This window comes from Sylvia atricapilla, chromosome 10 (assembly GCF_009819655.1).
Source record: "Sylvia atricapilla isolate bSylAtr1 chromosome 10, bSylAtr1.pri, whole genome shotgun sequence".
NCBI classification, from domain to species: Eukaryota; Metazoa; Chordata; class Aves; order Passeriformes; family Sylviidae; genus Sylvia; species Sylvia atricapilla.
Genome location: NC_089149.1, coordinates 13503734 through 13647912, shown reverse-complemented (window position 1 = coordinate 13647912; position 144179 = coordinate 13503734). Strand labels below are relative to the sequence as shown.

The following is a 144179-nucleotide window of genomic DNA, read 5'->3' as shown; positions in this document are numbered from 1 at the left end:
GGACTACCTGTGGACTGAGTCATCGTGACTCGGTGGTAGAACAAAACCCCACAATAAAAGGAATTAGCATTTGAGATGTCTTCATTTTGTGAAGAAAGCTCTGCTTTGAACGCAGCTCTTTTCTCAAATGTGCTTTTCATGTATTACCAACAATTTTCTACAAGGACTCTCCTTATTACCAAATATTTACTCTGATCACCAGCCAAAGTATAATACTCTGCATTTAATGTCCTGGGAAACACATTTAATTAAACATTCCCACTAGTTTACTATGACTGCATTAACCATCTGGTGTGCTAAACATGCACACAGAGGAAAAGGAGAGGAACCCTAAGACATCATCTTTAGTGTGATCAACATTTGTTAGTTAGTAATGACCAACTGATTTATCTTCTCCAGTATCTTCCATTCAAGCCAAATGAATGTTGCCTACTCACTTAAGGGTTAGAGGAAATTTTGATCTACATGGGATATTTTTAAGAGCATTTTTTCATCCTTTTAAGCCCCTGGATTTACATATCTGCATCTTGAAAATTTTTTCATAAACACTATTTACTATCTGTGTTATGACTGTGAGGTTCTTGAGTTTCCTTTCCTACCAAGAACAGAGAAATATTTTTTATTCATCACATCTTTGTTTTTAACATCTATGATGTTGTATTAATTTAGAAACATTTCCATTTCTGGACACTTCACTGCTGGATACAATAATAAGGGAGATCTCAATCTCTATCCACTTTGTCCAGCAGTACAGAATTAATGCAGGTTACTGATGGGGAACTTTAAGCCATCCCTTTAGATCACACTCAAACAGTCTCATCGTCACATCTACAAATTTATATACTTACATGCAGAGCACTGAAAAAAACCCAAATCACCTCTAAAGTAAATCTCCTTTTGAGGTAATTGGCACAGGCTGACCTGTGACTTCAGCCAATTTCAGTCCCATGGTATGTGTTTTTTTCTAAGAAAAGGGTTAATTCTCATTTGCTGATACAAAATTAATTGTAATCTTTATACTAAATGAGATTTATTTTCATTAGAGAATAAAAGCAAATATGGGTGTAAGCAATTATAAAAACTTTCTCTTAATATTTATACAGATATTAACATTATATTGTAAAAAGAAACAAATGTAATTATTGTTTTCTACATTTTGCTTGTTTAAATTCATGATTTGCTGAATTTACCATCAGGCTGCTTTCAGATAGAAATTAGTTTAGTAAAGCATATGGAAAATCATTTATATGTTCCTAATAATTGATAACTGAAATCTATCTTCAGTTTAGTAAAGCATATGGAAAATCATTATATGTTCATAATAGTGATAACTGAAATCTATCTTCAGTGCAATGTCTACACAGAAAAATACCAAACACTGCACTAAAGTCAGTTTCAGAAGGAAGTGTTATCTCTAGTTCGAATAGTATTGATTGCACTTTCTATCAATTCTTACAAGATTTCAGAATTGGCAGGTTTCAGGCTCCTGTAATAATTTGTCTTCACTAGCTGAAAGATCAAAAACTTCTTTTTTTCCGCCTTTAATTTTTTTTTTATGCTTTCGTTTTGTTAACCTTCAGCTGTCTGGGTTATGATGTGGGCTAAAGCAAATAAATGGCACAAAGATAGGGTCTGGGATCTAATTATCTCTCAAATGGTTACTATCTGAAGCCAGTTCAGTATAGATGAAAACTAGTGTATGCAAATGAACACGCTATTACAAAAAAAAACCCGGAATTTTCTTTTATACAAGTTCCTTCTGCTCCAGTAGCACCATCAGTCACGTTAATGTGGCTCATCGGAGCTGAAGTGGTCCTTAAATCCCTGAGAGCTCTCGGCTTTGCAAGGTGCAACCTTTGGTACTTCAGTACCTTCGTTTACTTCAGCCCTGTCCTGCACCCACCTGGAAAAACAACACAAAGACTGTCACAGGGAGAAGTGCACTTTTCTCTCTAGAAAACTTTCTTAAAGGAATTTTAGTTTATAGATAGGAAAGTGCTTTTCCTGGGCATAAAAAGTCACACACACACACACACACACACACACACACACACACACACACACACACCCTCAGCTACAATGACAAAACCCCAGCAAAGAAGACATTAAACAGAGAAGCCAAATCCTGGATAACGCAGAGCCTTTTTTTTTTTTCTTGCCTAAGTTACTGATGTGAAATTAGGGAAAGAAAAAACTGATTGCAAACACATATGGCTGGATTAAAGCATAAATCACCAAAGTACAGCAGGCTGTGAGAGAGAGGAAGCCTAACAGAACAAAGCTTTACTCAGTTCCTTGGCAAGATACAGCTGAAACAAGCAAGAATAAACAATAAATGAGTCACTATCATCGCTGCCATTTCTTACTGGAAGTTAGGAACTGCAATCTGCCTTGATAACAAACTATAGGGCAAAGACATAAATAGCAAACATGTTGCTGGAGAAAGGTTTCAAAAATTCAGGACCCTAAAGCTAGAGTAGATCTGAGGAAGCCCAGTGATGTCAAACCCCCTGGGCTGCCAGACATTCCAGATCGCAGACCTGGAAGGAGAAGCTCCAGAGCAATCCCAAGGACACAGCTCAGTGGAAATGGCCAGCTCCAAGCAAAGTTCCTATTTCTGAGCAGGTGTTCCCTCATGGCTGGACATCACCTGTGCTCCTCTGCAGAGCAGTGAGAACATCCCCTGCTTCCACCTTTGTGCGTGGGCTTCCAGTCCCGTGGGCTTTCCCCTGGGAAGAAAGGCAGCAGCTGGCCAGGGAGTGGGAGGGAAGGAGCAGGGCAGGGCTGACTCAGCCGTGCCCCACTCACTGACTCATGTGCTGCTGTCTGTGTGCAGATAAAAGTTAACCTGACGCTGAGAAGCAAGGAAGGCTCTGAAAGGAGCGGTGAGAGTGATAAGCTTCCCTTGCTTTTAAGTAGTATTTACTTAAGAGTGAAGGATGGCTTCTCTGCCTGTCATTTTAGAGACTCAAATTAAAACCTAGGAGGCTTGGGCTTTCCATTTCCTATACATCACTGCCCAGCATTGCTGATGCATTTTAGAAGTAAATCAACACTTGATATTTTGTCTGTTTGTTTTTAAAAGTCCCAGAAACAACAAAACAGCTGAAAGAAAGTTTCCCATTTCTGTCAGCAGTGAAGGGGTTTTGTAGGCTATGTATCTGCCACTGCTCTTCAGTGGCAGTTTCATCACAGCTAAACTTCATAGGGTAATTCCCATCTCTGCTAATATAAAAGCTTAATTGTCAGGACACTTGTTAGGTTTGAATCTTCTCTAACCCCTTGGCCAGAGCACTGCAGTGGATGTTCTATCCCACCTATCCATTGCTGGAATAGCAGTCTGTGCAAGTGGCAGAGAACACAAAGGGACCTGTACAGCGACCCCAACTTCCACTGTGGAGGCTCCTAAGGATTATGCGGAGGGAGCAACGCTCCAGGCACTCCCATGGAGGGAGCCTAACCCTTGAGTTTCTCTATCCAAGTTGTATGACCCTGTACAGTTTGAAGTTTACTTCCTGATATGTCGGTTACCTTACCCCTGATTGGTTGTTGTGTTTTTCTCCCCAACTCTGTACCCTGATTGGTCCGTTTTGGATTCTCTCTCCTATTGGTTAACTTTTCAATCCGCATCCTTATGGTCGTTTGGCAAACCCCACCCCCTAAGTTATGAATAAAAGCCGGGCTCTCCGGACCTTTGGGTCCTTCTCGGAGAGTCGTCGAGGAATAAAGAAGGCTCCTGGAGAAGACCCCGGCTCCTGTGATTTTCTCCCGCGCCACCTGGGTCACCCCTGCCTAGAAGACAGCTGCATCAGCAGCTGTAGCCTGGATAGAGCTGACAGGCTTGATCGCTGCGGCGATCTCACAAAAAGAGCTGATCACTCTACAGGAGTGCCTGTGCCGCCTGAGTTGAGGCCACCTCCCCGTGAGCGACTCACTTGGGAAGGTCGCGGCACCCAGACCATTCCGGCCAGGGAACTGGGCGGTCGGCGGCAACTGGCGCCCAACGTGGGGCTCCTTTTGGGTTCCCCTGGTGAGCCGTTCCCACCTGTGGGAGGAAGAAACGGCCTTGGGTTGCTCAGTTCCTCCGAGGGACCCTTCTGCGTTGTAGCAGTAGGCACTGAGGAGGCATCGATCGGGACCTGCTGAAGACATCGGACAGCAGCCGATCGGACCAGGCGGCCACCCCCCTTCGGTTTTCTGTTGACCCACGCCATCCGGCGAAGAAGAATAGTGAGTTTGTTGGGTTTTTTTCTTTCTGTTTTTACTTATACCGTAGGGGAGGGAGTGAGACAGGATGGGGAGTAAGCTGAGCCGTCCATCGCTCACCCCATCGGAGCGGGAGTTTATATCCAAGTTAAAATACCCTTGTTGGGCGAATTTTAAGTTTCGGAAGGGGCTTTTGAAGGGTTTTGTTCGATGGATTTTTCAATCTTTTCCTAATGTTAAGTTGGCTTCGGTTAAGTCTGATCAGTTTTGGGATACAGTGGGAACCAAGTTAACTGTTCTTCAATTGGAAGGGGATATTTCTGTAGCGAAGTTTTTTCCGTTATTTAAGTTAATAATAAAGGCAACTGAGGGGAGTGGTTTGGGAGAATGTTCGGGAATGTTCGGGGACCCCAGTTAAAACCCCTACCCCTCTTCCCTCATCCCATGTCCCTAACTCCTCTTCCCGATCTGAGGGTGGGTGTGCGGGCGCGTCCTGCAGCACTGCACCGGGTAGCCACCGTCTCTCGGGCTCTCCCCAACCCCCTCTCTACCCTTCTCAGGACAGTGCTGGCACACTGACCTGGGCCTTCCTGCAACCTCCTTCCTATGCCCATCTACCCAGTTTTACCCCCTCCACACGTTTCAGTTTGCAATTATCGAGTTCTGTTAAAATTCAAGATGGCGTCAGCGAGGTGGCCCGTTCCGCCATTTTACCTCCTTCACTCCCAAGTTTTCCCGCCCTTAATTCGCAAAATGCCCACTCAGCTGTGACGTCATTGCCTGTTGACTCCACCCCTAAGTACACCCCCCTTACAACACCTCGCCTATGACCACACCCTGAAAGGTACCCGCCTCCTGCCACGTCTATTGCCCCGCCTACCTCACAGGCCACGTCTACCTCCAGGACCACACCCTAACCCACCTCTTGAGCAACAACACACCCCCACGCCTCCACGGCGAAAAACCCGGAAGGGAGGGTGGGAGTGACCGGAAGGAAGCCATCTTGGTTTCGGATGTTATTCGTAGCAAGGTATCCCCTGCGAGTACAGACAAGAGACCAGGTCGTCGAGGCAACAAGCCCTCTTTATCCTCCTCGGAGGATGATAGCAGTGACTCTTCATTATCGGACATTGAGTATGAGGACCATTGGGTAAAAGCTAGGGAGGAGGCAATAAAGGACAAAGACTGGGATATAGCAAACAGAATAACAGCATTTCCGATAATGGTTAGACAGGGCAAAAGACAAGCCCGAAAGGTGACGTGGCAAGCTATGCCTTTCAGTGAGTTAAAGGAACTTCATAAGGCTGCTAAGGAGCATGGTCGAGGCTCTCATTATTTTAGGCACCTACTGGAAGCCACTTTTGCTGCACATACCTTGCTACCGCATGATATCAGAAATATAATGGATGTCTAGTAACCCCAGCGGAATATTTATTTTGGGAAAGAATGTGGAAAAAACAATTGGTACATTGGTGGCAGCATATCAAAATGACCTTGATAAACCAAATTTAATACTGGAGCAAATTGCTGGGGAAGGAAATTATTTAAAACCGACTGAACAATTTGACATTCCAGAGTCTGCTTTAAGAGAAATTGCCAGTGCAGCAAAGGCGTCTCTCCTTTGTGGCCTGATGAAAAGGTGCCTGAGCAAAGTTTCACGAGTATTAAACAAGGAGTAGACGAATCGTTTACAAAATTTGTAGACAGATTAAAGGCAGCCTTAGAAAAACAACTTGAAAGTGCTGATGCCAGAAAAGAGATGTTAATAAAGATGGCCTTAATGAATGCCAATTCAGCCACTAAGCCCGTCCTTCGATCCTTACCTTTGGATCCGGAACCAACTATTGACCAAATGATAGAGGCGTGTATAAAACATAATTCTACTGAGAACACTGTTGCACAGGCAGTAGCACAAGGCATTGCACAGGGTATGTCAGGAGCCTTTGCGGTTATAACCGCTAAAGATAATCAAAGGTGTTTCAATTGTGGACAATTTGGACACTTTATCGAGCGAACTGTCCTGAGAAAGAGGTGGCTCCGGACCCCGGCATATTCACATAAGGGGGTGAAGCCGGGAAACGCCAGGCGAGCGCGGATCGGCGCCGCGCGACGACAAAAAAATTTCCAGCCGGCATCCCGGGATCGCACTCTCAGCTGCTAAAAGAGGACAACAAGGACCACTTTCCAGGTGGGAAAAGAAAGTACCAGCTCGAAGTTTCTGCACCGATGAAGATCAATCGGTTTACACCAGAGATACCGTGGGAACCCGCGCGAGCTGGTAAGCGACGTATCTGTTCAATTTGATTCAGACTGTGTTTATAGAATTGCAACAGGTAACAAAGCACCTCTGAGACACCACTGACATTTAATCATAGGCAATCCTATACGTAAGCAGCTGCGTTGGCAGTAATTCCAGAGGTGCGGACTTTCAATCCCGGAAGGGAGAAATTTTGTTTCTTTATATGTTTAGATTACCCTTAGTTTCTTGCCAGCAGGAGTACCCCTCGCTCAGGCGATTCTATTGTCTAAAGAGTACCAGACACTCTGCCACAGAACCCGACGGTCCTATGGTTCAGTTGATGGGGGCAAGGAAACCCGTGATTAATGCACTCTTTCTCCCAAGGAGACAGAATCAAAGATTGGAATGATGGACCCTGGTGCCGAGTGACTCTTATCACGAAATCTGAATGGCCATCAATTGGGAACTGGAGCCAGTAGCGATGTTATTTCGGGTATTGGAGGGGTCGCAACATCGTGGCGAGCAAAAAGGAATGTTGTAATTAGTGGCCCGAGGGAAAAGTGGGCTACAGTAAGACCTTTGTCGTCAGGGCCCGATTACTTGTGGGGAAGAGATGTCCTGTCCCAATGGGGGGCTACTCTGACCATCAACTCCAGGGATTTTTAGTGGGGGCCACTGAAGAGCGCGCCTTGAATATCCCCAACTCAACTGGAAGCAAGATCATCCAGTTTGGGTTGATCAGTGGCCCTTATCAGAGGAGAATTGCGCGCATTGGAGACCTTAGTTGAGGAACAGCTGTCCAAAGGGCACATTGTTCCCTCAAATAGTCCTTGGAACACCCCCGTCTTTGTAATCAAAAAACCTGGGAGGGACAAATGGAGGTTGTTACAGACCTTAAAGGTGAATGAAGTGATTGAGGACTTGGGCCCTTGCAGCCAGGAATGCCTTCCCCCATGATGTTGCCCAGAAATTGGCCACTTGCAGTCATTGATATTAAAGACTGTTTTTTAACATTCCCCTTCATCCAGCGGATGCTCCCCGATTTGCGTTTTCTGTTCCATCCTTAAACCGGCAGGCAACCCCTAAAGCGCTATCATTGGCTAGTTCTCCCTCAAGGGATGAAAATAGCCCATCAATATCCAGTGGTATGTGCTTCAATATTATCACCAATAAGAGAAAAATTTCCTGACAGTGTTATCCTGCATTACATGGATGATGTCCTATTGTGTGCTAAAGACCAAGCAGACTTAGACCGTTGTTCTTAGAGCCACTAGGAAAGCTATCGAGGAAGCAGGCTTCGAAATCCAACCGGAAAAGATCCAGCTCACCAGCCCCATGGAACTACTTGGGTTCTCCGAGTGCGGGAAAGGACAGTGACACCACAACAAGTTTGTCATCAATACCAACCCCAGGACCCTCAACGAAGTGCAGCAACTTGTGGATCCATCAACTGGTAAGACCTCTCCTGGGAATCTCCTCCGAGGAATTGGCCCCGCTATTCAATCTACTTAGAGGAGACAGCGCACTCAATTCACCTAGACTCATGACGCCGGAGGCACAGATGCAGTCACCAGAGTGCAAGAAGCCCTGTCTGCTCGGCAAGCACACAGGTATGAGCCGAGTCTGCCCTTTTCCTTGGCTGTTTAGGTAATACCCCACATTTTTACGGACTGCTTTTTCAATGGGATCCTGAATTGAAGGACCCTTTATTGATTCTGGAATGGATCTTTCTCCATTCCCAACCTCAGAAAACGGTGACTACTCCCCAGGAAGCCATAGCTGCGGTTATCCGCAAAGGTATATCGCGCATTATGCTCTCTTGCAGGGTGTGATTCACATGCATATATGTCCCATTGGCAAATGCTGAGGAGCTGGAGTTTCTGCTCCAAAGAAATGATAGCCTCCAGTTCTCTCTCGATACACTATCTGGTAGCATTTCATTCATTATCCGGGACATAAATTGTTTAAGACGAATTTAATCTGGTCCCAAAATTTGTCCAAGTAAAGTTCCCCCTTCCAAGCTGTGACAGTCTTTACTGACGGCTCAGGATCTTCCCATAAGTCAGTTATGACTTGGAAAGATCCGAGGACTCAGCAGTGGGAGTCTGATGTCAGGGTGGTGGAAGGATCCCACAAATTGCAGAACTTGCAAGCCGTTGTCAGAGCTTTTGAAAAGTTCAAAATCAACCCTCTTAATTTGGTTACTGATTCGGCCTACGTAGCAGGAGTAGTTATGAGAGCAGAGCATGCTTTCTTGAAGGAGGTGTCTAACAAAACCTTATATTCCTTGCTTTCCAATTGATTTTTCTTGTCTCCCACAGAAAGCAACCATTCCATATCAATGCATGTTAGATCACACACTGACCTCCCCGGAGCCATCGTGGAAGGTAAGAGAAGAGCAGATGCCTTAGCTATGGTAGCACAGACCCCAATTTACCAGACATTTTCCAGCAGGCAAAGCTTTCGCACCAATTTTATCACCAAAAGTACATGCTCTAGTAAAAATGTTTCATCTGTCCGCGAGAGCAAGCCAAAGCCATCGTGGGGTCGTGTCCGCAATGGTCAGTCCTACCAGCTACCTTTCCTTGAAAGAGGAGTTAATCCTAGAGGGCTGAACAGTAATGAATTGTGGCAGACTGATGTGACTCATATCCCGTCCTTTGGACGACTAAATATGTACATGTCTCTGTAGACACCTTTTCAGGGGCGGTTTTTGCATCAGCCCATGCAGGAGAAAACGTTACCTTTGTGAAAAGACCTTTTTGCTGGCATTTGCTACGCTGGGAGTGCCACAAAAAATTAAGACCGACAACGGGCCTGCCTACGTGTCAAAACAATTGAAAATATTTTTTCAAGAATGGGGAATTCAACACGATACAGGCATACCATATTCTCCGACAGGTCAATCAGTTTGTTGAAAGGACTCATCAAACCATTAAAAGGGTCCTTCACCAACAGCAGGGAGGAACAGAGACATTATCTCCCATTGAGAGACGCTGTAAGGCTCTATATGTAATTAATTTTTAAATTGTTCTAGTACAGAGCCCAATCCCCCTGTGATAAGGCATTTCTCAAATTCGGCCCGAGCAAAGCTCGATGAGAAACCGCCTGTGTTGATCAAGGATCCCGGAGTCCCATCAAATCTCTGGACCTCATCAGCTGATTACATGGGGGAGAGGGTATGCATGTGTATCGACCCCTTCAGGCCCAAGATGCTCCAGCAAAAAACATAAAACCATACTTGGGACCCCTTGAAAAAGAAAGTACTGATGATAACGCGAGTGTCATTGAGCCACCCACAGGACGCCGGAGCCACAGAAACAGCGGCTTGGAAAAGAAGAAAAGGAGGCCACAGACACCAAAGACTGCACACCGACCATTCACCAGATCCACAGACAATTTCTGTGAAAGACAGTGCCAGGATTGATGCTGATAGCTGACCTGGATACCAGAGACTGGGTTAGGCCTCAGAGAGGCTCGGAAGGTCGTACCCCAAAAACCTGTTTTCTCCAGGACACTTCGGCTCCCTTGTTCTTGATCCCAATCCCTTGTCCCTCTCTTTTGTACCCCCTTTGTCCCCAAATTATATAAGTTTGAAGATGTTAAATTATTTTAAAAAGGATGGATGCTAACCTCGGTTTTATGTTTATGAAATGTCCTAGAGCCAAGATGAGCCACCGACTGGTCCGCGGCATGGATGTTCTCAGTGATTCAGACGCTCTTCATGGCTAAGATGGGTCAAACCTGGATTATCAAAGCAGCCGCAGGAGAATGTCTGGGTCACCCTTGCCAAGGTCCCTTCAACAACAAAGCCTGTGCTTGTCCATGGCAATGCTCATAACCCCTTGTCAACTTGTCTTGTGGGGGTTCCCCTGCAGCCACATGATATCCCTTTACGGGGAAAACACCAAATCCGGTGGACACCTGGATGAATGGACGGGAATATTACCGCATGCATCAGAAGAGCCCCAGAATTGGACCTCTTGGGGCTTCCCCAGCCATGTATTGTATAAATTTTTATTACAGACAAAACAGAAAGGACTGGGTAATAAGAGAACAGTCTAAAAATTCGATTTTCCGGAAAGATGTGTCCCCAAATAACAAGATTTATCAAAGAAAAAATTGGTGTAATTACACTGCTAACATACTTCCCGGTCCACTCGGTATCCCAGAATGTTGCCGAAAGGAATATTCATGATCTGTGGGATAGGGTATGGGCAGGAATCCTGCTCGTCTCAAGGAGGACCATGCACTCTAGGTAAGCCTCACCATTTTGGCCCCAAACGTTACGCTACTACATGATTGGCAAAATAAGAAACAAGAATCAGGTCGGGGAAAGAGAGATTTAAAAACCTTCCAGAGGATTGCGACAGCCAAATTACTGATTGGTCACGACAAAAGCAGGTGCTCATGTCAATATTTCTGCATGGGTAGCTGCAGCGAAAGCATGGGTGAGCTGTCACACCTGGAGTGCTGGATGGGTAAGCAAGCAAACTTGACATCTGCAGTGCTCAGTGACCTCCTTGAGGATGAAGAGACAATTCGGAAGGCCAGCCCTCCAGAACCGAGCAGCGATCGATTTTCTGCTGCTAGCCCATGGACACGGCTGTGAAGAATTTGAGGGACTGTGTTGTTTCAACCCTTTCTTCTCACGGAGAAAGCATCCAGGCAAAGATCAGAGTGATCCAAGACACTGTGAAGGAACTTAAGAGGGAAAAGCCCACGAATGGTCGGACAATATTTTTAAGAACTGGGGACTGAAAGGATGGATTGCATCCTTCCTTAATGGATTATGTGGGTTTTGGGTGTTTTTTGATGTTTTGGTCACTTTTGCAGTTGGGTTAAAATGTTTAGAAAAGTTTTCAAAAAAGGTTTTATATTAAATAAAGAAGGGGGAGTTGTGGAGGCTCCTAAGGACTATGCGGAGGGAGCAACGCTCCAGGCACTCCCATGGAGGGAGCCTAACCCTTGAGTTTCTCTATCCAAGTTGTATGACCCTGTACAGTTTGAAGTTTACTTCCTGATATGTCGGTTACCTTACCCTGATTGGTTGTTGTGTTTTTCCCTCAACTCTGTACCCTGATTGGTCCGTTTTGGATTCTCTCTCTATTGGTTAACTTTTCAATCCGCATCCTTATTGGTCGGTTTGGCAAACCCCACCCCCTAAGTTATGAATAAAAGCCGGGCTCTCCGGACCTTTGGGTCCTTCTTCGGAGAGTCGTCGAGGAATAAAGAAGGCTCCTGGAGAAGACCCCCGGCTCCTGTGATTTCTCCCGCGCCACCTGGGTCACCCCTGCCTAGAAGACAGCTGCATCAGCAGCTGTAGCCTGGATAGAGCTGATAGGCTTGATCGCTGCGGCGATCTCACAAAAAGAGCTGATCACTCTACAGGAGTGCCTGTGCCGCCTGAGTTGAGGCCACCTCCCCGTGAGCGACTCACTTGGGAAGGGCGGCACCCAGACCATTCCGGCCAGGGAACTGGGCGGTCGGCGGCATTCCACCCTTATTTCTCCCAAGTGTCACGTGCAGTTCCTGAAGAGCCTCCCTGAGGCACAGCTGTCATTTACAAGTGTCCTATCACAGGAGCTCCACCTTCCCACAGTGCTACCATTCACACAGTGTCCCCTTCTTCCCAGTTTTAATATCCATCAATTCTTAGAACTTGAGTCCATTTAACCAAAATACATTAAAGCAATAAAGGGAAACTTCTCATTTCAAGTTCTCATTGAATTAAAAAAATCCCTCCAAACCACAGAATATTTGAACAAAACAAACCCAGACCTTTAAGACCTTTCAAAAAGACTTTTGTTTCTAGATTATTGGCCAAATAAGTCACTTGGTAAACTAATGTAAATTCATTAAATACCTCATAATAGAAAATTCTGAACAATTTGAAAATTAAAATGTGTAAATTAAGATTTGTCCATAACATTACAGCCACCTCTCCTCATGGGATCCCTTAGAGCCTGTGGTTCCTCCTTAGGGTAAGCTCCCCATTATTTTACCACCTACCTTTCCCTCAAACCCTGATTTTTTAATGATGATATTTGCTATTCACAGACACCTATGTTTAAGCAACATTTCCAGAACTCTGGTGTGATTTCTGAAGCTCACAGCTGTACTCTGTGGGTCAAATGCTGTGAACACCTGTACATTTGCAAAATGCTACAGTCCACAATTGAACTTCAATTTTTGCTTTTCTTCCCCCAATAAATCCATAAACATCTACTAATTTATTAAAGACCAGTTTAATCTCTGGTTGTATCTTTCAGTTTGTTATGTTTAAGACACTGCCTTTTGCTATTTGTGAAAAAGCCTAAACATTTTCATGCCTGAAAATCTCCAGTGAGTTGCCATTGTAAGCAGCCCTTGGTGTTCTCTGGGTAAATGGAAAGTCTCCTTCCTTCCTGCTGAAGGAGTATTTCTACTTTGCTTTCCATTCATCTGAAACTCGGAAGTTAATTACTTTACAATACTTCAAAAGTAACCACTTATTTCTCATGTCCTCCTTTGGAAATAAAAAGTCCTTGAGATTGAGAAGGAACATTTGAGTTTAAATTTCTGCTTTAAAAGACTTAACAAAAATCTGAATTGCCCACGTGTTATGCAAGTGACAAGGAACTGGTGACAATCATCCTTGGGACAAAACAACATATTTACAACCAACCATAAACTCCTGCTTATGTAAATAAAGCAGAATTCAGATGACTGAAGCATTCCCATAGTTAGCATTTCCTGCCCTCAAAGCTACTCTTCAAGCTCTTTAAGTTTACCATCTGTTACATCCCTTGAAGGGCAAAGTATTAACTCCTGCTACTGTCATTCTGCTACATATAATACATTAAAGTAAATGTTATTAATGCATTTTATTTCCATAAAAATACATAACTTTCTACTGCCATCCCAGCCAAATATTGGGAATTACATCCACCTATCCACAACAAATTCAGCCTACCTACAGCAAGATTCAATGCACTCATAGAGTGATTACTTTTTTATTACTATTCCTTTTTGGCCTTTGTGTCCTTGTGCAGTGCAGCCATCACTCTGGGTCAGTGCTGTGGTGGGCTCCACATTCCCAGTTCTCTCAGCAGTACTGGGAGCCCTGGGGATGTGGTGCCTTAGGATTTCAGCCTTTATATTTTCCAAACCCTGTACTGCATTAGTGCATAACTCTAAACTCCACATACAGTGTTAGTTACTGTCTTTGCATTTTGGTCACACACAACAATTCTGGGTCTGGAACACAAGGACACCTCACAGCCTCAGGCCCTGGAAAGTATTAAAAAAGTGAATTGGGGGAGCAAACTGGGGGTAAATGACTTCATTACCTGTAATGAAGCTGTAATTGCAGCATTCACGCCTGAGATGTAAATGGACCAAACTCAGAATTGTCTGAAAAACCCGTGACCATGGTCCACCTTGGGTGTGACCTCTGGGAGGCTCTGAGTGCCCAAGGTGTCTCTGTCACCCTATTAAAGCCCAAGGCCTTTAATAAACACCCACTTTATTCTCTGAATCTTGTCTGGCCCCTGTTCCAGGGAGCCACCCCAGGGCATCACCTGATGACAGCCAAGCAGAGGGAGGAATGTGCAGGGCTGGAGCAGTTCCCTAGGTAACCAAGAGATGCTTTAAAAGGAAAAGTGGTGATAAATAAATAAATGCACACAATGAGGGCCCACACACATGACTAACTTTCCTAGAAACCACAGACAATAGAGAGTGGCAGAACATGGAAATTCATGGATCTCATATCCATGAGGAACACATAAACTTTTCCCTGGTGAGATGGTTAAATAATACCCAAGTTCCTTGTGATCCCCTGGAGTGGCTCCCTGGAACAGGGGCCAGACAAGATGGAGAGAATAAAGTGGGTGTTTATTAAAGGCCTTCCACAGACACACCTTGGGCAGTCAGAGCCTCCCAGAGGTTACACCCAAGGTGGACCATGGTCACGGGTTTTTCAGACAATTCTGAGTTTGGTCCATTTACATCTCAGGGGTGAGTGCTCCAATTACAGCTTCATTACAGGTAATTAAGCCATTTAGCCCCAGTTTGCTTCCCCCAACTCACTTTTTGTTTGTACTTTCAGGGCCTGAGGCTGTGAGGTGTCCTGTGTTCCAGACCCAGAATTGTTGTGTGACCAAAGTGTGAAAACAGCAGCTAACCCTCTGTATGTAGTTCAGAGTTATACACTAAAGCAGTACAGGATTTGAAAAATATAAAGGCTGAAATCCTAAGGCAGTCAGGAGCACTCTGCCTCCCAGCCCTTTCCCTCACCCTGACTTTCCCAACTCTCACATCCAAACAGCTCCTAAGCAACAGGAGGTTTGCAGAGCATGAGTCACTCTCCAGTGGCTGATACCCTCAGTGCAGCTGGAGATCAGTCACCTGTCAGTGCTCAGCCAGCACGGCCACTGAATGCAGCAAAACCTTAACAAATGAGACCTGCTTTCAAAGGCTACAGTGGTCAGCCACACCCTGAACCCTCACAGACAGATGGTGCTGGCCTGGGAAGAGACTCCTCCATGCTAGATGCACAGCTGACATGGCATGAAGCATTTCACACCAATAAGGCACCTTAAACTTAATTAAACCAGATTCTATATAGATGGTAATAGGAAATCATCAGGCTTTGGACTGACAGTAAAAAATTTGGGAACTAACATGCAAGGTCACTTAGTTCCCAATGTAAGCAACTGACTTTGACATCACTGGGAACGTTTCTGCCAGAAAATTGCCTTCTGAATGAGGTTTTAATTTCGGGTTTTTTTTCTTACCCCCCTAAGACAACAATGGAAAAGAAAATTTACATGAGAAAGGACTCAAGAGGTCATCATGAGCACTCCTCTTATCCCCAGGGATGACTGAGTGGTACTTCACACCTGACCCATGTTTGTCTGCCCCACCTGGCCTGTCCTTTCCCCAGCAGAATTTGTATTGGGCATCTTGAGGCTCATTGAGCACTTTTAACCCCTCCAAGCTCCTGGGGCCCCAGAGACATTAACCCTTGCAAGGATGCTCTGCAGTGCTTAGGGCTAGGGTCCCCACTGAGGGTGCCCAAAATGCATCGGCAGCACAGGCCCTGCAATCATGAACCCGCTGAGAGACCACAGCATCCAGAAAAGAAAGAATTATCACTTGTGAATACAAGGAAATCTTGGTGCCTGCATGAAAACTTTAAAATCAAGTTCTGTATTTCATCCATGAAACCCTGGAGTGGCTGAATATCCATAGAGGAATTCAGTAAAGAAATAATAGAAGCAAATTTCCTTGCTATAATCTTCTCTGGATAAAGGTGTACCCTGGTAGAAACTACAGCTTTTCTGTAGAAGTGTCTATGGAATCACTGGCAAAGTACATTTTAACCTGGTCTGTGCCTCCTCTCTTTCTAACTGGATTGATTCCATTCCTGAGACTTAATTAAAACTAACTTGTTAAAAATAATTTAATAATATTGAAGTTTGCAGGCTGTGACCTTCTGCCTGTGAGTATTTAAATTATTTAAGAGAGGCAAGTATTATCAGAAAGACAAACTACAGTGTTACTGGGAAAATAGATTTTGAAGTCAGATTCCAGCATTCAGATGGAGGAAAAATACAGAACTAGTCCCATCTAAATGAACAGACCGCATTCCCATTTTTTCCATGAGATTTTAAATAAAAACAACCAACAGCTTGTAAATAATCCACTGAATAGAAGCTCTCAGACATTACTTTCAAATTATTTTTAAGAAACTGAACTAGATTATCTGACTTCTCATAGGCAATTCTGAATTGAGAAGTTAAATAGTACACTGTGAAGTATTGATTCACTTCAAAATCAGAGAAGTTACTGGCACAAGAGTTTGTTGTGCTGTTTGAGATCCTGAAGTAATGCCACAAATATGTAAGCATGAATGCATGTGTATCCCAAACCCAGTAACCATCAGAGCTCAGGGATATGTCAGGCATTAGATTATTCTCCAGTCTAGCAAACAAAACCATAATGATCCAGGATTACTGGTTATCAATGTAAATGGCCAAATGAAGTCTAAATTTCAATTTTAAAAACTTGAACATCAACACACTAGTCCCAGCTGTAATTCAAAAACTTGCAGAGGCTTAAAAATTAACTGTGAAATAATCTATCTACACAACACAATAAATCAGGATTTAATGTCATTTTGGACTTAGTCTACGTTGCAAGCTGCAGTTCATTTGAAAAAAAAATAAATCAATTTCTAGCAGAATTAATTTGATTTTTATCAATAACTGCTAAATTAAATTCAGATGAAATATATGTTTGGTGATTATGCTAATCTCTCCACACTGCTACATCCAGGTTATTCAAGTAAATTAAATGTAATCTGTAACTTGCAGAAAAAAACCCAGTTTTGTTAACTGTCTCACCTGGACTGTTGCTGATTTTAAGGGTTTTATTTGGCTCATATATTGTTTATTTAGTCACTAAACACAAACAGATTCTCATATCCTTTAGGGGTGAAACGACATCACTCAGTGCCACAGCCTCACCACATCATCCAGCCAAGCAGGGTTAAAGAAAGTTTTGTTTTACCCTGTGCTCACACAGGGGAGCAAACCTGATGGAAAAATTTGATTGAAAACTTTTTTTTTTTTATCAATGGAGTCCAGTTTCTTACTCCTCTCTTGCATTCTGCTGTAACCTTCTCTGATAGAAGATAGAACTGGGAATTGTACCAAATTCCCTCCTGGCAGTTTCCTGATGAATCAGGACCTCGCAGTATTAGAGCATCCAAGTGATTGCGCAGTACCACAGCTTTTTAAGAACACATGCAAGTTCTTTACTAGTTGTGACAATTTCGTTGCATTCCCATGCATCCCTGCAGCCATCAGACATAATGCACCCTGTGCCTCTGTGGATTAATAGCAATTCTCCCAGGAGCTTCAAACCAGCATTAAAGAGCAGTTTGGAAGTGGGTATTGATATTTTGACATCCCATAACCACCTTTTAATGCAGTTTCCAGAGAACCTGTAGCTCACTTCCATATACAGCCTTCCTGAGCAGCACCAGAACCATAAAGAACCTTCTAACACCTTTTGATAAACTTTTTTTATTAAGATTTGACTAACATTTCATGGATTCAATAGGTTTGAAGGCCTGGTTTTCTGAGAAATACTTTTTCAGAAATGTGTGGTACCACTTTGTACTGGGGCTTTTTGTTGCTGTTTTGGGGTTTGTGTATTTTGTTTCTTTTGTGGTTTTTGTGGTTTTTTTTTTTTTCTGGTTGGTTTGGTTTGTTTTGAAAGAACTTCAACTCAGCCTTGAACATTGCAGAGTTTTACACCTGGGATTAATTGCAGACATTATGTACTCCCCACCTGATGGTTCGTGCAGTAGTTCAGAGAATTTGCTTGAATTCAGTAAGATTACTGTCCTGCCATGGTGGAGGAAAAGGGGCTAATCTGACACAGATATTTTCCTGCTGAGAAATGCCTTGATGAATTGCTTTTAATCTGAAGAACTTTCTAATCATGTAAATTCAGAGCATTCTGTCAGTGAGTAGGTCTGAATCCCACATCTTTGGTTTAACCTCATACAGAAGAAGTGACAGCAACTTCAGCATCCTGTCAGCTCCTTAAGAAAGCAATTACAGTAAAATATTACTGTCACAGCTCCAAAGTGCATCAAGCAATGTCCAAGGGGCTTTGAACAGTGGGGAACAGCTCCATCTCACCACTTCAGCTGTCCTCTGCTGCAACTGCAGACAACAGGCAGCACCCAAAAAGGAAAGAATATTTTCATTTGGTTATCATTTGTATGTTAGGTTGCTTGGTAATTAAATGCATCAAGCAGGACAAATGCTCTAATCCAGTGGCTTATTTATATATAGAACCAACTCTCACAGTATATTATCATACTTCTTCACTTTGTATCATTTCTGTCTTTTTTTGTGGGTAGGGTCCCCTAGGAGTTGTTATTGATACTGAGCCGTATCCCACCCATTGGTCTAAAACATCAGCACTATTCAGAACCGCTCAATTATTCCCTGCTTTACGATGCTTTAATTGTCAACAAAAAGCAACCTTTGCAGGCTATATTATGAACTGTTCCACGAGGAGCTAAACCAATAAAGCCTGCTTCATATCCAAAATTGCTGCATCCCTCCCCAGTCACCGAAATACCTTCAGCTTCCCTCTGTCACCATCCTGCAAGACTTGCTACTTGCACTTCTGCCTGTTCCTGTCACGTCCAGCTGCGGGCCTTTCCCCTGCAGGGAGCTCCAGCACAGTGTGGTGAGGGTGCCCAGAGCAGGGACAGCCTCCTGGGCTGCTCCTGCTCCCTTCTCCTCAGCAGGGACTGGGGGCTCACCTCCACCTGCCCACTCACCTCCCACAGCCCTGAGGAGTGGCATCTCGGAGGTCTTTCCCACTCACCAGCTTTAACAGATGGTAAAAGGGCAACCACACAAACTGTGTCTCCTGGAAGGCTGGCCAAAGCCAGCACTATTGAAAAGCCTTGCATGCCTGCTCTTTCAGCCTCTGCTGTTGCTTTTGTTAGTTTTAACACCTCATCATGTCAGGGGCTCTCCAGGGGAGGACACTGCTCGATTTATGTAGAAGTGGTACGAGACATGAGCAGGCAATCCCTCAGCTTCCAAAGAAGGTTGCTTTGCTTTTTCTCTGCATTCAGTCACTCAGCTGCCCTGAATGAAACAACAACATGAAAAACGTAAAAGTTCAAATAAAGCATCCACCACAAAATGTTTGTACTGATTTCAGTTCAGAAGAAAATTAAAAATGCTTGCCTGAAAATCCAGACATATGGCCACTGAATATGAGTCCAAACACATTTCCACTAAGAAAAATCCTACTGGAAAAGCACGATGGAACAATTCAATTCTAAATAATCCAAGTACTTTGAATCGTCCTTATAGAAGTCAACGCCAATGGACTTCCATTCCACCACAGACCTCACACAGTAGAACAGCAGCCAAAGAAGGTTTAATTGGTTAGTATATAGGCAAGTACATGCTCTTGTGATCAGTTTGAGGATGGGTTAACTCTTAAGGGTTTAATTTTGAACTAACAACTCTTTTGAAATCATACACTTGGGGGTAAACATGAAAATGTGCACTGACACCAATTGATTAACAGGATCAAGGTTTATGTTTTCTGTAACTCAGCATTAACGAGCCACTGATCACTTATTGTCTCCCAGCCTTAAGCCCATCAGTCACTATTGCTCTTTTTAAATAAGTACAATAAAAAAGTTTTAAAAGTTTTGAAAATCTTTAAGAATTTTTAAATCTCTAAGGTAAAAAGAAGTGGGTAGCTTATACACAAGAGATCTTTAATTAGAATAAAAGAAAAGTTGGGGCTTCAGAGTCACTTCTCTTTGTAGCAGCTGAAGATCGGCCTCAGAATTTATCCAAGAAAAATAACCAATCTTCAAGCATTGTTATGAAGAGCTTTGTAATTTCTTCAAGAGCTTGTAATTGGGCATGAGTAACATGTGCCTTTTTACAACAAGTTCAGAGCATTACAGATGAGTAAATTAGCTTTAAAAATCAACTTGGATTTCCTTTAGATTTTGTCTGTTACTAGGCCTGAGTTTGTTGTCTAAATTGAACAAAATTCCTGAGTTATTTATTATAAAGAGTTTTGGCTGTGAAATCTGCCCCTTTTTCGGTGCTCGAGTATTTCACGACGCCGCATTTCTGCTGTTACATTCATGACACAGACAGCCCAAATGGATTTCAACCCACGGGTCATTTATCATGAGGGGAGAACCCTCATCCTCAGGCTTGTACGTTACACTTTTCAACTTGTGAATGTCTAAATCTCAACAAGATCAACCAGAGGTATGTGCTTCTGCAGTTAGTTCTTCACAGTGATATTTACAGTGAGAGGCCCAGTATTGCTTCATTTGTAATCTTTGGAATTATGTCATTCCCATCCAATTCCCTGACTCAGAGTATCTCGAATGCAGATAAAGTACCTCTTGTTTGTTTGGCTCATTAGCTCATAGGGACAGGGAGCATCTCAGTGTTTGTACATGATCAAGTAGAGCAGAGACTCTGGAACTCTCCTGTTGTATCAAATGATACAGTTTTAATGTGGCTCTGATGTTCTTTTCAGACAAATATGGAAATTAAAGGAACACCCAAAGCTCTATCTCAGCCACACTAATCCTGTGAAAGCAGTGACTCACCTAGTAATGGCTTTCCATAAATTAGGCTGCTGAAAATGGGTAGGAAGCATGAAACCATTAACAGTTCCTGTAGTGTAAATTCTCTCACTGCATGTGAAGAAAATCCATGGCAGTAAAAATAAGAGATGAAGGTGTCAGCACCCGTCATGTTTAGATATGCTGTTAATAATTCAAATCTTCCTCCCTTGGAGCGGATGGCTTCAGGATGAATCACCCTGTTTCCTTTCTCAAATGAAAACTGAAGTTCTGTTGCTTACTAATCCCATATGTTTTCTTCCCAACTATGAAGAGAGAAGAAGTCAAGGTGGCCAATTGTCCCACTTTGTTCACTGTCCCCGAGCAGAACCCTCCTGCAGCAGCTGGTGTGTGCTGTCAGCCCTCCACACTGCCATGCAGTCAAAGTGGTCATTCCCAAAAGTCACTCAGAGCTCTGTGAAACAGGAAGAGATGGAGGGATCCCTGCATCCTTGGGAGTAGCACTCCCTCCTAGCAGTTGCTCTGGGCCTGGCAGAACAGAGTGTGCCAAGGCTGCCACTGTCATTGCTGCTTTCTACAAATGCACCACGGTAAAATAAGGGTTGAAAACTGAAATTTTAGGACGGGTATCTAAACTTAGCTGTTGAACTAAGATAGAGCGTGGTTATAAAAAAGCAAAAAAAAAAAAAAAGCCCAAAAACCCCAAAGTGGTGTGAGACATAACAAAGTGCACAATTTCCTCATGACACAGAAAGGACTACAACAGAACATTCTAGAAAAGGTGGGAACAGCCTGGCCTCATACTGAGAGGCCTCATACTGTAACAGTTCTTGACATACTGCCTCAGTCACTCTGTGGCATCTGTCCAATTACTCCTGCCCAATTACTCACTTGAAATTCTGTGGGCATCCCACTATCAAGAATCCTGATATCAAGTATTCAGCTCAAGGCCTCTTATCTTCTCATTTCCCGAGCAATAGCATCTCTCATCAAAACCATTTGTCCTATCCAACTAAGTCTTGCTGCATCTACTTCCCATAACTTCTTGGATTTTGTTTATACTTTGCCAAACTAAACAAGATCTTAGGAGAAGAGAATAATGGTGCTTTGCTATGAATAGCTGAATTTTGCACTCATGTTGCTCCATTCCTCCGGACCATGCACCACTGAGATCTTTATGTATGATTTTTCCTTTTGTAACTCCTTCTCATCATAGGGATAGACTAGAGATTGCTCTTGCAGTTGCTCTTGCTTTGAACAAGGGAAAATTGCCAGTTAAAGTAAAACTGTCTAATCAAAAGAAAAGCTTAGAATTCTTTTTTTTTAGTATTTAGTTAATTTCTTTTTTCATTCTGAAGTTGCCTTGTGAGCTGGAAGCAACAAATCCCATGTCAGTTTAGCCACTTCTTAGATGAGCAGAGGAGCACCCACAAAGCAGAGGCAGCACTAATGAGGAGCGAGGGCTGGGACACCAGGATTTTCCAGGGCCTTAATCTCCCTCTCTCTGTACCACCAACTGTACCACCCATCTGTACCACCAACCCTCCCCCAGCACATGGCCACCACAGGGCGCTCCATGGGACGTGCTGATGAAGTGCACCCCAGGGTTGTTCAGCTCTCCATCAGATCATTGACACAGAGGTGACCCACGTAAATACTTCCCTTCCATATGGTCACTATCCCAACCTGCTGCCTTTATCAAAATCAGCTTCTGGAGAACAAAAAGACAAGAGAGACAGGCTCTTAAAGGCTGAAAAGGCAAATGAGAAAGTGACCCAAGGCAGAGGGCGAGCAGGTGTTGCTGAGAAGCAGTCAGTCGGTGCTGTTCAGAAACGGCTGTCAATACAGGGAACAACCAGCTGTTGTGGGAGGAGGCAACTGCTCAAACAATTGGAGCAATAAAACAGAGGGGCGAGCAGCACCTGCAGATGGCTCTGTGGCTGAGTGTGTCTCAGCAGATCCAGAGCTCTGTGTTTAGTGCAGGTGAAGCTCAGGAGGCCCAGGGAGGGGATGTGATTAAACGGGAGAAGTCAGGGGCAGCCACAGAAGGCCACCAGAACCTTGGACAGAGTCACTGGATGGCAGCACCTGGAGGCCTTTCACGGCTGTCCCCCACTGCGGAGGCTCTGAGAGGGAGATCTGTGAGGCTCTGTCTCTGCTGCTCAGCTGGGGCTTCTGTTCCTGTGTGCCTGTGGCACAGGAGCACTGCAGGAGCCAGCGGGGCCACGGACACCTGCAGCAGGGCAGAGGATCTGTGTTAACAATAACCTCAGCTAAGGGGTTCCTCACAGAGCATCTTCACCCAGGAACATTTCCTAGTGCACCAGGTGGGTTCTGTCTTTTTCCCTGTGATAAGCTCCATGTATTTTCAGCCCTAGCAGGACCTGCTCAGGCTATTAAGGTGACTTTAAGTGGAGTTATGACAATTCCACCCGTGTGTTGTCGGTGTGATGGGATGTGGTTTGCGGTGCAGGGTGCACCAGGCTGCAGCCACCAGCACAGGGCACTGCAACAGAGCAGGAATTTAGGACTGCACCTCCAAGGCTACCTTGACACCACAGAAGTGGAGGCTGCACCAAACAGGAAAAAAAGTCCCTATTCCCGCTAATAACCCTTCAGCTACAACATGTAATCTCAAGTACTTAGAGCCATCTAACTACCCTTTCTCTCTCACAAAAAACCCTACTCCTTCCTATTCCCCTCTTTTATGTTTGAACTATTGTCTCCAGGTGTTTTTCACCTTGTCATAATCCATTACCTTCGTACGCTTTGATCCTTCCATAGGGAAGTTATTTCTCTCTTCAAGATCTTTTCTAGTCAGAAGATATTTTCCCCAGTCCACAGGCCTGTTTCATTCAGAGGTCACAGCATGATGCTTTTTTTCCCTCCCTATTTTTTTTTTGTTACTATGAACATTGTAAGAATAAAATTTCAAATTAGAACCAAGCCAGGCAAGTGTGTATTCTGATGACACAAGATGTGGCCTCTGATGAAAAATCTAAGACCACATTGTGTACACACTGCTGGAGCAAAGTGACTCCACAGAAGTTTTGTGAGGCAAAATAGTTACAGGAGAACAAGATATTCAAAGGTCAGTTGTTATTCGAAGGAAAACAACCCATAAAATATATTCATATGGTTCTACATTTGCCTTAGTTTTCCAAGGAGATTTTCATTCTGCCTTGGTTCCTTTGTCAATGTTTGTGTTGTGTAAATATGTGCAGTGCTGAGGTTGCCAGAGTTGCAAGAACCATTTGCTTTACTTACATGTGTATTACAGACTGGGGACGAGAATGAAAGAGAAAGATGCTAGGATGCATCCTCTTCCCCTAGTATGGTATTACACCGCCCAGGATTCTCTTCTTTTATGAACAGGGCCAGTTCCTGTGCGCCAGTGGCCACCCACTGACCTTCTGTGAAATAAACTCTCATTTCCCTGATGCTGTAGACACAAACTTAAAATTATTGTTCCTGGTGTGTTGCCATTAAACTTTCTACAAATGAATCCTCTCCATGGAGGAGCAGCACACCCTGGGTAAAGCAAAGTTCTCTTGACAAGAAACATGTTTCTCCTCAAGCCAGATCCCAAGCTGGGGACAAGAGCCCCCCAGTGGACTGGAGATGAGGCCCCAAAAACAAGATGTTGTATCCCAGCACTTAAATTGCCAAGAACTTCTCCATTTTAGATGTTCTGAACAACAAACAAAACAATTGCCTATCCCAAAACAAGCCATCTAATGCACACATGTAGAAAAAATACCAGCCTCTCAGGCTTTACTTCTAAAGACATAACAGAACACTGAATTGTCAGACAGAACATGCTTGAAATCATAATGCTCAGTTGTAAATACCTCTTGCACTTCTGAGGTGAGCTTTCTTTATACACATTTTGCACAAAACACTGTCATTATAACAGCAGCAATTTGAAAATAACAAAACAAACAAAAATCTCTGCCTGCTCCTGAGAAGAGGTGTTTGTTCCTGTGCTGAACAGCTTCTCACCCTAAACTCTCACACTTCTTGTGGAGTATTAATATCTTCTCTCCTAATCCTTGTAAGGTCAACTTGTCTTTTGGATCTCTGAGCACTCTGAGCATTTATCTGGGCACGACCAGATAAATGTATAATGTAAAATCTATGTAAAAAAAAAAAAATACATCGATATTTAGAAATACAAAAATACACCACAAGAAAAGTAAAGTGAAGTAAAATAAAGTAAAGGCAAAAAGGAAAAGTAGAGGCTGTCTCAAGAAGAACCCTGCTTTGGTTAGGGCAGTACCTGTAAGGAGTTCTCAGTTCCAAACAAGTCTCCACTACTTGGGCAATGGTTTAATAATTTAAGATATCAAGTCTTTGAGTCTTTTCCTTTTTTCTTATTTCCTTCTTTCCTTTGTTCTGCTTTGCAGACAGAAGGCCAGAGAGAGCAGTAATTTCATTCTCTGTACACCAGAGAGGTAGAGTGAAGTCTGCTGTCACAGTAGGTTGGACATCCCAGTCAGTCTGTCCACGTGTCCTCCTCACTCAGCCTCTCTGAGCTGCAGTAAAAAGGAAGCAGCAGCAATATTTTCTATCCCAAAAGCCTGTGATCCCTGACTCAGCCCTGCTGCAGGCCTGAAGGACAGCCATGGGGGAGCAGCAGAAGGAAAGGTATTGCCTAGGTAAAGTTCCTGCATATGGAGATTTGTTCGTTGCTGCATCTTCAGCAGAAATCCTGTTTCTCCCCACTGTGCATGCTCAATGCACATACAGCCTGTGCTGCAAAGCTCTGACTGGAAAGGATGGCTCTACACGACCTCTGCATGTACATAGCAAGAATATCTGGAGTCCTTGATGCTCATTAAAGAAGTTTGGAGAGAGATAAAGCTTTGCTGAAAATGTCAAGTCCCAATTCTGAGAGAGACTTGTGCTGCCAGACCTGCTGAGAGGTCACAGCATCTCTCACGTGCCTCACGCAAATGCTGAGGCGCATATGGTGCTCTTATTTGAGGTGTGAGGGTAAAGTAAAAGAAGCCTCGTCCATCATGACAATTCTCAGTTTTCTGTGCTGCTCTCAAAAAAAAGGATTTGCCAGGTTGGAGCTTGGCAGAACAGAGAATGCCAAGGCTTTTTAGAAATTCAAATGTTCTGTAAGAAAGAGTCAAGGCCCTCACCCCAATTCCTCACATATTCTAAATTAATTTCTTCTGACCCCAGCCCACATCCAGTCTGTTCTGTTGTGAAAGAATGAGCAGAGTTTGCCTGGTCTATTCTCCCGGGAGACAGCCAAGAAGGATAATGCAGATTATTCTACTTTGACCAAATTAAAGGAAATTGGTTGCTCAGAGCAGAGGGATTCCCTTTGTTATCTGCCAACACAAAGGAATTACTGCAATCCTGTCTCCTGTCACCACTGACAGCTGTTGGATGTGTTTCTGCTGCTGCTCCTTCGTCATTTATGTGCAAAATCCCATCAGCAACCTGCCAATCAGATTCTAAGCAAAAGAAAGGCAACAAAAATAAATGTAAGCTATTGAGAAAAATCCTCTCCCACTGGAGGGTTTTACAAATGGTTACATGTACCCAAACAGGGAAGTACAAATACTCTGCTCCACTTGAGGAAACAGCTGCCTTTGCTGCAAGTAGACAAGTACTAGAACAGACCCAGAGACAAGCACCCAGCACAAGCACAAAAAAGAAGAAAAAAAAAAAAAAAAGAAAAAAAAAAGAGTGGAGTTTTAGTTAAATGAACATTTGGCTAGTCACTGTTTAGGTTTTGTTAAATGTTTAATATTTTGCAATATTTGTGGATTTTCACGTTCACTCAGCAAAGTAAGTGATGCTTAATTCATTGGGAGTTACCTTCTGAGCTCCTCTTGGGTACTTTTTTTAATGTTTCCCTTCCCATTATGCAATGCTACTGCAGCACCTCAGAGTGAGAGCACCTTGTACAGAATGATTTGGCTCTGAGCTGAGCCTGACCCAGAGGCAGTAGCCATGCTGCCTCTGAGGATCTGGGATTTAACTTCCTACACAGATAAGACCTTCCGGAGCCCTTTTCCCTTTGCTGCCTAGCATTTCATCTCCTGAGGGACTTCAGCACTTGCAGCCACTCAGTGCTACCAAGTGTATGATTTCTGGAGTCCTTCACTTGACACAAGACCTGCAGATTCCTCCAGACTACACTGAGTTACTGAGAAATCCTGGTGCCCCTGTCCACTGCCAGCACACAGGAATGAGGCTGTTCCAGACAGGAACTCTGCTCTCTGGGCTCCTGGTTTCCTTCCGCAAGGTGCAGGCCCTCTCTTGATCCTTACACACCAACACTGGAGGTTGTTCTTCCTTCTGCCCAAATATCTACTATTTGACTCCAGTTGTTATGCTTTGCTCCAAGTGCCTCCTTCCTGCAGGACAATTTTCACCATCCAGGCTGCTCATGGAACAGGAAGGGCTGCAGATATAGATCAACACTGAGCAGGCTTTAGTTCCAAGGCTTGCTGGTGAAGGAGCTCTTGAGCAAACAGCTCTCTGGGAGGCAGCAACAAGAAAAGCACCAACTTACATAGTGCAGAACTGGCTTGGCCAGGTGAGGGTTAAACAAGAAAAGCACCTGTCAGCTCTGATTTCTCTTAGGAGATTGTTCTGCTCCTAGAGACATCTTGGTCTGCACAGAACTTAATCAAATCTGCTCATTCTCCCCTAGAGTCAAGTGCATAAAACTGATTGTCACTGCAAGGGCAATGAACATGCTGATGGAAAGGTCTTTGCTTCCACATTGCTGCTGCTGAAGACACGTATCGCTCACAAAAATGAAATACGAGAGACCACATCGCTTCTTGTACATGAAGCAATGGAGATTGATGTGAAAAAATGTGATTGCTCTCAGCCTGTCAGGAGGTGTGGGGCATATTCTGCCTTTCCATTCCCTCCCCACATCTCCTAAAATGTTCAATGCAAAGAAAAAAGCATCAAGGTGTAAAGTGACTTGAAATATTTTGTATTTGTATCATCTAGTAAACAAAGTTGCTGAAAAATGTCATTGTGTGATCTTCACATGTGTGTGGGGAGACAGCATCTCAGCTGTCAGGGAATGACTGTACAGCTCCCTGCTGGAAAGAAGAAGTCAAACATTTCACAAGCAGACTTTTATAGCCTGGTGGGATCTCTGCTAAACACTTGGGATATCCAGGCTGTCAGCTGCTTCCCGGAAGATATCTGCTGATGTCACCCTGGCAGTACCCACCCCCAAGTGAGCTGTCCCCAGATGCCAATCAGCAGAAAGGCTCCCACCACAGCTCTGACACCAGCTCAGCGAATTCTGCCTTCAAATCCTCAGGTGAGCCAGGGGGACAGAAGTCACCATCAAACCGCAGACACCTTCTGAGGTGCAGGAAACAGCCCAATACCCAAACTCTTCTGGAAGGGCTGTGGCTGTCACTCAGAGCACTTTGGGATGTTTGTGCTGCTGTTGATTAAAGCTCTTTGTTTTCCTTTCCCTTTCCCCACCTGATTGTCACCACAGATGAGAGGTGCTGGGTGCAGGTGTTGTCTCTGTGCACACACTGGAAGTAGATTCTGCTGGAGACGTGTGAAGGAAAGAGAAGGGGGAACCATTCTCTGTCAGAGCTATCAGCAAACCCAGCTGCAGTTCAGAAAGCTTTCCCAAAAGTCAGCCTAAAAGAGTGAGGGGAGAGAGGGGATGAGAGAGTTTTGTCTCTTCTTTTAGTGTTGTTCAGGATCACTGACAGCAACAAGGAATGTACAGGCTTAGAATCCCCCTTAAATTCCAAAACAATGCAGAAAAGACTGACCCATGCATTAGTCTGTGCCACCAGCTGGTGGAGGCCAGCAGAGCAGGGCTGTGCCTTCCAGCTGCAGTGCCCTTTGCCTTACTGCAGCACTCTGTAATTAAGGCCCTGCACGGGCCAGTCACTAGCACGATAAAGAGGAGCTATTTTTGACTGTGAATTCAAATGAACAAATGCATTTCTAACCATTAACCTCCTGAAGCAGATAACAAGTGGGTTTAGGCATAATCAATGATTTTCATAGTTTCTAGGAAAGCTTTGTCAGGATCCTTGTATTTCTAAAATGCTGACACATCACATGATCTGGACCTCAGTGTCTAGAAAAGCAACAAGTACATTACAGCACCCTCAGCTCCCAGAGCCAGCACCCCTGAGTTCCTATGTGTGCAGGGGGGATGCTGAGAAGCCCAGGCAGCCAGTTCCCAAAGCCTTTCCTTCATGGATGCACACTTGCTCTTACACAGGCTCCAGCCTTCAGCAGAGCTGAGTGCTTTGGGTGGATCACCTGCTCTGAAGGTTCAGAGACTGATTCCAGCAAGAAATGCAGTTTGCATGGGAAACTCACTGCTCCCCTCTCCTCCAGAAGTACACAAAATCTAGTAGGAGGAAGGAGATCTGGAGAGGCAGGGAAGGTGCTGGGCTAGGGATCCATCCAGCTTCTGATGGTGCCTTAAGAGTTTAGCTTTTATATTTTTCTGATCCTGACTGCATTAGTGTATGACTCTGAACTCCATACACAGTGTCAGTAGCTGCCTCACATTTGGTCAGACACAACAATCCCTATGGGCCTGGGATCCAAGGACACCTCACTACCTCAGGCCCTGGAAAGTATTAAAAAGTGAATTGGGGGGGAGCAAAACTGGGGGTAAATTACCTCATTACCTGAAGCTGTATTGCAGCATTCACCCCTGAGATGTAAATGGACCAAACTCAGAATTGTCTGAAAAAACCCGTGACCATGGTCCACCTTGGGTGTGACCTCTGGGAGGCTCTGAGCGCCCAAGGTGTGTCTGTCACCCTATTAAAGCCCAAGGCCTTTAATAAACACCCACTTTATTCTCTGAATCTTGTCTGGCCCCTGTTCCAGGGTGTCTCTCAAAGGCATCACCTCCTGCCTTGTCAGCACACCCCTCCTTGCTGCTGTGCTGCATGTGAGAGGAGGTTTCCTCTCCTCTGGTATGGATCTGAGCACTCTCACTTGCTAGAAGCACACATGGTTTTAATTAAATTGATCACTCTGCTCTACTGAGGCAGCATTTACAGGGGAACAGCACAATGGCTTTTTCCAGACTCTCAAGGTCTTGTGAGACACGGTGTAGAGAGCTGGGGAGCTGACACCAAGCTGGAGAAGACTGCACTGAAGATGAAGATGAGAAAGCTCACTTGCAGAGAATTCTGGGTTTTGGTTCTCTGTGGGAAGAACACAAACCTTTGCATTCAAGCCAAATTTAATAATGCATTCCAGTGATCTGCATTTTTCCAAGCTCCTACATTCACTTCCTTCCTGAATACCATATGTTTTCCCATTCCATCAGAGGTATTTCTGTGGCATCCACTGCCAATGGGTTGAAAATCAAAGTTATCATGGATGAAAACATTGAGATCTTGAATGTTTGGGAAACAGCCAAATGTTAGTTTAATTAACTTGAACCATATTCAATTTGACTGACCTTTTCAAACAGAATCAGAGGAGCACTGAGGTTGGAAGCAACCTCTGGACATCCTCTAGTGCAACCATCTGTTTCAGAGCAGAGCCCATTCGATGGACTTGCTCATGACACAGTCAGTCAGATCTTTTATTATCTCCCAAAACAGTTTTCAAACATCTCTCCTGAACACTGGCACTGCAGTCCTTCAAGAAGCTCAAACCAAATTTTGCAACTTCATTTCCTAGAATGCAAAGAAGTCTTTTGAAAATTTTGTAACAACACATTTTCCAGAATAGAAATAAGAAAAACCCTTTTGCTACAATAACTGCATTTTTAACACTACTAGCTCTTCAAATTTCAATTACCAAACAAAAATTTAAAATTCCAATATATAAATTCCTGTCTGGATCTTGTGTAAACATCTTAAAAGAAAACCGGCACCTATCCAGTCTCGAGCACTAAGACAAGTTCAAACAACACTTATCAACCGTGTGTTTCTTCTCTTCAACTCTTTTCCAGATCACGGAAGGAGTTTTGGAAACTCTATGGACACTTTTCTGCCTGCTCAGGCTCCAGCCCACGGAGATCACTGGATGAGGCAGCACCCATCAGAGCCTCTGGGGTGTTCCCACCACCCAGCAGGTTCTGGTTCTGTCTCCAGCTATTTGCAAAAGCTGTTGCTATTCTCTGTGGTTTGGACAGGTTTCAAAATAATGGAACGTCCACTGAAAGTCACAGCACAGACTCCTCAAAAAGCCCAAAATTTCAGCCTTCTGGTGCTTCCAAATATGCGGTGACCACGTATTGGAAACCACTGCAACACATCTACTGGTTTACACTGAAAGCACACTGCAATAGATGAGAATGTATTTAAAAAACAAAACAAACACAACTCCTGAAACATTATGGGGTTAATCTTTTAAAAGGTGATCACAGAGAATCTCTACTTTCCAGAAGAGCTCTCTTTTGATGCAGTGACACTGAGTCCAGGTGTAAGTTAAAACACTGATAAATAATTTTTTCTTTCATTTATTCTGAATATAAATACTTTTATTTTTCCTATTAAATTTTCTGTCTGAAAAGGTCAAGAACTGGATCACGTAATTCAGCTCATCTGTTCACAAACTTCCATTCTGAAGATATCGCCCAGCACAGAAGCAGCAATAGAACTGCAACCAACAAAACACTTGCATAGGTACACATAGCTCTATTTCAATGAGTTACTTACTAATTTACACTGAAAAAACATAAGGTTGCCATAGCTGAGCAGTTAAAAAAAAAAAACCCACCTTGCAATCAATTTGATGGTTCTTCAGTGAATAATGGAAAAGGCTTTAGAGTGCTCAATCAGACAGACACAAGGAAAAAAAGGAATTGCATCATTAAGAAACCCAGGCCGGTTAATTGCAGGTAATGGCTATGAATAATGACAGCAGAGAGTGCTGAATGACGTAGGAGAGAGGATAGTCCTGTCTCTGAGTTGTAATTGCTTAAAACAAACAGTTTGGTCAATCTGAACTTATCCCTGTCTGTGCTGCTCCTGCTGGAACTGTAAACACTTGGCTAAGGCTGTCAGGGAGCAGCTTCCATGGCTTCTGCATCCCACAAATGGTGGCAGAGGAGCATGTTGGTTTTCAATATTTCTGATTCCATTGTCTGGTGATTAATGACTCAAACACACAGAACTGATACTTTGATGGACTGGTTGCTCTCTCCTTTTCCCTGCCTTCCACCTGTTTTCCTTGGATGTGGCTATTTGGTCGAAAGCCCAGTGGCAGTCAAGGAGAGGGAGAAGGCTGAGTCCATTTCTGCTCCCCCCAGCCCTGCCTGTTCATCCCCCACCCAGGAACATTCTGTACACACATGCACACCAACATGGCTTTAACTGGTGCCCTACAGCCTGATCACTGATTCTCCAGGAAGACATTAATTATGGAAACAGCTCCTAAAAAGGAGAAATGTTCCTCTGCCAGACCAATTCATCTTCTGCTGCAGCCACTCTCAGTGTCCTGTGAGTCACTCCACAGCTGGAACTATCTGTGAAAAATGCTTGGGAGCCAAGGGGAACAAGCTGTGGCTGATGCACAGCAGAAAAAAAGGGGAGCTAAGTCGCAAGGAAAGGGACCACTGAGCTACGTGTGTTTGGGGTTCATCTGCTTCATTTCAGCCTGTTTGGAAGAGTGTTTATTAGGATACATAATCTTTGCCTGTACTTGTCACGTATCATTCCCAGTAGCTCCCTTTCTGAGATTACTTCCTTGGCTGAGACACCACACAATTTGATCTCTACACTCTCAAACACTCATCACCCAAATATCCAAAAGATTTATGACCTACTTGGGCCACCCTTACTTCAAATGGCAAGTTGAATGTATCAGGAATAACACTTCATGTGAGCTGGAAGCATTTATTTCTATTGCAGTACATGAGGTTGATCTGTGTCTGCACGAAGCCACAAGAGAGCAAAGTCGGGGATGCAAACAATGAATCAAACACCTGAATCCCTCTGGTGATGTCTCCAGGCAGCAGCTCCTATTCTACACCCTTACCTCAGGGCTCTTACTGAGAGCTGTGAGCCTCGGAGCCAGCACACGAGTCAGGGCAGAACTGTGCTGGAAATGGGGTGCTTCCCACTTCTCAACATCCTTTTCCAATAAACACAGCCCTGCTGCTCTGAGAACAAGCCTGGTTATTTTCACTGCAAAGCTCCATTACACCTCTTAAATGAGAAGAGCAGCCCACCCCTCCACAGCCACAGCTGTGTGAACCAGTCTCGAGGCATCAGTCCCTCTGTCAGACCGCAACAGGAGGGACAATGCCAGCAAATGTCACTCCTGACCTTGGCCTGCCTGGCTCTGAGGCAGCTGCCCACCAGGTATAAGACTCCCAGAGCTCCAGGGGACTCACTCACATCTTCCTGCACAGCGGATTTACAGAGCTCTTGTGAAATGTATTTCTGAGGGAACACAGACACTTAGAGCATGGAACAGCTGCAGCACTCAGAGCGTGTATCCCTCCATTTCATGCTTGTTGGGCTTCCCTAGGACATGCAGTGCCTGTGTGCACTTTTGAGGCACTGAACTCCCTGAAAGCAGTGGATCAAGACTGTGAAGACGATTATATGGAATCGTTTGTCTCTTCTGATCAGTATGAGAGAAGGGCAGGGAGACTTTGACAAGTTTTATAAAATTATGCCCATAAAAGCAGGGCTAAGTACTGCTCTACAAACAACAGGAGACAATAGTCATGACATCCTTCTCAGAGAAACTGAATAGATATTCAGTGAGAACAAACTCATTGCTACTGCTGGCACTATTTTAATCCCACCTGTCCCCTCCTGGCTGCTTTAAAACAGGCACAAGATTTTTCTTTAGAAAAAAAAGTAAAAATTGCTCCCCAAGGAATGAAATCCAATTTTGCCCTGGGGAGAGCCAGGTGCTTTGCTTTGCTGCTTGTCTCACAAAAGTTGCCCCCTGCATGGAGCCCATTGGTATGGGATTAATGTCACCAGAGGCATCCTGCTGTCTGGTCACTGACCTGGCTGTAAACAACAGATGACACAATGCCTTGAGCTGCCGCTGTATAGAATTACCCATTGACTTGTGACCATTGTAAACGAAGCAAATCCATAACTTCACCTACTGCTGTTAGCCTGTTTTCCAGCCAGGAACTAAGCCCAGAATCACCTCAACTTTGAGCACCATTTTGTCCTTCACTGCTTCTCACATCTCCTCCAAATGAGTTGGTGTGCTCCTCCTCACACCCAGAACAATTTTCCCAGCTGTACTGGCAGGTCAAACTTTCTTTGTTCTTGCTTTAAATCCTTTTTATGTTCTCCTCCTTTCATTTAACCTGTTGATGTTACAGCTTCTTCTCCTCTGCCTGTGTAAAGGTGGGAGTTGTCTGTTAGTGAATGGATCTCACCTGCCCTGGGTTGTGCTCACTGTGAGAGGCCATTGGGATAAAGTCCCACCTGATGTGGATCATGCAAGTCTGCCGGGGTGATACACAACCATGGAGCACAGAAAACATGGTGAATAAGGAACACTGTTCTCTGGTTTCCAATACAAGAGTGAAATCAGGCAGAACCTGCTCCCTGTCAGCTCCAACAGGAAGCTGCTTCCACACTCTGTATGGTCCAACTGCAGAGCTCCTCACCGCAGGACACTACAAATTGAGCAACTGAACACCTTATTGAGAGAACAAAACCCACTGGGAGTCGTGAAATACAAACAACCCTCCCCAGGTTCAGACTCCTCAAGCATCCTCCTTTTCATTAGCTGGAAACTGGGAAAGCATTCTGGGAATACCTGGGCACACCCACTGCACCCTTCCTGAGCAAACCCTGCTGCAGGGGACAGCACACTGGGCTGGGTGGGGCTGGATCTTGAAGTCACAGCACTGGGAGTGTGCCACTGCAGGCCTGGAGAGGCACAGGAGGAGCCCAACACTCCCACAGGTGGAACAGCAGGAGAAGGCACCTCCAGAGAGTGATTGGTGCTCAGCAGCCCTGATAGCCAGTCAATAGAGCTGCTGCAGGGCAGTAGCTAACCCACAGTCACCTCTGCTGTTCATCAGTAACTCAGCAGTTCCTGGGACATGACATTGATGGAGATGTTCAAAGGAAAGGTTTCATTACAATATCTGGCAGTGAAACAGAAGCCAACTGACACTGCCACTGACAAGCTGCTTGTTTGTGTTGGTTTTCTTTCGATTACCAAACTGAAAGTCCATTTGGCCAAATCAGACAAAAACGGCTTTCCTGTCCTCCTCTATTTTCTGTCAAGTCTGATGTAAAGCTCCTACAGAAGAAGCATGACCAAGTTATATCTGTATCACCCTTTCCACTTAATTTACAAGTGCTCTCATGAAAACCTACATGCACCAAGACTGAAACACACACAGGTTAAGTTAAATATTAATCTGATTATTGCTTAGAGTCAGAACAGCTCAGATTGTAAAAAACTGCAGCAGCAAACTCATATATTAATCACTGAAGAACAGCTCACATACAAATAGGAGTGTTTGATGTCATCATCTGGCTCAATAGAAACACAGCTAGGCAACAGGAGCCTGCAATGAACTGGCTTTAGCTGACAGACTTCAGTGTTTGCAAAAGGAATCTTCTATTACAAAGTTGGTTTGGTTGTTTGGTTTTTTTTACTTCCAAGGAGTTCCTTGCTTAGGAAATATTTTGGACAGCATGAACAAAAGCTTCTTGTCTGAGATATTATGTAGGAAACAGCACTAAGACAAAAACTAACATTTCAGAATATGTGATTGTAGACTCTATTTTGAAAACGTCTCCTGAAGAACAGTTGGTTATTGGAAATATTTTGGAAGTAATTTAATCACAAATTTCCAAGACAGTCTGCACTCCTCATGTTCTCTGAATCAAGCAAGCTCCAGTTCTTACTAGATCACCCAGTACCAGCACAAATGCCTGTTTGTTTGAGACATCCTCTTGGGCTCTCTCTTAAGGGTCACCAGGAATGAGCAACGAATCGAGGCAATAGTAAAACGATGCATTCAGCTGCCTGAATCCTTTTGTGAATGAAGAGGGGTCTGATCAATTCCTATTTATCTCAGCACACTTCTGGTTTCAGAATGGACTTCGGAGGCTTCATCACTGCCTAGCACAGTACGTTAACGCTGCCCTTAATGCTCCATTGTAAAAACTTGGAATTGGTATTTGGAGAGATGGGAACAAAAAGCAACAGATTACTATCAAGTACTGCTGACAGGAAGCCATTGGCACTGGAGAAGGTGAGGCTGGACTGATCAGACAGCCTCCGTCTGCCAGAGAACATTTCATGAGACACTGAAAACAAGCAGGACCCGTTTGCTGTGGAGCAGCAGCGCCGAGTGACTCATGCTATTGAACAACCCTGACTCGAACCTGTTGAGGATCCTGGCCCAGCCTTCCCTTTTCAGCATGAATCCGACTAGAAACGTGTCAGTAACGCCCTGGGCTGCTGGATAAACACAGCCTGAGCCCATTCGTGCTCAGGTGCCCAGGTCACACGGGCGGTGCTGCCGCAGCTCCGAGCGCCGCACCTGCGGAGCCGCCCGCCCTGGAACCGTGTCCACCCATCCCCGATCCTGGCTATCCATCCCCGATCCCCGGCCATCCATCCCCCGGCCACCTATCCCCGGTCCCCGGCCATCCATCCCCGATCCTGGCTATCCATCCCCGGCCCCCGGCCATCCATCCCCGGTCCCTGCCCACCCATCCCCGGTCCCTGCCCACCCATCCCGGCCGCAGCAGGGCACCCTGTGTCGCAGGAGCCGGCGGAGGCTGCCCGGGCCCCCGGCGCGCTGCCGGCCCGCACTCACATGGCGAGGGGCGAGCGCTGCCTCCCTCTCCAGCAAAGATGGCTTTCGGCTCCGCGCCTGCTGCCAGCCGGCTCCTACTGTTGTAGGCACGGTTGTTGGGAGAGGAGGGGTAGGCACCGGCTACTGAGCATGCCTGCGCCTCGCATCACAGGGTAGGAGGCAGGGGCGAGGCTGGAGGTGCCCCCGCACACGGCGCTGCCGCCGGCGGTCCCGAGGGACGGGCGCAGGCGGCCCCGGCTCCTCCCGGCCCCGACGGCGCTGCCCGGAGCGGGCCCTCCGCGGCCGGGCGGGGCCGAGCACCGCCCTGCGCTTCTCAAACACCTTCTGCCGGCCTCCCCTCGCCTAACAGGAAAAAAAATCAAAAGGGAAGCGAATGACAGAAGGTGCTGCCGTTCAATCCCTGCTGTCGTGGGTGAGGACCTGTGGATGAGAACTCACAGACGGATAAACTACCAGATCAAGCGCTGTTTCTGGAAAGGTTGTGTCTCAAATGAGGTTTAGCCCTTGCTTCTGGCTTAGACATCACCTCACACTCAGCCTCATTCCAGGCATCACCCTCCGTGTCCATCAGCACTTTCCTCGCGTGCCCCATCCCTGTACGCAGAACAAAAAATCTGAAACAGCATGTGTTCCTCCTCGCTGTACTCCAACCACGGCCTTCACATGCCCTGAAAAGAGTGAGTGGATAAGACAGTCTGCATGGCTTTCCGAGAAGTGGCATTTAGCAGTCCCAGTGATACCTTGGTCACCTGTAAAAGATGCCCCACCTGTCACCTGTTCACTAATCTGCAGTGGGTGTCCTCGGCAGGCAGCGCTGGCCGTTCAGACCAGGTATTCAGGTACAAGGCAAGTAGCTTTGCCAAGGTCTAGACCTCAGATCTTGGGATGCCTGTTGGAAATAAAGTGCAAGTGTCATCAGATCAAATCTGTGTTTTCTGATGCGGAAATCTAAGAAAAGCTGAATTGTTCCTCAAAGCAACAGGCAAAGCCCCAAGGTTACTGGGGGTGAACCAGGCATCAAACCCAATTTTTCAGCTTTTTACCAACCAGCTGAGTGTTTTCGTGGAGAATGTAGCCAGGGAATGTGACAACACCCACAGCCCAGACATGAGGACACTCAGCTATTGCCCAAATCCGGGCTCAGATATTATCACAGCCTGATTCAGATGTAAGCCATGGGCTGTCAGCTCTGAAGGGATCCAGCTCCTTGGGGAGCTATGGAACTGCTCAGAGTGACAGTCACAGGCACCTCTGTCCCTTCTCCTCTGCTGCCGGAGAGCTTGCTCACTGCATTGGAGGCTCCTCACATCTCCTGCCACTGGAGGGTGTTTCTGTCTCTTGTGCTCGAGCCAATTATCTGCATGGATGAATAAATGTCACTTCGGGCAGCACTTCCAGCCTTAGTGTTTTTGCCCATGTATCACACTCGTAAGAGTCTGGCCCTGAGAAACTTTTCCTGATGGAAGTAGAAAACACTTCAAACTGTATTTTCTCTAGGTAAAGGTGGAGTTTCAACCAGTTGGAACGCCCTGACAACAACCACTAGATTCCCAACTGCCTTCAAGCTTTATCCACCCATAGATTACTCAGCACTGTTCATCTGGAATTCTTCCATAAGTCTTCCCTCCTGAGGAGAGTTTACTTTTCAGATATCCTAGACAAAGGTGCACTTACATAATATATATTATATATGACTATTTATGTGATATCCCTAAAGCACACAGCCACAGCAGCAGCCACACTCAGGTCACACCAAACACAGGCACCACCTGCTACCAGGGACATTCTCACCTTCATCTTCCAACCCGAGCTGCATCTGAATATTGAGAAAATGACAAGTCATGCCTGGATATGAGGCCAGGAGCTTCTGGGACAGAAAGACCTTCCACCAGACCTTTCTGGCCTTTCTGTGGTTTCACTTCCAGTCATTACTACAACTACATGCAGGGTGGAACAAGTGCTGATGCTAGACCAAAGCTCACAAGACTCAAGAAACCCCAACAACAACAAAAACACCAAACCACCACCCCCCTGGAAAAAACAAGAACAAAAACAAAACCCAAACAAACAAGCAAAAAAAAAAAAAAAACCCAACCAAAAAACCTACCAACAAAACAAAAAAACACTCCCTAAAAAACACCAAAAAAACCCAAAAAACAACCAAAAAAACCAAACCAAACCAAACCAAAACAAAAAACCCAAAAAAACCCCAGCCAAACAAACAAAACCCACCAAAATCCTGGGAGACTCCAAACCCAACATATTGAAATGTTTTATTATACAAACTATCCAGAGCAAATGATAGTGTGTGTGCTGACCCTGTGCCAGCTTTATCCTGGTTTAAGGAAAACACAAAATACCCACACAAGCATAAAGGTGAGATGGCAGTCAGGAAAATTAGGAATCTGAAATTAGCAAAAGCGTTTCAATGCAGGGAAAACACCTCAGACCTTGTAAGCACAGCACAGAATGAGCTGAAGGAACACCAGTGCCCCACATCATATGGCCACAGCCTCCTCCAGAGTGGTACCAGAGAACTCTCAAAACCAAATTAAACAACACCATCGCACTGTAGTTGCCTAAAAAAGAATTTCCTGCCAGCTAATGAAGGTATCACCATTCCAGTCCAAGAAGGCTCATGATCCTGAGGAAATTCCACAGCTAACCTGGGGACATTTCCCTTAGCCCTACATTCCTCGGAGCTTGCAGACTAGTATTAAACACCACCAAAGCCTTTGGCGTTCGAAGAGATGCAGAGACACCCTGTGGTGGCAAAAATAATATGACCAGAATTAGTTCAAACAGCTGAAATTTCATGTAAGTGACACAACTGAATCAGAAAATCTACCTTCAGGGGCCACAGAGAAATTGTCTCCCAGCTGCTTTTCAGGTACTTTCCTGTCTCCTTTCCTGTCCTTTCCTGTCTGGCATCATTTGCCCTGTCTGTTTATACTGCCACCGGGGTTTTCCCTCCTATTCTGTTTGGTATAACAGTAACAGCTGGATCAGGGCTGGTGCAGTTGGAGGAATGGCTATGGAAATGCTCCACTTTTGGAAGATAACTTCCTGCATCTTCAGCCTGCCCCTCTTGGGTATGGAAAACAATCAGTCTCCTTTGCAAACGGTTGGTCTTTTACCTCACCCATAATTTGTATTTTGTCCAGAAGCAAAATTTTATCTATGAAGGCAGTTTCAGTGTCACCAATACACTGCTGAGGATGTTTGAGGGTGAAAGCCACCAACAACCACTATCAGTGGAAATCAGTTCTGGCATCTTGAGTCTTGCAGGTGCTAGAGCTTGCCTGTAATTAGAAAATTATTAGAAGCACTAGAAACTGTTATGTACTGGTGTTACATGATCTTCACCTGAGGGAAACCTGAATATTTTCTCACAGATCTGCAGGTAGGATCCCCATTCAGAAGAGTCATCACGTAGCCCATAGGTTTATGGCCAGCCCACATAATAGAGCAAACCTCAGGGCCAGGCACAGTAACACTGCTATTGGTTACTTTGGCTCACAAAACAGAGCACTATTAGTGCTAAATAAGAAAGGTGAGAGCAGTTAATTGGTTTATAGAAAGCAATGGTAATTAAGTTTCACAAGATTTAAGCAAAAAAGAAAAGCAAGGCAAATAAATCAATTATCTAAATGCTGCATTTTCAGATCTTCTGATCTGGCAATGCATTTAAACAAAGCATAGGATGAATTCCCCCTACATTGTCAGAACTTACAACACTGGAAACTCAGCATAGGCAGACAAAATAATCTTTAAAAGAGAAATCAAATACTCTAGATGTCCAAAGTATAATTTTTCAAAAACTATTATCTAAAAAGATTAAGAAAATATCTGTTCTAAGCATCTTCAATCCTTTGTCACCAAGTGTTACGTGTTTATTTTCAACAGCTTATTTTCTTCTCTTGACTTTTTAGACAAGTGGATTTGGTACTGAATGTCTCAGCCTTTGCAGCTCACTTCTCAGAACCAAGGCAGATCCCTTCCTGCCTGCCCAGCTGCTGCCTTCATTAGCCACAGTTGGTCTGTTCTGCAGAGCTTCACCTCAGTACCACTGCATGCCTAAAATGGGTCTTGAATTTGCAGATTGTTCTGTCACAAATTTAAACCTCAAGTCTGTAATTGTGGGGTGTGTAATCTTCTTTCACTCAACTTCTCTTCATTCCTTCAGAGCATATTAGTGCTTCAGTGATAGCTTCCTTTTACAGGTCAGTGAAACTTTTGTAATTCCTTTCATAAATTGTCTTTTCTGCCATTGCTGTGAGAGATCCAGGTCCAGTTTTCCTGTGTCCTGGTGAAAGCCCTGGTGGCTCATTACCAAGCCTGAGTAGCAAGGTGTGATGCTCTGCACTCCTTCAAGGTATTTGCAGTTTCTTGTTAATGTGTATTAATGGACAATTTTGAAAACATTGCAGGTGTGGTCCTGTCAAGCCTTTGCACAGTGAGGCCCAGTCCCTTCTTCCTCTATGTGTCTCTATGGTAAGAACTGGATTCAGGGAATTCTGCTTAAAAGCCTCTGCTGGGAGGCGCTGAGGGAGGAGGAGAAGAAGAGTAAAAGAAGAAAAGTTAAAAATGGTTGCCCATTTTGTTTTTAAGCCTACAAAGTTTGTGTGGTTTGTTTTGAAGATTTGTAGAAAATATTTGTAGCAGGCAGGAGCAAGACAACAGAGAGAGGAGGGGGGAACATGACCCTGCAAGTCAAGCAACCAAAAGTTAATACAATTACCAAATATCAAATGTGGAGCACAGGGACTAATTTGATCAGAGAGGCCAAAGGGATAATTCTTGGAGACAAAGCATTGCAAGGCGGAAACGCAGGCTAATCAACTGCTTTATCAAAAGAAAAAGGAAACAATTTCCAAGCCTTAACTAAAATCCCCAGTTGGTTCTTCATATTTTCAGGGGTCTGGTTTTTGCCTAGCAGCATTTTTTCTGTCTCACATTTATTTCACTGCTTCTGTTCCCTGCACAAAGCTGTTTGCCTGGCTCCTGGCTCTTCACTTGTGTCAAAGGAGCCGCCTCTGCTCCTGGTTTGAGGAACCCCTCAATCATGAAAGAGAGAACGCAGAGGGAAATACTCATTATATGTAATGTCCAAGCCTTCTTTCCATAATATCTGGAATTGAGCAGGACTATCCAGAGTCACTTTGTGCCTGCAGGATTTTCCAGAGCAGGTATTAGCTTCATCTGATGGAAAGTGGCTGCTCAGTGATCTCCACTGAACTCCTGCGTGACCCAAGCCCTCTCGGGTGTGTAGAGCAGCAGATCCAGACTTCACCAGGTACAACCCAGCGAAGCAGAGGTTTTCAGACTCAGACTGCTGTTTGCAGCTAAGCAGGTGCTGTGGCTATGACAGATAAAATGAGCTGGCACAGAGGGAAGAAGGCACTCGCAGAGGAAAGCGCAGGAGATGGGAAGCACAGCCGGAAAAAGCGAGAGCGGCTGTTCAAGAAGAGATTTTCTCAACTGAGCCTCTTCTCTGGGTCTCCCAAGAATAAAGTGTAAGTAGATCCGAGATTATACTTTGCATACATTTTCAAACAAGAAATTTTGCGAGTCTTTCCAGAGCAGCTTTGGAAGAGCCACAGATACCTTGTTACCTCTGTTGGATTAAATGTTTCACAAACGAGGAAACAGAGGCTAATTAAACAACTTGAGCTAAAAGCTGTTAAGTCATTGGCAGCACTAGAGATGAAATTAACTCTCTGAGCCTTGCTTGTCTCTGTGTTAATCTTATATCCATTTCCCTATGCTTCCAGCAAGAGATTAGCAGGGGCAAGCGTCTCTGTTTCTCCAGGCACACACCAGCACTGCCACTGGGACAACATCACCGTTTCCAGCAGTAACTTTGCTGCAGATTTTGTTGCCCTAGAGCTGTAACTCCAGGGTGCAGTGGAAAATGTCAATGCATGGGCAGCAGAAAAATCACTGTTCAACAAAGTTAACGATACTAAATTTCTTAAAATTCATACCCAATGCTTGTGTTCCTGCAATAGTGCCTTTACACTTACTCTTTTCAGTTAGAAGGAGAAAAAGGGAAACAAAACCCAAATAATAGCTATTCATTTTATTGGCCAAAGGAAGCGGAGACAAAAATTTTTTTCAGCTTATTGCTTTTTGAATGTATTAGTTTTGAGTTATTGCGATCATTCTTACGGGATTTGAAAGTCTCTTCTTAAGTCTTTCTCCCTGGTATTATTCTTCCTTAACATGATGTAAACTTTAGTGTATGCTAAGATCAGGAGGGGTTTCCAAAAAGTGTTCTTTTCTCATCCAAGAGCTGTTTTCCCCACAGATCTCCTAAAAGGAGTCTGTCTTTGGTAATTATCATGAAATTACTGTCTTAGCAGGAAGTACATGCAAGTCTCCACAATTACTCAGCTAACTGCATTAGGCTTGATAGCCACAGCTGCTGGTTGCAGGCTCCACAGAAGACTAAAATACACTAGCAAGAAATGAACCTTAGAGCCAGATTTTTCCCTCAGACTGATCTAATTGCAGCACAACTAATACCAAGGGCTTTGGTTTGGGATTTTTTTGCTGCACTACTGAGGAACTGGACTACAAACATAGTCAAACACCAAGAAGTGAATTACTGCTGCAAATGTTCTCCATTGTTCATAATTTCACTGAAGAGTGCATTCAGGAGGCAGACAAATACAACTGAAACAGTGAAGTCATGTTTTCTGAACATTGAGCCTCATTTTTAAGTGATTAATATGAGTTTTCCCCAGTTTGAGCTACTAGAAAAAAAATGGAACAGTAATCTAGTAACATCCCATGGTACTCCAACATTAATGGAGAGAGAGTCAGCCTTCAGTCTGTACTGGATCTGTTTCTACCAACACACTGCATGGCAGTGGTTTTAAATGCATTGCAGCCATCGGGGCATACAGAACTCTCACAGGGGTGTAGCAAAACCAGATCATCTCCACAGTCAGTGCTCATGAGCTCTGTAAGGGATTGTGTAGGGAAAACAGCAGGGTATAACATAATTTGATCAGGAGAGCTTTCCTTTCAGCTCTGCCATCTCTGGTCAAGGCCAGTGCAACACAGGGTTTTACTGGGCAGCATCAGTGTGCCTGAGTGCACAGAGGTGGGACAAGGACCTTTGTGCTGATGTCGGGGAGCACTGGGCCAGACACACAGAGCTCCGTGGAGTTCGTCTGCATGGAAACACACAGCAGGCTCCTGTCAGTCATGCATAGAGGAGTTGTGTATTGAAGCTCCTAGCCTTTAGCTGATGCCAGTCTTTTATGGTTTTGTTTAAATGAAGAAAATCCTTTAATAATTCTGTGCTCTAAAACTAATGCCTTGTCACTGCCACCACAGCACCAGAGCCAGACTCTCCTTTTTGCCGTCCATCCCTGCTTTTTTCAGACGGCCACACACGGTACCCACGGGTACAGCGTCTGGAAGGGCTCAAGAATCACTCACTAATTGCTGCCCTCATCCACCCCGGGATGCAGGGGCTGAGCTTGTCACCTCTCTGTGTGCCTGTTGCAGCTTGTCCCTCCTCTGTGTCCCATCCAGCTTGTCCTCTGAGCCCCTCGCAGCCTGTCCCCTGTGTCCCACCCGGCCTGTCCCTCTCCGAACCCCATCCAGCCCGTCCCCGGTGTCCCATCCAGCCCGTCCCCCGTGTCCCCCCCGGTGTCCCCGAGCCCTGTGTGACGGCTGTCCGTGTCGCAGCCCGCAGGGAAGGCGCCCTCCGGCCGAGGAGCAGCGCAGGCTCTGGCCGCGGCGGGGCTGCCGGCGGCCGCAGGAGGAGGCCTGTTCCCTGCGGCAGCTCTCCGGCCGGCAGCGCCCCGGGAGGATGTGTCCGAGCTGTGAGATCCTGCTGTGCCGGCCCTGCGGGACCCTGCACTCGCAGCGCGGCTTCATCGCCCACAGCCTGCTGGACCACTACGACAGCGCGGCGCCGGCCCGCTGAGCGCCCCGCCGCGGGATGGAGGAGCGGGGCCGGCCGCCGAGCGCAGCCACACCGCGCCGGCATCTCTCGGGCCCGGGCAGCCGCCCCTGCTTCGCTCTGTACGCAGCACATGCACTCAATTAACCAGCGCGAACCCGGCAAACAGAGCTGTAACCTGAACGTTTTATAGCTGTTAAAGACAGGGAATTGTTTCAGAAATATTCTCCAGAGCTTTCCTCTTCCTCTCAAGGGAACAAAAATTCTCCCATTGAGCTGCAAAAGCAAGCTTGACTACCACACGCAGAGCCACCTGCAATGCCTTTGTTTGCTTCAGTGTTGTTTGTGGTCTGGAATATTAAACGTTTTATTTTTAAATTAACTACCTCAGAGACGCAACTTTATGGGGGAAAGGGGCTTCTAAAAGCTGTCCTGTCCACAGGGATTGCAGCTCACATTCCCGATTCCCTCCTAGAAGGTCCAAACTTTCACAGCCTTTCAAGCATCACACTTGTGATCCCGCACCTTGCCTTGAAAAGAGCAACAAGCACAACTCAAAGAGTATTTAAGCCTTCTTCGAGTTCTTAACCCCCGAGCTGTATTTTTAAGCAGCTCTTCAGACAGTGCAGTACAGCTGCAGACACGAGGCCAGGGCTCAGGGGCAGGGCTGGGTGACATTAAGGTCCAGGCACACAGAAGATTTCACCACTGTGGAATTCCCAAGTACAGGTGAAGGGTAGCAGCAGCCTCAGGAACAGAGGATCCCCAGTCTAGCAGCATGCACCTTTTACTCCCATGCCGATGGGCACAAATCTATGTGCAGGATTAATTCCTTGCTCTTCGGTAGGGAACAGACTAAACAGACTTAAGTCTCCCACAGCCATTAATATTAAGGGTTCCATTTGACCTTTGATCAATCTCTCCTTTTCCTCAATTCAAAAGTAACAAGTCCATAGGGAAAAAGACCCCTTGTCCTTCCCACTTCTCTTTTGGAGCTGTTCCATTGTGCAAATGAATGTTTGGTAAGGTGACTGGAATCCAGTTTTTTTTTTTCCCTATCCCTAGGGAATAGTTGGACTGAACTACGATGTCTAGTCTCATGTTTTGTTTCCACCATCCCAAGAAAACAGTTTCAAGAGGAGGAATTCAGAGCCACATATGCAACATTGCTGTGCTCCAGAGTATCCTGAACAACAGTGCTCAGCATCCTTTGTGGAATGTCAGACACTCAATGCTCCTCATGCAAGAGGTACAGAGACCAGCTCAGAAACCAGACTGAGCCTGCTGAAAGCTCTCAGGGCAAAGCCCATTATGAATTTCATGTAGGAGAAAGACTTAGGCAGGGCTGACAAAGTGAAATGAACTGCTGCCAGGTTCCTCCCTTCTGCCCAGACTCCACTGGTTCTGCACAGTGCCAGCAAGTGCCCAGACTTCCTGCTCAAATGCAGACTTCTAAAGCCGAAAATTAGATCTTATGAACGCTCTTGTGCTACAAGGGCCTTAATCCCTCCAAACCCACATTTCCATGGTGCTTGATAGTCAGTTCTGTTCATTTTTAAAAGCCAACCAGGGCCTGGCAAACCAGAAATCACCTTTCATGTTTCTCTGGGACTGCTACTCCTAAACTGGGACCCTTCACAGCTTTCTCAAGAAAATTTATTTTACCACTACTTTAAGAAATATAAATTCAGCCACATTCCCCTTTATCAAGCAATGCAGAGGAGACTTCTCCAGACAATCACCTGAGGAAGAGCAAGGTGACAGACTGAGAGGATGAAGGGCTAGCTCATCCCAACAGCATTATTTTAAATCCTACAGTCCCATACAGTGAAATCAGTTCAAATAGGTCATGATTGAGCCTTTATCCAAGCGTTCCAGAGGGGACAGAACAAGGAACGTTCTCTCAGCATGTGCCTGGTAGAATTTCCTGTGTGGCATGCCGAAGGGCACAAGCAGCTCCTCCTGTGTGTTATGGGGCTGGAGAGGCCCCAGGCAGCAGCAGTGTGCACACCCAGCTCCCGGGGAGAGCAGCCCTCTGCTGTCCTCTGTGGAGGGACAGCTGGACACACGGGCACGGAGCACCAACGCTCCTGGCAGGAGCACCTCTCCTACAGCAGCCAGGAGGTCACCTTTGGGGACACTAACTACATTTTTGTTACGCACTGAGGCAGCACCAACAGTGTTGTACTTGATTTCTCAGCAGCTGGTAAATTGCTGCACCTCCCTGGCACTGACTACCAAAGCCTGCTGCAGAGATCTGCCTGGGGCTGTTTGTTCCTACCACGGCCAGGTCAGGCAACAGAACCACAGCTGGAGCTTAGCCTGGCCTTTCTCTCCTCAGCCACACCACAGCGAGACCCTTTGGTCTCCAAAATCCCCGGAGCCTCATGCAAACAGTGAGGCCCAACAGCACCAGGGCACTGTCCCCTCACTGTCACCCTTGTGCACCAGAACAGCTCTGCTCCCCCAGCTCTGCTCGTGCCATGTCCAACAAATCGTTTTAAAAATTATTGTATGTTAGCAAAGGATTTCAGGCTTAGATTTTAAAGCTGGCTCAGACACATAATTACACTAATATACTACATTGTGAAAGAGTAATAATAGAAATACTGATTACACATTTAAAAGATTTAGGCTTGAAACCATCCTAACAGAATAAAGCTATGATATAGCCTGACATATCAATTATTAAGAGCCTCTACTATTTAATTATCTGATTTCAATAGCTCTGGGAGATTAAAGAGGAATATTGGACTCCTTTATATTAAATACAGGAATGGGATCTGTCCAAGGCATTTGCTGGAATGGGAGTGACTTGACAATCAACAACCCCCGAAACAACATGAGAGGGAAAGGAAGCAGCTTCACAGCTGAGGGACAAGTCTATGGGAGCTCTTTCCTTGGAAATCCAACACAGGACAAGCAAGACTGTAAAAGCAGCAGCTGTCAGCATTTGCCACAAAAAAAATGATTCAAGGTAGAAAGCAAACCCATCAAGTATTCATGCAATCACTAATAAGCCAGAACAAATAAAGATCATTTACACACTGCATATACCCAATTTCAGCTGTGGTTTTTAAATGGCCCAGGCAGCTTTCCCCTCTGCCAGATACAATGAGAACCTTGAGAAGGAAAAGTCATTTTTCCAGGGGACATACACAAAGAAAGGTAATTAACGTGAGACCATGTGAACTGAAGGCTCAAGATAAAATCTTCAAATTCTCTTATTATAATCTAACCACTTGATGACTTTTGAATCCAGAAACTGGTCTAAAATAAAATATTCCAAATCATCTCAAATTAACGTACCTATTTAGTATTAGAGCCGGATATCGGGGGGAAAGTACAGAAAGAATCAATGGACTGATGTGCCAAAATTCAGTCTTCTCTTGGATGACAAACAGTGGAGGACACTGTCTCTCCTGTGACTTTTCACAAAGCAGATCATTTATTTATTTGTTTGTCTTCTGAATGAACTTCGGTATGCCACAGGCTATAGCAAGTATGATGAAAACTGAGGAAAGTGGTGATCTGTTTACTAATACAATTCAGCAAACCAGGTCTCTGCTCAAAATTTAACATGAAGGTATCACAAAATCAGCTTTGGTGCCCTGGCAAATGCTGCCTCCTGCTAGGTTCAGCCCTGAGAGGCCAGGTGGGAAGTAGTCCTGTGAGATGAGATCTCTTCTCAGCTATTTGAAGATCAATTCCCAGGAGGAAAATGTTTCACTGTCTTTGCTGCCAAACACAAATCAAGACCATTTAACTTGGCTCTAACTTTCTTACCCCATTCTTGTTAATTAATTGCCAAGAGTAAACATGGAGAAGGTAAAGACAACCAAATACAACACAGTCATTGAAGGGCTATGAAACAACACAAACGCTGAGCAGAAGGAGCATTTCCTAATCACCTCTAAATATTCCTCAAGGAACAGAGGCAATGGCCTTTCCCCACCATCTCGAGTACTTTTATAACCTGCATCAAAGTCGCATCCAAAATCCCCTGAACCACTACCAGACCTCTTTATCAGTGCAGTGGTGCTGGGGGCAAGGAAGGTGTTCCTGCAGCTGGAGCTCACAGCTCTCACCTGCAGTGGGGCAGGGGGAGCCCGAGGCACAGCCCTGAGCCACCTGCTGCCAGCCCCACAGGAGGCCTGGGCTGGGACATGGAACCCTGCTGCCCTTTGAGCTAGGGAATAAAGGAAATGAAGATTACACTGTGCTCACTCCTGTCAGAGCCCAGGCAGCCAAGGGGCACTCGCCAACTTCACCTCCAAGTTCTGGAAAAGTTGATTTCTCCCTCAACAAGACTAGAGATGTCCAAGTGCTCTGTCTCACAGAAAAATAGAATGTGTCCAGGAATGGTTCCTTATGCAAATTCACATGCTGTGAATTAACCTGAGGATGAGTTACTTTTTTCAGAGCTGTCACCTGCAACACAGTTTTCCTGCCATCTGCTATAGAAATAATAATAATAAATGACATGGCACACTTTAAATGCTACTCTGTTGTGTATAAAAGAAATTCCTATACCAAACAAAACCAACCCACATACCACTTGTTACTTTTAGAATGTTCTCAGAGCAGAAGTTTTTTCAGGCAGTTAAGCCCATTGGGTGAGGACAAGAGAATCAATGTCCTACACAGAACTCCATCCTCACTCCAGGTAAGTTTTTAACCTCTAAAATAAACAAGAAGACCCCAAACCAACAAAAAATAAAACACTCTCAACAAAGTAAAACCAACTTTAATTAAATTCCTACATCATCCAACATTTCTATGCAGAACAAGTGTTTAGTCAAAAAGTAAATATATATGTTTAATTCTCTTTCAAATGTCCACTAGAATCAAGAGCTACCAGTGTTCCTTGGAGAACAAGCAGTAGTTAAACCTCTCTTGCTGATGTTCAGGAACAGTTTGTTACATCTTTTAACCAGCAGTTCCCTATTGCACGTAAGGAATTTGCTCTCCATTTAAGCACCTAAAAGCCTGGTACCTCACTAAATAAATTAAAACAAATCCAGTTTCTTCAGCAACCATCTTCAACATATATATCTTGGTAAAGCAATATTACTGCAAGCCTTTAATAAATACAGAGAGAAGATCAGTGACTGCATTGGTGTTCTGTGGAATGATCTTTTCCCATAAACTCTTGCTTCTCCAACCAGTTGGGGTTTTTGGTATGCATGCTTTAAAAGTCACTTTATGTAGTATATGTAATGAAAACATCCCTTACATAGGTCAGTACATTTTGCAGGGAAGGACTGATCTGAGATAGGAATTTCAGTGTAAGGCTGGAAGGAGCTTCTTGCTGGAACCAGACCAAATTGTGCCTCTCTGGGAGCTGAAGGCAAAGCCCCAGAGGCTGAGTGGGAGACTGGAACCAATGAGGGATTCTCAGGCACGTTTGGACCCCACCTTCCTCATTCTGAAGGGCTTCTTTTGTGTGTTGAGTCACAGGAACAAAATTGTGCAACCCTGAACATCTGGATGCTGCATCACATCTGTCAGAGGTCTCCCCACCCTCCACACCTCCTTACTTCTACTTCTTCCTTCAGCAGCAGCACAGACATGAAGCAGCTCCCTGCAGTACAGTGAAACCATGGCTGCTATTTACAGTAGAACTAATGCATCTGTGCCAGTAGGGCAGAGGTCATATGAAAAATATACACAATACGCTCATTTTTTTAGCCAGATTAGGATATATATAAAAAAATTTACTCTTCAAGTCCTACCTTTGAACAAAGAACAGTTCTATCAGAGGTCTTCAAACCTCCCAAGGATATGTTAGAGCACATTACCGTAACGTATAAAAACAAATATTTACACCTCCATAAAGTACCAAAGAAGTTTTTAAAATGCCTAGTAGCTCTCAGCGTGCAAAGTCAGCAGGAATTGATTATCCAGGATGTTCACTAACTGTAGAGTCAGTCTTGGAATCAAGCATTCAGAAGCAGAGTGCAAAAGACTCAGGAATTATTTCAGTCCACGTGTTTTTGTTGTCGTTTCCTTCCTTGTTTTGGATCAGTTCCTCGAATCACAGAATGTGCTGAGCTGGAAGGGACCCATCAGGATCAGAGTCCAACTGCTGGCCCTGTGTGGGGCTCCCCAGGAACCAACCTGTGCCTGAGAGCGTTGTCCCAGTGCCTCCTGGAGTTTTGTTGGTCCCTACGACAGAAACCCTTTACAAACACTTATCAAGGTAACCTTCAGCTTAGTGCAAATGCCACAATCTCCTAGGATCTGTAATCTTTTCTGACAGTGTGAGCCATCCAGTTCACTTTAGTAGTCCAACTTTCCCGCAGAGCTTCATCAAACTTTTGCTTGAACTGTTTTAGTGCTTCTTCCTCACTCTTCCCTAAGGCGAGGGAGTCCTAAGGGGACAGGGAGACAAGGACCGTCAGGAATTTGAAAGAACACCGTTAAAACCTCCTTCACCTTTCAACACAAGCCACAGTGTTCTTTTGTTCTCCTTTAACACTTTTTCACTTACTACTCATTTAGCAATACACCAGTTGGTTTAAAGATAAAACTGAAAGAGATGAAGAAAATAATCTTCACCTTTCCAGGTCCATGCTTGTGCATGAGCCAGGATGTAAAATAGCCCTGGAATGACTCCATTTAGGATGCATGGATCCTGAACTCATCCTTTGAGCACCAGGCCTGACTACAGACCTTGCTCTACAGAGCTGAAAAAGAAAACTTCAAGGACTGTGTGGAAATCTTGACAGAAATGGAAAACAACAGAAACGTATTCATCTTGGAATCAAAAAATCACATCCTGGAAAAACGCTGAGTCCTGCTGAGCTGTAGCTCTACTGTACCTTGAGATACTGGATGTCCTTGACAGAGGTGAGCTCTGGCAGGCCTGCAGTCAGCATCAGTGCAAAGAGGGTAATAAATAGGTTGCCGTGCTTGCGCAGGATCAGGTAGGCTTCCTCACAGTACTGCCGGAACCTGCGGCACACGGGGCACAAAGGGACAGTCACACGGGGCACAAAGGGACAGGCACACTCGTGGGAGGGTTCAACCACAACCTGGGACCTGCTCTGACAAACACACACTGTGGAACACGGCACAGAGAGGGGAGATGCCTGCACAGCCCCCAGTGCACTCTCACAAACACGTCCAGTGTGTCCCCAGTGAGCCCTCAGTACAAACCAGCAGCTCTTCTTCAGAAAGAGCAGAAGTGCCAGAGGTCATGGTCTCACCTCTCTGAGAATTTGTCAGGTGAAATGCCTTGATGATCCTAGAGGATGGGCTACAGGAAAATAGAGCTTTTGGAAAAGTCAAAGCTCTATTGCAGTCCCTCTAACTGCTGTCATTTCTAATTCCTCCCGTGGTCAAAACTGAACCAGCGGCCAGGGCTGGTGGATCATGAGCACGTGGCTCCTCATGGCCAAGCATCCAAGCAAGGGGCAGCACAATAAACATGCCCTGATAGACAGGAAGGGCAGAAGGGAGCCTGTTGCTAAGGGCTGTGCTGCATCTGGCTTGAACAGCAGAGCCCAGAGCTGTTGAAGCCAGAGCTGAGCCCAGCAGAACCCACCACCTCCTGCTGTGGGAGATCAAAAGCAACTGCAGAGCTGCAGCTTCTGGTTCTGAAGTAATCTGTGACATTCCAGCTCAGGGAGTGCAGCAGACAGTCCTGTAAATGCATGTTGGCACAGCTCCACACAAGTGCAAATGAGCAAACCAACCCCAGGTAGGTTCTGGTATGCTGGAAATGATCATCTCGATTACAAATAGATCAAAATAACACTCACCGGCCAAATTTTTCAGTGTTCCCTGTTTTTCCTTGTTGAATAACATGAATGAAATCATAGGTGAGTATGAAAGGTACCCGTTCCCTTTTAATTCCAAACTTGGACTTAAAGTTTCCCAGAATATGCCCAAAATCTATGTGAAAGAGCTAAAAGAAAAAAAAAAAAAACAAACAAAAAACAAGTGAAAAATAATTTCTCCAGCAAAATGTGTCAGTGTCACTTTTCTAATACCTCTACAGGATGCTGGTACGAAGAACAGTTAACTCCTAATGTGACTCTCCAAATCCTGTGGTTTCAACCCTTTGGGAGTATTTGGTTCTAAAACACTTCAAGATTTAAGGTCAATAATAACATCACTCATGAGTGACTACTGCAGTAAAGATTTGCCAGGTTTAAGCTGTTGCTGCCAGGAAACATCTTGGTGGCAGTATCAGACAAAAACGAGCCCAAGGATGAGCCCACAAGCCCACATCATTCACATCCAAGGCCTCCCCACACAAGGACAGAGGCAAAGGCAGCAAAGCCAAGTTAATCCGAAGGACCCTGTGGCAGCTCCCCATGGTGGAATTGAGGATAAGGGCACTGCAGCTTTCTTCCAGGAGGTACAAGCTTAAAAGAGTACTGTAAATGTCTGTAAAACTCTCAATTTTATAACACTCGCTGGTTTTCTAGGCAGAATAATTTCAAATAAATCAGCCAAGTTACATTACAGGGTAACAATTAATAAAGCACACGTTTAGGAGCTCCCCTAGATCCTGCACAGCACTGTGTTGGTGCTGGGTTTCACACTGTGCATTTCTGCAGGGCTGAGCTGCACAGACTGACCTCAGGGAAACCACACTGCTCCAAAATGCAATTCATGGATTTTTAAAGGTGGTCTTTTGCAAGACACCCTAAAACCACTTTTATTCAATGAATCTGAGCCATTAAAAGGCCTCTTGGATGTTCTGTAAACAGCCTCTCTCCATACAGAATTGCTGATGGACCAGTCATTGTTCTGTCCTTCCCCCATTTTTACATTCCTCTTCCTTGAAAACTCTCTCCAGTCCTCAGTGAACCACACACATCAATTCTAACCATGTGTGGCTTTCCTTTCACCAAGGCACTAGAGAAATTACAAGTACTCAAGAGAACTCTTGCACACCAAAGGCATTCTGCCCACAGAAGGGATTTTTACCTGCCCATTTTTCCTGACCATGATATTGTCACTGTGTCTGTCACCGATTCCCAGCACATATGTAGCTACACAGTAGCCAGCACAAGACAGAGTAAATTCTTCAATGGCTCGATCCAAGTCCTCTCTGTAACCACAGAGAAAATTGGTTTAGTGCACGCTGCTGGAATTCATGTCATTGTCCTCAGAAAGGAGTTTTGCTTGTTTAAACCAGAAGTTCATTAGGATGCTGTAAAATCAGAATTACTTGAGAAAAAAATACTGTAAAGGTAGCTATGGAGAAAAAGCAACATGAAGGCAACAAAGCTTGAGACGCACGTAGTTTTCTTGGGTTTGCTTGTGCTGCCAAATTTAACACAACTTACTCAACAGCACACAGCCAAAACGCTGCAAATGCCAGGCCCAAGGGTACCATGAATCAGGTACCAGGCCCATGAATCTCCGGCAGAATTTGACATGCTAGAAAAACATTCAGCAAGAAACCACACCTCCCTCAAGGCTGAAAGTGGAGCATCAGAGGAATTTTGTAGCTTATACTATAGCTGAGAGAGAAACTGTAGCAATTACCCCAAATTGTATTCCTTCAGCCAGTTCAGGAGTGCGTCCTTGTTGAAGGCAGCGGCTGCAGCCACGTTGCTGCTGTTTAACTGAATGTCAGCAATGGTTTCTGAGCTAGAAACAGCCTCAATGAGGCCAGAGTGATCTCCAGTTGCTAAACAGCCATAGGGCAATATCCTGCAAGGAAACACAGAATCGTGTCAGAACCTCAAACAGCAAGATGCTTCTCTAGTGTACTCAATTTTTGGAGATGGCTGAATACTCGTGTGAACAGTAAACTCTCAAAGGGTGATTTACAGGAATTGCTTGTAAAGGTAAAAGACCAGCAATACATTTAAAACGTTCATTTTTCCTATTATGTACATGGATGCAAAAAAAAGAAGAGACTTTTTAAAGGCCTAATTTTTCCTTTTTACTGAAATCCAGATTTCTTGTAAGTTCCCCAGGCGAGCCCCAGAGGGAGCCCTGTGCCTGCATTGGTGAGTTCCTGCCCGGACAGAGCCTGACCTGCTCCACTTCATTCCCCATTAATTATTGCAGGAAATGTTCAAGAGGATCTTATCCTTTTCCACCGTCTTCCTACTTCGAAGGAAAACGCTAGAAATCCTTCTAAACATTAATGTAAATAATGTTTTCCAGCTCTTATTAAACTGAAGCATAGAAACCCAATGGAAAACAGGAATACATCCCTTAACTGGCAGGGTATGTCAGGGCACACCTGTGCATTCACACACTGTGACCAGTGAAAATACCTGCTACCATGTCACTGCATTCCAGCGAGACACAGGTAAAGCTGGAAATCAAGGAGAGATGGGTATAAATGGGTACGTGTGGCTTTTTCCAATACATCTCCTCTCTCCAGATGCTTAGAAAGCTAAACAGAATAGCAACAGCCTGAGATGGGAGCTCAGCATGTGCAATGGAAACTTAAAGCAAACTTTTCAAAGGCAATGCATCACAAGTTGAGGTGTCTGCTCTTGTGTCAGCCAGCTCAGGCCAAGAACATTATCTCAGATGTGGCCATGGTCCATGGGCAAGGGAAAGAATACCAACAAAAATCTACACTGCAGCACACAAGGTTTAGACCAGCACTCACTGACTTACAGAGCTGTGTAAAACAACTGCAGGACTTATTAAAACTGATGTGTGTGCCTGCAGACATACATATATATATATAAAGAAAAATACTGCTGGTGAAGATGTCATTAGTATTTGTGTATAAAACTATACATTTATATACACATAACTATATATTTATATATACACAAATACATATAAAGTTTAATAAAAGATATTAAGCTTAACATAAGAATATTAAGTTTGATTGCTACAAAGCATAATGACATCTCTTAACTGACACAGCCTATTATCCCAAGCCACGGAAGAAAACTAAAGAAAATTCCTTACAAAATTAAACACAACTTTTTTGCCTTACAGCTACCAGGGAACTGAGCAGTTTCTCCACCAAAGGGATAACACAACAGAAGTGGTGCTAGTAGTGATGCCTTGGAGTAGCACTCTAGAACAGGGGCCAGACAAGATGAAGAGAATAAAGTGGGTGTTTATTAAAGGCCTCCCGCAGACACAGCTTGGGCAGTCAGAGCCTCCCAGAGGTCACACCCAAGGTGGACCATGGTCACGGGTTTTTCAGACAATTCTGAGTTTGGTCCATTTACATCTCAGGGGTGAATGCTGCAATTACAGCTTCAGGTAATGAAGTAATTTAGCCCCAGTTTGCTCCCCCCAATTCACTTTTTGTTTGTATTTTCAGGGCCTGAGGTAGTGAGGTGTCCTTGAGTTCCAGGCCCAGAGGGATTGTTCTACATGACCAAAATGTGAAAACAGCAGCTAACACTCTGTATGGACTTTAGAGCTACACACAAAAGTAGTACAGGATTTGAAATATAGAAAAAAAAAATCCTAAGACATCAGAAGCTGTAAGTATATAGGCTGGATTCTTCCTTACTGGCAACAAAGTGCACTGAAAACCAGATTCAACAGGGTATTTCAAGAGCACTCAACTTCAAAACAAGCAGCAGAAGTGCAGGCTTGGAACATCCTTCCTGTTTCTATGCTGAGCCCTGCCCAGTGCCAGCCCTCTCCCTGGAGCAGGCTCTCTAGGAGCAGGAGGGTGCCTGGGATTGCCCCTGGGCACAGGGAAGCTCTGCCCATCCTTATCACCACACCACAACTGGGAGCCAGAGCTGGCCAGGTTAAAGTGCACGCTGGCCTCCTTCCATGGCCCTGCAACCCACCCTGCTCGGGCTGGGCCGGGCACACGGCCAACAACTTCCCCTTCAAAAGCAAGCAATGATGAAAGCCTCCAGCCCCTGGAGGGCTGTGTGCTTACAACTGCAGGAAAAAACATCCTTGTCAGAGAGACAGTTTGACAGGAGTCAAGTTAGGGACAAATCCTCTGGGCCCTTTCCATCTCATCCTGGTCTTTCTGACTTCAGCATCTGTCAGCAGGATATGCTCCCAGCTTTTTGAAGCCAGCAAAAGCCATGGACAGATCAATACTGAAATCCTGGGTAGGACAGAAAATTCTCTTCACTCATTTAAAACTGTTCTTTATTTCAAGTGTTTAATTCACCAAAGCAGTGCCCTTCCAAACACACACAAAATACTGGTGATTCATCAACATGTTCTCTGTAACTTCAGGTCCAATACTTTAAAAATGATGACATATTTAAGAGCTGTAACAAGTACACTTTCCAGTACGTGTGTGAAGTCTGATTTCACTCATCCACAGTCATTAACCTCAGATCTCACATATGTAAGGGAGATGAAAATGAAAACCTACTATAGACAGGCACTGAAACAAAAAGGTGCTTTGGAGAATGTCCTGTATCTGATCAAAAAGTAACCAAGTACTAAATACTTTTATGAAAATCTACCACAGCAAAAGCAACTTGACAGAGATCAAACTCCTCAAATGAATGATTTTCTGTTGCTGTTACTTTACTCGTTTCTCCACTAACACAACTTTGATGCTGTAACAGAGGTAAAGCAGCCCAAACACTTTCTGACACAAGGATTTTCCTGAGAGGTGCAGCACCACAGACTCCACAGCATCCTTGGCAAGACAGATGCTGTGACATGTATTTGTATCAGGCCATCTATTCCCTGCTCAGGTACAAGTTTGTCTTAGAAACTGAGGTGTGGGGATTAACTAAAAGACATACTTTTTGCTCTGTTCATTTCTCTCTGCTACTTGGGCAATGTTTGAGGTGAACTGACCCAAGGCAGACTCCTGCACGTGTCAGAGTTTGTCTGGGTGATCGTCCTGTCCTGGGAAGCAGATCCATCCTACACCCCAGGCTTTGCTCAGCTGTGCACACGCAGGGAAAGCCCAGGGTAAAGGACCTACAGGAGCACACCCTGCCATCCTCCTGCACACAAGTGCCCCCTCAGATACACACCCTGACCTGTTTGTCACCCACGAGACAAATTAGTTGGCAATTAAACAAACAAATATTTCATCTCCTTCAGCTCTCAAAATCAAGATATATTTGGTGTTCCTCTCTAGAGCTGAGAAACCCCACTGGGAATATCCTGCTTGCTTTAGACACAGACTGAGCTAAGGTTTCATTTTCAATCACTGCTAAAGAAGTGAGTGGGAACTGCAGTGCAATGAGAAGGGAACTGATCCTGTCCCCAGCTCAGTGGTTCATTGGCTGCCATTTGATCCGTGCCTCATGGATAGTCTGGACAATCTGCTTGGATTGGCAAATCACAACTGATGGGGAGAGGCAGCAGCAAAAGCTGCTCTGACAGTGCTGGCACGAGTGAGAAGCCCTGCTTTTACTTGGATGGAGTTACTAGACTCTCTGCAGCGGGAAAAAGTTGAAAAGTGCAACATCCATTGTGCATCCACAAATGGAAATAACATCAGGGAAACTCAGGATGAGACAGGGCAAGAAGCAAAGACTGCACTCATTGGTGTGGGCAGATGACACTGTAATTTTCAGGAAAGCAGCCCTTTGACACTACTTTTTCAGCTGAGACCATGCCTCTCACCCAAGCAAAAAGTAACCACTGAGTCCTGACTCATGAACATGGCAAAGAACTCACTCACCACTGCTGGCTCATAGATTCTTGAAAGAGACACAGGCTGTGAGCACAGAGATGCCAAAGCCTCACCCTCACGGCCATGCCCTTGTGCTCTGCATGTTCTGGCTGCTGTGTTGTCCAATTCTGTTCCCAAGAAAGGTCATTCCAGAGCCTTCTCTTGGCAAGTGACTGATTCATCTCTTTGACAGACACTGAACTGTAACCCTGCCTCAGTCCCAGGATTTTATTCATAATGGTAACTATGACAGGATGAATGGAAGGAAGATGCTCCCAGTTAAGCAAACAAATTGAAGAGGCCAAATATAGAACTTCAATTCTCACTAGGAACTTCCCCTTTCTACTTTTTTTCCTCATAGAGTTTTAAGAAAAATCTTGGACATCAGAGTTACTTTTCAGTTTTCCTTTATAGCATTAAAAAAAAAAAAAAGCCTTAGTCAGGAAAAGCATATTTGATGACTCTAATCACTATTCCTGTTTGCTAGGCACAATGTGTGGCCCACGCCGGAACCACAAACAGCTCCTGGGAAGGCAGCTACTGAGGAATGCCTCATCTGGGATTCCACAGCTGCCAGAGGCTGTCCTTGCCCCCAAACACTGGATCAGCCTCCTCACAGTCAATTTATAATGACATAAATGACCTAAGGTTTCCTCATGTCAGCATTCAACTTCATGCCCACTCAACCATCTCATCACAAATGTACCTTTCCAGAAATAATTTGTAATTCATATTCCCACCTTTCCTTAAGCATTCTAAGTAAGAAGTTGATAATTCTATTTACCTGGGCTGATGTTACGTGCCTTATGTGGTTCCCACTACTACCTTGAACCATAAAAAATTTGAAAAGAGCTACAAGAATCTAAATGAAGTATTTCAGGCAATATTTAAATAGAAGTACTTCTAGACTTGTAAACATCATATAAACACAGAGGATTACAGCTCTTGCACAGGCATACAAAATTTAATTTTGGCTAAAAACGGTTTCTAATAATGTGACACCCAGCACCTTCTTTACTGCTACTTTCCTAAAGTGCAACTAGAATTTGTGAAGTATATTATCTAAAACTGGTTCATAAATTTGGGTGGAAAAGTTTCCCATGTACTAGATGGTTGTGTGATAACACTGAGCAATGACTGACACTGCTGCTCTTAGGAACATTCCAATATTTGTTCAAAGAAGTCACATTTACCTTATCAAGCTCACAGAAGTAAGAAAGCTGCTTTGTGAGAGATTTTGGAAAATACAGAGATATTTCTGGTCAGAAAAATGCATTCTGGCATCCAAACAGTGTTTTACCAACAAGAGAAGGTGACTTCAGAGCTGCAGATGTTCCCAGTGACTGTAAGTGCTGGTGTGAGCAGCAATGAGAGCTCTGCTCACAGCAGGAAGGAGAAGAGGCAACGCTTCCCCCAGCCCTGCTCACCTCGGCCATGGCAGCTGAAACCTCTGGGAACCCTGACAGAGGTGTAGAGAGAGGACAGTGGGGAAGGTGCTAAAAGCAGGAAAGCTTTATTTCTAAAGGCAGAGCCTCCACTCAGACAGACCAGCCCCAGGAGATGCTCACCGGAGATCCAGGCCAGCCTCCTTCCACAGCACGTCCATCAGGCGCAGAATCTGCAGGGTCAACATGTCCTGGCGCAGATCTGCAACAAGAGGGGACACCCCTGATTCAGCTCCTCACAAACCTCCTCAGGCTCCCCAGGCCTTCAGAAAAGGGGATCTAAAAATACCCACCCAGCCTAAGGATTAAAGTGCTATTAACCATATTTACATCATCCTGACTGGCAGTGTCTGTGCTTTGACACTCAGTCAGAAGATGCTTAATTTGTTTACTGATGTCAGAGTAATCCGTGTTTACATTATGGCAATATAGAATAATACAGCTCAAGTGCAAACATGCCAGTGAAGAAGGAAAAGGAAAAATTGAAAGTTTCTAGCATTGCTTACCATCACCATTTTTAAAGATGATCCCTACAAGATCTCCTCCAAACATTTTGTTGTTGTACACTATCCAGAGAGGCTTCATTTTAGAATCCATATATTTACACTTCTCAACACTAGAAGAAAACATGACAGAAGTTTAGTCAAATAGGAATAATTCACTTGAAAAGATCTAAACATTCAGATGTTCAGAACAAAAGAGAACACATAGATTTCCAGTCTGGAAGCACTTAAATGCTCTCTGAGCTTTCATTCTGCTGCTGTGCCACAAGCACTCACCAAGCCATGAACACTTCTGTTACATGTGAGTGTATTTGATACTGACTGATGGATGTAGCTCTACTGCTTAAATCAGGCACCCTTATTTTCAGAAAAAACTGGGCTTTTTATATCCTTCCCCATCAATTTTTAGACTTTATATTTAAGCACTGTGAAAAGTTTTAGTGGCTTTTTAATGCTAATTGTTAAAAAAGAAGCTAGAAATGCAATCAAGTTCACTTTTAGGCTTACATTTAAATATGTTTCACCATGGTAATGCGTTGACTAAGACAGTATTAAGTTTCATGGTGGATCACAAAAATCTTCTAATTCAACTGATATCTTAACCTCAGTGGATGCCCAGCAGAGCTTCTGTCACTGTAAGAGAAGTTCCCTGTGGCAGCACATGCTGAACAATGCAGCCAGAGAAGTTCAGACACAAAGATGTTCCTGTTCTACTGTTTCCATGCAAAGCCACGCTGAAATTGTGCTCATTCTTTACTTACTGCAGTTCTGAGAGTATAACAGAAGGATTCAGAGGAGACTGGAGGTCAGAAAGTGCTTCTCTGTAAGCATTTTGTTTCAAGCACGTATGCATTGCATCTTTGCCTTTTGCTTTGCTTTGCTTCATGGCATTCAGCTTAATGAGACTATTTAAAGTCTTCATTTTATTGAGTGCTTCCACCTGGAAGAGATGTTTTATCATGAAGAGTTATTGCTCTGATTTGAGATGTAACAACACGAAATCCCATTTTGCTACAAAATCAAGTATTAAATAATTCTGCAACTTTTTAAAACCGGAAATAATGGATGGAAATTAGGTCGCTCCTGTTTCAGAAATATCATTTTCATAATTAACAGAGACACTGATGAGATGAAAGCTCCTAAGCTTTGAGTCACTTTTAAAAGCATGACTTAACATTTCCAAAAGAATGTATGACACATTAACACAAATTCCTTTTTCAAAGTACAATTTTTAGTTTCCTATTTCAACAAAGCACACAAAATAGGTGCCCCTAGGCATACTGAAGTAACAGAAATACTGATGATTTCACACTCTAACAAACTGAGACATTGCTCAAGATGAGCTGTGGATGCAGATAATTCATTGTTCTCATTAAGCTGCATCCAACAAGGCACGGCCACGTGACCACTTGCAGACAATTTTCACAGAGCAAAGTCTTAAATGTGTGTCATTAAAATCCTGCTGAAGTCAGGCAGAACACAAAAGCTTTAATTGGCTAAAGTGTCTGAAATCATAGCATCTCAGCTAACCACATTTTTTACCTTAGAAATGTGTAAAAAGTCAAGGCAATTATTTGCAATAATACAGGTGGCTTTAACTCCTTTTCCCTCTTCTGTTTTGCAAAGTTTTTTACTGTTCCAAAATCTCTAAGGAAACTGGTGATGTAAATGTGTAACACTGACAGAGTAAAGCCCTTTGACGAGCCTAGATAACACATACAGCAAATACAACTTCTGCATCTAAGCAACTTTTTGACCAAACAGTTCTTCTAACAATCAGCTGCGTTTGCACCAGTGAGGTGCTGAGCAATCCACAGATTCTCTAGCAAACAACAGCAATGTGACAATTATGAAAGCTCTTTTCTATACAAGGAAGCTTCAGCCTGACTTACAAGGTGCTGAGTCAAAACTCACCCCTCCCACAGCCCGAACCCTGCCAGGCAGGATGCTGTGGAAATTGTATGGAGTTTGATTATAAAACTGGGCAGTGGAGAGCTGCCAGGTCAGCCATCTGTCAAAACCAAAAGCGCTCTGCTTTTTCGCTATTCTAAGAGCTGTACAAACATCAGTGACAAGGGAACAAAATGGAACCTGTGTTGTACAAACAGGAACTTTTTGAAGTATTTCTACTTTGAATTTCTTCCGTGTTTGCACAGTTGGGAATTTTTTTGCCCCTTCTTTGATTGTGCTGACATTTGCTTCCTGTAAAGTGCACAAAAACTTTACTGACCTTACATCTATTGCTTAAAGCATTTCACCACCTACTCTTTTCATGATTTTGACAATGCTAACGAGCACACATGGATGAGATGGTCTTTTCCACGTCCTGTGAGCTGCAGCAATGAAGAGTGAAAGAGAACATCCCTGTTCCATGTGCTCCCAAAGCAGCTTCAATGCAGACAAACACCATCATCAGTTACTCATCCACTGAGTCAGTCTCTGAGGCCTGATACAGTAAATGCTTCAACTCCAAAGAGAGACCATTTTTCAAATATTTTTCAGATCACAATCTAAATTAACTCACTAAATCCACATTAGAGACTTCAAACGTGATTTGTGATTGTCTCTTAACGATCTGTTGAAACAATTATTAGTGCTTTCAAAAGTAAACCTCTCGTGCTTATTAGGGCATTTAAAAGCAAATATATCTTCCCTTCGTTCTCTCTTTTGTGTATGTGTGTAAATGACAGATCTATATTAACACTAAAATGAGCATTTGGGTGATTTGCAACACCTTTTAACAAAAGCCAAAGCTGCAGGAAGTAGTCCTGGAGTAGTCTAGGTAGAACTCAGAACAGGCTACCCTTACAGAGAGAAAAACTTGAAACGCACAGAAGCCCTTCTCTAGTTAATACAGAGAGTCTCTGTTGTGTCCAGAACACACAGACAGTGCTGAAGGTGTCTCAAAGGTCTCAGAGCACTGTAAAACCAGCTCCTCGAGGGCCTGTAGCCCTGGCTACCCGCTGTGCCAAAGGGCTGCTCCATCACTCAGCCTTTTTAATTCCCTGTGTCACTCATGCCTCCTTGTCCTCTGCACTGCCCAGCTTGGTCAAGGCAGCCCATATCCCCTCCCAGGAGCAATGGAATAAGGATGGGAGTTCCAAGCTTGGAGAGGTCAGGATGGCAGGAAAGGAGCCCCCACCTGTTTAGCCAGCACCTTCATGTGAGCCACGCTCCCCCTGCAGTAAGCCTCCAGTATCAAACCAAACTGCACCGACACGGCGGGGATGTGAACCTCCGACCTGCAAGGGGAAAAGCTGCTCATCAGACCACAGCATCGACACCACTGCATCATTCCAGCCCTCCAAAAACCCCAGAACGAACATCAAAACACCTCGAGGTCACATCAAACATTAAAACACCTCGTGGTCATGTAGCTGAGACAAAAAGGCAGGTTTCTTAGGAACCACCAGCAGCCCTCTGTGCTGGAGACGATGAGGACGATGAGTTTGGATGCAGGATCCTCTTTTCCAGGCCCAGGACTGCTCTGGGGCAGCAGTGTCCATGCCAAGAGGTGGTGACTGAATCCTTGCTTTAGCACCTCCTTTTATTCAGAGCAGCCCTGAGAAGTCACTGAAGGGCTGACTTTAAACCACATATTCTCCAGCCTTTGTAAGGGAAAAGCCCAATTTGCCTGAAGGAGAACACTTTGAAACAAAGCACTGAACTTTGTATCAGAGCTAACTAGCCTCCAAAACATTTTCATGTAACACTCGCTCTTTTTAGCTAGAAATATTAATATTAGTTGTGTTCTAAAGACAGAATCAACCTATCCAACCTATTCCAATGCATTCTGCAAGGTTTCTGCCATTCATGAAACTGCTCATCAAAAGTAGCAAGAACACACAGAACAGTTTTACTTTCTCTTAGACTTGCAACAGTAATTTTTCCCAGCTGTGAGGTGCAAATATTGTGCTTTTACTGCACCCACAGCCAAAACAAACACATGGGTATTTACAAACCTAACTCATCAGGTAGTCAGAGCTGAATGCAGTTTGGAATACTTTCATTCAAGGGTAGATTACAGACCACTCTAATTTATTTTTAATGAGAGGTCTGGTCTATAAATACCAAAGACAAAGAAACAAAGGAGAGTTGTGGGGCACTATGATAATGGCTCATTTAGAAAAATCCTCAAGAAATCATATTTGAAAGCCCAACTAGGCTCAAGTTTCAGAAAGATGCAAGGAAAATCTCCTACCTCAGGTGCCAGAACAACATCTGTCCTATTCTCCTGTTGCCGAGTGCTCTTTCCAGGAGAAACCTGGAGAGTGCACAATCCAGAAAAGGCTCATACTTCAGGACTTGCACAAGTTGGAGAAGATACTGAGAGAGCTCTTCATCACTAGAATGAGGTACATAAAAGCAGTCAGTAAGGGAGTAGCTAGACCAGTGATACTCCAGAAATTCAGGTGCTGTGACAAACCCAACAGTGACAGGATTTGGTTCAATACCAAAAGCATCCCCCAATTTTTCCATCACACAGAGAAGGACAGCACACAACTCAGTGCAACCTCCAGGTGGAAATGATTCCAGATACATTCTTAGGATAACCCAGCAGCCAAATTCTTTGGATTTGAAAGAAGTCAAAATAATTATTATTTTTTTTTTACACCAAGAGTCCATCCTTGACCATTAAAAATTAGTCACTAAACTATTCACCACAGAGAATTCAGAATTCAAGGACAGGAAATGTGCAGTAATGATAATGTTACACAAGTCCTGCCCTAGGTTACAGCGAAGAGCAAACAAAATGCAATAAGGGAAGAACTGCAGAGAGCAAAGGCTCCTGTGAATCAAAACCAAATCAGTAATTCTCTCATTATTTATTACATGCTGCAGTTCACGTTCCCATTAGATGGCCAGGCCAGAGTGGAGGTGGCTGGGTGCCAGGTGTTACAGTATTTGACTCCAGGAATATTTCTCCCTTTGCTATTAAAACATTTTCTCAGAGTTTCTTGCTCTCAAGGGATGAACACCCAATCCTCTCTGGGACAAAGGTGCACTGGTGTTCTCCTTGCAACATGGAGAGGAATCATTGTTTCCTATGAGGTGTCAGAAAAAGGTGGTTTTATTTAGCTGCCAGTGAGCCTATCCAGAAATCAGACTGCTTTATTTGGCCACCTATTCCCGGCAGGCAGCGTGTTCAGCTCTTTCCTCTTGGGGTTCTTTTCTCCTGTGAGCAAAGAGAATGAAGTCTGCCCCCCCAGAAACCCTCACCTACCTCATCTGCCTCAAGCAGCCCACGGCATATTCCCTGACGTACTGGTCGGGGTAATTGAAATCCAGCAGCTCCAAAGCCTCCCTGGGCAGCAGCTTGGGCCAGATCTGCAGCAGGGCCTGGAGCTGCTCCAGAGAAAAGGTGACAGGTAAGGACAGGTGGGGCTCACTGCTCGTAAAGGCACTCAAATGAACAGCAGACAGTGCTGCCATGGTGAGGGTGTAGAAAGGAGAGAAACAGACCCACTTCTGAATAAGTTTCTCACACTTCAAAACAATCTAGATTATTTTTAGTTTGAAAAACCCACTTCTTCACATGCAGACACAATGCACAGTAAACAAAAATTAGGTAACACCAGATATGTATGGTTTAAAAACAGACATTCAATAAAAATGAGATGTTTTGTAAGTGCTCTGATAAATATATAACCATTTTGGTAACAGTGAAAACTTTCTACTATGCATTAAAAAAAAAAAAGGGTTTTGTTGACAGAGAGCTTTCTTTATCAAAAATATTTGTCCACCTCAACTGATGGAGCCTTTTTGCACATTCACTGTGAATAGTAATGAGCTTAAATTGAAAAAAAAGAGAAAGAGTCAGGTGAGATATTAAAACAAATAAAGAATCTCTAGAGTGATGACAATAATGTGCTGGAAAAAATTACATAATACAGTGATGCCTAACTTTGGACTACCAAAAAGAACATTTAGAAGTCTCACAAAAGAAACTGACTTTATTACATTGTTATGAAGCTCACAGCTACCTGCTGAGAGCAATATGTATAGAGTTGTATCACTGAAACAGTGCACTATAAATGCAAAAAAATCTTTTAAAGCACATTAATATAAATGCATATTAGTATAAATGCAGTGTATCAACAGCACAAGATGTTTCTGTAGGAACAAGTCATGACAATAACACCCTTCCCTACAAATCAGATAACACAGGTTATTTCATATTTCAAGAGCAACTTATGAAGTCTGAACAATTAAGAAGATCTTGTTTTTCTCCTAATTTCATAATGACTTTTCAGCAGTGAAAAATCTTCGTTTCTATTCTGTCACACATCAGCTCCTGCTTCCAGTTGCAATATGACAAACATGAGTTCCCATTCCCAGCCCACACTTCACAGGTGTGTTCATAACATTTATATACCATTTACAACATTTCTAACATTCATAGCCATTTATACGCCTTGGGGGCAGGTTCTGAATTGAGTCATCCTTTTTGTGAAATGCAGAAGGCAGGAAATGAGCATGAATCACAGCACAAAGCAAGGGCTGTGCTGCAACTCCAGAAGTGGTGGAAAGGATCAGCTCAACTGTTTCCATGGGCAAATACAGGTGTGGACACATGCACAATTTGTAATGGTGTAAAGTAAAACTAAAGGTGTTTTAAACATAGATGGCCCACTCCCACAGAAAAATGCACTCAAAAATATACTCCAAAATCTACTGACCCAGCAAGGGTCAACAATGTCAGTCCTGATGTCCAGGGCTGCAGCCACCACTATTTCCATAGCAGGAACACTGGCACTGAAATTCTGCAGGAAATACTAACCCTGATCATGTATTTCATACACACACTGCAAATGCAAACAGCACCTCTGTTTGTCAGACAGTCACAGACTCCAAAACCATCAGAATTTCTACACAATCTACCGTAAATCAGGCACAGAACCAGCAAAAATACAGACATTCTGTTAATACTGAATGACTGAAATGGAGAACCTGAAATAGTCTGAAGAGATAGGCCCAACTGGCCCCACATGCCCCATATATCAGGCAGTGAAAGTCATGGTCCACAGCATGTACATTGACTGGGAAGATGATCTGAAAATACAGAGCTCCTCCCTTTGCTGAAATCACTGCACAGGTGGTTACAATGAGAATGAACAATGCAACGTTTCAGAGAGAACTCAAATTTTGCCTTAGGGTATCAATATTTTCTTCTACAAACAAATAAACACAATTTCTTCCCTAACAAGATTATATGAGACAATACAATTAAGCACAAGCCAGTATCTTTATTCCAGTTATTTCACCTATTTCAGTTGTCCTCTCTCTACTTTCAGTAATGATGGTGTCACTTCAAGTGAAAGCAAGTGGACTATTTAAAAAATTCTTTAAAATTGTTTTGTTTGTTTGTTTTAAATTCTGCTTTGTGAAGAAATACTGCCTGTGAATTCTCCTAACAAGTTCTGCCACCCTGCTGCTCTGCTGAGCAAGGTGGCTATGGCAGCAGTAAGGGCAATTCCTTCTGTGCAACCATTCTACTAAAATCCTGCAAATCCACGGAGAGCTTGGTAGATAATGGCAAATAATTCAGGAAAGCTGCTTGAATCCACTGGACAGAACTTCATGGACCATTGAACTAACAGATTAAAGACAGTCTAAAACCAAATATGAGAGTCCACTTCTAAAAGAGTCTGACTATTTTTAAGCTGAATTAATAAAAACAGGAATATAGTTTTTAAATCCATTTTGCTTACAAACAGCTGGTGTTTGATTGCTTTTTCTTATGAACAGCTGATGTTTGATTGCTTCCTTGGGTTTTGTTGTTTTGCTGTATTGTGTTCGGGGCTTTTTAAACTTCTTGTGTGAAGTGTCAAGACTTTTACTGAAATACATCTAAAAATGTATTAAAACAACTTTTGGTACGACAGTATGCACACTGTGGCAGACAACCACAGCTAGTACAGCAAATATTGAATTTTAATGGGAAGTAAACTATGGATCCTGCTAATTTTGGAATTCCTAAAATTCATGAGGCTGTCTTGCCTTACCTGAAAAGGTAAATCATTAGGAGTACTGACTTACCTGTGCACTACAGAAATATTCAGCATGTTTAAGGTAGGATCTCATTTTTCAAAGAGACTCTCCATACTGCCAAAACCAATATTGTGATTTAAACTGCACTATTGTCCATAGATAAGCAAACATAAATACTATATTCCTTCCAGAAAGTACACAGTAACAAGACAACAACATATTTTCAACCATCTGTGTAAATACAAAGGTTTATGAATATATACTATTTAATGTTTCCAAATGTAAAGGACTTTGAGTTGTCAGCTAATATCCAGACTCAAAATAACTTTTCAAAACTGCCACCAAGGGCTGGATTTCAAAGCCCCAGCACTCGGAATGCCTTTTCCTTCACATATTTTAAAAAGTAAACAAGTGTCTGTATTGTATTTCTACAGTTTTGATTTCCAGATAACTTTCAGTAATGAACAATAAATTTGGAAGTAATGGAACTGCTAAGGAACAGCATTCTTGCACATGAAAGAACACAAGTGAGCAAGGAATGTGCTCCATTTTGATAGTTCAGTGTTCATGGCACAGACAAGGAGCTGGGATGAAATTCATTTATTTTCAGAAGTTCAGAGAACACATACACCTAGCCAGTAGGAAGGATATAGCAGAAAATTAACTCTCTGCTGGAGCAAACTAAGATTCTGACTGACTGGATAATCACAAAAAATCATATGATGGATAGAGAGAAGATGGGTTTTTATGGAGTGGCTGCCTTTTCTTCCAAGAACATGCACCTTGTAACAGGTGAAGGCCAGAATACCAAGGTGCAATAAAATTTTATACCATCAGCCATAACCCTTCACAGCAAATGCTTTTTCACTCTAAGTTTATAAAAAATCAAAAAAGGTAGTTGAAAATTTTTAAAATGAGTCTCAGGGAAAGACATTAGCATTGTCTCAGTGCCGTGGGCTACAAGAAGCTGAGCACCATTTATATGTGAGTTCTGTCAGGAAGACCAGGACAATGCCTGGCTCCATCCCTTGGAAGGAGTGCTGTGCTTGGTTAACTTTGGCCAGACTTTTTAGTTTGGCCCAAACTTCTCTGTTCACAATCTGACTAAAACATTCCAATACCAATTCAGAAACCGGTTATTTTATTACTTTTACAATCAGTCTATCAAGCAGGGATGGTCTTATTATGAGCTCATATAATTTCTGCCGTATTAAAAGTTCAACTTCATCCCAAAAAGCGTCCCAAGAGTTGGATTCTTTTTGGGTAAATACAACAGCAAAAGGCAGCTACACCAGCTTCTTTATAGTGTAGTGAAATAACCTTGAACACCTGTACAGCAAACATATCAAACAATTTTACTGAAAATGCACCTTGTATCACAGCACCAGCCTCATGTCCTTAAAAGGTACTTTAAAGAGACTCTATTTGGTCAAAGAGACAGGATGAGAATTATGTGTTTGGTAGCACTGGTGAGTCGCACACATCTTAGAAAAACCATCTTAACAATCTTCACAAGAAGTTTTATTCCAGGTCTTGATTTGCAGGGGTTTTTTTTTCAGAATAGCCTTATAAAAAACCCATTCTTGCTGTGAGGGTGGTAATGCACTTTGTTGCCCAGAGGCTGTGGGGTCTCCACTAGTGGAGATGCTCCCAACTCAGCTGGACACAGCCCAGCTCAGGCTGCCAGTGCTGGAGCATGGGACTTCACTGGATCACTCTGTGAAATTCTTGCTTTAAACATCAAAATTGAGCACAAGGTTTTAACATTAGTCTGTATAAATATCCACTGTGCTTTTCTCATTGTTCAGAGGACCTCTGAAATGCATTTTGGTTTTGGCTTATGGGGTTTTTTTTGAGAGAATAAGTCCTTCTTACATGTCCAGGCTGCAGAAGTCAGACACTGAACTCCAGCTTGCACAACACCTTATCAAACTGGCTACACTTGGGAAAGAAATCCTATTTACTGATAATTGAACTGAAGTGTTTTTTCCCCACCATCATTGCCTTTTCTCTTACCTGAGCAACGTCTTCAAGTTTGTTCCACTTTAAAGAGAGCAGCAGTTTTGGCAACGATTGTGGGAAATTTTCACGACAGTCATATCGCAAAGTCCAAATGAGATCCATCTCATTTTCACAAAGCTGAGATAAAGGATCTCTTTCCATTATATCTTTTAGCACAACATAAAACTTCTTACCACCTCGACCCTAGGAAATGAGAGATGGAGAAGGCTGTGATAAATTCAGTAAGATTCTGGTACGGTAGCCCACATACCAGCAACCCCAAAGCAGAAAGAACATCAGATAAAAACTCATGAAACACTGGGAAATGACCACTGTGCCTTTCTTCCAGATTCCTTACTGGAGCCACTGTAAGTAACAGATTCCAAGTCCAGTGTGCAGAGCTTTCTGAAAAAATAGCTCAACTTCAGAGTTAAGGACACTAGATGGCAATATTTCTGTTTTCCAACTCCAACATGGAGCACTCTCATTTAGGATGCACATACTTTCTTCTTCTATTTTTCAAATTAGCAAATTTAGATACACGAATAAATATTTCTTTTCATTAGAAACAAAAAAAAATACTTTCACAACAATCAAAAGAAAACAGACTTGCCAAGTAGACAGACACTTATTTTTGTCTTCTAGTCCTAAATTGTTTTCCAGATCAAACATAAATCTTAGCGGTCTTCCAAATCCCAAGTATGTAACACTTTTTGACAAAATAAAGGCAAGTCCAAAATATATTGGAAAAAACCAGATATATATCTGAATTTTAAAGCAGTTCATCAAAGTGAATTATATAAGAAAACAGAGCCAGTAGAATTGCTGTTTGAGTAGTTGATTTATTTATTTCTAGACTGATGCAGAAGATAAAACTGAAAAAACCCAGAAAATTAATTTTGAAATAGTCTTTAGATTATGCTCACCGCCATTGCAGCATTGTCACTGTTTCTTGCAATCTCAGCTGCCTTTTCAAGTATCTGCAAGAAATTGGTTTGAAATACATTAGCTTTAACCCCAAATCTGACTGCATTGCTAGAATCAGCATTACAGAAATGAAGGAGATAAGGAAACATTGCTATCTTTAGGCAGTTTTGTATACCCAGGGGTATAATTGTATATCCAGTGGTGTAGTGTCCCTTTTCTCATCTGCAGGACTAGGGAGATCAGGAACAGCAGTGCTCACAATGACCTCAATCATTTCCTTTTTCATCACTCCTGGGCTAAAGTAAACACCCTTCCTGATGACATCTTGCTTTCTGTTTCTGCGTCTTCTCCTTATTTTTCACCACAGCAAACCAAGAGGACTGTTTCCATTCCCATGGGTCCATGCCTCTAGCCCTCAATCTCACTAAGAATCCACAAGCCAGTCCTCTCACTACACTCCCAGACTGCCCCTGTGATCTCAATCAGTGTGCCCAGGTACTTCTCTAGATCTTGGATCTCCCCTCCTTTTCTTTTTTTCCTCTTGAACACTTGACTTGTTTTTTGAAGTTCACTCAATAACCCATAATTAACTCTAGAAGTAAATGCAGTTCTTCAATGTGCATTCTGCACATTACTGCAAGCAAGCCAGGTGTTACAATGCTGAACTGGCCAGGCATGCCTGTTTACAGCTGTCAGATGGTGCTGCTTCGAGGAACAAATCATAAAATAAAATCTCAATAAAGAAAAAAGTCTAAGGAACTCCAGCATCTCCTTTTCCTGAGAGCTCTGCCTTTCCCACCACCCAGGAATACAACAGCACCCCCAGGTTCAGCAAGACTTGTGTTGTCTATACTCAGGCAACACAAGAAACAACAAAAGACTGCAATAACCAGAGCATAAATACCCAGCAGCTAAAATCCTTCGAAAGGCATCCTAACTTGTTTTATTTCTTTTCTGTGTATGAAACTCTCACTAATATCATGTATTACATCTGCTACTTGGCTACAAAGCTTATTTACATACTGTGTGTGAAAACATGCATAAACAAAACCACAGTGTCCTAATTCTGTGTTTGATTCTTGCCTCCTCGTGCTTTGCAGAGTTTCTCTGTTTGCAAATAAACTTTCAAAGTCTTTGCAAGTCCAGCCTTGTTGGAGTGAACCCCAAGCCCCACAATGTGCCTGCAGCACTGGCCATGGACGAGCCCCACACATGGCTCCTGTCTCACACAAGTTTCTTATTCCTGGTCCAGGCACTTTTGCTCCCTCAGCCCCAAACAGCTCCTCACTGTGCAAAAGCAGGTCGATGATATGAGCGAAAAGATTTGTCTATTTTTGCACATTATGTTTCTCGAAACAAAAATCTGGCATCTCATTCATTGTTTTCTTGGCAGAAACAAGTAGCAACACTGGGAAAATGAGAAGCAGCCACAGAGCAAGCCAGTCTCAGCTGGAGCATTGTGAGAGACAGATCCTCAGCTGATGTAATTCCAGCAGCTGTAATGTCACTCCTCACTCAACAGAACCTTAACCAAGAGAATCTTTAGGAGACTGAGTTGAATGGAGCTGAAAGTCACAAGGGGTGAAGACCATTGGAGCCTGCCCTAATGCCACTACACTCTGTCTCACCCAGAAAAATCTATTGGCTGCATTCAGCCCAAGCTTTGAACTTTCTGAGAACTTGGTATTGCAGGGACAAAGAAAAGTAACACCAGAGCCAGAACAAATATGTTATTACTAAAGAAACACACTTTTACTTAGCCTGTCTGTAATATGTACATCAATTTTTTTTTCTTTAAAAATTAAATACGTGTAAGTGTAATGAGCAAAAAACTTAAAGCATTACAAATAAAGCAATACCAAGACTGGATAAAATATGTGCACTATGAAGCATTAACTGGTCAGCCATAAATAAGGCAGCAATTGGTCAGTACTGGCGTAGCTCCTACTGCATTTCCAATGCTGTTTGAATAAAAGAAAAAGTACTGGGCTGACAAGGAGGGGGAAACACTATCAATGCAAACTGAAACAAAAGAAATCTCATCTTGTTACTTAATTTCTTTTTTATGAACCTTAAATCCCAAATCGGCCTTTGACCAAGATGATAAAACTTGGTAATTTCAGTCTTTTTGTTCATGCTCAAAAAAAAACCACCAAAAAACCCCAAAACCAAGAAACATGAACACAACCAAAAAAACCCACAAAACAAACAAACAGACAACAAAAAATCCAATGAAAAAGGCAATTTCTCTAGGTTCTTACTGGCTTTCCCCAAACCAAAATTCAGACTAATGTGTGTATGAGATAAGCCTGACTTCTATAATGTATCAATAGCAGTTTGTTTTCAGACTTTTTTTCATTACTTGTTTCCAGGTCTTGCGTTTTTTTTGGTAGTTTCTAAACAGCTTTCCATCTATCCTTCACACTACAGAAATACCCACATGTATTCCAAATATACACTCCCTTTCTAGAGAAATTCTTATCTTCATCAGTAGAAAAGTGCAGGGTCACTTCAGTGGATTTAGCCCAAAGCAGAACCTCAGAAATCCCTTTGCACACAGTATTAAGAGTCCATTTATCCTTTAAAGGACTTGAGCTCATAGGGCAGTGTCCTTAAGAGTGAGTAACACACAAGAAAGAAGAGATCTTTACAGATCACAGGCAAGCACAGTTTGAAGGTTTCCAGAAGAGCAGATAAATTTAGCTTTTCGTAAGATCATTCATATGGGAAACTGATTTGCTTCTGACCTTCAGAAGGCCATGTACAGACCACTTTTAAAGGGTACATTTTCAAAATAGATCCTGAAGCCGAGCACTGCCACTCACACGGTGCAAGCTTAACAAACTGCAGTATGGGGACTAAAAGGCAGGAAAAGGGGAATTCACTGGAAAAGGCAGTGTTGAAATGAAAGAAGAAACAGCTATTTCCACATAATCATTCATGACTGCTCTTCAGATCATCCCTTACCTTATCAAAAGGAGGGTAATTAATAGGGTGTTTTGAATATTCCTGAAATCTAATGTGCAAAGCCGTTGCATTTTCAGTGTAAGGGTTGGTCTGGACGGTTCCCATGGGATTCAACATTTCTTCAAGTTCATCTTGAAGAGCACAGGCAGAAAGTTAATATTACAGGCCAGGCAAGCAGTAAGAAACCCCTCCCGATAAAATGGACAGAGCCCATTTTGCTGCACAGCACTTTTAATGCAATGCTCTCTATTTCCAGCAGAAACCACCTCCTGCATTCTCAAGTGCTGGATTATCACCCCACGAGAAACTGATTTCCTTAAGTAAACATAACAGCCCAGGGAAGCTGAGCTATCCCCACACTGAAACAAATGCCAGTGAGAGCGGCAGCTTCTGCAAAGCAGGACACACCCTCTGGATGAGATGGAGAGCAGAGCTCCAGGCCAGCCAGGGCTCCTCAGGGTGGGATCAAGGGTGACACAGAGGCTCCAGACACTCCCACTAATTGATCTCAATACCAGGGAACAACACAAAACTCTTAATTCACAGCTTTTGCTGATGCAAATATTATCACTTTATAACTGATCTATTCAATTTGGGGTGCATGGCACAGGAAGCAAGTAACAGCAGATATAAACATGCATCTATTTGATGTGGTTTTCCTTCCGTAACAGATGCAACTTTTAAAAGCCTACTTCCAAGCAGGCTCTTGCTCTTACTCTTTCCTGCTAAACAATACTTTCAGGAAAGAGATTAAAATGTTACGTTTGTCCACATAAAAATTAAAAGTAATAAAGAGATTATTACGAGAGAACTGAGCATGCATACAGTAAATATTCTGCTACTGGATCCCACACTGTCCTTCACTTAAAGTCCAAATCTGAAAAGCTGAGGTTTACCAGGAAATGATGACCAGCTGTGCAGTACCAGTTCTCCATTCCTCAAGTGTCCTTTATAATCAAACACCATAGTATTCACCCAGGCTACAGGATAATGCTGCCAAAGGAAAGAATTGTTACATGGAAACGAAGATGCAGCAAATGTTACTACACAGAAAACATTGCAATATGGATAAAATTGAGAGGGTGGCTTGGGGTTTTTTTTTTTTTTTTTTTTTTTTTTTCTCAAAGGGTGATACCTTTCAGAAAAGCAATTAACCACTGAGAAGTATCAAAAGTTTTCACACCAAGACGGGCAATTCTTAATACATATGCTCTTTTTAATACTTTTTTTTTCGATTTTCCATTCTTGAGCACTAAAGTGAGGACAAGGGAAGATTTCTGGATGCTGCTTTTGATATAACTAGGAGGTCACTCAAGAAAAAAACCAAATTAAATAATTACCACTTTTCCTGCTTTCCTAATGGTTTGGTATTTGGAAGGATTCATTGCCTTGGTGGACTTCTTAGTTTTCATCTTATCCATGACAGCATAAACAGCAAAGCAGAGCCTTGCCATCCTTGGCAGATCACAGACATTGATTTCAAACTCCAGCACTTCATTCCAAATGTGGTCGCTTCTCCCAGATATTTCTGTGCTTACAACTGTTTTACAAAGAAGCTCTGTGCCATGGAAAAGACCAGCCCTTACATGAACCTGCCATAAAGAAATGAGAGATTTTAAGCTTGTCATAGAACCAACAGGATTTTGCACAGAATAATAATAAAGAACATACACATGAATTTCACTGAACAATTAAGCAGAATGAAGAAGTTAAGACTAATTTTCTGAATACGAATTTAAATGTCTAGGTAGAACCAATCTGTTCTTCTAAACGAGAAATGTTTGGGATTTTTTTCAGCTAAAGAACAAACTCACTTTTTATTTCAACTGTTTCTAAAAATGTATAGAGGGAACACTGCTGACTCTAACACCAGGAGTCACCTGTAATAATAAAGACAATGTACATGATTTCCAGGGTTTGTTTTGTCTTTAGTACCCAGAAACCAACAAGCCCAGACAGCATGAACAATGAAAATAAGAATCAGGAAAAGAGAAGGACAACTAGACAAAGAAGGTGGAGTTACTGGCACTGAAATTAAACTCATTACAGGTCAATGCTAAGACGTTTTTCTGTTCTTTCCTAATTTTTCTGTTTCATTTCTACTTCTCTGTTCAATAACATATATACACAGAAAACTGTAGTGAAATGTACCAACTTCTTTCAGGTGGCCTTCCAAAATAACAGTGTGAGAGACACAGAGAGAGAAAAACTCACAAATGTAATCTTTCATCAACACCAAAAAGAAGTGTTAGATGTTAAATGTGTAAAAGTGATCTGATGTGTCTGGTTCCCTCTGCTCCTGAATAAACCTTCCCCACATTCCCTTTAAACTATCATATTATTGCTGAGCACTGCAAGGGAAAGAGAAAGATATTAAATTTGATAGAGGTTTTAGGTAAAAAATATAGTTCACCTCTCTAATTCTATGACTTCTCATACTGATGTAAGGGATTGGATCCTTTTTTTTTTTTTTTTTTTTTCTCTTTTCATTCTGACATGCTCCTTTATTAATGAAATGGTGTGTACTGATGGGGTGGCCAAAAACCAAGATGAAAGAAAAGCAATTTCCAATGGCATGTATTTGGAAAATGGGGTGCTGGACTCTGGGTGAGGTCACTTGTGCCCTAGGTGCATGTCCTCAACTCAACTCACACTGAGGCAGTGCTACCCAGCTGACAAACGTTTTGTTCCCCACTACAAACACTGCATTTGTCAACTTTGGTGGTGGTTTCAGCAGAAATGGATGAATATTGGCTAATCCACAGCACAGTAGGGCTAAAGGAACAATGGCAGTGAATTAAACAGCCACAGGATCAGGACTGGAAAACAAGTACATTCTCAATAGTGACAATTTTGTAATGCTGTAGACAGCCAAGGCAGGGAAACATGCACAGGTTTTCAGGGTCACTGCATTCAGTCTAGGTTACCCACAGGACTTTTAATTTTTCAAGACTAAAAAGCATCCAAAATACTAAGTAACATTTAGATGGTGCACACAGGTGCCAATACAAAACAACTGTCCATTTTTCCTGTTTCTTCTCAAGCTTAGATAAGACTTTGATTGTGTTTCCCCCAAAAGCATACTGACATTAACAAAAAGTCACTTTTCTAAGCATGAAAATACTACATTAGAAGCTCCTGATAGCTGTGTTCCTTCCAGAATCCACTGGCTCTTTTATTCTTCCTTTTAAAAGCTTCAGAGTCCACCAAATAGAGTTAAGAAGATATTGGAACTAGCTAAATAATGGTTTAGACAAAGAAGAGGGAAACACGTGGTTTTGCAGCCATCCATTCCCACAACCACAGTGTCTCAGGTATTAAAATGTAACTATGGCTCATTTATTGGTAATGTAGAACTTTTTTTTGGTGTTGACCAAAATGTACGATTGCTAATTTACAAAGAGGTTGTAACAACAGTTTTCAATGAAAAAAAATGCATCAAGTATCCTGAATAAAGCATGAGAACAGCAAATATCAGTGGTTAGCTGGGTAACTTCCTTATCTACAGGAGTGGCTACACAATTTACTGATTTCTAAACCAAATAAAGGAGTTTAATGTCGTTCTACTTCACGACCAAGTGTTTTGTAAGGCATTAAAGTAGCTGTGCAATAAATTCCCACGTGTTAACAACTTGTGGTCTGCCCAGCAGTCAGTAGCCCAGTCATGTATATTTTTACAGGAAATGATACTCCAGCTTGCTTTCTTTGTGTTCCTCATGTGTAGAAAATAAAAGACAGATTGTAGAGAAGCACACAGTCCAAGTTCAGACATACAGAATATATTTGGGAGTACAAAAATACCCTGTTGCACTTCAAAATATTTAATATTCAATTTACTCGTGTCAGGTGTTTATGGCATTCTATTCTAAATGAGCTCACTTCACACCACTGTCAGCACTTTAGAGAAACTGTTTTAAAAAATCAGATACCAATGAACACTTATGTCATACTGCCACAACGATTGCAATGTTCCAATGCAATATCCAACTTCAGGCAATAAAGGAATAGTTCAGCAATAAAGCCAGAGTTTGACCAATGCTACCAATGCAATTGGGAATAAATAAAAATGCTGAAATCTGTATGATCTTGAGTTTATTTAGCATTGAAAATCATTTAAATTATAAACAGAATGTCTTCTGATACCAGACAGTTACTTACTTTGGCATTTTCTTCTGTGTTTAACTTATTACCCTTCAACAGAACAATCTTGAAAGGGTTGGAAATATCCCACACACTCTGAGAGGAGAAAAAGACACAAGTTCATTCTTCACCACTGTAACACTGAGACATATTTTGTAAGCTAAGAATTCTAAGCAAAAATATCACATACAAACCAAAAAATGCAATTAACAACATAAATTTGAAATCTTCAAAGATAAATTGGTTATCCTAGCTACAAGAGGAGACAAACTAAAAACTCAGCTGGAAGAGAGCTGGGGGTGAGAACACACAACATGTACTGCATCCTGACATTTCAAAATTTATTGTTCATTCTGAGTAACTGCAGAGTGTGTAACAGAGCAAAGACCTGTCCACATTCCTGCTTCTGAGGTAAATCTCCCCAACAACAGGAGGCTCTGAGTGGACCCAGGTGACCCACACTGGAACACAGCAGCCAGAGAACAAAGGCCAGGGGCTGGGATTTATACCCCATGAGTCACTGCTCCCTTTGGCCATCTGACATTCTCCCTGTGAACTCACAGTTGTTGTTCTTGTTTTTTTTGGTGGCAGAGGAAGAGGAAGGTTAGAGGATTTTCGGTTTATGGCAGCTTCTATGGCAATCATCTCCTGCTCACACATCTTCTTTATGGTGCAGCACTCCACCAGGGTCAGCTGGGGAAGGGTCCTGTTCATCACACAGTTGCGGATATACTGAAAGCCCAGGGAAAACAGCTGTTAGCAGCCAGCAGACTATTTCTACAGCAACTCCTAAGCCAAAGAAACAAAGGATTCACCACAGAGATACAAAGGGAACGGTGCTCATGTGTTTTACAACTGCAGACATCAGGAGGGAGATGTTGCTGTTCAGTAATGGATGGGAGAGGTGGGAGGAAGCACCTTTGGCCAAGGCAGCAAAGAATTGTTACATCGAGTTCCAAAAAACTCTGTGTACCTGGAACTGAATTAATGGGTGGTCACCAAAGACATATTCCAGCCTTCCACTAACTTGCAGCACATAATCAGCAGGATCAACTTCCTCATCTTCTTTTCCATGGATAGTCAAACGTTTTCGGATTGCCAGCTCATTCAGCTTGATGGGATTCATGTTAGGTGACACCTGGAAACTAAAGACATCCTAACAAAACACAAACAGGAATATTGAAGGTCAAACTTGTCGTAGGCAGACACACAAGGCTAAAATTGCAGCAAACATAATGAATCAGGTAGAAATTATAACTGTTAAATCCAGACTACTGCAGCAGTAAAAGTCTGTATGTTTAGAGCAATCAAAATAATACACACCCCAAAAACTGTAAGAGGTTAATTCCCAAACTTTCATATTATCAGAAGTACTTTTAAAAACATAGGCCTTTATTTGATTCAGCAGTGATTTAATGACTTGTAGAGCAATGTATTGAAGGTTGTATTTTGGAATGCTGAGTGAGGGAGTTGGAATGTTCAATGAATCATAAATCATGATGCATTTCCAAGTATTTAGCAGCACTAGATGTGTTAATTTTTCATCTTTCTGCCCACTAGCAAGTAATCCTCTTTTTAAGTATCACTGAACTCAGAAGAAAAAGCTTCAAGTAAGAAAGCAGAAGAAACTGTGAATGTGATTTATGTTGAAAGTGATGACCACATTGGGAGGACAGCAGAAAAGAGGAGTAGCAGCCAACACCTGCAGCATTCTGAACACAATTTGGAAAGACTGCATTTTTAAAGAAAGTTCTTAATTAAAAGCCTTAGAGGCTATCAACCTATTTCTAAACTATCTCTAATTTTAATGTGTTCTCAAAAGATAAAGGTAAGAAGTGATCCTCTTTTGTAAATTAAAAAGAAGATTGAAATTTAAATTAATTTCAAGCTCCTAAAGTACAACATCTTCTGTAAAATCTTTCATCTCCTTCACCTACCACACTATTCTTTATACAGGTTTATTTGCAAAGGCTGATTCAGGAGGTCCTGGGGTTTTGCTGTTTCATTTTTCCAAGTTTTATTATTTTTTATTTACACACCCAATTCCAAAGATGTGAGCACCCCCAACCCACTTATTGACAAATGAAGTGAAGTGTCCTCTGCTCAGATGCTTTTGACTTGTGCTTTATTTCTATAGACTGGTAAGAGCCAAGCTGCCCCAACGGAGTGAGCAAACTCTGCTTGGTCACACTAAATGAATTCTGTGTTTTCTCAGTTTCTGCCTGGTTCACAACAGCTTCCCCCCTTTTGGAAAACTGCCACAGCTTGAAGGCTTTTTCCTCCTGCCATAACTGTTAGTGGTAGACAGGGAATAACACTTTTTCTTCCCAGGAAGCTGCTGCTCTGTGCCAGCTGCCTTGCTCCCCAGATGATCTGAACAGACATGTCACAGAGACAGGTAGCAGTGTCTCCTGCTCCAGAGACAACCATGAGACCATACAGCTCACCCACACCTTCCAGACAAAAACCACTTCAACATTGCCTTCTCTCGAACTTGCAGCTGCAAGAATTGACAGAACAGTCCCCACACCTTCCTCTTGAATTCTCCTGGGGTGACTTCAGCGCTCAGTGGAAGCAGTAAAGTCTGGAATTGACTTTACTGCTCTAAAAAACAGCTCAGATTTGAACTGTTGATAGCCCAGAAGGTCAGAGCTGGCAGCAGAAGCATTTGAAACATTTGAAATGTCAGCAGCCTAAGCTATTGTCGTGGCAGGCAAATACATTCTGCACCAGCAAGAACTTTTGCACTGCTTTTGTCCTGTCAGCATATGCATATAGATACAGTAGTTAATCAAGGGCTGAAGATAATCTCACTCCTGGACAACGACAAGTTCTGTGTTAAGCTGAAGAGGACTAGAAAAGGTTTTGTCATAAAATACCTATGCATCCAACATCAGCTGTGGTTACTGCTGACCAAACTTAGCTTTCACCTCTACATTTAGTGTTTCCAGGGCCAGATGTGTGTATCATTTTAAACCTTTAAAGTTTAAAAGGATACTGCTCGAAATAATTCACCTTTGTAACTAAAATCAGCTGAATCACTAGAAAATCAGCCTCTTGCACCTGGGTGAAAATGGACACCAAATCTAGCCTGGTATATTTACACACTTGTAAGACTTTTAAGGTTTCCAGTGCTGAACATTCATGCATTCATGCAAAAGAACAGAGTGCAAAAAATGGTAATGGGAATACTGGACTCAGGCAGAGTTATAGCAACTTCAACATCATAAAAACCCCTGCTAGAACATTTCAGGTTTTCCTGGTAGAAACTAAAGGGGGTTTTATTTTAAAAATAAACTATGGTTTTGTCAGCCTTAACAAAAAGCTAACTCTAAGTCTCAGTGTATAAGTTTTCTATGTGCATTTCTAGTAAAGGAAATACTAATTCTTTTTTTAAAAAAATTATTTCTCGATCTAATTAGCAGATCAATCCCAAAGATGTTCAGTGAGTCACACACAGACACAAGTGTGTTGAATATGGTGCCTTCCAATTCTCAGTAATCCCTGATGAGCTGAGCTTAAAACTGAATGCAACTGAAACAATACAGAAACAATACAGAAACAGTTGGCGAAAAAAAAGCTCACAACTTTGAGTCACATTTTACATTTAAACAAAAGTGAAGTAATACAGAAGATACAAGCTGTACATTTTGCCTTTAGAAGCTGAACTGCAGTTAAGACTTCAGAAGCTCAATTCTCAACCATGGGCTCACATTCTCACTTTCTTTGAAGAGTCAAGGATCCTGGCGAAAGACTTTGCATTTTAAAGCAAACACGGTAATGTAGATATTCTATTTCATTTATATCCTGAAGCAATCCATGCCAATTCAGACCTGGATCAAGAATAGTTCATGAAACATGATGCACAACCATTCCTACCTGGCAGTTATCAAAATGAACAGCCACTACGAGGTTTCCACTATAGAGCTTATCTTGGAAGCTCTCTGGGATAACAGGCTCCTGCTCTGGTGGGTAAGTGTGCTTTAACCAGTCCATCCAGGAGAGACCCACAAGTGACTGAATCTTTTCCTCACTGATTCTCCTCATTTTAGCTCGGAAGTCTTTCACTTCAGGATCTTGTAAGGCATCGAACTCATGGAGACCTGAAAGAATTCAAGGAAGCAAAAGGATACAGAGCTGTAGAAATACTGCCCGTGCCATTTAAACCATTAGTAGCTTTAAGTTAAGGTGACACAGGAGGTTTCCTTCAGACATCCCATCCAAAATGGGTGCTCAGAGTTGAGTTGGGCTCTACATTGTCCTGGACATCAGTGGACTTCCAAAGTTACTAGCACAAACCTCATGCAACCTGGCACGAGTGTTTATTTTAAACACCATGAACCAATGTATCTCTTAGGCACTATGAAATGGAAAATCCAACCTTAACCTGGGTTCAAGGTGGCTTGGAAAGTTTGAAATCTCTCTTCACAAGAGCAAATTTTTAAAAGTACAGTAAATGTCTCATAAAGACCAAAGAGCAGAAGTGCTTGCAACCTATGGGGTTTTTTGTAATCACTCAGAAAGATGACTTCGTCCTTTTTAATTTTGTTTAAAAGTCAAAAAAGAAAATCTTCTACTTAAGTCAAAATGACATGACTGAAATTTCTACCAATCCAAGACCAGCAAAATTCCTTTTACAAAACGTGTAAAGAATGAATACACAGGGCAAGCCCTGCCTGACCAACTTGGTGGCCTTCTGCAACTGAGTGACATCAGTGGACAAGGGGATGGCTGTGGATGCCACCTACGTGAATTTCTGTCAGGGCTTGGATGTGGGCCCCATAATATCCCTGTCTCTACATTGGGAAGAGATGTATTTGATGGTGGACTGTCCACTGGGTGTGAAATTGGTCGGATGGTCACATCCAGAGGGTCACACTCAACATCTCCGTGTCCCAGTGGCCATGAGTGACAAGTGGTGTCCCTGAGGGTGGACTGAGACCAATGTCATTAAACAGCTTCACTGATGACACAGACAGAGGGATTGAGGGCACCCTCAGCAGAGCTGCAGATGACACCCACATACAAAGGATGGGATGCCCAGTCAGAGGAGCCCGGACAAGCTCAGGAAATGGGCACATGGGAATCCCACTGAGGTTCAAGGAGGCCAACTGCACCTGGGGCACAGCCCCCAGTATCAGCACGGGCTGGGGGATGAGCAGATGGGGCGCAGCCCTGCCCAGAGGGATTTGCTGCTGGATGAGCTGGACATGACCTAGACACGAGCATTCAGAGCCCAGAATGCCAAACGTGTCCTGGGCTGCATCACAAGCACTGAGGGCAGGGGAGGGATTCTGTCCTCTCTTCTGCTCTGGTGAGGCCCCACCTGCAGTGCCCCAGCTCTGGGGCCTCCAACATAAGAGGGACAGGGACTTTCTGGAGAGACTCCAGAGGAGGCTACAAAGAGGCTGAGAGGGCTGGAGAATCTCTGGAATGGAGATGAGTTGAGAGAGCCTGGAGAAAAGCAAGCTCTTTTTGAGGAGTTTTCAAATGAAAAGAGGGTAGGTTTAGATTATATGCAAAGCAGAAATTTTTTACAAGGAGGGTGGTGAGGCACTGACACCAGTTACCACAGAGGTGGTGGCTGCCCCATCCTGGACACGGTCAAGGTCAGATTGGACAGGGCTCTGAGCAGCCTGGTCCAGTTGAATGTGTCCCTGCCCACAGCAGGGAGCTGGAATGAGATGACCCTTAAAAGGTCCCTTTGAACCCAAACCATCCCATGTTCCCATGATACAATGGAAAGCTGTGACTTTTTGGTACTTCAGGACTGTAGGGCCTGCAAGTGTCTTTATCTTTACTCATGAACTTTGAAGGACATTGTCCAAATCACACAAAGCACCCAGCGCCCTCTGAGAACAAAGCACTAAGTTTAGAAGCTCAGACAGGAACACATTTTTTTCCCTGCTAAGGTACTGAATAGGGGCTGCATAAGGCAGGGTCTCACACAGCTCTGATAAACCACATTTTCAGTCACAGAATGTGAATCTCTACAAATCTGTCAGGACCTGTCTGAATGGTTAAACTGATCAACTGTTCCTGTTGTCAGCTCTAACAAACAGGCAGACAGTGGACTGCTGAAATCTAAACAAAACCTGCAGTCTTTATAAGGGACCTAACAATGGCTCATTGTTTTAAAACAAGAGGTATGACCTCATATGACCCTGTCAATCTTGATTGTATAACCAAGCAGAGTAGATTTAAAAGCTGAAAATTCTGAAATAACATCAAGAATAAGTTACTATGAAATCTTTAAAAATAGCTTTTCATTGTTTGATGAAAATCAGTGTCACAATTGAGAGCAAAAATAAGGATCATTGTTAACCAAGTCAGACAGCACATATAATAAAAGCAAAACAATTTCTAGTTCCTTCTGAGTATCCAGTTTGTTGGTAGGTTATTTTTAACACTGCTCAAGTTAAAAATGCTGTTCCTCACTTAATAATAAAAATAATACATTTTTTTTCCTCATCTACAAAATAAAATTTGTTCCTGATTGATGTAGTAATACAATGCTGAAATGCAATACAGAAAGCAGCTTTAAAAAACTTTCATGTGTTTCATCTTGAGTTTTTAAATTCTTTCCAAGTATATCAGTATTTGTTTGACAAAGAGAAGCACTGATTTTTGAATATATTTTTAAAAAAAGTCCACTCCTACCTGCTCAATTAAGACCCTCATACACAACGAGGTTTCACCTCTTCAAAAAAAAAAAATAAATGGAATTACCTTTGCCTATAAGGACACCTATTTTGGAATCCAACTTCTCTCCTGGATCACAGTTCCTTGTCACTAGTTTCAGGACAGGAAGAAAGGGTCTAACATCACAAAGTCTCCGTGTTTCATCCTCTAATTCTTCATGTACAGCAGTCTGATTCACACATGAGAACATGTAAGAGTCAATCTCCATGAGGAGATGAAAGAGTGGGTAGGAATGTGCCTGCTTCCATAACAGCTGCAATGAAAACAAAGAAATAAATGAAAAAAAACCCAAAACCCCTCCCCCAAAAGTCAACAGAAAAGCAGAAAACAGAGACATATCTTAAGGCACTGAAGGCAATACTAATTTCCATTTATGTTCCCCCAAAATAGAAAAGAAACATGTTTGCTAACTTGGTTAATTTTATCACTATATATCATTCTGTGTTTACTTTGTTTCACTTTCAGTCTCTCTCTTGAGTGATTTCCAGGACAGACCTCTGGAGCTAGCATCGGCATTCCTTTGGAAAACAGCTAAATGTCAAGAGTACATGTTCATGGCATGTCAAGTTTCCATGTGCCACAAGCAGCAGGAAAACCAGACAGCTCAGTTCAAATCCCTTATTGCTGTCACTTACACATTTGTTTTTAAATTCTTTATCAATCACTTGAAATCACTTACTATATCAGGAATAGGTTAGTCTGTGTTGTAACAAATTCACTGCCTAATTCCTCAGTAACTTTTCCCAATGTCCTCACATGGCTGTTGTCTGATCAAAGGTCAGTAGATTATTTTTTAGTATCTATGGTCACTTCCTTACGTTCTCCCCTTCCTTTCCTTCCAATATTCCCTCACATTTTAAGTGATGCTCCAATTTGTACAAAACCTTTAAGAAGTGGCAGACAGTTTTTAAAGCAATTCTCTTGGGTGGCAGTCAACAGAAGCAGAAGCCCAATCTGTGACTCCTGCACTAAAAATCTAATCAGAGAAATGTCAGATCAGCAAACAATGGATTGGCAACGTGTTAGGAAAAGGTTCAGAGCAGCAATACAGTATTAACACAGAACTATTAGAATCATCTCTGCTGTAACTCTCAGCAAGAAGGCACTTCCCAAACCTTGCCCTGTGCCCAAACCCAGTGCTGACCTCCCCCACACACACTTCACTTCTTTATCAGTCAATCTGCTGGGCACGTGCCCTCAGTACCTCATTCCTACGCCTGCCAGAACTCGTGACTTGGTTTGCCAGAGGGCACATCCAAATCAGAACCAGCCCTCATTCCAACACCATTAACTGCCCACTTGGTGTTACCTGTTTAATCTGAGATATGGTGGCATCTCGAGGGACGTCCAGATTGATGTAGATTCCAGTGGGCAACAGGAAGTCCACAGATATTGAGCCATCAGCACCAATCTGTGAATCCACTGCCCAGATGTCAAGGCTGTCTGTCACGGCAGGAGGCATTATGGAATCTCAATAATATCATAACCACATGGCCTTAGGGGAAAAAAAAAAAACCAAAATTCAGTATACTTAACCTTCTATAATTAGACACACATTTTAAAGTCTTTGGAAGGTTTACATAAGCCTGCTTTGTACAGATCAGCTTACAACTCTGAAGTCTCAAATGTCAGTATTGCAAACACACAAGCTCAGTTTTACTCATTAATGTTGTTTAATATAATAAAAACATTTGCCTGGCAAAGCACTCTTGTTGAGATGTTTATATCATTAAAACTAAGTAATAAGAAAAAGAAGTCATTAGAGGTTAGGTGAAACAAAGTTAGAAATTCATTTCAAGTTCTGTCTAAAACTTCACCTGTGAAATGCAACCAAAATAAACTTCTTGGATGAAGAACGGCAATACTTCACATGAAAACTCATGATCAGTTCCATTATTTTACTTTTTGCAAATTTCCTGTTAGTTGTTCATTAATGCATTAATGAACAACTTCAAAGTCTGTATTAATAGCAGGAAAATTTTCTTCAACTTTACCAGAAAGTGCCATTTTCCTCTGAAGACACTTATCTCAATGACAGAGAACGATCACTGAACTCCACCCACTGCAGGGCAGGGAGGAAACCCTGCCCGTGATCTGCTCCAACTCACTCCTCTGCCTCCCTGACTGCCTGTCCTCTGCATTTCAGCACAGTTTTATTTACTCCTAATGCCATCACCAGTTTTTCTGACCTTCCAAGTCTTTTTTGATCACCACTTTCTAAAGCTGAGTTTTCCCTTCAGCCATGGCTCACTGCATCATTTACCTTCCTTCTCATCCACACAGTGCACTTCAGCAGCCAGAGGGATGGGGAGCACTGGAAAACACTATCATGAAGCACTTGAATGGACAAGTTATCCCAACATCTTTTGAATTCTTGCTGGACAGCCCGAGCTGTGGGAAATCACCCTTTGTAACAGAAAATGTCAAAATGTTCAGCTACACTTGCAGGTTTCCAATATTTCCATTAGCCCTTCCCTTCCCCACAATGGATAATACATGCTGCCAGCACACAAAAATCAAGTTGCCAGTTCAAAGCTGCCTCAGGTATTTGACAATGCACTCCATCCCACCTCTAACTGCCATGTAAATACACGGAGGAACAAGACCCAAATCATTCCAACACCTTTCCATCTGGCCTTAGCACAGCTGTGAGGACCAGCACAAGCTGCCAACACATCTTGTAACCCCACAAATGCATGGATCACTTCATATTTTGTTTGTACTAGATAGAAATATAGCAGTTTTCACTGCTATATTTTTAATGCCAAATAAAACACCTTTAAATTTCATAAAGCATAAGTACATAAGGAAAAATATTTTTTTCTCAATAGATGCAATCGTTAGGGAGCTCCTACTATGATCACTATCAAGCAATAGTTTTTACCACCATTATGTCCACATTTTCCTCCAAAAAAGTCCACTACACTGAGCAGACTGAATTAAAGCAAAAATAATTAAAGGTGGTGGTGTGGTAAAAATAGTGAATCAGATATGAAGGTGTTTTATATGAAATACCACAGTTTACAAATCCACCCATTCATCATTGGATGTGTGAAGTTTAGCACGGCGTGGGAGCTCTAAGCTGTCTGAAGGAAAGATATAAAATGTTACTCCATCATTACACCCAGACTACATTATTGAATAACACAACATCTACCCAAAAAACCAACCCAGAAAAAATGTGTAATTCCTCATGATCAACCAGCATATTTTCCACAAGCTACTATTTTAATGGGATACTATTTGTTTTCCTCCATCCAGTTACTTGTACTCATAAAATGCTGGCTGCAATTCTGTTCTAACTGAAATTAGCAGTCAGTGAAAAATAATAGTGCTACACATTTTTCATATTTGGATGCAGACATTTGCACTTATTTTCTGTGATCACGAGGGTAAAATAAAGGGTAAAATTGTATTTCCATTACAATGTGTTACCAGGACAGGCACAGTGGCAAGGAAATCTGTTTTATGTAGTTATCTTGTATATAGTTCATTCCAGCTTTAATTCAGCATAGCTTTTCTATTTTCATCCTCTTTCAGACGTTTTTTACAGTTGCAGTTGTTGAAACCACTTTAGTGCATCACAAGAGTTTAAAATGCTTAAAGAAACAAGACTCAAAAAATGCTTCATATCATGGGGTCCAAACCCCACAACACAAAGTCATAAAGTTCTTGTAAGACACTTGTTTATAATTACAAACTTCCAGCACAGACACCAGAATCTTTTAAAAATCCATTTGCATTTCCAATTAAAAAGGGAAGAGAAGCCATCTCGCCAATCTGAGCAGGCTGAGGAGCTATTCTTGCTTTTAGGCACTTACTTAATATTTCCTTCCTCAAGGAAGCAGGTCAGTGTGTTGTGCAGCCAGCACCCTGCTCCTGCCCCAGAGCTGACATCACAGGGGCCCAGAGAGAACCAGTTTTTATCCTGAGAAACACAAAACTGCCAACCCACAGCAGCTCTGGCGATGAGTCACGGCCCTGACTGGGACATGTGTGGTGGCACTGGGGACTGACTAACAAGATCACATCTAGGAACTGAAACAAAGGCAAAAAGCCATCTGGATTGGGAGCAACAGCACCAGAGACATTTTAAACAACTTCCAGCTAAAGGAAAAAACCAACAATCCCAATAATAATAAAAAGCTATTTCAGGCCATTAACCTCATAGCTACTCTTGCCCACTGTCACAGTAACAACAACCTCACTTACAAAAGAAGGAAGTCATTAAACCAGCACTTAACCTTGGCTCCTCAAGTGTCTAATCAATGACTTTGAATCTCACAGGAGCAAAGCCCAATACAAAATGCTTCTCTAAGGCACAGGTAGTACTGACAAACAGCATCCAAACCTTCCCATGTGAAGTGTAAATTTTCTCTAAGCTTTACCCGCAAATTTCAAATTCATATATTTGTGTGTGCCCACACACCTGCCCTCCTAATCAATCTGTATTTAATATACTAGCAGTTCTGCCAGAGCTGCTTATATTAATGGAATGAAATGGAACACAGATGAGTAGAACATCTGCAGAAGAAGGAAATTCATCACTCATCTTGGTGTTTATTCATATAATGTACACAAAGAAGAAGCCCTAAAAGAGGACTTCTCAACTGGGTGTTGCTGTTGTGGTTTTTAATGGACTTGCCATCTCCAGACAGACAATAGAATTTGCTCTGGTGCTAACAGCCTCATTCCAGAAGCCAGACCTTACAGCTTTCCCCTCACCTCCCAACAAAAGGACATCTCATCATTTAACCAACAAGACCACTAGCAAAGGAAAAAAGGAAAAAACAAACTAAGGGAAAAAAAGGGCTACCAGAAGCAGGCTGCTTCTCCATTGATTTCTAAAACAGTTTAAGGACAGACATAGTCAAAAGTCAGCTGTATGTATTTTTGAGTAAATTCCAGCTCACTCTTGTTTTCCCTGTAATAGAACTGAACACATAGAACTAAAATCACATGTCCTGGGTTATGCAGTGCAGGTACAAAACTAGTTTGGAGGGGAAAAAAAAGCAGGCAACACTTCCAGCCAGCACTGGCCACCAGCAGAACCACTAGAACATTGCACAGTACCAGTTAACAAAACCCAGGCATTCAGAACAACCCCAGGAGTTCCAGACTCATCCTTTAGACTAAAGGATCAGCAGGATTTCAGAAGCTGTGGCTGCACACTGGGGCTGTGTTCTCTTGCTAAACCATCCACCCATTTTCTTGAAGGCAGGTAAGACTATCTTGTGCCAAGCTCAAATCCATCGTGAGTCCTTCAGGACATTGTTGAGAGCCCAGGACCAGCCAGCAGCAAAGGTTTCCCACCACTGGTGAAATCAGCTGTACCTGTGCTGGGTAGTTCACTTGCACACGTACAATTAAACCCAGGAGGGGCAAATAGCTGCCATCAAACAGTGCCAGCCAAGGAGACACAAAGGATAAGCATGGGAGGGAGTGTGTAAGGTTTTCCTGAAATTAAGAGCTGCCCAAGCACTGCAAAAAATGAGACATGGAGTAACAAGGCAATGAACTTTCCTTTGAAAAGAATTTATCATATCAGCAAAAGACTCAGACATTAAATGGTACCAAATCCACTTGAATTGTCATCAACACTCAACAGTTATCTGCATCAGATAAGTTCTTCTAAAAATCAACTTTTTGAAGAATGCAGCAATTACGAAAACGCACTGTGTCATTAAATCCTTTACTTCTGAACTTACCACAAATCCCCTATCACTCATCCTCAGATCTGTTTTTCTGTTGTTAAAAGAACACAAACATAAAATCCAATGCAATGTTCAATGTTTTATCTTGAAATAGAATCCAGAAGAATACTAATAAAACACAAGAAAAAGTAACAGCAAAGAAGGTGGTAATTATAAATGCACATATAATGCAGTGTCAGAGAAAAATTTTAATGTCCTGTTATCTCTCACAGCATTTATTCTCCTGACACCAAGCACCTTTTCTTTGGAAAAGTCTTTAGATGAGCTATCTTAGATCTGAAATGATGTCACCTACTCCAAAAACGTGGTCAGTCCTCTCAGAATGAAATCAGTATGCCATCATCCCAAACACATGGCAAAATGTTGGAGTAGAGGATCATTTATATGTTAAAAAGTAATTTTGCTTAAGAAGTATTTTCTTTTACACCACCTCTTCTAAACACAGGTGCAATTTAGGGGCACACAAATATCTAGAGCTCTTCGAGTTAAATATAAATCTGGATTTACTCTTCCTTTTTCACTAAACCGATGAATATTTACAAAAAGGACAAATATCAGAAGCCAACTTGTTTTGGATATGCAAAAACTAAGGGCACTCTGCTTATCCAGATTTTTGCTTTATGTAATAAGTTGTTACAACTGTTGAGCACCACATCCAAGACAATCATCACTGTGATCAATACAGCTCTTTATCTACTGCTTGCTCTGTCATGTGGCAGTCAAGGGGCTAAAAACACCCAGAAGTCTTGCAGTGGGGAAAAGGGCCACCCCATCCAGACACACAAGAAGAGTGTTTAAACAGTATCTTACTGTCCGGAACAGACAAGATGACAATCTGACCACAATCATTTTCTAGGAAACACCAGCAACACATCACGTAGTCTAAGTAGGAGAAACACTAAGCACTTACACAATACTATCATTGTAATCATTTGTCTAACCACGTAAACATCTAGTACTATAAAAAGATGAGCAAGCTATAAATGAAATATTTGAGAAGAAGCAAGGGAAAAGAACCTAATAGAAAAATGGAAAAGGAGTCTGAATATGCAGGAAGATTTAGGTCCTATGAAATTCAGAAGGCCTTTAGAAAAAAAGTTTCTAAAAAACTGAAAAAGTCTGATTTCATCTGAAGACATTATAGACAAATCCATGCATTCTATCAGGGCCAGCTCACAGCTCTGCAGAACTACATCCTCTTCTGCTCCTCAGGCTGTACCAAATTCCTGGGAGCTGTTCCACAGCCCAGGGCAGTGTCCAAGAGCTGCCCAGGTCTGCCACAGGCTGTGACGGGGCACTTTGGGCACCAGCCCCACCCTCTGCCCTCATCAGTCCTGTTATAGCTCCTCATTAGTCCCTTCCCTCATCACTCCTGTTCCATGTCACTGTTCCCATTCCACTCCCCTCATCAGCCCTGCTTCATCTCATTGCTCCAGTCCCATCCCCTCATCAGCCCTGCTCCATCTCATTGCTCCAGTCCCATCCCCTCATCAGTTCCATCTCATCAGTCCAGTTCCATGCCTGCACCGCTCCCATTCCATTCCACCTCCTCACTGCTGTTCCATCTCCTCACTGCTCCCATCCTGTCCCCCCAGGCTGAGGGCAGCCCCCAGCCTGAGCAGTGTTCAGCTTTTCCCCTCCCATCCCGCAGCAGGCACATGATGGAGAACCCACCCTGGGAACAAACAGCTCCAGTCCTCCAGGGGCACACAGTGGAGAACCCCAGGAAAAAACAGCTCCAGTCCTCCATGGCCCAGCACTTTATCACTCTTTCTGTAAAAACTTTCTCCTGACATCCAACCTAAATTTCCCTTGGCACAGCTCTAGGCTGTGTCCTCTTCTTGTCAGTGCTGCCTGGAGAAAGAGCCCAGCCCCATCTGAGCACAGCCACCTTTCAGGGAGTTGTAGAGAGTGAATTGCAGCTGAGATTTGGGTCAAAGGTTTAATGTGACAGGAGCAAGCACCACCTGTTCCAACAGTGCATGAGCTATTAAGAACTGTGTTTTCTGTTCTCCTCTCCCTGGTCTGATAGCACCAATAATGACCCTTTTAAACCAGAACCCCAAGCAGTGGTAACTCAAATATGATCTGTGTGCTACTGCAAACCATGCCATGGGAATTCTCATTTAGCCCTAAAGAGTGAACCCAACCTTGAGTGGGTTCTGGCCTTCTACAGCTGCACAGGTGAATTTCCATCAAAACTTCTTCCAAATCTAAAAATAAAATACAATCAACTTGACAATAAATACAAATGCCTAAATCAGCAAAGCAAAGATCTTTACACTCCACGAATGTCATGGGTATCTATCTACAACAGCAAAGATTTTAAGAATTCAAGACATCTACAAAGTAGACTGGAAAGTTATTTTTAAAGATCATGTGATACTATAAATATTTCCCAGCAGTTTAGTTCAACTGCCACATGAGCTGGCCCTATGGAATGGAAAATTAGATGTCCATTTAGTCAGGGTTCCTCCAGAATTCAGAATAAAAATATCACCATTTAGTTTTCTAAAAATATCTATGTATAGAAAACACGAAAGGCCTTTTTCAAAGGCCTCCTTCCCTCAGGAACTGCTCACACTGGTACCAAGAGTGGTCTCTCAGCCACCAAGTCTAGATTCTCTCATTCTCTTCATGAAATACAGCTAATTTTCCCCAAAGATACTTTCATTAGGGTCTCTTATCCCAGATCTGATTATTTTGTCTGTTCATCTCCTGTAGCTTTGTTCCTCTGGTGCACCCACCACATTATGCACCAAGTTTTAAAAACTGAAGTCAGGATTTTAAACCCACAATGAATGCAGTTTCTATTCAGATTTTATGCCTCTAAACAGAAGTGGCCCAGTTTTCAAGAAATGCTGAGCACCTGAATTTGCACTTGACTTACACAGGACTCAGAGATATGAAAAAAATGCAGACATGGTAACTGGTTACAAATTAAAATTTAATTTCATTTTAAGTTACTTCATTTGAACAGATGGTTAGGTTAGATTACCTCTAGTCATCCCTTTTTATGAAAATTATTCTACAATTCAATGGAAGTATAGTTTTAAGAACTATCTGTGAATGAGATTATCTTCAGAATTTTTTCCTGGAAAACAAATATACATATAGAGAATACCACCACTAAAATGGTATTCCAGATTCAGAAGAACTTGGCTTGAAGAGTGAGGATAGAGGGAAAATCTTATTTCCTTTTACTTTATACCCAGGCAAGTACACAGCTGCTGCTCCCTCTGAAGAATATCCATGATGAACTGAACAAGTGAATAAAACTTAAATCCCAGGCTTCTGATAAGACTTCCAACAATTCACAGGCATGACAATTCATGTAATTCTGGAACACAAAACTATACCACACCATCTTCTCACAGCTAATTCACAGCCATCCTCTGCTCTACCTTGAAATCACTGCATAGATACACTAAAATACAAATAAAGAGTTTCAGGCCATCCTTTTGAATTGTGCAAGTAAAGTGAGTTGCAGGGAGAAGAAAAACTTTCACATTCCCATACTGCTGTGTGAAATTGCCTTTAGAAGCATCCAGTCACTGGATCAGACTAAAGCTGGAAACACCATGAGGAAACAGTCCCTTTCAGATGGCTGGAATGCAGTTCTGCATGGCTGAGAAAGAAGGAATATAAAGGAATGAAAGAAAACAGGAGATTAGAAAAGCACTGTCACATGAGTAACAGTTCATTTGACACCTTGACCAACAGAGTCAGGGAGAGAAAAAGGAGAAAAGCTCAAAGGAAAAAAGCCCAGGCCAGTTATTCAGTATTCTGTATCAACTGGGCTGTGAGAAAACATCTGGTAGAATCACATTTGGAAGCATTTCTAAACAGCTCTCTTAGATATTTTGGAAACTTTTCCATAGCAGCAGGCAGAATGGGCCCAATGCATTTGTACAGCCAGCTCCAGGACAGAAGGGCAACACTGAAGATTTGGGAAAAGATCTGGCAATTTCACAACCCAGATAACTCCTGTTACAGGACCCTGCACAGCACTGTTGATACTTCATCAACTAGAGGGAGTGTTGCCTTTTTCCCAACCTGGAAATGAAACTCGAGATAGATCTTTAATTGAAGGTATTCCAGGGCAGTTATGAAAAAAAAAAAAAAAGGCAGAAACCAAAGGGCATCAGAAGGCCAGCATGAAATGTTAGGATATATTGAGCCCCAGGAATAGACTAAACACTGCAATGATGGCACACTCACTCCGGTATTTTAAACACACAAACAAAACCAAGCTGCAGAGAACAGGTGAATGGAGGAGGCACAAGGGAAGCAGGAGGCCTGGCCACTCAGACTGAGTGGGGAAGGAGGAGAAGGAGCACAGTGAAGGTGTCCCTGGAAGCCAGGCGAGGCAGGAGTTCCCATCAGGCTGCCCCAGCACAGGGAAGCCACAGGAGTGGCACAGTGACAGCAGCCTCAGGGCTGCCTGGCCACTTAGCTCTTCAGATCATTGCAAAAACTGCAGGCAAAACTACAGCCTAAAGGCATGGCTTTCTAACAGCCCAAGCTGTTATTAGAACTGCTGTGCAATGGCTCTGTCATGAACCTGAAAAGACGCATTAATAATCTGTGTTTTTATTGATTTATTGTACTAAGTGAACTGTAGGGGCCCTGTCCTCCCATTGCTAAAAATCAGCCACAATTCTTGTTTAACAAGCTGATAACAAAAGTACGAAGTAATAAAACAGGATTAGTTCTGTTCTCAGGGATTTCCTTGCCTGTTCTACCACTCGAAATAATTTTTTATTCCACTGTAAACACAAAGGAAACATTCCACTTATAAGACATTTAAATATATAAATAGTTAATATTTCCTCTCCTCTGGAATTGTACAAATGGACCTAGACCATCAAATCTCATCAGCAGCTGACTATTAAGATGTTACATCTAGATTACATTCTACTATAAAAAAAGTTAAAAACAGAAACTGAGGTTTTCCTATAAGTAGATACCTCTTTGCACAGGGACTAAAAGATTCACCTTCTAATTATTTCTGGTGTTTTGATCAAAACCTCTAGGAAAGGGGATTATTCTCCAGCAGACAGACTGTATGGATCTACAGAGGGTGGTGAAGCAGTGAAATAATTAAAACCAGTTGAATCTCAGTGAGGAGTGAAACTTTCACTGACAAGGAGGGCACACAGACCAAAACACACAAGCAGGCTGTGCTCAGGTCTCATACAGACATGCCATGGATATGCCTTTAATAGAAAAAAATATAGATTTTACATGCTTCATCAGGCCAGGCATTCTTGCTGATGGGGTCTATTTCTTACATAGTCTGGTCTGGATTTTTGCAGTTATTTTTCTCCCCACACCAGCTCCAATGCCCCCATCACACAGATTCAGAGGACATTTATTACACGGACAGGACTGGTCAAGGACTGACCAAACATTGACAGAAATCCAACAGTTCTAATGCAAATATTTACCTGTATTTTACACACCTTTTCATGAAACTTATTTACAAAGACAAGTTGAAATACAATGCCATTTGGAAGAAAACACAATCCTAAAAAAACCTTTTGCCATGAAGCTGAGGGTAATAAAGCCAAAAGTAGCTCTGGGCATTCATCACAAGGACCAAAAATATATAAGATTATGTAGGAATTACAGACTATTTAGCCTGAAAGGGACCTCTGGGAGGCAGCTGGTCCCAAGGTCAGCTCCAACACTGAAGTTAAAGAATGTTGCTTAGGAGTCTGCACACATAATTCTGCAAGTCTCCATGGATGGAGACTCCACAGCATCCCAGAAATGCAGCAACTCTTGGAGCCTTCAGCATCCCTTCAGCAGAGCCTGACTGCTCCTGGGGTTATGTTTCCCCTGCTGAGAGATTCTGCATCTGCTTCCAAGACTTCACAAGAACTCCACCTGGCTTCTTCACTGTGAATAGAGATGCTTCTCAGAGTTTATTTTAATGCTCTTAGTACTTGAATTTAAAAATTCCAATTGTGAAATACCTTGTAATGGTCCAAAAACACACAAGTGCACACAAATGTCCAATTAAAAACAAAAAACCAAACAGGTTGCAAAACATTTTCCAAAAAGGGAAAAAATGGAATAAATTTTAAATTGTTACAATGGAATGAATTTTAAATTGTTACAATGGAATGAATTTTAAATTGTTACAATGGAATTCTCTGAGTCTCTTAATAAAAGAATCAGGGGAAGGGAAGAAACACAAGTTTGCTGACTATGGAACACCTGAGCAAGTTTTTTGTGTGGCATAAACCTAAATACAACGATTTAAAACGACTAAAGCTGTCTCCAGTGGACATTCTTTATTTTATTTGTTTGGGGAGCTCAGTGGCAACTTTATTTTTTATCTGTTTATGAAACTTGAATACTAGAGTCAAGAATGAAGTCTTCAAACCAAGTGTGCAGCAAGCAAATAGTTTGGTTGGTTGGTTTGTACTGGGCCATTGAGAACAGATGCCTGTATTTTTATTGTGTAATTTAATAAGGCAGTAACAGACAAATAACTCCACATAACACAGCTCCTGAAAGCTTCAGGGGTCAGAATTCAGAATCAGGTGCCACAAGAATGTTGTACATGAGTATTTACCAATCACTTGACATTTGGCCAAGACCAGGAAGTGATGCAAATTTAAATGTGCTGACTAAAAATTGTAGCATTTCTTTCAAGTACTTAGAGAAAGGGAACTAACACACATTAACTTCTTTAAATCTACACTGAACTGAAAATTTTATAATTTTTAAGGCAGGAAATCAATCAACCCAAACATGTTATTCTGCCAGTTAGAAGCACTTTGTTTAAAACATTAAGAATGAAAAGCTTTTCTTACCTAATTATGTTCCACAGGCATTTTTCTACCCAAATCATTACACCCTCTACATCCGTGTTTAAAGAAGAAGCTAAGAGGAGTCATTTCCTCTTGGCAATAAAGCAACATGCCAAAATATACTTCTTCTAAACTAAAATGACTTCTCACCCCTTTCAGTTCTAATGGTCAGATCTTTTTCATTCCCAACCAGACATTCAGTGACTCCTGCAGAATTACCTTCACACAATCACATAGCATGACTAAAATGCATCACACACAGGCAGTTTTTTCTACACTATATCAGGATATAAATATCTATTTATCTGGTAGCAAAAAGTGCAATCCACGGTCCCTGCCTCAGGTGGAGAGGCCTCTTTTATCAGAAATGAGACACACGTGTCAGCACAGAATGCAAAAAGCTGGAAGTGAACTACAAACAGTGAAAGAAAGATGTATCTGACATTCATAAACTGAAAATCTAAGCAAGTTTGATGAATGACAGAACTCTAATAGTGACAACAAAAACATTTAAGTCACTCAGAAGAGCCATGGCTGGAGAGTTACAGACAAAAAAAAAAAGCATATTTTCAAATTCCATGGAAAATACAAGCAGTGCTTTAACTTTTTCCAGCAAATAGAGGCTTATATGTAATCACATCTACACCAGACAATTCCCTGCTCAAAACCATAGCCAGCATACACAGCAGCCAAGAGGAAGACCCAAAACCCATCTCAATTTCACAAGCCACAACTTCTTCCAAGAGGGAAGATGGCTCAGTGAAAATCCATGAATCCATTACCAGCTAATCAACTGAAATGAGTACAGTCACCCATTGATATTTTTAATATAACTATAGCAAAGTTAAATACAATAAAAGCCTAGCAACCATGCTGACTTTACAAGCAAAAGATAACAGAAAACAACCCCAAAAAGCCCCAGCCCTGTGATACTTACTCCAATGAACCTTTCCTGTTTCAGTTTGACTGTGTAGCGAAGATACTTTTATTAAACATTTTCTTCCTATTACTCTTGTTTTTTCAAAAGATTCCACGAGATGACCTCAATGTGATCTAAAAAAAAGCAAAACACAACATAATGCAATTGACCAAATGAGAAAATCAGGAATTTGTACTTGGTTTAAAAGCTGCACCAACTTTCTGTGCAGAAATACCTAAATAATCACACTACTTTTGACTGCCTTCAAATACTATAGTACTACATTCTCATTACACAATGTGATTAATCTAACAATTTAATTAATGTCAAATCCACAAACACTCTGCTACCAGAAAAGAAAGAAAGGAAGTAATAATTTGAATATGCCATTTTTTTCTAATAAGTCTAATGTTCATTAATTACTCAAAAGCATTCTTAGCTGCTACAAATATATTCAAGGTTTTGTACACAATTTGAATCAAACCAGCAAGATGCCCACCACAGTTAAAGCCAATAAAAAGGGAAGCAGAGTCATCTTCATTATCTTAAGTACATTTTCTCTTTATCCTCTGGGCTGCCGATTTTGGTGGAGTTTTTTTGCTGCTTTGGGGGGAATTGGGTGGTTTTGGGTTTTTTTAACAGTGTAATATCATCTGTAGTTCTATGTAGAAGGCGAGTTGACGACACAAGTGATCCCATATTCCTATTCACAGTTCAGGGTGTGAAAGCCTCAGAAGGTCTCTGACCAGCCAATACTCTGCAGATGTACAGGGCAAAACATCTCCCTGGAGCCAAGACCTCCTCCTCTCAGCTCGACCCTGCAAATGGAGTTCTCCATAAAGAGAAGCAGAGCAGAAGCTCTCCAATCCCCACTGAGCACAGAGCACTTCGATCAGTTTGCACTGATGCTATCTCTAGGTTTGTAGGCCAAGCCACAAAGCACAAGACATGTAAACACACTGCACTTCCCATCAACAATTAGTTTTCTAAAGCACACCACGCAGAGCCCCCTGTGCTCGTGAGAACTGAGCACAGGACAGTGACCAGGAGGAAGGCAGGGCTGGCACTGCCCTGTGCCACTCAGAGCAGAATTTCTCTGCCAATGGACATGGAAAGAGCCCTCTGAAACCTCTCCAGTGCCTTCGAGGGATAAATACTTACCTCACGTACTTAAGCCTAAAAAAAGTTAAGTTACTGCTCCATCCACAACCTTTTGGTGCATAAGGGTGTTGTCCCAAAATGGGTTTTCACCTGGTGTGCAAGAAGCCAATCCACATACATTGACTTGTTTGATTAATATACAGAGGCATGAGCTAGTCCTGAAACTCCTCAAAATGGATGTCTAGGAGCCTGCAGCAGGAAGCACACAAAAGAAAAAAAAAAAAAAAAAAGAAACCAACCCAAAAAAAAGCCTAGAGAAAAATGAAGACAGTACTCAGTACTACATGATTTGGAAATTGCAAGGAGAAAGCAACAATGTGAATGTCACAGAACCAAGGCTGAACTACCAGCCTGGAATTCATGTTTTAAAGTCACGTCAATATTCCTGCTCTTGTGGAATCAGAAAAATCTGAACCAAAAGCTACTGGCCAGCAGGGAGGACCTTGGGGGGGGGTGTGAAATGCATCCTACTACAGCTAATAGGCATGACAACAGAACTTCCATCCAAGGAAGAAATCCTGCATGACCTGTGGCCCCCCAAACAAGGGGCACAGTGTGTGACTGAACCATAGCCCGTGGCAGGAGCAGGATGCTCTTTGACTAGAAGTTGGATATCCCAAACTTCTAGAGGTCAATGGCTAACTGGACACATGATGACAAATCAGATGGTGGGTGCCCAGAAATTACCCAGGCTCTATAAATTGTACAGCTTAAACAAACCAGTGCATTGTGGCTAGCTCCTGTCACAGCTCCTGTGCTCACGCCAGCTCCCTGTCCCGTTTCCCCTCTTGGTATCTCTGCAGCTCAGACATCACAGTGACAACAGGCTGGTCCTCCACAACCAGCCGTGGGGGTCAACTGAAGCACACAAACCAAGCACCCATTGCTGTACTCAAGCATGAGAAACAAAGCCTTCATTAGAGGATGAGGAAGTGCAGCCTTGTCTTCCTGACCAGCCAACCTTCCCCGCTTTTCAGAGCAGGGTTAACAGAGGTGGTATCAGCGGGCTGCAGATCACACCACGGGCAGCCAGGACACTTTCCACCTCCACACCACGAGGGGAGAATTTCCCAAAGGCTGGTTACACCCAGCAGACAGGCTACAAACTCTGCTTTTTGGCCTTTTCCCAACCACAAGCCACCACTGAGAACTCCAGCTACGTAAGAAACATGCCAGCAGCATCTTAGGGAACTGCATAAAGATCAGAAAGACTCCAAGGAGCACAAACTGGACTCTCTAATGATGATGAGAGGAACCTGGGAAAAACAGAACTGGCAGCTGGACATTAGAAACAGTGTCTCTCTTCTGGGGCTGTTGTGTGTGAACTCAGCCAAAAACAGGCCACCAAACCACCTTCGACCCACACCCCTACGAATTCTTCTGACAGTACACACCAGGGACCCAACAGAAATCCTTTTCCATTCCAGCTTGCAACTTCTGCATGAGAAATTGCATTTGGCAAAATAATAATTTTCCTGAATCCTTTAATTACAGCCGCATTACATAGATACTAATTTTATGTAAATTGTAACTCATTTTTTCTAAAACACTAACAATCTTACGAGGCAATTCAGCAATCGTAAAAGTGATGGCAATCAAAATGCCTGTGACAATACAGCAAAAGTTTTTACAGTTCTCCACCTACACTCCTCTATGTCCAAAGAAACACTTACGAATATGTATGACCAAAAAAAATCATATCACAAGGAAAGAATGGGGAAAGAGCCACAAGAAACCTTTGCCTAAAACTCCTGTGTAGCATAATGTTCGAGCTAAGCAACTACAAGCCAAGGAAATAGGCCACTATTTAGAACAGAATAGAATGAAATAGAAAATAGAAATAAAAGAATAGAAAAAAAAGAAGAAAAATCGTCCATTGGAAGATGCCACACAGAAGTTACTGGGCTAATTGTGGTCCTATTGTCTTCTGCTCTATAACAATTTCTAGAGCAGAGCAGGCTGCTGCTCTGTCAATTCTTCCAGAGTACCCAAAAAAACCCATTTATTGGAGAGGATGCTCCAGGTTTACCTCAGGATAAGGAACTCTGAGTGGTTTGAATGACAAAATATAGCAGTTTCTTGGGTATCTTCTCTGTAATTAAACCCCTTACTCTGGAAGAAAGTACTGAGGCAGACATCAGCAGAGCACTAGCAGATATTTAGGACAGCAATACACAGAGAAGAACAAAGCTGGGGCATTTTAGAGCTTTCGGTTCACAGCCTTGGTCACCTCAAAGCTGTGTTGAGCATTTAATGCTCTCAGTAGTGCTGAAGATTGGACAAGTGAATATCAAACTGAATTAGCTGCTGTAGCAATGAAGAAACTCACCATTTTACCAAGTCAAAGACAAAAAAAAAAAAAAAGTATAAAGCACCAGTAAATACACCAAATATCTGCAACTTAAAAGAATACTGAAACATCTAAAGCAACTCAGTCTTCCTCAGTCTTAAGTTGCAACAATAACAGGCACAAAATCCTTCAAGAACATTCACTGCAATTGAATTGTAATTAAGCAATCTGTAATTAAGCAATCAAAACTCAAATCCAGGAACTAAAAGAGTGAGCAAAAGAGAAGCTCTCAGCAATGCACATCTGCCTAAATGACAGCAACTTCCAGCTTCTACCCTCTGCACACCTGAGTGCACAGGCTGAAAACGCAGGTTAAAGCCTAGATCTGAAAGAAGTATTTCTGATACATTTCCCAGTGTTGGTGTGCCAGCAGATGCAGACAGACAAGCACTCTCCTCACAATGCAGTGCCCAGAGTCTCTCCAGCAGCACACACCAGTTTTGTCCACCTTTTAAAGGTGGCACTTAATTCTGCAGTAACATGAGGAGACAAAATACTTGACTCACCGTGGACAGCCCAGTTACACACAGGACAGCCGCCTTCTTTCTGTTCTACTTTCCCAGGTGCTAGTGCTTGGTCAGAAACCACTAGTATCCCTTAAAAAGCCTCAGGCTTCTCTGAAATGCAAAACCTACCTATCTCATACAAAATCTTTTAACCAAAACTAAACAGGCATAGAGCTGCAAGTTCCCATTGCACAAGATCAGCCACAAAAAAAAGAGAAAAAAACAACAACAAAAAAACCAAGAAAACCCAACAAAAAAAAAAAAAAAAAAAAAAAAAAAAAAAAAAAAAAAAAGGCAGAGATAGAAATTGCAGAACACCAAATAAGTCCAAAACAGACATCTAGGTCAGAACTGTAAGTCAGTTTATATTCTTTCTTATCCCTGAAGGTGGGCAAAACAGAGACCACTTACCATTTTCCAGTATTATCCTTTAAGTTAAACAGATAACAGTAAAAACACGATTTGAAGCTAGACTCAGTTGTGTGTTAACCAAGAAGAGCTCAATAACATAATTACCTTTATCCAGTGGGTGACTGAGGGCAGGAGCCTGTGTCCCACCGCAGTGAATCCCAGTGGGAGGAAGCCTTGTTCACTCTTCCCAGAGCACTGCCTCAGCTCTGTGAGATCCCCTCCAGCCCCAAGAGCCTCGCTTAAAACACGTTTATACTCACACAAGCACAGACTAATACACTCTACAGTGAATCATTCCTTTTCTTGGTTACACATGCTGTTGAGTTCCCGTTCAGTTTAGAACTGTACAAGACAATATCAAAAAGATCAAACAAGTTTTCACCAAGTCTTCATTTTAAATATAGTGATTCTTGAACAGAGTGTCAGTCAGTGGCATTAGAATTTATCTGAGAGGAGGGGAGGTGTGTCCCTGCTTCCCAGTGATGTATCCTCCCTGATGAGGGTAACCCAGTATAACCCAGTAACCCTCCTACTAACTGTATCTTAGAACCCCATCTGCTTGGGCTCGGCAGGCAAATAAACTTCCCTTACAATAAAATCAAACCTCAGAGCAAAAGATTGTTGGCACTTCCCGGCACTGGAAAATGAAGGCCTTTCATTAAAGCACCAAGGAACAGATAGTTCCAGGTGGGAAGAAATCACCTGCACTATTCAGGATCCACAAACAGAAACTTAAACAAAAATAATTCATTTTTATTCCCCCAGAACATCTCAATTGGTTTCCCCCTGCTCTGTCACCTTCAGAAGAAAGGCCTGTGGGCAAAGCAGAAGGGGAACACATCACAGGTAAGGAAGCTTAACAAAAAGAGGCTGCCAGACAGCAACTTCTCCTCTCGGCTCTGCCAGGCAGCCAGTGATGCCCTGCCCTGAGGGCAGTGTGCTCGGATGGACACTGCCAAAGGCTGTGCTGAGGGACAGCCTGCAGTGCCCTCAGCACCAGGGCTGCCTGCCAGGGCTGGTCACTGCTAATGACCAGTGCAGAGTAAGAAAACACCCAGGAGAGGCTCGGGCTGGAGGATGTGCTCTGTCTGGTACTCTACGGTTCAAAAAGCACAAAGTTCAAGGCTGAGTGTGAGGGTTTTATCAAAACAGCAGTGCTTTTATGACTGCAGATGACTCACAAACAAGAGCTTAGATTTGCTTTATACTGCTCCACAAACACAGAGTCAAGTGAGCAGCATTTTCCAGCTCATTTCCAGTTCGGATCCAGCCCAGGGCACAGGGGATCACCCAGCTGGAGTTCAGATCCAGCACAGGGGATCACCCAAGTGGCCCAGCAGCTCCAGGGCTGGGGCCAAAGACCTGAAGGGCTCAGACTGAACAGACCCCTCCATCTGAAGATGGAACTCCTCCCAGGGCCCACAGATGCCTTTCATCTCCACACCAGTCTCGCAGCTTTCCTCACTCTGGTTCACTTTGGCCTTTGGCTGACAGCAGGGAAGAACTGGAAGCCGTGGTCACAGAGCAGTGCTCCTCTTCCCAGAAATGCTCACCTACATGTACAAGAAATGCTCACCTACACATGAGGTGTGAGCCCAAAGGCTGGAGCTGGGCCAGCCTCCCCACTGAGCACTTCAGGCAGGTGCAAACAAACCCAACCCATCCCTTGTGACTCCTACAGAGATGTCTGCAGGAGAACGAAGCCCCAACCAGCCTGTCTGCCATCACTGCAGCCCAAATTCAGCTTTCCACATCCTAAAACAGGCTGCAGGCAATAACAGAATATGCGATCCTGCATAGACTTTCATTATGTCTAAAGCAGTATTTGAGGACAGAAGTCTCAGGGACAAGGGCAGGGGCATTAATTGCCAGCAGCACAGCAATCCCTGTACCTGTCTCTTTGGTCTTCTATCACAACACAATTACATCCCACACTTCTGTCTTTTCAACAGCTCCTAAATCTAGAGTTAATACTGTGCAGAACATGTCTTGCTCTCGAACAAAATTACCCCCACACCATCACTTTTAATGAAGAAATCTTGTATTTATTTAATGAGACATTTTCAGCCATCATAAAGTTTACTATGTCCTTTTTCATGATTTCTCTCTGATTGCCTTAAACTCTGACAGGCCCAAGGTGCACAAAGACTGATGAAGCATTTCCTCCAATTCAGGAACACCTGAGCTGCTGATGCATTCTCTACTCACTAGTGTGTCACAGATACAAAAACACTGAAAAACCTCAACTGGTTCCACCCAAAAATTACTGCATGAATAAATATTTACCTGCACTTTAAACAGAGAAATTGAGTCTTCATCCTGTTTCTGTGAAGATCCCATCACAATTACTGAGTTACTTGAAATGGTACTAGTAGCACTACTTGTGATTTGTTTGTTGTGACCTGTGTAGTCTATTTTCTTCACTACTTTTCATGTCTCCATGTCTCACTTCCCAATTACATTCTGTGAAAAGCCTAATACGGTGAAACTATGCAAATTTACTTCTACTTAGTTCTCAAATTCTGCTTTTTGTTGTGCTCATATTTGAATTTATATAAATGAGAACACAGAGTTAAAAAGCAAGACTGAACAATTTTTCAGCAATTAATTATTATGAGCCATTTTGTGAAGTACTGCCCACCCTGCTCGAGGTATCACTTGAAAGGCTTTGTTCTTTATGATTAAAATAAACTGCCAAGAGTGGACTGCAAGACACTGAACCAACACAGAAATACCTAAGTGTATTTTACAGATATAATTCTGCAATTCAACTTGCTGTTTGATTCCAAATATTACCAAATAACAGCATTCCATCACTAACAACATGTATACAGTAAATACAATCTGAAGCTAGAAGTAATGACTAAGAATAGGTCCTGTGCGGAAGAAGGAAAAATACATGCATCTAATAAATGCAATTTACCTCCAGCTATATCCAACACTCAAAAGCAAATCTATTAAGCTCTTTTAGACAATAAAAGTGTGTATTTTTAATCTGCTCTTGCTCCCCCCACTCCCTCCTCTTTCAGGTAGTGAGGCCTCATAGAAAAAAAAAATTAAAATATGAAGCATAATTTCTGCATGACAATTTATATTTCTACATAATTTAAGAACTCCAAATTTGGCTTAATCCCAGGCTAGAAGCAAGAGAATGCTTGGTTTCAAAAACAAACAAACAAAACCCTAAACCCAACAAAACCAAAAACACCCCACAAAAAAAACCAAACACAAAAGACAATCCTGCAGTTGTCAAACCAACAGTTTAAATCTGAACTGGGATCCAAAAGTCAGATTTGAATAGTATTCACAGATTTTACACTGCCTTTGGACATAGCACCTAAAATTGCAGAATACCTGCTGTAAGAACAAACTGACCAGCCCAAACCCTTCTGTGAGCCTCAGCTCAATAATTCAGACTACACAGCGTTTTCTTTGGTAACGAAAGGTTTCAGTCCATTCACCTGCTCCACAGGTTCATCCCTGAGAGAGGCACAAGTGTTTTGTGGTGTCAGGAGCCCTGCAGAGAGAAATCCCCTTCCCCGTTGTGAGAGGCAGAGCCTGAGCATCTTCTGGAGTCATCTTCTGGAGCCCCAGGAGATGACACTCTCTGACAGTCCCAGATGCAAGGTGTGCAAGGATGGAGGAGAGGCAGCAGGTACATCACAGCCTGTGGATTTGTCCTCCTGCTGTCACTCAGTCATGACACCAGTATTTACACCACTTTCTGGCAACAGGCATCCAAACCTCACCCTCTCCCTGACAAATGAACACGAGCTCCTTCTTTGCCCAGAGCTTCTGACACCTTCATTGCATTCTGCACGCCAGCCTGTTGCCAGCTCCAAACTGCAGGAGCAGTGGGACACAAGGGATGTAAACCTGGGCGCACAGAGGAGCTGCAGCAGCAGCAGTATCTATATTTAAGAAAGCAATTATTAAAATATGACAAAATCAGACACCAAAAAAGTGACCCTTGCAACTGAAAGCAAAGATTTTTCAGTTTTCACACAAACAATGATTGCTTGACCAAGACAGAAATTTCTCAACACCATACTTGACAGCAGAAGAGTGATTTTCCAAGAAAAAGCTCAAAAAATATTTCCCTAAACTCCTTTCAAAACTTCTCCCAAGATAAGTGACAAAGAAAGCAAAGCCCCTCTAAAATCCTATTTCACTTCTCACCAGTACTTTGCAAGCAAAAAATGACATCACAGAACAACAGAAAGTTTAACAACAAACCATTTCATTTGCCACCACACCCCAATAAATCTTTTCTGAGCTTAACTGGTCTGTTAATCAGCAAAATGTAGATGCCTGAGCCAAAGGTTTCAGGAATGCTGCCATTTCTGAGGAACCCTTCTTGTATTAAGGGTCTAACCACTACCTCTTTTTCAAGAAAATTGTCATTACGTGGTAGAAACCCTTTATTACTGAACAAACAGAGCTAAAAACCACCCAAGGAGTAGCGTGCTACTTTCCTGGCCAACAAGTCCCAGTTAAATCAACCATGAAGAAGCAACTTAGGGCATCAGGAGAGTGGAAAATTTTCACAGAAATTGGTATATATCGGTCTGGTTCTTTCAAGCTTTATCAGCACAGCACAGAGCCTGCATCTCTCATCCTCCTGAGGCAATGACCCCAGGAATTCACCTCTAAGCAGTGATATACCAGGATTTTAAACGTGCTAAGTAGTGATGGAGAGACAAAAGGAGCCACCAAATGCTGAAGGCCTCTATAAATCCTGTAGCTGCCCACAACGAAAGTTGCAAGTTATCAAATTACAAAGAAATCTGAAAATTCGGCCGTGGTTTGTGAAATTCATGTTAAAAAGAAAGGAACTTGAGGATACTAAAATGATGAGCTGCAGAGGTAGACCAAGGCAAGAATTGCTCTGCCTTCCCATAAAATTTACCTACAAGTTAACTGGAACAGAAATAACTCAGAGAAAACAGCTATAAATAGAAAGGGGTTAATCATTCAAATTTCTATTCCCAGGACAAGAATACACTAAAGACTAACTTTTTAATCTTATGATATGATGCTTTAAAAATACTTTAGCTGCTGCACTACTGCCTGCCTCTACCTACTTTGTAAAAATAATTTCTTCTTTATTTTTTAAAATGCAATAAAGGATATTTTCTTTTGACAAAAACATTTCCACCGACAGTCATCAAAGCAAGCCTGTGCATCAGGTGGAACAATTATATGTGGTCACTTAAATGGATCTTTTTTTAAATGGGGCCACTTAAAAACACACTTACCTTTTCTCCAAGCTAATATAAAGCACATAAAACTTATTTGTCATCGATTTCAACTACCATAGCTGCTACAAAGTATTTTTCAATTAAGCGTTTGCATTTATCCTAAAGCAGCAGAGAAACTCAGAATCATTAAGGCTGGAAAGGGCCTCTAAGAGGATGGAGTCCGACTGTTCCCCCAGCACTGACAAGCCCATCACTCAGCCCTGCCCCAAGCACCACATCCAGTATATTCCTTCAAGGACATGAACTCAAGACACTCAAGAAAGAAAACTGCCTCACCTTCAATGCACAGATAAAAACACACCAGGATAAGCCAGTGTCTCTGAACTCACACAGTGCCTGTGACACACTTGGAAATGGAATCTAATTATGACAAATCCCCAGCCAGTGCTTTACTCACAGCATTTCTCACCCAAGTAAATTAATGTTGGAGCCTTTTAAGTTAAACCAAATGGAGTACAGGAAATAATACACAGAGAGAAGTTCTTTATTTTCAAAACGTAGAAACAAATAAGGACTCCTGTCATTTTACGGTGCCCAGCAAGTTGACTATAAAGTGAGTTATACTACAGCATATTTGCAGTGACAGAAATGAGGACAACACCCAGTATTTGCATTCATTTGAAAGATACAGAGCTGCTGCAGATCTCCATTGACTACTCTTTACAAGAAATTGTGAGCAAAAGACTTGATCGTGATCTTAACATTCTTCCAGTTTTTTACGTTACATCCTCACATTCTTGCCAAACTTGCTTTGATGGAAGAACTCTGCTGAAGAGCCTTCCCTTTCATGCAGAATGTTTCTGCTCTTCCCTCTCACTGCCAGTCCTCATGCACCAGATTTATTTACAGCACCCAGAGGAAACAGAAGCTCCCAGTTATCAAAACAGACTGCAGAATGCAAACAAACAATTGTTATGTATTTATGTTAACTGGACTCTAATTTGTGCAGAATGACACTGAGTACAGAAAAAAATGGTATTCTAACACTTAAAGCAACAATTCAGTAAACAAAATGTTGCTGTTGTTACTATTACTCAGATAAAAACAATTAGGTCGTTATTCTGAGCTTACCAAAATTTTCAACATAGCTAGAGATCACCTAATTCAAGTGTAAATAAACATTTTTATTAAAAAAACATTATCCCCCTACATGAGTACCACTAGTAGCAGATGTAAAAAAGAACCTCTGAAGTGCTGGGGAAGTAAAACTGGTCTAGCATGAAGACTCTCAGTATTATACACATCTGAAGAGCGATATCTCTATCTTCAAACACATGGAGAATCTTGCAATTGTTTGCACACAGCTTGTAAAAGTTTATAAACATAATAAAAATATTTAAAGTTAGATATGTAATCGGAGACAGATTATTAGTGCATTATAAAGTATTTTTTTATTTTCAATGAAATATAAAAGGATTTTTGTCAAAAGCATTGCATCTGTCTTACATGGTTACTAAAAAGAAGCAGAACAATACTAGCCACTGAGCACAGATAACCAGTCCCTCCCCATTTTTATTATTAACAACAGAAAGGAAAGTCTTTGTTCTTGCTAGCAAGTTTTGTGCCAAAAATTAATGTACCATTTGCTGCTGACAATCTGCCAGACTAATGTTTTTCTTCACTCCAGAGGGTTCAGAAACTACTACTCACTTTCCAGTCAGCATTCATCACAGATTCCTCCCATGAAAAGAAAAACAAGACAGCTCCTCTACAGACACACACACCTCAGTCATTACTACACGTAAATAATTTAAAACACTCCAGCAGAAGAACACAGGCACTCTTCACCTTCTGCTATTGTGGCTCAATCCACAATTCCTCAATTTCACTTAAACCTGGCATAAAACAGAATAAAATCATAGAATCATTTAGGTTGGAAAAGACCCTTAACAGCAAGTTTAACCTTTGGCCCAGTGCTGCCAAGCCCAGCACTAAACCATGCTCTGAGTGCCACATCTTATAAATACATCCAGGTGATGTGTGCTGAGTGCACCACTTCCCTGGGCAGCCCATTTTAATGCTACATAATGCTTTTGGCAAAGAAACTTTTCCTAACATCCAACCTAAACCTCCCCTGGTGCAGCTGAGGCAGTTTCCTCTCATCTTATTACTCGGGGAAAAAGCTGAGCTGTAAGCTCCTTCCAGGTTGTTATAAAGCTACACAACTGTAAAATTGTAAAGCCAGCTGTGGCTGCCCCATCCCTGGCAGTGCCCAAGGCCAGGCTGGATGGGGCTGGGAGTAACCTGGGACAGTGGAAGGTGTCCCTGCCCATGGCAGGGGAGTGCAACTGGGTGATCTTTAACCATCCCACCCAAATCATTTTAGTATTCTACAGTTCAAATTTTACTTCCTACTAGGTCTGGACTTGTTTTGGGGGATTCAGTCTTGTCCATCAGCATTAATTATAACAGGACTAACACTCTACTGTGTCTGCTGACATTCTGATGCTGCCACTGCCCATAAGGACAGCACACACACATGCACTGTCCCTCTTTGGCTGCTGTCTTTACATCAAGCACAAATTCTTCTTTGCTTAGAGGAGCCCTGGTTAGGACTTGGACCATCCTCCTTAAACATCTTCTGTCTTGAACTGCAACCTTAGCAGGGCATACAGATAACCAAATAGTAAATTCAGAAATTCTTTCCCTGCATCAGAAACAAAGAAAGATGCTCAGCACTGAAGTCAGAAATATAAATACTCCAATCCCATGTGATTTTTGAAACCCCAACACAGAATACGTGTGGTGGTTTGAAAATCCCAAAGGCCTTGCCTTCCTCAGCAACACCTATTTAAGTCAAAAAGGGAACTGGGAAAAAAGAAAAAACAACACCAAACCCACAAAACCCCCAAATACAAAAAATGTCCCAGCACCAGCAAAGAGTGAATAACATTGTCACGTATGGTTAACACACCTAAATTCTTTGGGGGTTGGGAGGGAAGGAATGGGGGATCTGGGGAGAAGGACTAACTCAAGAGAAATAAGCTTAGTGCCACACTGCAAAAACAAAAACAAAAGAACAAAACAAAACAAAAAACAACAACAACAACAACAACAAAATCTAGGAATACTGAAAGATAGATGAAGTGAAAAAAAGTACAGGTAAAAGGACCAAAGAACTCTTCAAAACCAGAAAAGGCATCTGAGACATAAAGCCAAGCAGAAAGGGGATTCAGTGCCCAGTCCAATTTTCAAATAACCTTTTATGTGCTTGTTTCTACCAGGTCAGCTCTGTACTTAGCTTTTTGGAGTTTTTGCTGGCAACACTGGCCTTTGTTTACCTGGGTGTCCCCGGTAGCTGTGTCTGCACCAATGGTTTGTACACACAAACCACAGACCAGCCTGCAGTCTTCTGGAGCACGAAATAGCATTGCTCACACCACTGACTGAAAACCATCCTTCTGCAGGACTCAAAAGCAGGTTTTTTGGCTGTTATTTGTAGTGACACAAATGTAATCAGTTTTTTAAAACACAAAGACTCCATATTCTTCTGCCATGAACATTCTATACTCATAAATACCAAACTGTTAACTGAAAATAACAGCACATTTCAAAATCAATTATCTTTGATCTTCAATTATCTTCAAAATCAACTTATCTTTTCTTGTTAAAAAATAATATGATGCAACAATATCAAAACGTGTCTCTCAAGCACAATATTTACCAAAGATAAAAAAGGTATTGCTCAACTGTTAGCTCCCATAAGAACCTCAAGCAGTAAAAAATGTTACCAGTTATTCTATTTTCTAGAGATTTTGTAGTGTTCTCCAAACCTACCTACCCTGATTTTTAAACTGCTTCTGCTACTCTGTAGCTGCACAGAAGCACTCTTGACATTAAATCTGTCACAGAACCATTGTCAGCAGGACTGAGCCTCTCACAGGTCAGGTTAGTGATACAGACCACCAGCTACTGCACAGTCCACGTAACAGCTTCCAGAAACATCTGCCTCTTCTGACGCTTCTTTTTAAATTATTTAATTGCCCTGATACCTTCTGGGCACAAAAAGGACTTTCAGAAACACCAAGAATTAACGAACACCCCACAGCAACACTGTACCATAAAACTAAAAGCACAGCAATGTTTTCACAGATTCTTACGAACAGACAGCTCTGACCACAGAGCCTCACATGACTCTCACAAAACTCTTTATCTACCTCTGCCAGCCACACGAGCTCGTGCCCACATTCTGCCAGCTGATGCCAGCTCCAAACTTACATCCTCCAATTCATCTCTCAATTCTCTCACACAGTTCTATTAAAATACAGTGGATACATGTTGCCTGGGGGCAAGGAGAGGATAGGAATGATCTAAAGTGAGAGCACCCAGTGCCAGCCTCTAATGGGCTTCACATCACTTCAAACTGGCCATTAGTTCCAAATTCATGCCTCTGCTTTCTGTTTTGCATACAATATGGGGGGGAAAACCCAGAAGAGCATTGTGGAAAGAAATATAGGATCAACCCAGTAGCCCCTAAAAGTGAACCCAAAAAGACAGCAATGAGAACACACTAATTATTTGGGTCTCGTAAAAAGAAATTAGAAATAACAGTGCTGCCACTGCTCCTCCCCTTACAAGCAAATTCGTGCAAATACAAAACATAACATCACATACCAGCACAAAAATTAAACTCCCAACACAGACTTTACTCCCAATCATCACAGTTTCTGGAAAACAGGAACAAAACTCATATTTTTATAGCCAGTAGTGAAGCGAAGTATTAGAAGATTCTTTGTCAACCTAACATGGGAAGTAAAACTGTTCAGCTTTACACTGGAATAAAGCTGAGCTACACAAGCATAAAACTAGACATCAATACCTTTGATGTAGCTCCTTTAAGATATTTTGATGCTGCTATTATGATGAATTCACAAAGCTATTCTATAAAATCAGAGTAACTGCTTTTGCAAATAAAAGCAAGATATTGTAGAAGCAGAAAAGCACTCTCTATAATTCAATTTCATAGCAAAAACTTAATGCAACACTACTTATGAAAATGCACATTTATTTAACAAGATTGAAAAAAACACCAAAAATAAGCTTTGAGTAGCATATGTACATATTTTGTGTCAGGAGGAAGTTATAGTACTCCTAATTCTTATGCTCTTTTAAAAGTAAATACTAAACATACTTCTATATACATAGATATAGCTCCAAAGGCAGAAAATTACCCCCGAGCTCAAATAATTCACAATCTAAAGTCAAGACCACCTAAGGCAAGAAATTGATACAACTGCCCTTCTCCTTTTTTAATGGGCTGGAAGAGGTTTGGCTAAAAGCCCAAGCAGGGAAGTAGCAAAGGCAGGTGAGGACAGCCTGCATCCTCTGCTTGTGTACAACCAGCTTCTGAAAGCCTGTGCCCTGCAGCGGGCTAAAATTAAACTCTGGCTGCCTAAAAGAAGCCAAAATCTTCACAAATTATGTGAATTATTTGTGCACACCCACCAATTATCAGTGGGGAAGTAGAACCGCGCCAGTCCCACTTCTCAAAGGAAGCTGGTTTTGACCCCTCGGCGCTGCTCTTTGTCTCTTTAATCTTCTGAAGCCAGCATGTAAATTCGATTATGTTAGTACCTACATCTCCACAAGGATTTGCACACCAGGGCCTCCTCTGTAGCTCCTAATGTATGCAAATGAAACCGCATTCCTGAATTTCTTTCCACCAAAAGCTGAGATAAAAAGATTTACCCATGTAAATTTGATAGACTAACACAGATTGGTTGATGTTGCTTACAAAGTACTTCAGGCATTTATCCAGATCCATGTAACCTTCACCTTGAAGGTTCCTCAAATTGTGATTATTTCGGAAGTTTCAAATGTTGTTAATTCGGGATTGCAAGTACACACCTTACCAACCCAAAGCAAAACTTTGCTTACTAGCTACTATTAAAATAAGTTAAAAAAAAAAAAAAAAAAAGTTGAATTTCTAACATGAGATGGTCTTTGCCCCTAGATCTGATTTAATTATCCAACTAAAACACATTCAAACTTTCACACGTGAGGGACTGGAAGGACAGGCAGCACTGCCACAGAACAAATTGTTTAATGCACTGAGGCAATAGTACTGAATTTCTGGCCTCCATGACCCCAAGTCCTCATGAGATATAGTGTGTAACAGTGTGTGTGTGTCAGCCCAAGAGCATTGGTTTGGGGAAAACACACATTCACTAAAAAAGGGAACAAAAAAATCCCCACCAAAACAAACAAGTGAGCTTTTCTATGCAACTGTGTGAATGATGCTTATTTCAGATTTTTCTGTCCTGGACTGCTTCCAGAGAAACTGCCAGTTGGAAAAAGGGGCAAACTTCCTATCTTAGTGGTCTGCTGCTCCCAAGAGCGGCAAATCCAGAAAGTCCAGCTAAATCAAAGTAGCCTCATGGCCTTTGGATAAACACAGAACCACATTCTAAAGCCCTGCATTTGTTTTCAGGTAACTTAACTGATGGCAACCTTTAAAGAGCCAAGGGCAACACTTCCATGTGTATCTTTAGGTCTGTGAAAAAGCACTTAAACTGCTTGACTGCCCTGGTCCCTGAAACACAACAGCAGCTTTCTAGCTAAACAGCCAAAACACCAGCCTGCATTTGCACACAACTTCTAAATAACAACATTCCTTCCTCTGCACCCTCCTCGTCTATACAGCATTCTAACAGCTTGGATTTTTACTGGATTTTGGGGTTAAATAGAGCATATAACAGATACATGCACACTTTAAAGGAAAAGGAGCAGTGGAAGGGGATATGCCCTCTCTTCACTACATCAAAAAGTCAAAGAAAGATTTTTTTATTTTTTTAAGAAGGCTTTCCTACACTAGAATTTGGAGTTCTGCCAAAAGTCCACAGACAATTGGAGAACCAGTGAATTCATGACATCAGATATTCCAAGGAAGTGAAACCTGGTTGAACGGAAGTGATTTTTACTCAAGAAAAATAGACACTTAAACAGATGAACAACAAAAATATTTTAAGACCACATATGGAGGAGGGTCTCTTTTGTTTAAAGAAAAAAAGCCACACAGAGAGCCAAAAAACTAGACTCCCCCAAATATTCAGTCAGTGCTAAAAACCCCACTCAAGCATGTTCCCAAGGCAATACACGTCAAAACATTCCCGACATTACCAATATCCCTGATGTCCTTTCCAAAAAGGCCAGTAAACCACTCACCAAAGAATTTTCATTCAGTAATCCTTTCCTGGATCCCTACTCCCCTGAAAAGCACAGCTTGCTGGCATGACACTCCTGAAGCCCAGAAACCACCAGTAGTCCTTAACGGAAGCTTCCACATCCAAGTTTCCAGGTGATTGATTCCCCAGCCAACTCAATGCACTCCATCAGACCCCACAACCCTTTGCCAAGCACATGGACATTGGATATTCCTTTAGATGCAATTTTCCTAAAAGCAAGCATGCTGTAAAGTTTTATTCCACCTTTAATTAATCTTTGAAGGCATACAGCTGTTGGAGTCTCTAGTTAATACTGCGAAACACAGGCCAATCAAATGTCTCTGACATCCTTCATGCATTTATCTCACTTCAAACTCTGAACTACAGTCCTGAAAACAGAAATTATACGTTACTGGGATTTACAGCGTTAGGAACCTCCTAAGCCTGAAAGAAGTTCAATAGCAGCAGAATAATGGCAGTAGGGACTTAGTACCTAATATTTACAGTTATGGTTACACTTGTCAATTCCAGATGAACAAAACTTGTCAGCATATCTAGTGACAAGAAAAGACTGTAAGTGCATGAAGTTCGGGGAAAAAAAACAAACATCAAAACAAACAAACAACTCTCTACACCCCAATAAAATCTCAGCTTTCTGGATTTTGGAAAGTGTCCAGCACGAGTCCAAGCACACATGTGTTGGAGCTACACAAACCGGCGAGTCTGGCATAAAAGATTCCCGTCTCTCTTTCAGGAACTCTTTGGGAGTACTGAAGATTTATTCCCCGTCCCACAGAAGGGGCTCCCGGTCTGTGCAAGTCTGGCTGTGTGCTGGGTGACACGGCGACAGCAGTGCCAAAGCCATCGCTCTGTGCGCCGCCCTGCACAGCGCACAGCAGCTGCCTGCAAACACTGCCCAAATACTGCTGGCCATACAAATTCCTGCGGTTCCGAGGAAAAACAACGCTCAGAAAACCCAGCTGAAAACAACCGGGAGTATCGAGTAATAGAAACGCCACTTAAAATTCACAGGGCAATCACCGGCAGTTCTCAGCTGAGGAAAAGAAGAAAACACCAGAAAACAACCCACCAGGCAGAGCGCAAAGCTCGTCCGGGAGCGCTCGGGGGGAGCGGCCACCGTCCGGCCGGTCCCGGGCGCCGCCGAGCCCCGAGCGGCGGGAGCGGACAGCGGGAGCGGACAGCGGGCTCTCACCGCACCGCAGTGGACCGAACCGGACCGCACCGGGGGCGCCGGGCACTTGTTGCGGGGCCGTTCCCGGCGCGTTCGCGCACAAAGCCGCCCTCCCGCCCGCCGCACCGAGCCCAGCCCAGCCCAGCCCAGCCCTGGGCCCCTTTCCGCCGCCAAACGGCCGCGTCCCGCCGAAGCCTTCCCCCGCGCGGGCAGGGCGCGGAGCCGCCCGCGCCGTTGAGCAACCGCGGTGTCGCAAGCGGAGCGGTGCCCGGCTCCCGCGCAGCCCGGGCCGGGACGCACCGCCAGCGGCGAGCCGGAGGCCGGGGGAGCCCCGCCGCGGCCGCACCGACACCGAGCGGGTGCCGCCGGCCCGGCCCGGCCCGCCCGGAGCGCGGCCCGGCCACGGCCGGCTCCCCACACCCACCTGCCTGCCTGCCCGGGCAGCGGCCCCGCCGTGTCCGCGCCGCCCCAGCCAGCGCGGCGGCGCCGGCGCCAGCGGGGAGCGCTCCCTCGGCCGCCAGCGGCCCCGGCGCTGCGCTCCGCCGGGGTTACCAAGGCGATGGCTTCGCCCTCGGGCCGCCGCCGCCAACCCGGGCCGGGCTTTCGCTCTGGAGCCGCGGCTGCGGCCAATGGCGCGGCGCGGCCCGCCCCTGCGGGCGCTGCCCTTCCCCGGCACGGCCGCGCCCCCGCTGCCGCCGGCCAGGGCGGGGGGCGCCTCTGCCCGCCCCGTGCCGAGACCCCCGCATCTGCGCATCTCCGGGCGCGCGGATACACGCCAATTCCACTCCCCAGAAGTGCGGACGGACGCGCGGTTCCACTTTCCCCCGCTCGGACGCTCCCCGGCTCGGCTCGCACTGGCGGAGCCCCGCGGAGCCGCCACCGCAGCCCCGGGCCGCGGGCAGCGCCAGCCGGCCCTGGGCACGCCGGAAAAGCTCAGCGCACAGCGCCTTTCCCGAGGCGCCTCTCCCAAAACAGCAGGGAAGGAGTCCTTGGCAGCTGGGCAACTTACTGCCGTGCCAAGGAATTCCTTGAGACATCCTCGTTTCAAGAGTCTCGGTGCTGAGCTGTCTGGAATAGTTACATGGAAAGCACTACCTATAAAAGGGGTTTTCTACGGCTTGAGAGAAGCAACCACAAGAAGGCAAGGCAGAATGTAACCGGTAATGAAACAACTTTTGCGCGCTGCGGGCCCGTCCCCACCCACTGAAATCAGCAGCAACATTCCTGCCGCCTTTAATGAACACAGGGCGAGGCGTAGCACATCCTTGTCTCCAAAGAGTATGATCGTATTATGCATATTTTAACATCCCTATGCTAATAATCATGTTGTATCATTAAGCTTGTCTATTTTAGTCTGTTCATTTTTCCAGTTATTCCAGTTTTGAAAATGGACCGATGGGTTTATTTCCTCAACTTCCCTTGCCGATTCTCAAGGCACTAAAAGTCCATTAAATTTGGATTAGAAAATACCTAGGAAATGCTTTGTTGCTTTTTCCAAACCACGCAACCAACCACAACGTGGATTAACTGGAAATCTCTGGGAAGGACAATGATCTCCCCTATTACTTCAGCAAATGGGATTTTTGCATGAATGGTGATCATGCAAAACTACCTCTAGGCAAATCTCAGTGGAAGGGCAGAAGTTAATGAGAAATCTTGCCTACCGTGTGTCAGTTGCCTTCACAGCCTGTCTGCTGTGTATCAATTAACAGCTCCCCTTCCTGCTTTTAACCAGTTCCTGAAGTCTGCTCAGTACCACAGGCATTTGCTCCTGTGCATCATGCTGCTACTTCACACCACAGAGTTTAGTAACTGCACTTGACTTCCCTTCTTCCTGGGGGAAAGGGGAAAAAAAAGCCAGTAAGGTTCAAATGAAACTGGTTTATCAGGCAAATGTGCAGCTCATACGAATGGATCGTGTTCTACGTAACAAAGTTTAGTTCAGCATCTTGAGTCACTTGTTTCTTCTGTTTAAAGTTTACATTGCAATTGAAATGTATTTCTGAATAAATAAGGTATTAATGAAATCCAGTACTGTAAAAAGCCCCAGATGTGCAGTTTTTCAAATCATTCTGATACTCGTGGGTTTGACATTAAATAGTCCAGATAGTCTTGGCTTAGATACTGAAACCTTGGCTCAGTAGTTGGCCTCACTGATGACAAATGGGTTTGGGACTGGAAAGGCTTGATAACGTTCTTTTACAGAGAGCTATTTACTCTGGATTTTGTGACATTGGGTGGTAGTTCCACAGGACCCGGTGCAGCCTTTGCAAAGCATAAACCAAGGATGATGTGAGACTTACTGGACTGAGCAGAGGGCAACAGTCCAGAGGCTTGTAGCCCTGTTTACTCTACTGCCATCTTTTCAATTGGATAATGATGCCTTGAAGTGTCTATCATACATAAAGCCCCAGGCACTTTAAAGCTGTCTTGTATAGACAATTTCTGTGAATAGACTTCAATGAAACGTGCCCACACCGAGTTTTTCTCCAGGGTTGTAATCCCTGATTTCAAATATCCTATCCATTTTCTGGTTTATGCCTCCAAATACAATCTCAGGATTTAGCAGGGGGAATGAAGAGATCTCAATCAGCAGTTATTAACATATTTCAGGTTATAGTTGATCAGCTTAAATAATATTCACGTTCTTGTCACACATGAGTTGTTGCACAGACAGTATGTGCAATATTGATAAGCAACTTGCCTTGAAACATCTTAAAGAAACGTTTTTATATCCTATGTGGCATGCAAAAAACCCCAACACAACAGACTTCAAATATAATTTTAATTTTCAATTTCCTTATCTTTAGATTCCCTTCCCACCCCCCTTCACAGAACAACAAATGTTCTATTATTCTGCCCCCCAGGCTATTGTTACATGTGTTCTCAGTATAAGGAAAGGGTTTTGTCTAAAACGGCTGGATCTGAGTCATGTCTTTGCATGTGAAACAGCTGTTCACCTAGGGAACATTCTTGGTTGCTTGAAAATGTGTCATTTTCAGGTTTTTTGGGTTTGCACGCTTTGAATTCCGTGTCACTGCAGTGATCAGAAGACAGGAACTAAGTTGTCTCTGTATTTGCAAACATCACAGAACCATGGTAGCAGACCCAGACATTAAAATAAGGCAAGTGGAAATGCCATGTTAAGGATGTTTGGCCTGAAGCAGAAAAGGCCATTTTGAAAAAAACCTGAAGTTATTAAATCTAAAGGACAATGATCCAGAACACAGCAAAATACTGGGCAGGAGATGCTTAGAAAGAATTCATTAAAAAATGTAAACACTTATAACAGCTTGCTCCTGTCTGATACTGTGATACAAAGGCAACATCTACAAACCAAATGGGCAGTTAATGCACAGCAATGTTTTCTGGTGAATACAAAATGACATGAGAATCTCTAATCAGCAATTCCTTTTTTTAAAACAAAACAAACAAACAAACAAACAAAAAAACCCAGTTATATTCAAAACTGTGTGAGCAACAGTAGAGAGAATAGTGGTCACTTTACACTGCATGGTCATCCCTTTGTCAGCTTGCTGCCTACTGCTGTCCAAATAAAAGGCTTTAGAACATCTTGTGTATGATAAATAACATGTCACTCTCCTCAGCAGTCACAAGAGGAAAGACAGTTTGCTTTATAACAATCAAAAATAGCTTATCTGTTAACAAAACTTTCATCTCCTCTTTGAAGGCCCTTCTTCATGTAGACTAAAGAAACTATGTCCCCTGTTGCCTAAAGCAGCAGGTTGTTACCATTTGGAAGACAGAATCATTAGTCACTGAAATTTAAGAAGTGCTAATAAACAAGTGAATAATACTGGTTGTGACTATTTCAAACCACATGTTTAGTACAATAAATCCCAAGAATCAGGTTTAACTGTCAAAGAGTATATTTAATCTCCTATAGGGAAAACACAAAGAGATTCTCAATTCATGATTTCATGCCCTAGGTTAAAGTAGCGCAGTACATATAAATGATATGACAGACGATAAGGTGTGTGGGTACCATGGTCCTGTCCCAGCCTCAGCTGATAAATACCATTTGGTGTCCTGGACCTCCCCCATCTCTGCAGCTGTCAGACAGCCCAGTCTGTGAAATCCAATCTGCCCGCTGCCACCAGGGCCTCTCAGGGTGCATCAAGAAGTGCTCATGGCACGGAGAAGGACATGATGTGACACCACCACAACACCCAGTGCTGTGAGCAGGACACTCCCCGGCGGTGGTCTGGGCAGGGCTTTGGTCCTCGTGCTCCAGGCTGGGGCTCTGGAAAAGCCTCCCTTGGTCTCACACTGACCCCGGCGCAGTGGAGGCAGCAGCAGCAGACAGCCAAAGTGACGCTCAGCACCAATGTCAGACACGACAGCTGCTGGGTTTGGCTAATGAAGCAAAGCCTGCGGCAAGAAGAAGCAGCTTTTAACACTGCTTTGGTAAACCAAGTTATTTATCATGAGTAAAATTCAGTAGAAGAGTTCTCTGAGAACCTCGAGTGTATGCACAGGAATCAGAGAGGCAAACCCCTGTGCCAGCTGCAGCAGCCACTCAAATCCAGCTGCAGCAGCCCAGGCACCCTCCTGGCACTTCATTGTTCTGTTCCCCCCATTGAATTTTGTGTCTGAGACCTCTCGTTTTAAAATTTGAAGCCTAACTTAAATGACACACAGCCCCTTGGAACTCCAGGCCTCTTCCTCGAGCTCCCTGGCCCCGCAGGCTGCTGTGGCCCAGCAGAAGCAGCAGCGTGTCAGTGGATGCACCCAGCAGGGCACACACAGCCCAGCTGCTGGCTCACACAAGCTGTGTCAGCGGGTGAGCAGCAGCAGGTCCCAGCCTGACCCCACCAAGGCTCTCCTCCTGGAGCTCTGGCCGTGCTGCTGATCGCACAGAGCCTCCCCTGGGGCTCTCCAGACCTGCACCAGAGTCCCTCTGCACTGAGGCAGCCGCTGTGCCAGGAAGGGCTGGGAGCTGGACCCCCACCACGGAAACCCACAGCCAGAAAGGACATGGTCCTACTGCTTCCCAAGCACACAGACCCCCTGGGCAGGAGCTCCTGGGCAGGCACCTTTAAATGGTGGCAGTTCCATCAGTTTATGCCAATTCTGTTGTAATAAAGCCACAAATTTTTAATAGCATTAATCTCTAGACAAACTGACTGAAAATACCTACTGTCACTAATTCCCTACCATAGCCAATGTATTTTTTTCTGCATCTGTTTTGGGTTTTGGGCCTGGTCCCACTTTACAAGACAGCTTTTTCATGAGGTATGTGGAGCTCCATTTGCATCAGCAAGTGAAGATTAAAAAAATGTACTCAGAATTAGGAAGAGTAAGGCCTTTATGAGAATCAACAGCATCCTGAAGTGGCCAACTGACTGTCCTGCTACATTCTCCCTTTATACACAAATAACCCTGCATAGTCTCTAATTTTTCCAGTTTCCTAACACAGACTTTGTAAAAATCATTCCATCACTACGAAACAAATTCTTTCACCCAAAAGGCCAATGCCTACTAGCAAAGGACTTCTGTCCACATGTAACCTCACATCCCACACAGAAAAGTCTCCCACCAGCTATCATTTCCTCTGCCTACATTACGGGCCTGAACTCATAACCAATATTAACATTTTATTAGCATAACTGGATTGTTAGAAATGTCAGTTTTTAGAGGAGGCACCAAGTTCCCTTGTGTTACTTCTACCGACTTTTCTAATCAAATACAAAGATCCCATGACACATTTTGACAAAAAGTAGGGCACAGTCAGCTTATTTATTCTTTTACTAAAAATAGGCCTCAATGTCCAGCAGGTTGTAATGTGTGAGACAGCACTTCAAGTGTAACAGCTGCTCTACCTGCCTCAATACATCTGTGTTACCAGCCCCTCTTTTCAATCTGCTAATTACCAAAATCAAACATCACTCTTGCCAAGGAGTTCCCTTTTGCTGAAATGTTACTATAATTAGGCTAACCAACAACTGAAAAAGAAATAAAATATCTTCTCATCTTTACAGGAGGAGTTTCTGACACCCTTCCAAGCACAGCACAGCATGTTCTACATCTCTTGGGTTAATGGCATATTACTATTCTCAGCCAGAGGCAAAGACTAGAAAGAGATTCATTACAGGAAATCTGTCTCTCTCTCAGCCTCTTTGCATATTTATTTTCTTTTTGGCCTTTTCGTTAAGGCAATTCTGATAACAGAGCAGATGTGACAACTGTGAAAACCAGTAATGATCAAGAATACTATTGAGGCTGTCACACTTTTTAATGACTGTGGATATAAAACACTTTATTATTTCAGAATTTCACCTTGAGGAGACTTTCAACTGATGTTTTGTCAAGTTTTCCTAGAAGAGATCATTGTCCAGCCACAACAGTGGAAGTCATGGTTAGTAAGACTTTGTTTTGTCAGAACTGCCACAAGAGAGGAAAGAGTCTTTATCCCTCCAGGTACAGTGATGCAGCTCTCCTTTGGGCCAAACACATTTACAGACCTGCAGTGCACAGTGGGCATCACATCAGAATTTGGCCACGTGACTTTGCAAACCATGAAAGACTTGATCCAACCCAAATCTTTCTTTACCTCACACGAGTTACATATGATGTGCAAACCAAAGAAAGAAATAGAAGCAAATGTGATATACTGCTGCTACCATAAGACACAAATAATGCATTAACATTTCACTAGCCCATGGAAAACATGATCAAAACAATTATATTGATTATCATCACTATACCTACATAGCAGGGCAAACTAAAAAAGTTGTGAAATTTAAAAAATCTGTAAGTACCAGAAAAATGACATGCTGCATGCATCATAATTCCTAAAAAATACCAATATGAACTACAAATGGACTAATATTTGGAATCTCTATCTAAATCTCAGATTCTAACTTCTTCCCTCTGGTGACTGTGTTGTAATTTTAACACTATTGATGAGTTTCTATTTTTAAAAGGACTACCATGAATATATATATATCTATATAACAGATAGGCTCTCAAAAGGCATTTACAGATGTCTTATTAACTATGTTTCAGGTCTAACAGTAGTTCATGTACAACTAAATTCAATGTTTATTTTTCTCTAAAATTGTCCAACACTAAATCAGTACAAACAGAGACACAAACACACACTGAAATTGGTGAGAAGCAAGAATGTTCAGCTCCCTGCTGCATCAGACAGAAATAATTTCATCTCACAGTTCTACTAAACTTCTGATAATCCAGAGCCACGTGTCCCATCCAAAGTAGCAAAAAGCAGCACTCTGACACATTTCAGAGCAGTGTTATTAAAGGGCACTGCACAGCCAAGGCAGGAGAGATTCCTGGAATACCCCTAAAATGCCAGTACATTTTTTGAGGCATTGTTGGGACAGCCCTCCATTGCTAGACGATCCAGTCATCCTGAATCAGGAAGACTCATGTTAGTTCTAGGAATTATATTTTAGACCGTTTCTTTGACCTACAGATGCATCATTCTAATTTTTAGTCTACAAGAGCTAAAATTACTAAGTCTGGCAAGATGCCATCACAAAAAAATTAAAAATTATTGCAGTGTAAGAGTGCAAGTATATTATTATTCCTTACAAAACTAGAAATTAAACCTGCCTTACTATTTTGGAAACTCCAGACTTTGTGCTGAATCGCTTCATATAAGGTTTCCAGGTATTGATTAACCAAATCCAAAACTGTCTGTTTCACCCACTCTGCCTGGCAGTTTATCACAACCAGTCGAAAGTTTCATTTATATGACTCATACATCTTTAGATTAAACAACTGTGCAAATGATGCCAAGTCTTTGTTTATCACAGCTTCGTCAGCAAAACAAAATCATCCAGCAGGTGAATCATGAAATTACTGTCTGCATGGATGAGGGAAGCAGAGATGCCAGCTGAACTTCATGCTTCCCAATTTATTTCTTCTTCTCCTCTCCTTCACTTTGTGACTGCAGCCCTGCTCATGTGAGCAGAACTCTCCCCGCCTTTTCCTCAGCACAGCTCGCTTGGCTGCAGTTCAGAAAGTCCTTTGGGCACATCAGGAGAAGTGGAGCTTAAGTGGCTGGCTCAGTAGAGTGCCCTTGCTGCCTTCCCTCTGTGAGGGACAGTGGGGTTTATTTCCAGAATGAGAAGTGCATCCTTTTCAATGGCTCCACCGTTCAGTGTGCTGCTCCCTGCTTGGAGAGGGCTCACAGGGGGCTTTTGTTGCAGTTCTGCTCCACTCTGGAGAAAGACTGACAGGGTGGCAGTGCTCAGAGAAGGAGCAGCCGTCTGGACAAAGTAAGGTCACCTTCACAGGAGAGCACATTCCAGCAGCTCATAAAAATGTGGCTAAGAACACTTTTTCTATTCTTGGAATGTATCTCATTGCCAAAGAAGGTAGCTACGACCAGGAAAATATTCCATGGGGAGCAAACAAATGCTCCTGCCAAAGCCATTCCTCCCTGCTCCACCCCAGCTGATATTACCCAAGTTGAATAATGCATGTCAAGGTATTAAGTAACATGTAAACACTTCCAGTAAATGTTTCTGCTGCAAGCCTTGCCTTAACTGGTATTGCTTCCCCCCTGTGATAATGGAAAAACATCTTCCTCAGTTCTTCTGCACCTAAAGCTTATTATCAACGAGATGCTTCCCACCAAATGTTGGCTGGAATCTTTCTCTTGCCCCATCTCCAAGGTGGATTTTAAACCTCTTGAAAACTCAGCTTGCTCAGGACTGGCCTTCTCTGAAGGGCCCTGATGGGGAAAGCCCATGCAGTGGGGAAAGCTGATGTCTCAGTTCTGGTAATACCCTTAAGGACACGTGACAAATTCCAATGGAAGCAAGCTGGGGGTTTTCTCTTCCCACTGAGGATGTTTTATACAAGCCTTGTCTTCCCATCGTGCATTACCCAACAGTGTTCCCCACCCCAATTTAGAGAATAGGTGTTTTCACATCTTTTTCCAAGGGGAGCACAGTTTTTTTTCGATCTGATAGAGGAAATCTCCTTGGAATTTAGTGTCACTTTAGGCATGCCCACTGCTTGCACAACATATGCCAGCAATTCCTTCTGCCTTACTGTCTGGGACACTCCACAGCAGGGACAAAGACAGTTCTGCACTAACTGGCCAAAGGGGACACGGTTAATCACATCACTGGGATGAAGACAGGCTCTTGAATCACCTCCATGAGACTGAGAATCATTAGTCCCAAGGGAGAACTGCCCAAGGAAATTTCTGGGATTTTCCACTGGCATTTGTACTTTCATGAGGGTTTTCTGTAGGAGAGCCTGACCTGGGGTGAAGTATCCAAGGAACTCTGAGAGAACAACACCAAATTCTACTCTGAAAAATGCCTGGGCAATAAGTTTGAGAAGAGCTGTTAAATAAGAAGGTAACCTCATGAATTTTCTACTAACTTTTTCCAAGTATAAATTATTTCATTTAACGTCTGTTAACTGCACAGGGCTGAGAGCTGTGGATTCAGTTGAATTATTTCCTTTCCATAACTGTTTTCCTGGCAATTGGCCTTGCAGCCCAGCTGAGGATGTGACACCAGCAGCACTAAACACTCCTTAGATCCCAGGATTTAAGTCACTGCAATTGGTAAGAAATATGCTCCTGTTTGGGCAATAAATGGAACACAGAAATACCAGTTAACCACCTTCTCCAAGCCTTCTCTGCCCTCTGCTTACAGCAGCAGCCTTTTGTGCCTGATCTCCCACACTGTAAAAGAAGTAATGGGAATATCCCAGCTCCCAGGAGCAAGGCCTCCCACCTCTGTCTGACAACTACAACATCAGCTCCAGCGACTGTTCAAAGACCATAAAGCACAGGGGAGCTGAAATTACACCCACTATGGCAAAATCAGGTCGCAATTACACGGCAACTGTTGTGCACATCTCAGGAACTGATATGGGCTTATTTTTTTGTCTGGGATGATCAAGACAGGCACAAAGCAAAACCCATGCCAGAAGGAGCCTGTCCTGCCCAGAAGATTGTTCAGGAGATGGTCAATGACTGCACTCCAGCTATCAGGGGAATGCCAGTGCTCAGTGAGGAGTGTTTTGAGAAAGGGTTTCCAAATGCTACTCCCTGCTGCTTTTAGTTCCCACACAGAAGAGCTATTGGAAAGACCAAACCATCCACAAACACCTTTGGAGAAAGCTTTGGCCAGCCACTGCTGCTTTCCCAAGAAAGGGTAACCCCCTGCAGCCTTAATTCTTCTTTATGCTGTGAAATAACTTTTTTATGAAAGACTAATAAAACTACTGATTTCCAGACTTCGAAAAATGGTAGGGCTAAGTGGACACTCAGAAAGACCAGTGGTGTCAGACTTCTCAAGACGTGAAAAGTTCACCTGAAAAGCTGTTTATTTTTCAGCCAGGGCACTGAGGGCACTAAAGCTCAGGTATAAATTCCTGGTTCAGAGAGGAATGTGATGACAGCAAAGGAAATGCATTTGCACTGTCCTTTTTCCCATCCACCCACCCCCACCACCTGCAAAGCAGAATTGTGCTGCCCAGCTCCTGCCTGGATCTCTCTCCACAGGGACAGGGGAAGAAGGACAAGGACAGGGGAACAGTCAGTCACCTGCCACCACCTCCACAGCAGCAGCACGTGGGATAAAGCAGGAGACACACAGAGGGGCTTTCCTGAGGGGGCTGGCTGCTGTGCACATTGCACACACGTACAGATGTAGATAATCCATACCTCCTGCAACTGCCCAGCAGTTGGGCTTTCTAGCTCTCAATACACACAAGAAATGCCAGACCTCAGCCTGTCACACACCACGAGCTTGTGGTTATGAGGCAGTGTGTGGCAGCAGCAGTCTCCCAGCCCTCTCTGCAGATAGCCCACACCCCACCAGGGAGCTGGGAGCACACCTATCCAGCAGGCAGGCCAGGCCTGGATGGTAATGACAGCCTGTGCACACTTGGCACATGGAAATGTTTACCCATCTGACTGCACACCGGTCTGTATCCTTATTGCTGTGTGCTCACCCCAGAGCCTGGAGCAGAGCACTGGCAAACCTGTGTCAGCTGCAGGGATCCATCCAGACCTCACACTGCAGAGAGCTGCTAAAGCAGAGTGGTGACACAGGAGAGCATTCACACAAATCCTTTCTAGTGCCCCCACACCATGGACACCAACACAGCACTGAAATGGAAAGTTCAAGTACATCCTCACCCTGTCATTAAAGTATATTTAGAATTCCTTTTGTCAAGTACAATTTTCAGTTATGTGACTCAGTTACAGTGAGAACTAGACAGGTGTTTCGAACCAGCAAAAAAAATTTAAATATATCAAGTATCAGCTCTCAGGCACCATTACCAACACAGCAAATACCTGGAGCAGTCACAGTACAGGAAAAGAAGTCTCTATACCCCAGTGAAAAAAGTCTCAATTTGTGAAATAGCATCTGTAAACTTCCAAACCATCCTATGCTAATTCCTTCATATAGTAGATCCAAAATAACCTCTTAAAACACTATCATTAAACATTAGTCTTTTCCTTTGATAATTGAACTTAAAGCTGTTTATTTAACCTTTAAATCTTGACTCTTATGCTAAATATTCCTTTGAGAAAAAGTCTGAATAAAGTATTAGAGAGAGGCATACTTCACCTCTTTTTATCTTAGTCACATCTGAAACTACCATTATCACAGATATATATTAAAAAGGAATACACACAGATATGAAAAACAAGATCCTGTTACAACACGTCAGGTTTTCAAAGAACATGCCATTACACTTTGTGGCTTAATCATTTTCAAACCTAAGAATGGATGATGCTAAAATATCCATAATATATGTCTTAAAAACCAGCACGATTTTGTTTTGCTGTTTTCACTCCTTCCCCCACAACAACAGCTGGGGGAATAGTCTTGCAGTCCTATAGTGGCTTGGCCAGATGAACTCTATTAAAAAACTGATTATTTCAAGTTGTGAAAGATCAGGGGATGTCCTCCCTCAAAAGATGAAGAAATGTGAACAGACCCTAATTAGTATCTGATAGAAGTGGGGCTGTTGCACTGTGTAAACGCCGAACTGGAGTGATAACGCAGAGAGAGCCAACAAAAGGAGCTTTGTGTGTGTCTCTGCAGCCGGTGACAGCTCCTGTGGGGCTCTGCAGGAGTGGAACACTGGGTGTTCCAAACCCCGCTCAGATGTTCCTCCAAGTGCTCCTCCAGCGTGGTTTAAGAGAACTAACCTGCCTCCTACGCTACACATCTTGTCTGGGCCAAAGAGCTTTTACAAATAAACCCTTCTGGGCTCACTGACTAACTGAGCCCTGGTGAGGGAACTCAAACACACCTGCCCAGTGCCCCTGCCTGCAGGAACCCTGCCTGTCCCAGCACTGCTCCTGCCCGGCTGGAGCCAAAAAGGGCCCTGCCCGTGGGGCTGAGGGCATGTGCTGCCCCAGGTGACACTGCAGTGTCCCTCGCAGCAAACAGCTGCCCTGCAGCCCAGGGATGGGCTCTGCCCTCCCCAGAGCTGGTACCCAACACGCCGGGCTCACCCTGGAGGCTGCTGAGGGCACCCCCAATGACTGCCTGGCAGGTTCATCACCAGCTCCGGGTGACCCTGCCAGCCTCATTCGGGTCCTCTGACAGACACTGAATCCCCACCCTGCCTTTTTAATGCCCGGAAAGTCACCCTGTGGTTGGGAGTCTGCAGGGGCTGATCCCACAGACCCTCAGCTGTAACCTCATACACACACAAATCCTGCTGAGTCCAACACCTCCTCCACACCAGTCTCCTCCAGCATATGTCAGCTTCTGTACATTTTCTTCTTTTCCAATTCACCCCATCTGTTAATGGTCTTTCCATCTAGTTAAATATAATTTTCTGAGGTTTCCAATTCATCTTTTTCCTTTCTTTTTTCCTTCCTTTATGTGATATCCAGTTAATGATATTAAAGGGAAATTTATGAAAGAACTACCCCAGCTCAATTTCTGTCCATGTTTTTTCTCCAAATTGGCTGAGCGTGACCTTTGCAAAAGTATTTGGCAGAGGCCTGTCATTTGTCAAAATATTTTTCCAATTTTTGTCAGCACAAATTTTGAAAACATTACTAAATTATTTTGTTACATCAAATTAAAAAAAAATGTTCTCTAGCTAAGCTGACATATTTTAGTCTAATTCCTTAAAACTGCATGAGATGAAGTACACAGTGGAAAAAGCCCATAAAAGCCTGGTTTGTGGCCAAAATTCCACCTTGACATAAAACAGAAGCGGGAGAAAAATTAAATCTCTTCAATAGTATTTCCCAAGTGTTTATTAAGAATTGCTTTCTTTCTTAGTCTCAAATCCAAGTCAACAATGCCACATCTGGGTTTGATGAGGTCTGTTGAAAATCTGTTGGGACAAGCCCTCATTCTCCTGCCCTGCCTTCTCCAGTAGGTTCTGCCCAAAGTGGCCATTTCTCACAGCTCTCATTAACCTCTGACTGCTGTGTCCCTTCTGGGTGCCAGGCTGGAATCATGAGACCAGGCCAAGGATCTTCTTACAGTTGCTGCTAAATTGTAACTGTTTGAAAAGATTAAGTGTGACAGGTCAGAGAGAGGAACAAAGTGTTTTATTCATGGAGAATCTTAGTAGCCTTCAAAGCAAGTCATATGAGAAATATATGAATACATACATTTTTATAGCTCATGCCTAAATTAGAAACAAGATCAGAAATCTCAATGTCCCTCATGAACTCCTTCCTGTTTCCCCATGTTCATTCATTCATTTTGGATGATACACTGTCCACTTTCTTCTCCCTCCTTGTCCCTTGTCACCCCTCTCTGCACATCCTGCTCCATGACTCTGCGCTCACTTGTAAGCATGTGCTGGATTCAGACATGCACCACCCCAAGGTCTGCCACTCTGGAAATCTGGGAATTTCCAGCTGTGGATTTCCCATCCCTCCTCCCCCAAAGAAGCGAAGTGAGCATGAAGCCAGACTCCAGCCCTCCTTAACAAGTGATGTTCATATACACTTCACAGCAAGGTGAGAAACAAGCGAGTTAATGTGGTATGTGACAGAACTGTCAAAGCAAAGTTCCCAAGGAAAAAGGCCATTTCCTCACCCTCTGGCTTTGGAACTAGACCAGAATAAGCTGAGTGGGTGAGGCAGAAGTGCCTCATTTGGCCACCTCAAGAGGGGGAAAGAAAAAAGGAAAAAAAAACCCTCCAAAACCAAACCAAACCAAACCAAACCAACAACAACAACAAAACAAAAACAAAAAAACAAAAAACAAAACAAGTGAAAACTGTTTGCACATGAATCCTTAGGGCCATCCAAACTAGAAGGTTTGTTAGAAACTACTTCTGCTTGTGGGATTAAGGTTTTGAAGTCAACCAGGGCAATCATTTTTGGAGACATAATAAATACAGATAGGGCCTTTTGATTCAGAGAGAAGAGACAGCAAGAGACAAACATCTGGCTGGACAAAAAACTCTTCCTGCAAGAACAACCACCTCTAAAAGAGGTAAAGAGAGCAAGAGCAGCTATTCCAATTTCCACTGATGCCACAGAACAGAACTGAAACCAGCCAGTATCTCTGACTGGTACCAATTGCTACACTGGTGGGTCCAAACAAGTTCACAGCCTCAGAAGATTGCAATCTCCCTTCCACACAGGAAAGGAAAATCGTTTCTTTCAGAGGAACTCAGAATTGCTCAACTCTAATTAATCTTCTGAAACAGGAAATCCCTGCCAGCACAGGTGGAACTATAACACACTGCCTGTGCAGCTGGGGAACATGAAAAATGGGATTTCCGTGTTCCTGTCTCACTCACCAAAAACAGAGCAAGTAAAACAGGCAGCTGAAAAGTCTGAAAAGAAGAATGCAAGTAAAAAAACAGAGCTGGGAATTTAGGAACTCACTAGGTCATTCCTAAGAAAATTCCCTACAGTGTCAAGGATGGTTTGAGCCCTTCTGAGGAAGCTGCCATCGCTGAGAGCTGAGTTTTAGGGCAAAGGAAACTCATCTAAATCTGTATTTTAGGAACCAAAGTTGACAGGACACTCTGCTGCCTTCTGAAAGAGCCCTGTAATGTGCATGGACAAGTCCAGCTTCCCTCAGCCACCCCTTTGTTCTCTGTAATTGCTATGTTTAAATACAGTTTACACTGTTACTCACTGGACCACATCACAAGAGATGAATGTCAGGATAGACATTTCTTTGCCATTGAAATGTTGATTGAGTTAAAAGTCAAGACAAGAAATAGACATTTCTTTTTGATATTTACTTGTCTACAGCATTATAATTGGAGAGGCATGTAGAAAAGTGGGATATAAGCAATTATTTACACTGCTACACATTTCTGTCTGTCTAACTGAAGCCAAAAGACTTGGGGACAGGTGGAGATGATAGAAATGCTTGTAGGGTATGCTCTGCACTCTGCTCTGAGCACTAGGGCTATGATTAAGTTCAGCTTAGGATAAACAGTATTTTTCATGACAGCATTTTTTTGTTTGTTTTATTTTATTTATTTTATTTCATTTTTTAAACAACCTGGTCTAGTTGAAGTTGTCCCTGCCCATGGCTGGGGGGGTTGGAACTAGATGATCTCTAAGGTTCTATAAGGTCCCTTCCATCCCAGACCATTCTGTGATGCTGTGATTGGATGGGATCAAGCACCACAAAATCATCTGTATCAGAAGACAGACACAGGCCAGATCTCAGAGAAACTTAAAAAGTCGTGTCTCAAACAAAAACAACTAACACAAGTAGTAGCAGCAAAGCCTTGTTCAGACCAGGGGAAGTTCAGTAAGGCAGTGATAAAAGAGCTGTCAGGGTGGGCTACTGAAAGGTGTATTTTCACCAGAAGAGCAGTGCTCTCAGTAGGAAACAGCCTGAGTATTTTCCAGCCATAGGAAGTGACCCTCACTCATCTGATGTGCCAGACCAAGTGGGTAAAAACAAAAACCAGATTAATTTCCTTTAACTACAAGTACACCCTCAACACTTGCTCACTGGGGGAAAAGATAAATATACTTACTATTAATATGAATAACACTGGGGTAGCATGACATTTTTTTTCTTTCCTACACACACACAAGTTCTCTGTTCAGACTATTAGAAGGCTAACTTTTCTCACACATACATTTCAGTCCCTATAACACCTATTTGCATTGTTAGGTTACTTTCTCATGAATTTATGTTTCATTGCTCCCTTTCCAAAGGCCATGGAGCCCACACGACACTGCTGTAGTCAGGGTGGTTTTGTACTGCACAGCAAAGGAAGGCACACTTGGAAATGGCCTGAACACATGCAGTGGGGGCAGTAAAACCAGCAGGGTCACTCAGCTGGGATTTCATTTCAGCCTGGACGTTATGCTCCAGCAAGAAATAACACATATTCTCCAGAAGAGATGTAACCAGAGTCACAGAACCTTGGCTGCTCACAGTTCAATGTTTTCATGTGCCTTGCCAGCACCATGTCAGAGCTGTGAGTGACCTGACACAGCAGGCTGCAGGTAGACAGAGGCACAAGCTGGTCCAATGTACATGTGCCCTTCAGCAGCCTCACAGGCACCCTCGGCCTGACCTCTCTGATTCAGGGTGCTACACTCAGTATTGAAGGTAAATACATAGGAGTAACAGAAAACTATTTTCCTCCTGGCCTATTAGTGAAGTGCTTAATTGAAAGAGAAAACAAAAGACTTAACAGACATGCTCTTCCTCTCAAGATGGATTGGTAAAACACAGAATTCAACATTAGGTAACTGCAGAACTGAGATAATGTCATGATGTTTTGCCTTCTACAAGATAAAAGGAAAACCCCGGTTGTTATATTAAGAGGGGAAATGATTTTAAACAAATATCTTAACTTCCTGGCAAATTACAAGGTTTAGGTCAGCTCTAAAAGGAATTTGTGACAGCTGGAATAAGGCATCTATGTGAAAGATTAATAACAATGAAAACCAACCTCTTGAAAAAACCAGAAGTAACGCTTGTTGAATTTATCATCACCTGTAAGACTGGTTATGTTAATAATCCTTCATGTTATGCCAAGTAGACTGAAAATAATTAATAGTTCACAATCTTCCCACAGAAGTTTCAGTGCCAATGTTGTTTTGACTGTTGACAATAAATACAAAGTATAATCCTAAATATTCAGGCCTTCAACATGAATTCCTTATATGTGAGCAAATTCCACAATAAGCAATAAGAAATGTAACAGTCCAGCATTACCCTGTGAGCTCCTGGGTGACAGACTCAGTGGGGCAGTTTGGCCTCTCTGCTCACAACTCTTCAATGAAGTCCACCGTGCTCATGACCTGGAGAAGCAGATCCAATGAGTGCACTCAGGGTTCCACAGCCGAGCCCTGCTGAGCCACCACAAACGCTCAGGAGTCAGTGATGAGAACCAGGGCTCTACCAAAGCTTGGCTGGTTCTGCTGTTCAGGGGGTGCTGTTAAACCCTGAGGGCTTTGTCTCATGTGCAAGCTCTTTCTTCCTGCTCTGAAGCAGCTGTGAAACAATGTTCACCTCAAACCAGCAATAAGGAATGTCTGCAAGGACACGGCACCTTGAGAGAGGATGGAGAGGAAGAGAAGGAAATGGAGAATAAAGCAAAAGATGGAAAGGAGGAAGGTCAGAAGGTTGTTTATATGCTTACAAAATCTCTAAAATAAAGTCATACCCCAGAGAGATGCAGGTGGCAAAGTGACCTCATTAGAAAAACCACAATGGTTCAGAGACAAGGTTTGTTTCTACCAGGATCCTGTTTCCAGTACTGTCCGGACCCAGATGTTGCAGAGGAAGGTTCCTAGCCACACTTTGACAGACTTTAATGTGATTCCTGAAGGATAAGCCAGAAATATTTGGCTAAAATTCATTGCAAAGTTAGAGAAACACTACACAAACAAGAAATAGAATCCACTGTTTATAGCAGGACACCCATGGTTATCAAGTTTAGAACCCACTCACGGCATTTTTTGTTGGAAACAGCACTTGGTGCAGCACACAGCATCCCTGCAGAACTTCCAGAGCCAAAAAACTGATATATGCCTCAAAAGTGTGAGAAATAAACCTGGCTGCACACTGCTCTGTTAGCCTAGGAACTGAGCAATGGTATGCAAACAGCACCAAATCCAGCAAGGCGTGAAAGGACGGCAAGACCCACCCGCACCACGCAGACTTCTGGGGCAAAGCAGAAAGAGTCACATCTCCACCTGCTCTTAGAGAAGAGAGTGCCCCACCAGGACGACATGGCAGTCAGTGTTTCACCCACATCGAGGCAAGAAATGGACAAGATAGACTGCATTCGTTCCTCATCCCTCCATTAATACTGGATCTTAGGAACTGCTGCCCTGGCCTAGTCCAAAAACTCCCTTCATGATGTTTTTCTGTTGAAAATTGTGTCTTTTTCCTGGGGGAAAGATAAAAACCCAAAACTTTCCACTGAAGAACCTCATTCTGTCTAGTACTTAATTTCTAAAAACACCGAGGTCTACCATGTTTTTGTTTTCAACAAAAACTTGTTTTTGAAGTGGTGCCTTACAGGAGCTGTGGTTCACTTGCCAGAGCACATCTCCCACGAGGTGTGAGATCATTTAGAGGGGAGGTGATGACACCACTGAGAAGATGCAGCCTGGCCAGGGAAGGCAGGCTGCAGCTGAGTCAAAGCTGTCAATCAAAAAGTATTTATGATTTTAGAAAGTCTGCTGCAAATGTTGACAAAAGTAACCATGCTTCACCTTAAATTTTTCTGTAAAATAATATACTTGGTGATCATGTTCCTCACCATTTCTGGGCACTCCTGAAGCTGCCACTCACACTCATAAAAGTGCAATGAGCAGGACACTGGAGACTCCAAGAACAGCAGCCATAGCCCACCACTGCCAGGCTCCTTCCATGCTGGGGAATTGCAAGGGAATTCTTCCCCTCCTCAAGCATCTCAGCTCCAGTATCTGGTCACTCATTGGCAAAAGGGACTGAGGTTTGTGGGAATGCTCTGACAACGTCAAAGATTAACTCACTGATCCTCATGTTTAATGTACAAAAACTCTTACTGGAACACCGCATGTAAGCCTTTAACATAAACTCTGATCTGAGGGCAGTGGACGACCTTAATAGCAAACCTCAGTACCTCGGCAGCTGCCGGAGCTCTCTGGTGGGCTGTGAAGTCTCCGAGAAGCAACCAGAGCACACAAGCATTTGTAATCAAGGCTCTACTCTTATCAGACCCCTCCCAGTCTGCTCCAGCTTTACGAGATCGCTGACCTCCTTCGCGTTATAATTGCCAGTAAAGCACAACAGCCTGAGACTGAAAACACCTGCGGTCTACCAAGACCCCGCTCTGAAGGACAAACTCACCGATAACGCTGAGCCCAGCTCACAGGATGAGACACTGGCTGTCTCAGGGCTCTAAGTGAGCAGCTTAATTGGAACAGAAAAACAGGGTGATGAATCACAGCTAAGGAAAGCACCTTGCAGGGGAAGACAGACGACATGTATGCTTTACATCATTAAAAATTTTTGAGGTTACCCTTTAGGACAGCACACGTGGAAAATATTTCAGCAGAGAAGAGATGGAATGTTGTTTAATTGGTGAATTCTTGCCATTAACACCCTAAACGGTCTGACCCATGCTGGCGGGCAGGAGATGCCAGCCTCAGACACACCGCCAGCCACACTTCCCCACTCCCAGCAGCTGCCAGACCTCGCTGAGGGTTGAAAGTTTCCCAACCGGAGGCCCTGTTCCCTTTGCTTTCTGGTAAACCAGCCACTGCAGTCACATCCCCTTGGTGGGTGTGATTTTCTTTTCTTTTCTTTCTTCTGCTTCTTTTTTCCTTCCTGGTTTCTTTTTGATGCAGTAGCATCCGATCTTATTCAATCCTAAGCCCTCTTCTCATCTCCTCCCCGCCGAAAAGAGAAAGGGACGCCAGAAGCACCCCGGGGATGGGGGGATTACCCAGGAATAGGGAGCTGGCCCCGCAGTGCCACTGGGGAGTTCGGCACAGCACGAAAAGCGGCAGCAGCCCGAGGGAGGGCACCGAGTCCCGGCGGGGAGCGGTCAGGCCGGGCAGCGGGCACAGAGGGCGCCCAGCGGGGACACCCCGGCCCGGCCACAGGCTCTGCGGGGCTCCGCTCCTGGGAAGGGGTCGGGGCAGGGCAGAAAAGGAGCAAAAGCAACAACGCGAGCCGCGGTCCTACCCGGCCGTGCCTCCCGCAGCCTCGCACCGACAGCGCGGCCCCGGCCCCGGCCCGCCCCGCCCCGGGCCGGCCGCCGCCTCTTCCTCCTCCCGGGCCCGGCCCCGGGACACCGGCACGGGGACACCCGGGACACCGGGACACCGGGACGGGGACACCGACACGGGGACACCGGGACACCGGGACAGGGACACCGGGATACCGGCCCCGAGCCCGGCCCGGGGACACCGGGACAGGGACACCGGCATGGGGACACCGGGACAGGGACACCGGGATACCGGCCCCGAGCCCGGCCCGGGGACACCGGGACAGGGACACCGGCATGGGGACACCGGGACAGGGACACCGGGATACCGGCCCCGAGCCCAGCCCGGGGACACCGGGACAGGGACACCCGGGACACCGGGACAGGGACACCGGCACGGGGACACCCGGGACACCGGGACAGGGACACCGAGACAGGGACACTGGGACAGGGACACCGGCCCAGGGACACCGGCACGGGGACACCGGCACAGGGACACCGGCAGCTCTGCTGCCGCCCGGAACATTGCTCTTCTTCTCAGGCATTGGCACCGCGTGGGGCACGGCTGTGCAGCGCCCAGTGCCACTGCCACACACAGCCTGCCACCGCCACTGCCACACACAGCCTGCCACTGCCACCACCATTGCCACACACAGCCTGGTGCTGCCACCAACGCTGCCACCACCTGCCACCACTGGTGGCTGCCACCACCACAGCCACCCGTGGCTGCCGCTGCCACACCACTGCCACCACCACCACTGCCACACACAGCCTGCCACAGCTTGGCAGCGCCCCAGCACCACACTGTACCTTTACCCTGGGCACACCAACAGCCAGCCCTCTCAGTTTACAAGCATAATCTGTTCAGCCGTGACTATGTACTCGGTAGGGAAATACTGAGTCATTCCAAATGTTACCCATCTGTTCCTTTATCTCTTCCCTGAGGAAAGGTAATCACTGCAGTAAAATCTGCTGCTTTGTTTCATGCCAGGCTCCATCCCCTCAGAGGAGCTGCCTGGAAAGGCCCAGGTAAGGCGGGCGGATGGCACAGCACAGCCAGGGCACTGTGCCAGGGATGGCACAGCACAGCAGGGCACCCAAAGCACTGCTGCTTTGCCACCCCTCACCTCCTCCTCCCAGCAGGGCCTTCAGCAGGCCAGCAGCCCACGGGGCCTGCCTTCCTCACAAACATCCCACCTGCCACGGAAACTCCTGTGCAGAGGGCCCCTCAGGCTGACACGGGCCATCCCACGGGCACGCCCTGCCTCACCGGGGGATGCTCTGCCCTGCCCCAGCCAGCCCAGCACTAACGCAGCAGAAACCAGCTGCCCACAGCCCACACAGATGTCTGCGGGGCTTGGGCTGACCTCCAGCCAAAAAAAGCCCTTCACTCCCCTCTGCACTTCAGCAGCACCTTGTGCCAGCCTTCCCCGAGGTTTAGGCCACTGCTTGGGAGATGTTCTGACCCATCAAAACCTGTAACTTCAGGTGCAGTGGTGACAGAGGCGCAAATGCAGTGATCACACCTGGCACCGTGTCAGGTGGCCAAGCACAAAGCTCTGCTCCTGCAGGCTGCAGCATGGACTGGGTGGGAAGGCCACCAGGCATGAGGCAACTAGAAAGCTAAAAGGAGAACAGTGACCAGACCCTACAGAAAGAGCAGCCTCAGCTGCTGAACCAAAGATAAGCACGGTCTCTAAGAAAAGCCTGAATCCAAAAAATGCCCTAGTAGGAGGCCTGGAGCATGGCACAGGGCAGGCTGAACCTCGTATTCCTGTTTTATTGTCTGCCATAAGCAGCAAGAGGAACTTGAGTTAATGATTTCTTGTAAATTTCAGTATTTGCAAGAAAGGTTTAATGAGAATTAAAAGCATGGCAACATTATAATTTTGCAGCCTGACATTCTTTTAATGCATAGTTTGGGCAGTAGCTTGCAATGAACAATAGCAACTCCAGAGCCTCTCCTACAGCTACTGTGCTAGTCACAAATAAGATTCTGAGCAGGGCAGAAAAACAAATGTCACAGAACAAAGGAACTTGAAGCACCCTCCACCTGGAGTTTCCTTTTCCAGGCTGTTCTCTATGCACATGTGCTTTGGGGATCCTCAGTGCCAGATGTCCCTGTCCTCTGGAATGAGCAGAGCTGTCCCTGCCCACCAACACAGAACAAAACCCAGGCAGCAGCAGTTCCTTGCCATTTCTTGCAGGGTGCTGGTTCCCCTCTCCTTGGATAAGCGTCTGTGCTTGTCCAGTTACATCAGCATGTTGCAAGATCACCCTCACCTGTGGAGGGGTGCTGGTGGCACTCTGTACACACAGCTTCCACCTGGAGTCACAGAAACTGGAGAGTCAGAGCTCAGTGACAATTTTACCCGGCATAAACCCCCACCACAGAAGACACCCCTTTCCCTTGCCCACTCGTGGTGCTCTCTGCATCACCCCTGCCTTCCCACCACGTCAGCTTCTTTCCCACTGACATGTGGGATGAGTGAACTGATCTGGGCTAAAACACAGAGGTTGGCTTCTTTTCCCAATGTACTTGTGACTTCTTAGCAACTGCCTTCCTCAAGGAAAAAGGATATGTTCAGTTAACTTTTTCTTCAAAACAGAAAGTACAGTACTTACTTATGTATCTAGAAGTAATAGTTTAATAATCTAAATTGAGGCATCTATCCAGCCACCTATCCTAACAGCTGCATGAATCAATGGCAGATGTGATGAAACCCTGAGCAGCTGAGAAGCAGCAACTAGGAAAAACAGTCAGGATCTTAGGAAGTGTTTTGCACCAGTAACTCTCAGTGACTGTTGGTGCTTTTGAGTTTATATCTGCATCAGAATTGACAGATTTGGCAGCATAGTTCTCCATGACTGACTTTTGCCAGAGCTTTATCAGTAGCTTTTATGGCTTGTGTAGGTTAAACACAGCTTTGAAAGGACTCTATTTCCTTTGGACATTCTGGTATGACCATCTATGTCAAGGGATTTAATGTGTCAGATTTCAGAGAACGATGAGCAGCAAGGCACTGCTGGCTCCAATTCCTCACTGAGTGTTCCTGAGATATTTCCTTAATCCAAATTTCCCATTTCCTCCCACAGAGCACAGCTAACACTTCACTTTTCTCACCCTCCACCAGCCATCCCTGTACAGATGGTGCTGTCCAAGGCTGTTCCCCATGCACTGAACACAGCTGTGCCACCTGAGCATCGCCTAAGGGTAAAAATAGGCACCCAGCTATTTGCTGCAGAGACAAATCCCACTTGTTCAGTTTCTTGCCCTTGCCTTGAAGGAATCTTCTTTTGTATGTCCACTGCCACAGTTGGGTTTTTCAGCCCGCAGACAGCTTGTCTGCCTGCTTAATTTACAGACTGCTTAACTCCTTGGCCTAACTTACAGGCCAACGTTTCATCTCACCTTATCAGTGTATTCAGCATTCTTCAGATCCTGACAACCCACACCCCTCCCTCACTGCCTCCCAGGATCCCTTTGTATTCTTGTTGTTATCTAGTGTTGCCTTTTATCCTTCTTGCTTTTTCTTTTGCTATCATTTCTCACCACACACCTTGAGAAGGGTGAGTTTCCTGGAAGAAGGCTTATGGAAAAGACCTTGCCTCCCTATCTGAGCAAGCAAAGCTCAGGAGCTATTTACATATTTTCTGATAAGCAGTGAGAATGTTCTGATGGTCTTGTGAAGTCCACAAGGAACTGGCTTTGTGCTGTTCTGCATTTTCTGCTTGTCTATGCTTGCCCAATTGTAATGAACTAGCAGTATTAAATGTATTTTACATATTGTTATAACGTTATTTGGAGGAGAAAGCAATATCACTGTCTTGAATTTAGTTATGAAATTATACTGGCAACACTTAGTATTTAAAATTGTGAAAATAACTTTTAGAGTATGATTTTTTTTTCTTATTAATTATCAGGTAGTTTCTGCCTACAGTATTAGGTTATAGCTGCATCTAATTTCTGAAATTTTTGTACAACCATTAGGGCAAACATTATATTTTATTTTATATTATTAGTTTAAATTCTTTTTTTTTAATAAGGACTATTATAATAAAGACTATTTTAATAAGGACTAAAACTGGGGAGTATTGCGCTTTTTTACAGTCGACATTTCCTTTTCTTAACATAACTTTAAAGATCTGGAGCCTCCCAAGCCAACCCCCCAGCAGCCAAGACTCCCCTCACACATACACACTAAGTGCTGAGACTGACACCTCGCAGCAGCACCAAGAGCTCTCGCTGCCCTGCCGTGGGTAACTGTGCGAGTGGGGGTGCTCAGCGTTTTGCTTTCTCTGTGGGAAGAGGAGAAGCAGCCCTGAACTGCCCGTTCTCACCCAGCAGGAGTGCTCAGGTAGTGAGCAGCCCTGCAGGAAGAGTAAAGAGGGAGCCACGTGGGTCAGAGGGGCTGACCCAAGGGACAGAGGGGTCAGGCTGAGGGGCAGAGCTGCCACTGCCCCCCAGGGCTGCCTGGGGAGTCCCCTGGGGCAAGCGCAGGTCCTGGGTTAGGAAATACAGGGGAAACCTTGTGTATCACTCTGGAACATTTCCCTTTCAGTAACTGAGCTTTGCATGGTATGAATGCAGCAGATTTCTGAGTATTTCGTGCTCTGCAGCTAAGAAATAAGAAAGGCTGGGCTAGGAGGTAACTGACTACCAGGAGAGAACTGTTTGCATGACCGCTTCTGAAAACACAGCTGAAACTCTCCTGCAGGCAGATCCTGAGATTGTAACTGTTTTCACTCGGCGCGTATTCAAATCAGCCCGTACTGACAACAAACAGTGAAAGCTAAGCCAAGCCACCGGCTCGGGAGGAGAGGACGCAAGCAGCTGTGAGAAGAGCAGACAAGCTGCCCCTGCAGGGACTGCCCGCTGCTCTTGGGGAGCTCTCGGTGCTCTGGTGGGAACTCACCTGCTCCCACTAATTTCGTTCTTTCATTTTTCATTAGATACTCGACCTGTTATGACTTTCAAACGGTTTAATTCAAAGTTTCATCTTACTCACAGCACTTACCAAGCCCTAGCACTTGGCAAATACCTGAAACACACCTGCTTTGAACCTGGCTTTAGATTACAATGTAAAAACTACCCATTTGGTCAACTAAAGTTGGTTGTTCACCTGTCAGTCCCTGACAGCCACACCCATCCTGTCTCTGGCAGTCACCTATTGAAGCGTCTGCTGCAAGCAGAATAAAGGAATATCTATTAATTTTCACTTCTCTTAATGGTTACAGCAAACTCCTGTGATGGTTAAATCCCTGACTTTTGAAAAGGCTTTTCTATAGGTGCTGTTTGGCACAACACTGACTTTAAAACAATACAGAAGCACCATTTGTAAAAAAACCCATCCACACAGGGAGAAATCAGGCAGCAGGCTTCCTTCCAAGGAGCAAATCCCACCATCCCAACCCAGATGAACTTGACCCTGACATAGTGCCTTGAGAACACAAGTAGAGGCCTAAAACACACGACTTCACCCATCCGTTTGCTGCCATACCAGATCTCAGTCCAAAAGCTTACATGGGCAAATCTCTCTTAACTCGGTTTTTGAACAGTTCTACTCAAACTCATTTTGGTCATCTGCTGGTGGCAACACTGCAAGTTCTGTGTGTGATACTTTATGCAGCTGAACATTACTGAGCTGTTCCTTCATCTGCTGTGCCTGGTGCTGGGGGACAGACAGCAGGGCTGACACTTGCACAGAAGCCACGTGCACTGTGCTGCTGCTAGGCAGGAGGAGCAGCTTGTGGGGAAAACAACATTCCAGCGCACCAGGTACCGCACAAGTGTCTCGGAAATAACCACCGCGTACCGCGGGCCTCGCCGTCTGAGAGGCAGCGCTGCACCCACGGTGCTGCTGACACCCTTGACCTTGAAACGGTCCTGAGAGCAGTGCTGCAGAGGAGAACCAGCCGGACATTTGCAAGTAGCTGCACTCAGGCGGAAAGACCAGCCCGCGGCACGTCTGCCACGGGATCGCTGCCGCTGTACAATTCCGCCGCGCAGCCAAGCGCGAACCCGCCGGGAGCCGCTCACCGGGGCGGCTGCCCACGGCCCGGGGCCGCACATCTCCCCACGGCCCGGGGCCGCACATCTCCCCACGGCCCGGGATTGTCTGGAGTGGCAGCTCCCCTCCCCACGGCCCAGCCGAGCAGCGGTGGCCGTGCGGAGAACACTCGGTACCCTGCGCCCTCCCTGCACACAGCGGCAGCCGGCCGCTCACCTGTGAGCCCTCACCCTGCCAGGATCAGCGTTTTCTTGAGGGATGATGGCATTCATCCTGACAGATGCTAACAAGCTGTTTCCCTGGGAAAAAGCAAGGGTGCTTGTGGAGTTTACTTTAAGAGGATCATTTCCTGCAGTCACTGCAATGCTTTCTAGAGTCCCTCGGATATTTTTATACTCATTCATTATAAGATCTGCTACAAAATAGCAAGGGCTGCAATAAAAGCATTACACGTTAAGGATGGCTTTAATTACGAACACAATATCTATGCAAATGTCAGATAGTATCTTCAGCATGAAAGCATTGGTTTGTTTGCTTCTTATCCTCACAGTGTGGAATCTTAGTGCTTCTTATGATGCAATATTAATTTGGTTGGACTTAATTTAATTACTTTGGTTGGTAATTAAATTAGCATGTCTTAAATTAAAATAACCAGCATCATCATGAAGTATTTCTGTCACAGTGGCTCCTAAAATATTTCAGTCAGGACTAGATGCCTGTTGTTCAAGAGGCTGTGAAAAAAATGCATAAGAAAATGGGGCCAGAAAAACCCATCTGTCTCTTAACGTGAGGAGGCCACTGCTGAATGGCAGGCACCTGGCACAGTACAGGTGCCTCTTCAGCACCAAAAGCAACATTTTCTCAACCTCACCCTAGTCTGAATACTTTGACTTGAGTGTCATGCCCAATATTACACCACAAACCACTAAAGCAGTGCTTGTTTCACTGCTTTTCTTCAGCTGTTTCAGTGTGTTTGGTTAAAACCTCGAGCACTAGAGAGCAAGTTCATAATGATGATTTTCCTGTACACCCCAAGTCACTGAGAGGTAAAGTAACTTAACCAAGGTAGTGGTTAATTTGGTGGCTTGCCCTTATTTGTACTTCTGTTGTAACTGTGCTAAGAAGTTGGGCTCCTGTTTGAGCAGGAGTAAACAGATCAGGCCCTTGTTGAGTCACTAGCACAGTCAGAAGAACTCCAGCATCCTGCCACTGGCAATGATGCTCAAGGCACAGCACACCAGGCAACGGGGGTCTTCGACTTCTCTGCAGGAGCCACTTCATCTGACGTGGTCTGGCCAGCCAGGCTGTTGAAACAAAAAGCAAGCATTTACTCCAGATTAACACAGCACTCTTGGAACTACACTGTTTGTTAAACCGTGACTATTGCAGAGTACAATGCACAAGGTACAGTGTTACATGTACACTGAAGAAACAGAATCAACCCTGTAGATTGCCAGGGCAAAGATTACAAACACAACTTCAGCTTAGCCCTCTGCAGCCCGTGTGGCACAGCCTTGATTCCTTATTTCTCCTGCATTAATTTATCAGTGAAGCTCAATCCCACTCTCTGCCTTGCAGCTCTCAGGAAGAGATTGCTTGCAGACTCTCTCTTTCAGCAGGATGACAAGGGAAACATTCAGCGTGGGCCAGGAGAACACATAGCCGACATTGCGTTACACAAGCTGTTGTGAGACAGTACTGGAATGTCAGCAAACAGGATCTTTGGGTCTCGCTCCAGCTCCGGAGGCAGAGAGCAGCCTAAGTCATCCTAAAGAAGAGTCCCCATCACCCCAGCAGGTAGATTTCCTTTGAAAGGTGATACAGAAAAGCAGATGAGCCCTGCTGCTCTCTAGGCCAGGGCTCCATTCCCAGCTCTGTACACAGCCTGCACACTGCAGTTTATCTGCAAAACAGGTGCAGGAACCACTGCCTCCCACCAGAAAGGATAACTGCCTTGTGGGAGTGCATGTGCTAACAGCAGCAGTGGA

The 144179-nt window shown here is 43.6% G+C and overlaps 2 protein-coding genes across 3 annotated transcripts in view; both read right to left on the bottom strand.

The window, feature by feature from the left end:
• Positions 1-4214, bottom strand: part of LOC136365800 (vesicle-associated membrane protein 2-like) — an 18695-nt gene extending 14481 nt beyond the window's left edge. The window contains exon 1 of the mRNA XM_066326499.1: positions 3936-4214. Coding sequence (XP_066182596.1) covers positions 3936-4214 — 279 coding nt within the window. The remainder of the gene's footprint in view (positions 1-3935) is intronic.
• A 44800-nt stretch (positions 4215-49014) lies between these two features.
• Positions 49015-136216, bottom strand: PIK3CB (phosphatidylinositol-4,5-bisphosphate 3-kinase catalytic subunit beta). Of its 2 annotated transcripts, XM_066326002.1 has the most exons (25): positions 136159-136214; positions 117697-117866; positions 98007-98122; positions 85841-86026; positions 84559-84784; positions 81709-81932; positions 78803-78985; positions 78391-78561; positions 77848-77925; positions 75030-75281; positions 74586-74682; positions 73690-73820; positions 70722-70775; positions 69811-69999; positions 65027-65148; positions 64004-64147; positions 62945-63044; positions 60564-60742; positions 59806-59915; positions 59423-59501; positions 53795-53962; positions 53231-53354; positions 52054-52199; positions 51112-51244; positions 49015-50661 (listed from the first exon to the last, which is right to left on the bottom strand). In XM_066326002.1, exons 4-25 carry the CDS (start codon positions 85991-85993, stop codon positions 50524-50526), a joined length of 3201 nt encoding a protein of 1066 aa, XP_066182099.1. In that variant the 5' UTR covers positions 85994-86026; positions 98007-98122; positions 117697-117866; positions 136159-136214; the 3' UTR covers positions 49015-50523. The 2 variants fall into 2 exon arrangements, with proteins under 2 accessions (XP_066182099.1, XP_066182100.1); XM_066326003.1 differs by lacking the exon at positions 117697-117866 and having other exon boundaries at positions 136159-136216.
• Between the last annotated feature and the right edge of the window lie 7963 nt (positions 136217-144179).

What these genes read in the sequence shown, in the direction of transcription:
- PIK3CB (XM_066326003.1), bottom strand. Translation starts at nt 85,993, where the DNA reads ATGCCTCCTGCCGTGACAGACAGCCTTGACATCTGGGCAGTGGATTCA. An exon ending in ACCCATTAATTCAGTTCCAG is followed by an intron (nt 78,562 to 78,802) that starts GTACACAGAGTT and finishes CTGGGCTTTCAG; the next exon opens with TATATCCGCAACTGTGTGAT. An exon ending in GTTATACTCTCAGAACTGCA is followed by an intron (nt 59,916 to 60,563) that starts GTAAGTAAAGAA and finishes GTTTTCTTCTAG; the next exon opens with TGTTGAGAAGTGTAAATATA.